The 144,179-nt window shown below is 42.0% G+C and overlaps 1 protein-coding gene across 1 annotated transcript; it reads right to left on the reverse strand.

Moving 5' to 3' along the window:
- Positions 1-121,901: 121,901 nt before the first annotated feature.
- On the reverse strand, positions 121,902-123,206 carry LOC101113241 (nucleophosmin). Its single transcript, XM_004010644.6, has one exon. It carries the CDS (start codon positions 123,107-123,109, stop codon positions 122,225-122,227), a length of 885 nt encoding a protein of 294 aa, XP_004010693.3. The 5' UTR covers positions 123,110-123,206; the 3' UTR covers positions 121,902-122,224.
- Positions 123,207-144,179: the final 20,973 nt, after the last annotated feature.

A 144,179-nucleotide genomic window follows, 5' to 3' on the forward strand; every position in this document is an offset into this window, starting at 1 on the left:
CCTGACCAGGGATTGAACCTGTGTCTCTTATGTCTCCAGAATTGGCAGATTCTTTACCACTAGCACCACCTGGGAAGCCCCTTGAGTACCATGAAGGAAGCTTATTTCTCTGTTCTACTTCCCTTCACATCAGAACCTTTCTCCCCTTCGCTCTCCAAATTCTTTACAAAACTCCACCCCTAGACCTGGCATCCTGTACCTCCTGTTCTTTCTCCCTCTCTCTTTTCTCCAGGTTTTGCATAATAAAGCCCCAAAGAACTTGACTATGGACTCAGGACCCCATTCACAGGACAGGGGAGGGTATGAACTGACTGGACCATCCCAAAAACCTCTTTAGTGGAGTGGGAAGAGGAAGGCTAAGGCAAAGCTGAATAATTAATTTCTCATCTTATTTCATAACATTTATTGACCTGATAAGGGGAAATTCAGAGCTGTAGCACTAAAAAGCTGAGGCCAGGACACCTGCTTCATCTTCCCAGGAAGATTGGTCTGGATTGTAGCAAGTGAGTCTAGGTAAAGAACCAGGAGAGCCCTACGTTTGTAAACCAGCCCTTCAAAGTTATATATCAAAAACAGTAAGACATAAAAAGATGTGTTATACATATGGGCTTTCCAGATGGCTGAGATGGTAACGAACCTGCATACACACCATGCATATAAAGACTGTTGACGTACAACCAGTCCATTCTGAAGGGATCAGCTCTGGGATTTCTTTGGAAGGAATGATGCTAAAGCTGAAGCTCCAGTACTTTGGCCACCTCATGCGAAGAGTTGACTCATTGGAAAAGACTCTGATGCTGGGAGGGATTGGGGGCAGGAGGAGAAGGGGACGACAGAGGACGAGATGGCTGCATGGCATCACGGACTTGATGGACGTGAGTCTGAGTCAACTCTGGGAGACAGTGATGGACAGGGAGGCCTGGCGTGCTGCGATTCATGGGGTCGCAAAGAGTTGGACACGACTGAGCGACTGAACTGAACTGAACTGAAGCCTCAGATATAAAGAGAACAGTGTTGAAACACAAAACCAAGCATCTGAGATTTGCAAGTCCCATCTTACGTGGACAGCGTCATTGTGAGCCATGTACCCTCCCACCAGTGGCTCTTAGGTCTTGGGAAGCTGGGTTGAGACCCAGAGTGTGTACTCCCATTCTGTAGTCCCTCCGTTCAGTTAAGTTCTATGTCCTTTATTGAAGACAAATTGAAAGCTGCACCTACTTTAAAATGAGTGCAGATGTATGTGCCCAAAGTCAATTTCATCAGAAACACTGCACATAGTTAAAGAAAGAGATGATCAAGAACAAGACAAACTTTGGCAACACCTGTGCAATCTCAGTTCGCAAAAGAGGACTCAACTTATCTGGCCTTGGTGGCATATTTATGCCCACTGCAGACCAAGAGTCTCATGCAATTAAAAATTGACGCAAGGGAACATTAAAATGTTATAATTAACACTCCCACTTCTGATCCCTTGCTCACAAGACAATATTGTGTTTATAATCTGGTTTCCCACACAGTGAGCTACAGAAAGGAAATAAATTAGCCAGGGGACACAAACATCTAGTTTTCTCCATAGTTCTATAACTTATTGCAACTTAATTCATTGGCATTGTATTTTTAGACCTCAGTCTCTACAAACTTAGTTACTGTGAGTCTGGCCCTGCGAAATTTGTCTACATTTAGTGAGATGAAAAAATGGATTTCACAACCTGAAAGGCTGTACCCTAGACTGTAGTTTTGCTTTTTTTTTTTTTTTTTAAATAGACTGTAGTTTTATATTCTCACTTTGGGAGGACCCTTTACAGTACAGCCTATATGCCATCTTAAATTTTACCATTAGCACAATGGAATATTCCTCAACCATAAAAAAATAGAAAGAAATATTGCCATTTGCAGCAACATGGGTGGACTTAAAGAATATCATACTTAGTGAAGTAAGTCAGACAGAGAGACATACTATGTGATACCACTTTTATGTAAAATTTTTTAAATCATATAAATGAGTCTATATACAAAATAGAAACAGACTCAAAGACGTAGAAAAGAAAACTTATGATTACCAAAAGGAAAGGGAGTGGGGAAGACACAAATTAGGAGCATAGGATTAACAAACTTCTATACATAAAACAGGTAAGCAACAAGAATTTACTGGACAGCACAGGGAAAGAAAGTGAAGTCACTCAGTCGTGTCCTACTCTTTGCGACCCCATGGACTACAGCCTACCAGGTTCCTCCATCCATGGGATATTCCAGGCAAGAATACTGGAGTGGGTTGCCATTTCCTTCTCCAGGAGATCTTCCCAGTTCAAGGATTGCACCCAGGTCTTCTTCATTGTAGGCAGACACTTTACTGTTTGAGCCACCAGGGAAGTCCATAGCACAGGGAACTATGTTCAGTATCTTTTAACACCTATAGTTTTGAGATATTATAGTTTATAAGATTGAGGGTAGGAGGAGAAGGGGACGACAGAGGATGAGATGGTTGGATAGCATCGCCGACTCAATGGACATGGGTTTGGGTGAACTCCAGGAGTTGGTGATGGACAGGGAGCCCTGGCGTGCATGGGGTCAGAAAGAGTCAGACACGACTGAGTGACTGAACTGAACTGAATACCTATAGTGGAAAATAACATGAAATATATATGGGGAAGGAAATGGCAACCCGCTCTAGTCCTCTTGCCTGGAGAATCCCATAGAGGGAGGAGCCTGGTAGGCTGCAGTCCATGGGGTCGCAAAGAGTCAGACACGACTGAGCGACTTCACTTCACTTCACTCCACTCATGTGTGTGTGTGTGTGACTGAATCACTTTGCTGAACACCTGAAACACAATATTGTGAACCTCAATTATACCTCAAAGATTTTTTTAAAAAAGCTTGCCATTAGCAAACTGAATTTTTTAACCATAATAATTTTTTGACTATATAGGTAATGGCCTCTTACTATACAAAATTAGAAGACACAGAAGAGTTACAAAAAGGTACAACCAATCATCTTACCAATTATAAATAACCACTGTTAAGTAATTGAAATGCTTCCCAATTTTAATTCAATGTACATATCTCTACAAATACATGTAAATTTTGAATGACACTTGAAATAGCTTCGCAACTGTTTCATTTCACGAAACATAATATTCTGAGCATTTCTCATATCACTAAATAGGTTTTGAAAACAGCATTAATCAATCCCCTTTGGATATTTAAGTTAATTCCAGTATGTTGTTAAAATAAAGCATGCTCTGATGAACATTTCATCCCTGTATATAATCTTTACTCACATCTCTAAATATTTATTTAGGGCTAATTCCATGAAGGAAAACACTGACTTAAAAGGTATGAACATTTTTGATGCTTTCATTTATCTTACCAGAATATATCCAAAAACTCACTGAACTGATTTTCATAAACATCAGCAATTTTTCTTTTGGTGCCTAGAATGACAATTTTGCTGTTTCACCATTGGGGGAAAAGATTGTCATTTTAAATTTTTGACTAATTTGAAAGCCTAAACTTTACATTTACTTTGTCATAATTTACACTTCTTTTATATTTTGTGTATTTTCTCAAATATTTGTGGCCTTGATAGTTCTAGTTTTGTGACTGCTTTCCACATGTTCCTGCCCTTTGCACACGCCCTTTACATACTGATTCATAAAGTCGTTTTTTAAATAGTAGTCCCATGTTACAAAAGGGGCTTCCCCAATGTCTCCCCAGTCAAAGAATCTGCCTGCAATGCAGGAGAGACAGGAGACTCAGGTTTGATTCCTGGTTTGGGAAGATCCCCTAGAGGAGGAAATGGCAACCTATTCCAATATTCTTGCCTGGAAAATTCCGTGGACAGTGGAGCCTGGCAGGTTACAGTCTTTGGTGTCACAAAGAGTCAATATCACTGAGCACGCATGCACAGATGTTACATATTAAATTTTCTACCCAATTTATCTCATGCAGATAAACTCATTGGATTTATTTTTTGATAGATGGAATTTGTAAACTTCCTCTCTAGAGATTTCAATCAACACCTACCTGTCCACACCAATGCCTTCTGAGTGAGTCAGTAGCTCACAGCTCCTATTGCTTAGCACCCATACTTTATACCAAGTAACCGTTCCTTCCTGGTCACAGCTGTTGATGAGGCATATGCACCTGACCCAAAAATAGCTTCCCATAATGCTTCGGACTATAACACAGTCTGACATCACAGCAGAGACGTGGTTATTAGTGGAGCTAAATTTCTCTCACACACAGACAGCGGCAGAGCAGGATCTGAAAGGTACAGATTCCACAGGAAGAGCTGACAAGCTAAAGGAATATGCAAGCAGAAGGGAGATGGGATCAGAAATGAAAGAAACAAAAGGAGGCCACGTGAGTAGAGACAGAACAAAGGGCAAGCGGGTGTGAGAAGAGAAGTAGCGCTGCCCTGAGAAAAAACTCCCCAAATCCTCCCAGAGAGAGATAGAGAGAAAGACCAGAGTCAGCCCCTTAACCTGCTGGTTCCTGGAAACTTCACATTTCAAAGCTGAGGCCTTGTGTATGCATATGGTAAGCCCCCATGACTTGACTAGGAGACGTCTCTTTTTCGCCTTGCATCCCAGTCATTCTATAACAGTGGTTCCCAACCAGGGGTGACTTTACCCTCTAGAGAACATCAGGAAACATTGTTGCCTGTCCTGACTAAGGGTATTGCTAGCATCTAGTCAGTAGAGGCCAGGGATGCTGCCAAACACCCCACAACACTCCCCCTCCCACAACAAAGAATTATCTAGCCCAAATTGTGAACAATGTTGAAGCTGTGAAACTCTGTTCTAGAACAAGTCAGTATTTTTATGGTTTCTCCCTTTGCATTTGTGCCTAGAAAGTCCTTCTTTACTCTGTGATAGAACAAATACTGTCCTACAACTTTTTTTCTATGATTCCATTTTTATGGTTTCTTTTTCTTGGAAATTTTTAGGAGAAAGAAAGCCATGTGAATGGTGAGGAAATCAAGAAACTGACTAAACTTATACAACAAGGCATGATCATGCCTGTGATTAGCATATCTCCCTAGAGGAGAATGTGGCCAAGATTCTCAGAATTTCTTGATTTAAGCCCACTCTTCTGTGAAGGTGAATTGGATAGTATGAATATATGCACTCCCTCTCAGTGAAGAAGCAAATGCTAATAATTCCCTCAACTGTACTGGAAATACAGAGTCTACATACTTACTACAATGCTGAAGCTGAAGTTCCAATACTTTGGCTACCTAATGCAAAGAGCCGACTCACTAGGAAAGACCCTTATGCTGGGAAAGATTGAGGGCAGGAGAAGGGGGCCACAGAGGATGAGATGGTTGGATGGCACCACCATGGACATAAGTTTGAGCAAACTCCAGGAGATAGTGAAGGACAGGGAAGCCTGGCGTGCTGCAATCCATGGGGTTGTACAGAGTCAGACTCAACTTAGTGACTGAACAACAACCAAACTTACTACAATGTTGATGACATACAGGATACTATATTCACTTGATCAACCAGATGTTCAAAGTTCTTAGGCTAAGGAAGGTTCAAGAACGTGTTCCCCCTAGAACTGAGGTCAGTATGCTGGTCATTGGACTTACAGGACAGAAGTCACTGAATCAAATGAGATTTTAGAGGTGCCATGAGTGGGTGGAATCAGGTGAATACTCTCAAGAGTATGCCCTGAAAAACAGAATGTAGCTTACATAAATCTCGGTGAAAGTTTACACTTTTGAGCTGGTCTTCAAATACATACTCCCTCCTTCCTTCTTTTTACCAACATTATGAGGTCTATAAAGTTTTCTAAGATTCTGCAAGGCAGATGGTTCCTGTCCTCACATCACCATAACAACCCACATTCCATAGTAAGTAACAGGCATGATTAGAAAAGACAGATGGAATGAGCCTGAAAATGCAAAATATGCCCCTCAATTTAGAATACTCTGTCCCCGGAGAGGGGTTCTCATCTGGAAATTTAGTTGTCTTCTTGTGAACTCTTGGGAGTTCATAACAAACAGCACTCTCATGTTAACCTTGCTCCTTGAAAACCCAGATTCCCTTCTCTGCATTTACCCTGAACCAAAGATTAATTCATTGCATCCTTCAGTGACTTGGGAAGTGGAAAAAATAGGCATTTTCTGCCCAGCTACTCCGGATTCTACACCTCCTGCAGTAAAAACTGCAATCCAAGCAGTTCCCTGAAATTTCAAATAGCAGCATTTTGCTGGTCTGCACTTGCTGACAAATTATCATCACGACTCTGTTACGAATTTCTGTCTCCTTTCTCCTGCCCCTTAGAACTCTGCATCCTTGCAGTCAGTCAGTTTTCCATGCATTCTTTATGGGACACCAATACCTTTCAGTCTCAGCACACTCATTTTCCTAGCCCCTATGAGCTAAATCAACATACATAAACCTGGCTATGGGCAAAACATCTACAAGCAGAAACAGGAAGAGAAAGTAATAACTAGGATACAGAATATGACTTCTTCCATAAAAACAGTAAAGATCAGCCCAGTAATTGGAAAATGTGTCTCTAAATGGAAAAGAATTAGAAAAAAAAATGTTTAAACCTCTGTCTGGTCCTATCTATAAAACCAAATATGCTGATTCCAAAAGATACTCTCCATAAAAATATTAGAATAAATAAGTATTCACCAGCAAGCAGTCATAATTCAATGAGATTATTTATTGTCTTAGACTTTTTCTTGTACAACACTAACAAAAACCAAAGGTTGACATGTCTTTTCTATAAAAGGCTAAACAGTGAATATTTTGGCCATTTCAGGTTATAGGATCTCTTTTCCAACTACTCAGCTCTGTCATCATAGCACAAAATAGCCATGGATGATATGGAAATGAATGAGTGTCTGTGTTCTAATAAAACTTTATTTACAAACAAGGGAATCTGAATGTTACAGTTTTAACATCTCATGAAATATGATTATTCTTTGATATTTTTAACTGACTTAAGAATGTAAAATCTATTCTTAGCATAAGGGACATACAAAACAGGCAGCATTTGCCATAGATCACTGAGCCCTAAAGTATACTGTCATCTTTTGCTCACTTAAGTGATTCTCAAAATGCCTCACTGAGAAACACATTTGACTATGTCCAACTCTTCTTGCCCTGTCCACTGAGCAAACTTCTCCTGAGCTAGAATCTAATCAGTTTGCAAGTGGCCCTTCCTTCTGGTGAACTGGCTCCATCAGGAAACCAAAGGATGGATTCAGGGAGCAAGGTTCTCTCTCCTGGTACATTAATAAGTTATTTCCAGATTCTAATTAGTATTATGAGTTTTACCCTTGTTGCCAAGTTTATATAACCATCCAAGCTTTCACATTTGAGGAAGCAAATGGTGTAACACAGAGGTGCTAACAGCAGCTATTAAATCCCCAAAGCAGAATCAGCCAACGTCACTCCTGTAAATTCTAGCACATCATTGTCAACTCAAAGGAAGTCCAAGTTAGAACAAGTTATGAGCTGAATCAACCAATAGCTGATTAGTGATGATTATAAAGACATAAATTATAACCATAAAACTTTAGGATCTTAAGCATCCAAAGTACACCCAGAGTTAAAATATGCCAAGACTATACATATAGAAATAAAGGGAAAATTCCAACAGCCACATTGCCAGAGTAGAGTAGAAAATAAACATTAATAAGCAAGTAGCTAACAATATAAATTATTATTAGCAAAGTCCAGGGGATAGTGAAGGACAGGAAAGCCTAGTGTGCTGCACTCCATAGAGTCGCAAAGAGCCAGACACAACTTAAGGACTGAACAACAATAACACAAATACACAAGGATGGATCCCATAAAATTAATGGAAGCATAGTTATCCACCAAAGAATTGTATAATAAATAAGGACCTAGTTTAATCTGTGCTAAGTGTGTCGTACTACACTTCATATTATGAAATAATATGAAGCCCATGATTCCCCAGACCTCCCCTACAGGATGATAAAAATGGGTTCCATTACTAATTTTCTCTCCTCCTTGTCCTCCTACACTGTTGAGCCAGATGTACATAGGTTTCAGTTTTTAAATGCAATCCTTTTCATGAGGTTTGACTCAATAAAAATAAACTTCCTGTGTGTCCCCCTGCTCTTTAGACATGGAATGCTGAAACCCTGACACAGTAGGCAAAACAAAATAAACAAACTTCTGAAGTTGGTGGCAGAGGAGACATTCAAACCTAGGCTACTGAATCCAATCAGCTGTATAAATTTAGGACAAATTGTTTTACTTCTTTGTGACTTGAAGCAACAGAAAGACCTTGGAGCTTCTCCAGTCCGGCAATTTTCAAGCTTTTCTTTAGCAAAAGAACATTCTTTTGTTTAAAATGTGGTGTAATGCATAACGCTCAATGTAAAACTGGAAGAGCACAGCTTCTCTGTTAAGAGGAGGTCAGGGTACAGGGAGCCCTGTCCATTCGTCCTCTCCAAGGCACCTTCGGTAATCCCAAGGCTTCCCCACAGAACTCTCTTCTTGGGAGCACAGTTAGAAAACCATTCATCTTATGCAATCCTCTCATTTTACAAATGAGCAGTCTACTGAGAACATGAAAAATGGCCCTGTCAGCAGCCAGAAAGTGCTGTTACCAACTGAACAAAAACAACGCGCATAAACAGTGCTCAGATAAGGCCATGCTGCTGCTGTGTTTGGGACAAGACAGGGACATGGCCACTCCATAACCTCAATAATAGCATGACCTCCCCTCTTCTAACACAAGAGAATGCTGTTTCTCTTCTAGTAACTCCTCCTAGCCCACCTTTAATCCACCAGCCTCCTTGATAAAGTTTATGAAGATACCCAGTCACTGAATGCCTCCTGCTCCTTGACATCATCTGATCCAGAACTGGCCCCTGTTCTCCTAATTCCTCCCTGGAATCATCCAACATAAACCTGAATCCTGAAAGAAAGCCCATGGTTCCTCTCCAAGGCATTATCCTTTACTCCAGCAGCTTCAATAAACCTAACATTCTGTTTTTATTCCAAGTGTGTCCCTCCTTCAACACTAAATTATTAGCATTCTAAGCAACATCCTTAAGAAAAATAGGATCTGTTCAGAGAACAGATAGCTGAGCTCCTAGAATGGTAAGTAAACATGTTAGAAACAAATGGAGGACAATTCAGATCTTTAAAAGACCAAATGCTACTAATTTTAGTGTGTTCAGCAGTGGTGGCATAGAGACATGAGCTAACTTTAATATAAAACCCAAGGGTCACTGCTTGACAGCCTCCCAGAGATGGAAAAGAGACCCACCACCAGATCTGTCTGAAAGTGTCTGTGCCACTCACAGAATCTGGCAAAGCAGACAGTGTGGACAGAACCCCTCCATGATCAGCCAGGCACCCAGAAAGGTCTGTCATCATTAAATCCACACTTGCTTTACAGATGCAAAGATATATTGATCATAAGAATATAAAAACAAAGCATACCATGACAAGCATCCTTCTAGGTTGAACAGTCATACAAGGCACTCTCAGTTTGGTCCAGGCTGCCCTGACATGGACATGAAGTCACAGCAGCCTCCATGATGGTCCTGAAATGGAGGGTCTGATTTCCTCTGAGCCTTGCCCATAGTATGGATTCAATAAGCATGTCCTGAATTGTATTTCACTGAGCAGAACCATCCTGATAGTAATCCAATGAGTTGAAATCAGTCCTGGATTCTGTGGGCAGTGTCCTTGGCTTAAGAGGGCGAGTAATTTTGTCTAGTCCTTCTTTGCCAACAAGTATTGCTGGTCCATGAACATTAGGATATATTTCACATCTTTCCTCCCTTCATGCATGAGTCACAACAAGGGTGGGAAATGTGGGAGAGAGGCTAGATGTGTGAGTAGACTGGGGAAAGCATTGGAAATGAAGAAGGGCTTCTAATCTCACTACAGACCCAAGACCTCATGATGAGTTTGTAACCCCACCTCTCGGATCCTCAACTAGTCTCCTTGCTGTTCATTCAGAGGCTGGCAGGCATGACCCCAGTAAGGTCTGTGCTAGTCTTAACAGTCTAAGTCCAGGCCTCTGAATACTGAGGGGGTTTTGTTAACTTTTTATTTTGTATTGGAGCATAGTTGATTAACCATGTGGTGACAGTTTCATGTATACAGCAAAGTGATTCAGTTGTGTGTGTATATATATACCCATACCCATTCTTTTCCAAATTCTTTTCCCATTTAGGTTGTTACATGACATTAGGCAGAGTTCCCTGCGCTATTCAGAAGGTCCTTGTTGGTTATCCATTTTAAATACAGCAGTGTGTACACGTCTATCCCAAACTCCCTAACTGTCCCATCCCCATCCTTCCCCTGGTATCCGTTAGTTCATTCTCTAGGTCTATGAGTCTGTTTTTGTTTTGTAAGCTCATTTGCATCATTGCTTTGTAGGTTCTATTTATAAGTGATATCATAGGATATTTGAGTGCATTTCTTAAGATTAAATTCTCTAAACAAAGCTGCCTACTTGAGTCCTGTTTGGACAACAAAACAGGATCCAAGTAAAACCAATTTTCAGCCCCTCTGTTACTGCCTTTCCTCTCAGGGATGCCATCTGGTGAGAAGCTCTGCTCTCCTCCAAGGCCAGCACCAGTGCCACCTCCTGTCTGAGTTTCCAATGACTGCCTCCTCCCCAAACACAGCTCACAGCAGAGTCAACTGCTCTCTTAGGTTTCCAGAGTACCTTATGCATTCACTGGACTAGACTTGTTTGTTTTTTTATGTCATCTCCACGGCCAGGTTGTTTATCTTGCGAAGAAAGTGTCATATTCACCTTTGATCTCCAGATGATTGAACAGGACTTTTGTCAACATTCTATGTGGTTGATTGAATTGCCTTCCAAATATGTGCTTTGACATAACACTGAAGCTCCGCTGAAGCTCCCTCAAGGAAATCATGTGATTACATATAAAGATACTCATACGCTGCTACCTCCACCCTCAGACTTGGTGCTTTTAGTTCATGGCAGAGAAGATGACCATGGGTTCCCCCAGTTAGTCATCCCATCCCATTGAGAAGAACCTAGCAACAACCTCCAAACTCCCCAAAATGCAGGTCTGACTTCCAAAACCACTCAAAGACTTCAGTATGAAGTATTCAGAAGGATTTTCACCCAGCAGGATTCTCCCCTAGACACACTCAAAGAGAAAAACACTTCTGATTGAAACTCACAAAGTCTATCTCCTCCAATTTCACTTTGGTCAAAGGAGGGTCTATTTCCCCGAAAAGGCAGCTGACCTTGAAATGCAGTGGTGAGACAAAGAAAACCTTAGCCACCTGTTCCTGATAACTACCCTCCTTCCATTTTACTCTGTATAATGTCTCTTTGTGAAACTGTTCAAATAGTACTAAAGGAATGTATCCCCAACCCTTCACTAGACAATAGCCACGTGGAACCAGCCTTACTCCCATGTGATTCTATCCTGCAACTCCACAGGCTATGTTCATTCACAAATCAGAGCTGGTTTTCCAAGCAGAAGCACAAGTAAGTCACTCTATTAGTTTGCCTCGGCATCTATTAGAAACTCAATGAATGTTCTCTCTATGATATCTTCTTGAAACTTCTATTAGAGTACTTAAAATTTAGTAGCAAAAAAAAATTTATAGTAGAGTTTAACGAGTTATCCATTTACATCACCCACCAGAAAGAGAACTCTAGAAGGTTAGAGAATCAGTTTACACAATAAACATATGTATTTGCATCCTGAGTGGTTGGCCCAGTTCCCAGCATACCACAGGGGCTCAGCAAGTAAGTGGCTGCATCTGTGGACCTGTCTTCAGGCAACCTGAGGACAGTTGAAGAGACACAGGGCTCCATCCTCCACTGGAAAAGCTCACTGAGGTACAGGAACAGGATCCTAGGGGCCAGGGTCCTATGTTTGTTCGTCTTTAGAGCCCTGGTACTTCACACAAACCAGGCATTCAAAAAATAGTTGTTGAAATGAAAACTTATTTGCTTGAATGCAAGCCATTAAGTATCAAGTAAGAATCTACATCTGACACTCATGAAGCTGCTGTAACAGCACCCATAATCACCAAGTCTCATGGTCCTAAGAATGACATGGTTATCAGCTCCAGGAAATATTTGGGTCCCACATCCTTCTCATCTGGGCACCCTCCCTTGCTGCTCCTTTCTCTTTGGCATCTGTGACAGCCTCCCCTCCAGTTTTCCACTTACCTCTCTGGCTACTTCTGCAAGAATCAACCTCTCTCTTCATCTGATCTTCAAATGCTTGATACCCAGCATGAGGCTCTCTACTCTTCTGACGTTTTACCCTCTTCTTGGGAGGATTCCTATAAATTCAAATACATGTAATTGATTACTTTTTTATTTATTAATAATTCTCAAGTCTACATTTCTAGGCCAGACCATTCTTCTGAGCTTTGATATTCAACTACTTCCAACTACATCTATAGCCATTCATTGCACAGGTAACTTAAACATGTAAAAACCTTGCTCATCTTCTCCTCCTATCTTCTTTCCTTGCTCTCACCCCAAGCCTGTTCTTTCTCCTCTATGTTATATGTTGTCTTGGTGAACTGTCCACCATTCCCTAGACCATACACCAGAAACCTTGGGATCATTCCGAACTCCTCCCTCATTATCTTCTTCCATAAAATTAGCTACCAACAAAGTGAGTCTCAGTTCTTCTCTTCCTTTCCACCCTTCCTGACAGTCACTTTAGTTTGTTTCTTCCTTGAAATTGTTCCCAGACTGTTCTCTCTGCTTTCATTCTCCTCCACCTTCAAAGGATCTGCTGTTTGTGCCGGAAGCTAGTGCTTCCTAAAATACAAATCTAATTACATCACTCTCCTCTGAAAACAGTTTTTTCAGCTATCACCCACCCCACTGTCACTGCCCCTGAGATGAAGTAAGAACTCCCAAGTATGGCAGAGGTGGCCCCTGCCTCATCTCCGGAAGACCCCCCAGCTACATGCTCCCTGCACACCGCCTGCTGTTCCCTCTCCTGAGGTCAGTGCATCAGGAGAGCCCTTCAGCTTCTCTTTGCCTCGCTGACCTCACATGCTCTCCAAGCGCTTCAAAATATTACCTCCAGAAGGCTTTCTCTGGCCTGATTCTCCTCCAGCTGAATTACAGGCCCATCTTCTGTCCCCCATTCTACACAAAGGCACAGACCTCCACTCTGTGTGAGGTTATTCGGAGATTCTCAAGTTTAGCAAGGTGAATGCTAAAATTCACCTGAGCAGTGAGTACCCAGAATTCAACACTGACTTTGATTTAACAGCTGGAGAAATCTATAAGATTTTCCTGTGCACTGGGCTTCATGCTTCTCAAACTTTAATGTTAGTACCAATCACCTGGAGGTCTCTTAAAAATGAAGATTCTAACTTAGCAGGTCTGGCTAGGATCTGAGACTCCACATTGTAAATAAGCCCCCAGGTGATATCAATGCTACTGGTCTACAGACCGCACTTGGCGTAGCAAAGAGCTTAATGAACTCTGAATTACCTGGTCCATCTGGAGGCAATAAAGCTGGAAATAGCCACAGCCACCACAAAAAGCTGCTGTATACCACAGGGAGCTCAGCTCAGTGTTCTGTGATGACCTGAAGCGGGGGATGGAGAGGGTGGCTCAAGAGGGAGGAGATATATGTATATGTATAGCTGATTCGCTTGTTTGTACAGCAGAAACTAACACAATATTATAAAGCAATTCTGCTCCAATAAAAAATTTATTATAGTTCTTTGCTTTGTAAACAAAATAAAACATGTTTTTAAAATCAGGGGTGGGGGGGAAGACTCCTTCTGTCAAGGAAGACAGTGGGTGCTAAACCATATGACATAGCCTGGTTCCAGAAGAATCTATGAGTATCTATAAGAACTGCAAAACCATAGGTTGTAGAAGTTACTGCCATCTAAAAGTGTAAAGCCCAGAGAGGAAAAGTGACTTGTCTAGAATAATACAGAAAGTAAAGAGCAGAACTGGGGCCCAAACTCAGGACACTTGATTCCTCAGTCCTGTAACCTGTTCAGTCTATTGAGTGCTTGGGAGAGATGTTGAAGACTCCACCAGGCTAGGAGTAGCTGTCAAGGAGGACACGCTCCACACAAGCAGGACCCAGGTAAGCACTCTGATACAGAAGTGGCTGGAGCAGCCACCCTTCAAAACGGATCCCAGCCCAAAGCTGCTGATAAGGACAATGGCAAAACTGGTCACTTCAGTCCAAGGTTGATGAACATGTGTTGGGTTCCCAAGTGAACTTAACCTTGCCCCAAATGAGGACATGTGCACTGCAGAACTCTGGACTATTCTGATGTCTTTAATCACCTTGATTCTTAACACTGCCACCACCACCACACATTAAAATTCACTGACTACCTAGCTGGATAGCCATTAAATAAAACCTAACCAGAGAACGTCTTGGCTTCCTTTATGTTACATAATACTTTATCTATTAACATCTATATCATTGCCAACCTCCTTCCTATTCAGTGGGATGATAACAGCCTGCTTTCTGACCACCCACTGTAGAAAGTTCTTCAAGTTTCTGCTGGGGCCTGGGTCTGAAGTGTGATATAGTGCTTGATTGCACAAGCCCGTCACACATGTCCATCTAAGATACAAGGGTAATAGGCATAAATACAGTAGTATTTCTTCTTACTAGAGAATCAGGAAGACAACTGCTTAAGTTGTAGGAGGGTGAGGGACTAGAGAGGGTGACCTCACTGGTTCTCGAGCCAGCAGAATTGTTTGCCAAAGAGAACACTGAAGGATAAGTCTTTATTAACTAAAGGCCAGAGCGTGGGCTTTTATCTGCAGCAACAGGGATGGGCCTAAAGCTTAACACATCAAGTCAGAAAGACAAATTTCATATGCTATCACTCTGTTCAGTTAGTCAACACTACTAAATGGAATGTGGAATCTAAATGGAATCTAATGAATCTATCTATGAAACAGACTCACAGACACAGACTGTGGTTGCCAAGTGTGGGGGAGTGCAGCGTCGGGAGGGATGGACTGGGAGTTTCGGGTTATAGATATGAACTATTACATACAGGATGGATATGCAACAAGGTCCTACTGTATGGCACAGGGAACTATTTTCAATATCCTGTAATAAAGCATAATGGAAAAGAATACTTAAAAGAATGTATATATGTATATAACTGTGTCACTTTGCTATATAGCAGAAATTAATACAACATTGTAAATCAACTATACATCAATAAAAAATAAAGAAAGAAAAGAAAAAAGAGCACAGGCTTTGGGCTCAGAAAGATTTGAGTCTGACACTTTGAGCAAGTAATTTAACCTTACTAAGCTGATATTTCTTCAATTATAAAATAGAGAAAAATAAGTAACTTCCTATGAGGATTGCTATACGGAATAAGTAAGATGATTGTATAAAGTACTTAACACAGTGTCTAGGACACTGTAGATGTTTAATAATAAAAGTTCGACAGCAACATGGGGAGTCTTCAATGCCAGCTGTGGCTGCATCCCTAATTCTAGAAACAAGGATTGTGGCCACCATCTGTTTTTCAGATTTTTTTTTTCACTAGAGAATGCACAAACTGAAAAATACTTTATTTCTCTTTTTTTATTTTTTAAAAATAAGATTTATTATTTTACTCTAATTGTCTCAAACATATTTTGTTTTTTCTCCATTATTGTGTATGAAGTAAATAAGTGATAGATCTACTGAATAAGTGAGGGATGGCAAATTTCTTTCATGTCAAATCAATACCAATTGATTGGGGATGGCTGCATTGGCCATTGTATTAAGAAGGATGTTGATATTAAATTCAAGCTGAGTAAAAAAAAAGAGCTATGATTGATCAGCCGTATCTTCAAAGAGCATTTGTTACCTTCCGTTTTAATCCATAGATGGAAGAATGGTGAATAACAATACGAGGTAAGATCACAGTGGAACCAGAGGGGAGGGACAATGGTAGATTGTAGGCAGGGAGACTGATGAACACTCTTACACTGACCCTGAGACATCTTTTGATACACTCACTGTGTGTCTGTGCCAATTTTCCCTCCCATCCATTCTCCAACCTTCTCCACCCAGCTCTCTGCCTGGAGGCTAACCTGTATGCAGCATATAAGCAGGGCTAGGTGCCCTCTGGCTCCAGCTGGTTTGGCCAGTGGAGAGCCCTAGTAGGCGATATGAGTGAGGAAAAGTGAGAGAAAGGTCATTATTTCTGGATCTCTCTCTCTCTGCAGAATCATTTGTTTCACTATGGCCCTCAGTTAGAAATCACTGATCTCTCATTGCCCATGACTCTCTCTTTTAGGTTCCAAAAATCATCCCATCGTCCTAAACCTTTGGTATAGAAGCTGATAACAGCTCCCATGTCACAAGCTCTGGGCCAATACTGCCCTATCCTTGCTGGCTCTTCTCACCCATAATTTTAGAAATAGTCTTTTTTAAATGAACCTCGTCAAGCTCTATTATTTTAAAAGGATAACTCATTCCCCTTTGGTACCCTTGGGTTGCCTCTATGTTGGAAGTGAAGTGAGCATCCACAGATATGCATGTGATGGAACATGCTAGTCAGCGCAGCTAGGGAGAATAGGGTGGGCTGGCAGCTGGAGAGGAGATGGACTGAGACAGCAATGCAGATACCTGCCATGCCCACTTCTCATCTACCTTCAAAAGCCCACTCACAGTGTGGACTTTTCTCTGCACAGTAGTGTCGAGTAATTGACAGACGGAGGTTCAAACACTAACACTTGCTTATTTGACCTGGTGAGGCAAGATGGCCTGGACAATTTTGTTTCCCTTATTGGAAGATTAAAACTCAAAAATGTGTCATCTGGATACCAATGAAATGAAGAGGCACAGACATGCAAATGATGGCTGAGTCAGGTTATCAGCAGAGAATCTGACTGAGGACAATGCCCTGCTATCCTAATCGCCTGCCTTTCCCACCAAGCCCACCCTTCCTGCGGCCAAACTGTACAGTTCTTCTTAGGTCTCTACACTGGAAGAAATAAATGCATCCCTCAGTTCAGCTCAGTTCAGTCGCTCAGTCGTGTCCGACTCTTTGTGACCCCATGAATCACAGCACGCTAGGCCTCCCTGTCCATCACCAACTCCCGGAGTTCACTCAGATTCACATCCATCAGGTCCGTGATGCCATCCAGCCATCTCATCCTCTGTCGTCTCCTTCTCCTCCTGCCCCCAATCCCTCCCAGCATCAAAGTGTTTTCCAATGAGTCAATTCTCCTCATGAGGTGGCCAAAGTACTGGAGTTTCAGCTTTAGCATCATTCCTTCCAAAGAAATCCCAGGGCTGATCTCCTTCAGAATGGACTGGTTGGATCTCCTTGCAGTCCAAGGGACTCTCAAGAGTCTTCTCCAACACCACAGTTCAAAAGCATCAATTCTTTGGCGCTCAGCCTTCTTCACAGTCCAACTCTCACATCCATACATGCATCCCTGGTCCTATTCAAAAAAGAAAATACTAATACATCCTTGTTCAGCACTGACTGCTTCAGTGATATAAGAATCCACACTTCATGATAAGCAATACAGACAGAATCAGGAGAGAAGCCTGCAAATGTGACCTCTCTGTCTTCAAGGTACTTGACCTTGAGTTTCTCAACCAGTGATCTTGTGAATCTATCATACCTATGAAAACCCCCATCTTGACTAAGGTGGTCCCACTTCTTGGTAGAAGAGAGACCCCCTCAGAACCATTAAGCCCCTCCTGGTGTCCAGCATCCAGAGATAAGGCCTCCACAGTGAATGCAGGCAAGGTAAAAAAAACTACAGCCCTGACCCATCCCTATAGAAAAGAGAATGATAAAGCATACCCAATAAAGAGATAAAGAGAAGCTAAGGCAGAATACCTCTGAGAAAGCAGATTGTGAAAGAGCAATCAAAACCCTATTTAGATGAAAAAGGGGAGAGAAATTAGGGCTAAGGGGGGCTGCAGGCCTCTGAACCTTAAGCTGGGAGGTCCATAAAGCTCACCCCAATTCTATTTAAGGAAGATCCTTTTCAAGCTTCTCCAGCTCTTCAATTCACTATCTTCAATAGCCTTTTCATCTCTCAAGGTCCAGATAAAATATCTTCTTTTCTCTGGAGACCTCCCTGACCCCAACCCTTCCCACTTCCAATAAAAATTAACTGTTCCTTTCTCTGCGTTTCATTTTTTTAATATTTTATTATTCTTATTGTTATTTTATTTAAGATCATGGCCCATGGGATCTTATTTCCCCAATCAGAGATTGAACCCAGCCCCTAGAGTGAAGACATAGTCTTAACCACTGAACCACCAGGGAAGTCCCTACACACTTCACACATGCTAATCCTCCCTTCAGCACTCTCTATTCCATCAGTTATGAACACGTTTGCCTCCCCAAAGGATTTGTGAACTCATTAATGTCAAGGCTCTGATTCAATGATTTCTAAATAAAACTAGTCCCTAGATCATACCAAGTTAGTCCTCTAGTCCTCACTGAGTTTGACAATAACAGATTTCTGCTATCCATTAGAAACTGGACACACCCATTTCCCCAACTCTCACCTTTGTCCAGGGATGTCACTGGTAAGAAAGTAAGAAAAACTCCAACGGATATAGAGCCCTTTCACCTTGTCCTAGACTAGGTTCCCTACAAAAGTGGAGCCTGAGACAAGGACGCCTGGGAACAGAAGTGTGGGTGTAGAGGCTGGGAAGAGTGAAACACAGAAGGAGGAAAAGTGAAACAAGGTGTGTTGCTAAGCTGGTCCTCTAGTCCTCCCTTGGGCAACTGGGGTCCTCTCCTCCTGGGGGCACTCAGAAGAGCCATGTAGGAACTGCTTCAGAAGTATCCCCACAGGGATAAAAGATGAGAGAATGTATCCACATGCTCCCATTATCCACTGGTCACGGGTTATCTATAGGCTTCCCTGGTGGCTCAGATGGTAAAGAATGTGCCTGCAATGCAGGAGACCCCGGTTCAATCCCTGAGTCAGGAAGATTGCCTGGAGAAGGAAATGGCAACCCACTCCAGTATTCTTGCTTGAAGAATTCCATGGACCAAAGAGCCTGGTGAGCTGGAGTGAATGGGGTCTCAAAGAGTTAGACATATCTATGGGGTCCTACCCTCACACTTTTGAGTATGTGGCTGAATCAGAATGACTAAGCAGATTTCTGCAGGTGTCCCAGGTGATGGGAGCAGAGATACCCCAGGACAGAGAGCAACTGGTAACTGATGCAACTGAGGTGAGGTGTGACCAGGTTACACCTGAGCACAGCTGGTTGTCACAGCAACAAACAGAATAGAAAAGTGAGCCAAGAGGATATGAGGCTAGGGGCACATACCCTTATAATAATTTCCATAGGCCCTTTGTGATTTCTACTCACTTAGAGAATAAAATTCACTAATCCTAGCATTAGTCATTGATATATTGCTAGCAAAAAGAAAGTTTTGGGTAGTATAAGTGGAATTTTCCCAAGCTTCACCAGGTTGTGAGTACAGAGTCATGACAAATACCCAAATTTTAATGTCTCTAACCCTCTGTGTGCGTGCTCAGTCGTGTCCAACTCTTTGCTACCCCACAGACAGTGGCCCACCAGGCTTCTCTGTCCATGGGACTTTTCAGGCAAAATACTAGAGTGGGTTGCCATTTCCACCTCCAGGGGATCTTCCTGACCCAGGAATCGAACCTGTGTCTCCTGTGTCTCCTGTACTGCAGGCAGGTTCTTTACTGCTGAGCCACCTGAGAAGCTCTCTAGCTTCTAACCAATCTTCTAGCTCCTAACCTAGCTTCCAGCTCCAATTATCAAGTCTCTGCAGGCTTCTCCCAACTCTATCTCTGAGCCTCCTGAGGGCACCTCACACGCACTTAGAAAACAACCTGTCAGCTGCAGCCCCCACGTGACACCAGCCTATTTTTCCTCTCTTTCTCCAGACCCCCTGTGTAGTTCCTTCCACAAGCAGCACCCCACCACCTCTGCTTCCCATGCCCACCATGAGACCTCATGAGGGCGTAACCTTGCTTCTAAGTCACCACCCCCTCCTGATGACACATTTCTTCCCATTTTCCTTGTTTCCATTCTCCAGAGCCATGTTGTAGCTCATACAGACATGGGAGGGAGTCTGGGGGAGAATGGATACGTGTATATATATGGCTGAGTGCCTTGGCTATCCACTGGAAACTATCACAGCATTGTTAATCAATGATGTGCTGTGCTAAGTCACTTCAGTCACGTCCAACTCTGTGTGACCCAGTGGACTGCAGCCCACCAGGCTCCTCTCTGTTCATGGGATTCTCTAGGCAGGAATACTGGAGTGGGTTGCCGTGCCCTCCTCCAGGGGATCTTCCCAGCCCAGGGATCAAACCTGCCTCTCTTACGTCTCTTGCATTGGCAGGCGAGGTCTTTACCACTAGCTCCCCTCTGGGAAGCTCTAATCAGCCATACCCCAATACAAAATAGAAAGTTTACAAAAAAAGGAATGTGAAGATGCTTCTTTGGCCCCAGGTCACAGAGCTGGGAGAGTAAAAGCTGTGCTGTCTCAGACCTAGCGCTCAAGCACTGAGGACCGTTCCCTCTGCCTCAGCTCCAGTCCAACATGTGATCCTTCTTTCTCCCTCGTCCTCCGTCTTCCCACCTTCACTACCACCACCAACACAGTTCACACAAAATGGCCTCCTTCCTCTTGCAGCCAAAAAGATACACCCTCATGCAAAATAAACTCAAAAAGGCCAGCAGCTTGTAGCCCATCCCTGCAGTGCACAGGACACACAAAGGCAGGCCTGAACTCCAGTGGTGCCCACAGCCTTGGCACAGGCCATATCTGACCTATCACGGCAGCAACTAGAAGTCTTCTATTAATATATGCCAGTCATTACGCACATTGAGGCTTAGTGTCGCAAGGATGCAAAGAATGTGGCACCAAAAATTCCCAAGGGTTTCATGTTTCATTTTGTTTTGTTTCCTATCGCTATGAAATGAAATCTCAGCAAATATACTAAATAGCTCTTTATCCTCACTTTCTCTCACATCACTTCAAAGAGACATAGCTTTTGGGTTGACAAAGGTACCTAACCTCCAAGTGATCTGCCTTCCAAGATCCATGTGGTATGAGTAACTTTCCTGCACAAAAGGTTTCACCAGATATATTCGTAAATGACAAAATTCCCTAAAAGTGAGTTTAACAGACATGAAACATCAGTCTTTAATTCTGCTGATAGAAAAAAAAAAATGTATTCACAACATGCTAGTTTGGTCCAACTATTTGAAGAACAATGGCTAATGAAAGCTAAGAGCAAAAGAAAATGGCAATAAAATAAGAAGGCATATTGACAGCCGAGATCTAGTGTGACATTTGTGGGTGGTTCTGTGGCTCCAGGATTAGATTGTTCTCACTTCAAAAGAGCCATTCATGAACTCTGTCAATCAGCAACTCAGTCATACATACATAAAACTCCTTCCCCCATGCCCTGCTCAAAAAAAAAAAAAAAAAAATCCTTAAAGATGATTTTAAGGCACGGGGAACTATATTCAACACCCTGCGATAAACCATATGGAAAAGAATATTAAAGAGAATGTATACATATATAAAAGTGAGTCACTTTGCTGTACAGCAGAAATTAACACAACACTGTAAGTCAACTATACTTCAATTTAAATTATTTTTAATTTTTGTAAAAATGATGCTAAGGAAAGTACGTATAGACCATATGCCTGCTATTAGTGAAAGGCAGCATTTATCTCCTTGACTAAATTTTAAACTGAGTTGAATTTTTATTCAACCTTTGCCATGTCTCACTTTTACAAAAGGAATTCAATTTGTTATTCTCCTCGGACTTCAAATAAAAAAGTAACATCAAAGTCGAACAGAAAATGAAAGCTCTGGTTTAGACATTATTTTCCTTTCTTCTCCCAGGTAAATATTTGCACTTGCTGGAGAAGCTTATGCTGATGCGTCTGTAAATTGAATATATATTTTTATGAGAAGGTAAGTAGCCAAGAACAAAGGGACACAAACCAAAGTTCCCCTGTGCTCCCTTCCAAGTGACCTCCAGCTGACTGCGCACATGACATGTTTAAAAGGAGGACGATTTGGTCTCCATGGAAGCTCAGTTTGCAGGCTCTGCTTTGGCAGATGGACAGCTGTGCTAAATGATGTCGAAATTACATGTGATATATTTTAGATTATGACTATTGTCCAGAAAGGACTGAAGAGCCCCATTCAGTAAGAGGGGGCTCAGTTTTGTTATCTTCTTTAAGGTGCATTCCAGAGTAAAAAGGCACAGGCTCTTCTTATTATAAATTTGATTTTTTGTTTGTTGAGGGAGGTGGGAAGTGCCAAAGTGGTTTCACTAATTAGAAACCATAGGCCCAGAATAACCACTGCAGCTTTTTCCTAGAATGAAACACACCATGCTCAATACATTTCTGGACACAATTCTACCTCAGTTTAAAGCTAGAAATACGGAGCTCCTTGACAGCCCAGTGATTAGAACTCTGCACTTCCACTTCAGGGGGTCTGAGTGTGATCCTTGGTTAGGGAACTAAGATCCCACAAGCCAAGTGGCACAACCAAAAAATAATGATAATAAAATAAATAAAGCTAAAAATAAATGAAATACTCTTTTAATGTCATAATAGTAAATTAAAGTAAAATTAGCCCAAACTGGCATTTGGAGTTTATTTGCAGGACTAGTGGGCAGCTGACCACCTCCAAATATTTATTTATTGATAAGTGTAATTATCTGTTTTATTGTATTTTTATAAGTGGGATCTGTGTGAGGAAGTCCAGGAAAGAGACACAGGTGTCAACCCCCAAGGAAATGAAACAGATAAGCAGTATGAGTATGAGCACAATTGAAATGGGCCCCAAGGACTCCCAGAAAAGATCTTGGCTGGAGGAAAGCTCCAAGGAGGAGCTAAGTGGCTGTATAAGTAGGCAGAAGTGTAATAATGGGAAAATGGAGATGTTTTAAAACTACCGTGGTGGTGGTAGTTTAGACGCTGAGTAGTGTCTGACTCTTTGCAACCTCATGGGCTGTAGTCTGCCAGGCTCCTCTGTCCATGGGATTCTCCAGGCAAGAATAGTGGAGTGGACTGCCATTTCCTTCTCCAGGGGAATCTTCCGAACCCAGGATTCAAACCCAGGTCTCCTGGATAATAGGCAGATTCTTTACCAACTGAGCCACCAGGAAAGCCCCAAAACTACTGTATTTGTCCCCAAATACTAGAAATAAGACACAGATGATCCTAAGCATCTGGGTTTAAGTGGCATTCCCCTTATCGTAGGACACCATAACATAGGTCACACCCTATCTTTTTCCTTTCAGAACAAAGTTGGTGTGTTGCTTAATAATTAACATCCATGCTCAAACAACTTGACTCTCTTAAAAAAACAAAAGCAGTTTATGAAGCCATTGGACAGAGAACTTGGAAGGGAATCAGAACAGAAATAAAGTAAGAAAGATCTGTTATACCTCACCAAACATGAAAGTGCAGTCCATGTGCATCTCCACCAGCATACTATCACCTCCACCTCAAGAGGAAGCACTGGCCACACAAAGATAAACGTCCCTCAACTACGCAGGGAACTAAGAGCTATTTCCCCGAGCCTAGCATCAGTTATGATTTACGTCAGGACCACGACACAGTTTAGACAAGTATGTGTTCTGAGTTCTAAACTGTGGTTTGAAGTTCACTGAGAGCCAAAGGAGACCACCTGTGATGCAGTCACAACTACGTGTTGTCTGGGGTCTGGCTTCTAACGTGTGACCCAGGACCAGCAGCCTCAGTATCACCTGGGAGCTTAGAATCTTAGCCACAACCAAGACCTACTACACTGGCCTTTCTACAAGATCCCAAGTGATTTATATGCACCTTATAATTCACAGCCAGCTCAGATGATGAGCCCTCCCTCTTAAAATGTGTTGGGAAAGGCATAAAGGCGAACTTAAAAAGAATTCTGAAAATAGTGAGAAGTGGTATCTCATCCTTTCTTTCTTGCCTTTCCCATTAAGAAAGAAGCTTCTCAAAGAGCAAAAGAGCATATTTTGTGTAAGAAAGAAAAACAAATAAGAAAGGGTATTTGGTATTTACAAAAAGAAACATAGGACAGATGAAGCCAAAAATAACAAATTTGGTTATTTACAAGGTGTAAGGGGAGAGAAAGGGGTAGAGAGAAGGGATAAAAAAGGGAGTGACATCTCTCTAAGCATACCCTCTGGTATGTTTCTGACTTATGGAAGCATGTTAACAATTTATTGACCAGAGACATATTAATAGGTCTTTTGTTACTAGAATGTTATTGACCAGCATTTCAATATTCACTGAACAATTCACGGAACAAATCGCTGGCCACAGTCATTAGTTTCTGCCAGTCAATAATGTGTTAATATACTGCATAGTCAGGAAACAAAATGAAACCAACAATTAAGGGAAGAGGAAAGAAAAGCCTAAAACAAATGAACTGACTGTATTTCAAGTGAATTCTATAGCTGTAGTGAAGAAGACCGAGCGACTTCACTTTCACTTTTCACTTTCATGCATTGGAGAAGGAAATGGCAACCCACTCCAGTATTCTTGCCTGGAGAATCCCAGGGATGGGGGAGCCCAGTGGGCTGCCGTCTATGGGGTCACACAGAGTCGGACACGACTGAAGTGACTTAGCAGTAGCAGCAGCAGTGAAGAAGATAAAAACAAAATGAAGAATTAATCCAAGTAACTTGTGAGCACAGTGTTGGACTGGACCCCTTGGGTAAGGCTGAGCGATGACTAGAGCAGCAAATGAATCCGAAACTCTTCCAATACATTTGTTTCTTATACAGGTATTGGCGCAGCAATTCTCTAACTACTTTAAATGAATTACAGGATTGAACAAATGAGGGAATGTATTAATGTTGTTGGAAGCCAAGGACCAGTGCCTGCCTGAGACACACAAAGCAATGGTCACAGGGAAAGAGCTGTTCCCCTGAGCCTAACATCAGTTATGATTTGCACGGGAATCCAAGACACAAGGAGAGACAGGCAAAGGAACCCACAGAAGAGAAGGCAATGTGAAGGCTGAAGCAGAGATTGGAGCAATGCAGCCACAGATCAAGAAATGCCTGCAGTAACCAACAAGGAACTACTTTATAGAACATGAACTCTGCTCAGTGTTATGTGGCAGCCTGGATGGGAGGGGGGTTTGGGGGAGAATGCATACATGTATATGTATGGCTGAGTCCCTTCGCTGTTCACCTGAAACTATCAAAACACTGTTATTAACTATATGCCAATACAAAATTAAACGTTTTAAAAGAGAGAAAAAAAAAGAAATGCCTGCAGCCACCACGAGCTGGAAGAGACAAACAACAGGTTCTCTCCTAGAAAGAACCTCCAGAGGGGGTCTGGTTCTACCAACACCTTCATTTCATACTTACAGCCTCCAGAACTAAGAAGGAATAAGTTTCTGTTGCTTGAAAACCACCAAATTTGTAGTACCTTGTTACAGCATCACTAGAAAAGCTGCCAAGGACGCGTATAATTATCTATACTTTCAGGTAAGCAAACAGAGGCATAAAGAAGTTGAGCATAACTTGAGCATAACTTGCTCAAGTTCCAGAACATAAGTTATGGAAAAGCATGTTAACCCAACAAGTACAAGTCTAAAGACAGTCCTTTACAACCTATTTCAGACTCTTTCTTTTCCAGCAGTCATGTACAGATGTAAGAGTTGGACTATAAAGAAGGCTGAGTCCCAAAGAATTGATGCTTTCAAACTACAGTCCTAGAGGAGACCCTTGAGAGTCTCTTGGACAGTAAGGAGATCAAACCAGTCAATTCTAAAGGAAATCAACCCTAAATATTCACTGGAAAGACTGTTGCTGAAGCTGAAGTTCCAATACTTTGGCCACCTGATGCAAAGAGCCAACTCATTAGAAAAGACCCTGATGCTGGGAAAGATTGAGGGCAGGAGGAAAAAGGGGCAACAGAGGATGAAATGGTTGGATAGCATCACCGACTCAATAGACATGAATTTGATCAAATTTTGGGAGTTAGTGAAGGACAGAGAAGCCTGGAATGCTGCAGTCCATGGGGTCACAAAGAGTCAGACATGACTTAGCAACTGAACAACAAGAGACCCTTCCTGTCAAGTAGTCATTAGAGATGATAACTACACAGAACAGACATCTTTCCATATCAGAATGGTTATGCAGAAAACCAAGTTATGACCTATACGTTGGGATACTAAAGCATCAGAACACAGAGCCTCACTTCAGTAAAAGCTCACAGAAATACTGAATAAAGAACCAAAAGAAATGAACACCTAGCAGAGCTGAAAAGAAAGGAAAATCTCCAAGAGCCAGACATGAAGGAGGAGCATAAAGCCAAATTGATAAGCTTATGAGCAAGGATTGGGGCTTAACATCCACAAAGGAGCAAGCAGCTTAGTCTCGGAATGTACCATGCAGAGAGTAGGAATGGAAACCCGCCCCCACCCAGCCCTGCATAAAGCCAGGACTCCTGAAAGGCTGTCTCAGTGCAGTGGGGCTGGACACGAGCTCCACTCACCAGCTCAGGGAGAACTGCCACCAGAAACAGCAGGTCCAGGCCTGCTGCCCACATATATGTGGAATCTAAATTCACACAACTCACATGCTGTGGGAATCTTCACACAAGAAATTCATGTAAAAACTAGGGCCCAAACAAGTGAAACCCTTGGGGGTTCAAGCCCAGCAAAAGCAAACACAAAACTGTTTGAAAACAAGCCTTCTAAACCACCAAACATAAAAACATTCTAAGATACACAAACACACAAGCAAATGTATTCTGGATGAAATGAGCTCACAATAAAAAATTACAAAATACAATCATTGCAAAAAGGAAACTTTTCTTTGTCAATAATAGAATAACCTGAAAGAGACTTTGAGATAATTATATTTCAAATGATACAAAGACTTAAAACCTTAAAGAAAGAACCCTAATGAACTGTGTAGAAAGAACTGACAGATCTGAAAATAACCAAACAGAATTTCTGGATATGAAAATGTAAAATTCAGCAAATAAAAGAGATTAAAGATGGCTGAGGAGAACATGCTGCTGCTGCTGCTGCTGCTGCTGCTAAGTCACTGCAGTCGTGTCCGACTCTGTGCAACCCCATAGACGGCAGCCCACCAGGCTCCCCCATCCCTGGGATTCTCCAGGCAAGAACACTGGAGTGGGTTGCCATTTCCTTCTCCAATGCATGCAAGTGAAAAGTGAAAGTGAAGTCGCTCAGTCATGTCCAACTCTTTGCGATCCCATGGACTGCAGCCTAGCAGGCTCCTCCGTCCATGGGATTTTCCAGGCAAGAGTACATAGATGTAAAGAAATCATCTCAAATGTAGCAATGAGAGATAAAGAGATGGAAATGATAAGAAAGAGGATAGGAGAGGTAAGGAGATTAAAAATACATCTCACTGGAATTCCAGAAGGGGAGAAATTAGAGAATGAGGTAGAAGCAATAATCAAAATATGACTGACAGTTAAAATCATTAAATTTAAGCTCATGTTCTACAATGACATAAGTCCCACATAAGATATGTATCTTTGAGGATTAATACTGCTTCACCCAAAGATCATTTTTGCTCAAAAAAAAAAAAAGTATTTGTTTGGGACCACAATAGATATTTGATTTTGTTTTCCAAGGTGCGCAAAATTGGGGCTGAATCTTTTATAGGTTTGCAACCCATTTTGAAGATACAATGAAATTTGTAACCTCTGTTCTCGAATGCTTAATGTGTCAGTGATTTATTACTGAAAAGAAAAAAATTTTGAATGCTATATATATATATACACAATGACTGACAAATTGTGAAAACTGGTGAACATTGTGGGTACTGGTCATGATCTAGGCAGAAAACAGATGGTATTCTCAAACTAGGTACCAGAGAAAAGATTAATAAAGGGACTTTTTATTTACAAAGATGAGAGCTGGGTTCAGGGAAGTTAATAGGGGACACAGAAACTTTTTTTTTTTTCCTTTTTTAGTTGCTAAGTCATGTCTGACTCTTTTGCAACCGCAAAGACTATAGTCTCCCAGTCCCTGGTAGTTCAGTGGTAAAGAATCTGCCTGCCGATGTAGGAGACATGGGTTCAATCCCTAGGTTAGGAAGATCCCCTGGAGGAGGAAAAGGCAACGCATTCCAGTATTTTTGCCTGGAAAAATCCCATGGGCAGAGGAGCCTGAGTAGCTTATAATCCATGGGGTCACCAAGAGTTGAATACAACTGAGCTGAGCAACTCAGCATGCACACACAGAGAATCATAGAGGGCCTAGTAAGAGTAAGGAGTCTGAAGGGGTTGAGGAAGGGAGAGATTACCAGAACTCAGAGTAAGAGCTGTATCGTGTTATCATGGTGGGCCCAGAATTGCTTCTGTGCAATTAGCACCGAGGGTGCCCACGAATAAACACCTTGACCTCACTCACCTCAGCCCTTGGCGCTTCTGCTGTGGCCCCTCCTTGATAGAACTCTACTGGAAGCTGAAGGACAAGGATGGATTGTATCCTTCCCACCCATTAGCCTCCCCATTTTAGAACTGTCAGGTCAAGGAGTAGTAACAGCTCCCCACCACAGCCTGGGGGACATTATCAGTTTTCCTGGCCCTGCCCCACCTTTGAAAATAGTCCCTAGGCAGGGTGCTACTGTTTCCTACCAGAACTTTGATAGCCTAATCGGGGTGGGGGAGGGGGGGTGGTATTTATCTAAGCAGAGAAAAAAACACACAAGGGGTCTAAAAGTAAATATACCAAAATGCTAGGTGATTTGAGTTTTTCTTTTTCCTAAGTATATTTTCTAACCCTTCTACAATGAACATGGAATATGTGTGTGCGGGTGTGCACATTACTTCCTCAGTCATGTCCAACTCTTTGCGACCCCATGGACCGTAGCCTACCAGGCTGTTCTATCTGTGGAATTCTCCAGGCAAGAATACCGGACTGGGTAACCATCCTCTTCTCCAGTGGGTCTTCCTGACCCAGGTATTGAACCTGGGTCTCCCACATTGCAGGTGCACTCCTTACCATCTGAGCCACCAGGGACCATGATGGAAAAGATCCATCTTTTAATAATGCTAACTGTACACAGAAAATCTGGATTCTTAATCAATTCATTCCCCACTAGACTGACATCATCCCTAACCCAGACTTCCTGCCTGATACCAGAGTTAGAAACACAAGCCAATGGTGAAACTGGAAAAAAGAAGAGTAAAAAAGAAAAATAGGGAGAATTCAAAACAGAAATTGAGCAATGGTTTGCAAATAGTGAATTTATTATAGACAGGTTTATATGTAGCCTTGCTGAAACTCAGTAAAATGTAATCTCTCAAATAGAGCATGGCCAGGTTGTGAAGCTGGCATCCAGGCCTGTGAAAGGCAACAAGAAATCTTATGACACCTAAACTGTGTATTAAAATAAGTTGCATCTTAGGTTTCATATATGTCAGAATAAATTTTGTCTTTTTAGATGAATGAAACTGCATCTCTATCCAGAATGCTCTAAGAAATAGGGAGCTAAGGCTTTACCTTGGCTGAAATTGAATTTTGAAGCTATCTGTATAAACGCTCTCTAGATTTGTTTATTAATCTACCCACATAGCTAATCACTGCTTGCAATTCAAGCATCCGTACTGCGAGGCTTGGGGGTAAATCTGGCTTTTGATAGATTTCAGGCAGGTCCTCATTTCAGTTCTTTTTTATTATTATTTTATTTTTAATTGAAAGATAATTGTTTTACAATGTTGTGTTCGTTTCTGCCATACGACATGAATCAGCCACAGCTGGACATATGTCCCCTTCCTCTTGAAACTCCCTCCCACCTCCCACCCCATCCCACCCCTCTAGGTTGTCTCAGAGTATCAGGTTTGAGCTCCCTGAGCCACACAGCAAATTCCCACTGGCTGTCTATTTTATATACGGTAACGTATATGTCTCAATGTTACTCTCAGTTTGTCCCACGCTCTTCTCCCCCATCCCTCCATCCCCGGGTCCACAAGTGTGTTCTCTGTATCTGAGTCTCCACTGCTGCCCTGAAAATAGGTTCATCAATACCGTTTTTCTAGATTTCATATATATATGTGTTAATATTGGGTACTCATTTCAGTTCATGCTTCCCGGAATGTGACACAGCCTTTGGCCAGCAGCAGCACTGCAAACTGGCGTGGATTCAGGGGGAAAGAGCGCCACCTACTGCAAATGTTACTCAACAGTTCACTGTGCCCTTCCCCCAAAGGCCTTGGTCGTTTCAGATCGAGGAGCTTCTGAGAATTAACAAGATTTCAGCTGGGGGTTTAAGGGAAGGGAACCTACAGCCACAGACCAATGCTTAACTATATTAAAAATCCCAAGTCTTTGGCGAGAACATTCGTTACCAACATTGTAATGCTATTAGGCAGGGATAATGATTGATGGAAGTCATTTTACTAGGCAGTCAGATACAGTGTCAATTTCTTGGAGTTTATATGAGAAATGACATCATCAGCCCAGTTCTCTGCTGAGGTGAGCAGAAGGATATAAAACCAGTAAATACAGCTATAAGCTTTTTGGCTCTTAACAGTAATCACTGGAGAAGGAAGTGGTAACCCACTCCAGTATTCTTGCCTGGAGAATTTCATGGACAGAGGAGCCTGGTGGGCTACAGTCCCTGAAGTCCCATTTCTGCATATATATCCAGAGAAACTGAAATCACCACCTCAAAGAGATATCTGCACCTCGTATTCACTGCATTGTTACTCAAAATAGCCAAATTTGGGAAAAACTAAGGGTCCCTCAGCAGATGAATGGGTTTTTTTTTTTAACTTGTGCTTAATGCATGTCTTTTTTTTTTTTTAATTTAATTGGAGGCTAATTACTTTACAGTATTTTGGTGGTTTTTGCCATACATTCACATGAATCAGCCATGGGTATACATGTGTCCCCCATCCTGAACCCCCCTCCCACCTCCCTCCCCATCCCTTCCCTCAGGGGGTCAAGCCAGTGCACCAGCCCTGAGCACCCTGTCTCATGCATTGAACCTGGACTGGTGATCTATTTCACATATGATAATATACATGTTTCAATGCTCTTTTCCCAAATCATCCCACCTTCACCTTCTCTCACAGAGTTCAAAAGTCTGTTCTTTACAGCTGTGTCTCTTTTTCTGTCTCACATATAGAGTCATCATTACCATCTTTCTAAATTCCATATATATGTGTTAGTATACTGTATTGGTGTTTTTCTTTCTGACTTACTTAGCTCTGTATAATAGACTCCAGTTTCATCCACCTCTTTAGAACTGATTCAAATGCATTCTCTTTAATAGCTGAATAATATTCCATTGTGTATATGTACCACAGCTTTCCTATCGATTCATCTGCCAATGCACATCTAGGTTGCTTCCATGACCTGGCTATTATAAACAGTGCTGTGATGAACATTGGGGTACACATGTCTCTTTCAATTCTGGTTTCCTCAGTGAGATGAACGGATTTTAAAATGTACATATACACAATGGAAAGTTCAGTTCAGTTCAGTTCAGTCGCTCAGTCATGTCCGACTCTTTGCGACCCCATGAATTGCAGCACGCCAGGCCTCCCTGTCCATCACCACCTCCTGGAGTTCACTCAGACTCACATCCATCAAGTCAGTGATGCCATCCAGCCATCTCATCCTCTGTCGTCCCCTTCTCCTCCTGCCCCCAATCCCTCCCAGCATCAGAATCTTTTCCAATGAGTCAACTCTTCACATGAGGTGGCCAAAGTACTGGAGTTTCAGCTTTAGCATCATTCCTTCCAAAGAAATCCCAGGGCTGATTTCCTTCAGAATGGACTGGTTGGATCTCCTTGCAGTCCAAGGGACTCTCAAGAGCCTTCTCCAACACCACAGTTGAAAAGCATATTATTTATCCTCACAAAAGAAGGAAATCCTGCCGTTTGTGACAGCATGGATGAACCTGAAGGACAATACGCTAAGTGAAACGTCAGATGGAAAAAGACAAATATTCTTTGCCATTACTTATATGTGGACATGTTGACCCAGGGATCGAACCTGCATCTCTTGCGTCTCCTGCATTGGCAGGCAAATTCTTTACCACTAGCACCTCCTGGGAAGCCTATATGTGGACACTTTTTTTTGTTTTTCACAAAGTCAAACTCACAGAAAGTGGGAATAGAATGTGGTTGCCAGGAGCTGAGGAAGCGAAGGAAATGGAGAGAAGTTGGTCGAAGGCTACAAAGCTTCAATTACAAAATTCTGAGGCTGCTGTCACAGCATGGTGATTACAGGTAATAATACTTATTGTATATTGAAATTTGCTAAGACAGTAGATCGTGGGACTCTTTTCACAATATTTGCATATGTCAAATCATCATGCTGTACACTTTATTATTATTTTATTTGTCAATTATAGCCCAATAAAGCTAGGGGAAAAAAAAACAGAGTCCTCCAGTCTTTCTTCCTACTTGATGAATTCCTAAAAAAGCTAGAGGAGTTTCATCTTCAATGGCTGTGCCCTTCAGTCTATGATATTTCCCTGGCTGAGTTACTTCTCTCATCAGGTCCTCTTCACTATAGAGCTGAAAACTCAGGGTTGGGGTTGGGGGGAATATCTCAGTGCCTCCACAAAGCAAGTTAATGTATGTCATAAGTAATTATAAGAATGCCAGATGCCCACATTTCACTGCTTTCTAGTTCATTCTTCCTACCCAGTGGAGTCACCTCACCACTCACTTTTACCCATTCATTTTCTGGGTTTTCCAGCTGTCTGTGTTGAATTCTACCATCCGGCTGTCTTAAAGCAATGACCCAGTAGCTGGGTTTTTTTGGATTTTGAACAGAGTGAGGTACTCTATTATTTCAGCAACGTTTTAGTCCTATGAATTGGCAGTATGCTTGCAATTCTTTTCAGCTCGTCTTTGAGAGTCTTACCTAAGGATTAGACTTTGAAGAGTCTGTCAGACATACTGAGTGAGTCCCCAGGTTGGCTCAGTGTCCCTCACCACCTCTCCAGTCCACGTCTGGACCATTAGCGAGAGAATCACACACACACTCACACACACACACACACACACACACACACACACACACACACACACACACACACACACAGTGTGGTAGAACAACGAGGCATAAAGTCGAGAGTCTCCACTTCCTGTGGTGCTTTGCAGGCCTTCAGTGAGTCCCATTCCCATTCCTTACTTCAACAATTTCTAAGCTTTCTCTCCCTTTTTAAGTCCCCTGTCTCACCATCACCCTGCCTCCTGGGCAGAGACAGAAATAAGGACACTAGGAAAAAACCTCTTTCATTCTCTACCTGATCTCCACCTTTTTGCCTCCACTCTTTTTTTTTTTAATCTTTTGAATTACTTTCTCTTTGTTAATTTTTTAATTGAAGTATAGTTGATTTACAATGCTGTGTTAGTTTCATGTACAGCAAAGTGATTTAGATACATATACCTTTCACAGATTCTTTTCCATTACAGAAGATATTGAAGATAGTTCCCTGCGCTATAAAGTAGGATAAATTAGGAGTTTGGGGATAACAGAGACACACTACAATACATAAAATAGATAAATAACAAGATTCATCTCCACTCTTAACCACACCTCTGTTTCCATCATGGGTTTTTCCTCTTGTCCAGGATTAATCTTTCCATCCATCCCAACCTTTCCCATTTCCTCAAGGAACTTACCCTGTCAAGGAGGGAGGGAGGGAGGGAAAGAAGGAGGAAATGAAAAGAAAAGAAATGAAATGTAAAGGGAAGGGAAGAGAAGGGGAAATTCTCTGGAGACAACATCCCTCTGATTCTCATCAGTCTCTTTCCTCACCCCACAGACACCTCCCAGAGGAGCGTCCTCTATACTTGTCTCTCCACTTTCTCACCAACTATCCTTTCATCAGTTCAACACAATCTGGATTCAGCTGTCACCACTTCACTGAAGCCCAACTGAAGCATCTTTGTGCCACTGTATGCGTGGTATATCACACATGCCTGGCACAGGTGAAAGTTCAGTATTAAACTTCTCCGGCCAATGTCTCTGCTAACTGGGAAACTAGGTGGGAGTTTTCCAGTTCTTCCTTTCCAGTTCATGACTTTTCTCCATCAGCTATGGCTCCTTCTCTGGCATCTGCCCCACTGACTCCCTGGTCCTTTCTCTCTCCTGGAGTTTCTCCTACCTCTGAAAACTCCTTATGTCTCCTTTTGAGGCTACTGTTCCTGATGCCTTAAATTATGACTTGATACCTCATCTCTTGGCTGTATACTCTTGCTAGATCACTCTAGCAACTCCCATGAAAGCAACTACCATCTATATGATCATAAAGATAATAAGGTGCAGTGATGACTAACACGTCTATCCTTGCACCTCAGAGCTTTACCATTTTCATTCAAATACACAAAGAATTCCTGCTATATGCCAGTTCTGTAGCCCTCCCTACTATGTATCTCCACTGGTATCTCCACAGGCGTCTAAACTCAGCATGTCCAAAACTGAAATTCTCTCTCTAAACACACACACACACACACACACACACATTATTCCCCCTTCTCTAGTTCCCATTTTAGTAAATGACACCACCCAACCACCAAGTCAGCCAAGTGAGAAACTTGCTTTCCACCCAATCCCACATCCAAACAGTCACCACGTCCTGTGGATTCTACCTACTAAATTGTCTAGAATCACTCCCTTCCTCTCCAGCCCATGGACCTTGCCTCAGTTCACACTTCATTCTTTCTCATCTGAGTTGCTGCAACAGTCTCTTAACTGGCCTCGAATTTTAGTCTCAGTCCCTGTCAAGCCATTCTCCACACTGGCCTTTCTACAACATAACCTAATAACAGCATTTCTCTGTCTAAAACAATTCAGTGGATCTCACTGCCTCAGGATAAAATCTAAGCCCATCAAAGTGCCAATGATCTGACGCCCACCTACCCTAAGGTGTCGCATCTCAATATCACTCTCCCACGTCCGTCCAGGCCTCTGGTTTCCCACCCTCTCTCATTCCCCGGTGACTCTGCGCACTGGTGCATCTGCTCAGACTCTCTTCCTCTTCCCTCACCCTCTTCCCTGTCTGTCCAAGTTTGCTCACATTTCCAGACTCAGATCAACTGTCATCTCCTCTGGGATATTTTCTCTGCCCTTCGCCTCACATCCTCAGTCTGAATTAACTGCTGCTTTCTCGGGAATCCCAAAGCACTCTGTACTTCCTTCTACCTTATAACATCACATTTTTGCAATTAATTATTTACAGGTTCATATCTTCTACATTTTAAGCTCCACTGTAAGCTCCCCAAAGTCAAGGATCATTGATACTCACTATCAACAGCACTTATCACAGTACCTGAAACAGTGTCTACTGAGTTGGTAGTGTCTACTGCCAGTAAGTATCTACTGAATAGATGTTTATAGAGTGAAAGGAGGTAGGTCAGACGGTAAAGAGGCCTGCAATGCAAGAGGCCCAGGTTCAACCCCTAAGTGGGGAAGATCCTCTGGAGAAGGGAATGTCTTTCACTCCAGTGTTCTCGCCTGGAGAATGCCATGGACAGATGAGCCTGGTGGGCTAGAGTCCATGGGGTGGCAAAGAGTCAGACACGACTGAGCAACTAACACTTCTCACTTTCACCAGCAGTGGCATCACTGAAGTCATATTAACAATATTAATTCAAGGCCAATGAATGAATCTAGTCCTGCCTTTTAATGCTAGATCTCAGACTCTATAAATATATATAAACACAGATACACACACACACACACATACACACAGTGAAATGTGTGCAGGAAAGTGCTGACAGATGACTCATTCAGCCTGCAGGAGCTCTCTGTTTCACGTGACCTCACCAGAACCTCCATCAATCACTGCTGCCACTTTCTGGCAGCTCCACTGATGCCCCAAGTCTTCATGATGGTGGTCTATAGCAAAGGAGGAGAAGAGACCAGAGAAAGCTGATATCCTCTGTTAAAGGTGCCCCAAGATAATATAGCTTGTGCCACCATTTTATTACACATCTGTGGGTCAACCACCTTTTTACCACTAATTTGCACACCCCTGCTCCACTTGGGGCCCCAGGTAGGAGCGGTAGAGGTTGAGGTCTCAGAGAAATGAGTTATGGACACTGAGCTGGCTCAGTCACTTTTCCTTCCCAACCATTATAGCTCCTTACAGAGGAACCTCATCTCTCCCTCTGCCCTGCCTCAGTGGTTTACCGGAGATGGTTGATTCTCACCTACCCAACAGGGACAACTGTCCTCATCACAGCACACAACAGATACCCAGCTGGCACTGGGCACAAACGGTCAAAAGGCAACATGCCACCATGGAGGCAACAGGGCATTGAGGTGAGAAGGGGGAGCACTGGAGCTGGGCACCTGGATTCACATCCTGGCTTTGCCACTTTCCAGCCCGTGCGACACTGAGCAAGACACTTCACCTCTCTGCACCTCAGTTTCTCCATTTGTAAACTGGTGATCATATAGTACTTCATAGGATCATTATAATGAACAAATTAATTCATGTTAAACACCACTGCCTGGCACATAGCAAGTACTCTATAAAACTTACCAGCTATCATTTCAGTCTAGTGGGAGATAGGCAATAAAATAAACAGGCAAATAAGCCAAATAATTACTGCCTGTAATACGCACTAAGAAGGAAATAAGTAGGAAAGCACAACAGAGAACAACAGGAGCCATGAGAGGACCAGAGAAGAGGCTCCAAAGAGGTAACTTAAGCTGAGACCTGAAGGCTGAGAAGGAGCCAGCCACACAAATAACCAGAAGAAAATTCCTGGCACAGGACAGAAGAAACAGCAGTGCAGAATCCCTAAGATGGAGAGGGAGTTGGTGAAATGTGCATGCGTCTCATTTGTGAGCTGTGTGTGACCCGACTCTGTGTGACCCGTTGGACTGCAGCCTACCAGGCACCTCCATCCATGAGATTTTCCAGGAAAGAACACTGGAGTGGTTTTCATTTCCTCCTCCAGGGGATCTTCCTGACCCAAGGATCAAACCCATGTCTCCTGTGTCTCCGTCATTGCAGATGGATTCTCTACCACTGAGCCACTGGGGACGCCCTGGAATTTGGTGAATCCTGACACTAAAAAAGGGCCAGCGAGCTGAGCAGAGTGAGCCAGGCAGCAGAACAGTGTGGGAAGAGAGAGGGAAGGTCCTGCTGGGTAGTGTCTGATGGGCTGGAGTAAAAAATTCCCATTTTATCCTCTGTCACATGGAAAGCCATTGGAGGATTCAAACCAGGGAATGACATTATCTTATCTACGTCTTTGAAGATAACCGTGACTAAGGAGCTTAAAGGTAAGCAAGAATAGATACAGGAAGATATTTAGGAGGCTACTGTGCTTTTCTAGGATAGGAATGGTGGTGGCAGTGGAGACAGAATAAATAAATGATATAGAGTGTTATTAGCAAAGAAAATGCAGCGGTCTCTACAACAGGGCAGAACCAACTGAGGCATTAAAGGCTGAAAGAAGGTGAAGTGCCCACTATAACCTGAAAGAAAGCAAGGCCTCTATTTGTAAACATAGTTTTCCATGGAAGACAAACCATCACTGTTGTCCACAACACAAAGCAATGATTTACTGCAAGGCTCCACGAGGAATAGCTCTGGGGTTGGTGGAAATGACTTTATCCCAGGATAGATGCCTAGACATCTCCTTTTCTTCCTGATTCATGTCCCTGCAAACAGTTTCTTATGTTATCAAAATTACTTGAATAACTCTTCTAAATAATAAAAAAGCAAACAAAATAAGTATCAACTGTTAAAAAACAGACAAGGAATTAACAGACAAGTCTGTAGTCATTTATGAAGCAGTAGGTTCATATTTGATAAGTTATGTGTGTTTTGTAGTAGTTTGTAGGCCTCTCCATTATAAAAAGAAACAGCATATTTATGTATATTTTCTATAAGTTTAAATGTAATTTTATTTTAAATGATTAAATTTATTTAAAAATTTATTTTCCTTTGCAAATATTGAGGACCATGTATATGGCTGCTTTGGGGTTTTATTTTTAAATAATGGATTTTTTTTTCTGGCTGTGCTGCTTGGCCTGTGGGATCTCTGGGCCCCAATCAGGGACAGAACCCAGGCATGGCAGTGAGAGCACCAAGTCCTAATCAATGGACCACCAGGGAATTCCCTACATGGCTGTTCTTTATGCCACACTCTTAGAATGTAAGCCCAAAGAGGGAAATGAAATTTCCTTCATGAGAACTTTTAGAAACCCACTCTGGCAAAAATGGGGCCTACCTCTGGTCTCTACGTTTTCCTGGCTCAGAGCCACGTAGCAGAAATTTTTAAGCCATTATTTAGTATCTTCTTTTCTCTGTTCCCAAATAATTGAGGCTTTCTCTCACAATCTCTTTTGTCACTTAACAAGTAGGGCCCATCTAAGAAAAGTATTACCAAAACATTGCAAGTAAAAGAAAAATCATCAAATCAAACCAACATTTATCAAATAACTAATACTTGAACTCCCTTCTCTATATATTCCCAACCCCATTATTTCATTCCATCATTTTCTAAAAAATAAAGTTCATGTAAAATTGGCCCACATAAGAGAGTAAAGTGAAAGTGAAGTCGCTCAGTCGTGTCCGACTCTTTGCAACCCTGTGGACTGTAGCCCACCATGCTCCTCTGTCCATGGGATTTTCCAGGCAACAGTACTGGAGTGGGTTGCCATTTCCTTCTCCAGAGGATCTTCCTGACCCAGGGATCAAACCCAGGTCTCCCGCATTGTAAGTAAGATGCTTTACCATCTGAGCCACCAGGGAAGTCCATAAGAGAGTAAATGGGTGGGAGGGGTTGAGGGGGAGTTGGATCCATGGGTGGGGCTATAGTCCATGGGGTGGCAAAGAGTTGGAAATGATTGAGCTGACTAAGCACACGGCACATATGTCAGCTCAATCATTTCCAACTCTTTGCCACCCCATGGACTATAGCCCCACCCATGGCTCCACCTCCCCCCCCCCCCAATCCCTCCACCCCCGCCCTGGTCTCTTGCATTTCCTGCATTGGTAGGCAAATTCTTTACCACTGCACCACCTGGGAAGCCTTGAAAAGAGGTATAGTCAAAGAGAAATAAAGGGAAATAAAAGAAAACCATCCAAACAAGGCCACTGGCTCTCTGTCTACTTCTCTCAGGGTAGTTCTGAAGATAAAAACTCAAGGGAATAAACATTTGTTGAGTGTATAAACTTGGGGAACAGTAAGTTAATGTGAAAGCTAATGACATTGCTATGAAGGTCACATTTCCCACAATCCAGAGACTAGGCCAATTCAGCAAACAAAGGAATGACACAATGAAGAGAATAAGCAGAGCCAGCAGTGGGAGAAAGGACTGAACTTGTGGGAAGTCAAGTCAATTTTCATTTGCTCAGTCAGCACACAGATGAAGACTAGCAGGTGGGAAGCCAGCCAAGGGACTCAAGGTTAAAAGGTATACTTTGAGTTAAATATTATGCAAACAATAATTCACAGGTACTTGGCTGTTTTAAAATGCCTGAACTGGAAGGTTCTCAAATCATTGCTGAACTAAGGGGAGCCATGAGGCAAGCAGCAAAGAGACTGTATGTCTCCAAAATGGTCATCCGTCACATCTATGTGTACAGGAAGATCTGCTTCTTTGCTGGCTGAGTTGATGCTGAAGGATCCTTTTCACCCATTTAGTCCATATCCAAGATGGCAGCCTAAGACACTGATTCCTGCAGCCAGACTGGGACCTGGCCAAAAGTGCATGGAAATCATCAAAGATCAATGAAAGCAGATGCAAAATGGCTATTTTTAAATGGGGCACATCATATTCGAAAGTCAATAAAAAAGCCTGGTTAGAGAGGAGAGTAGCAGGGTAGAGGCACAAGTTGTTGTTCAGTCACCAAGGCATGTCCGACTCTTGGTGACCCCTTGGACTGCAACATGCCAGGCCCCCCCGTTTCTCACCATCTCCCGGAGCTTGCTCAAGTTCATGTCCATTTAATCAGTGATGATGCCATCCAATCATCTCATCCCTGTTGTCCTCTTTTCCTCCTGCCTTCAATCTTTCCCAGCATCAAGGTCTTTTCCAATGAGTTGGCTCTTCTCATCAGGTGGCCAAAGTATGGGAGCTTCAGCTTCAGCATCAGACCTTCCAAAGAGTATTCAGAGTTGATTTCTTTTAGGATTGACTGATCTGATCTCCTTGCTGTCCAAGGGACTCTCAAGAATCTTCTCCAGCACCAGAATTTGAAAGAGGCATATCACACTGTTAGAAATCCCAACAGAACCCTTCTCACAGAAAGTTTAAAGAAAGACCCAACTGGTCCCCCTTCCTTTTCCTTCTGTGTCCCTGAAATCTATCCTCAACATGGAATCCAAATAACTCTTAAATACAAGGTAGGTAATGTCCGCTATCTCATTTAAACCTACAAACAACTTCAGATCTCATTCAGAGTAATGGATAAATACTCCAGGGCCCCATGTGATACTACATGATGAGAACTAGAACTGAAGACTTCCTGGGACATTTCCCCTTTTTCGGTTCCCTGTTTTCAGTATTTCCTTGCATGTTGGGGTAAATCCCCCCATGGTAGGATACTTGGTAGGAGGCAGGGCCTACAGCAGTGGAGGAGGGTCTGTTTCCTGTCCCCACTCTCTAACCATCAATCACATGACCCAGGCTAGGCCAGTCCAGTCTGTGTTTTTGTATCATGCCCTCAATATTTAAGACAGAAACTGTTTGCAATAATAAGCTTTCCTCGTGGCTCAGATGGTTAAGAATCTGCTTGTAATGCAGGAGATCTGGGTTTGATCCCTGGGTTGGGAAGATCCCCTGGGGAAGAGGGCATGGCAACCCACACCAGTATTCTTGCCTGGAGAATCCCCATGGACAGAGGAGCCTGGCAGGCTATAGTCCATGGGTTCACCAAGAGTCAGATATGACTGAGCGACTAAGCACACATTTGCAATAATGGAATCAAGCATGCAGCAGCTGTCACATTGCATATGGGGCAGCGGGACTACGGACAGCAAGTTACGCATCTTCAGTGGTACCCACAGGAGCATCCCAACCAGACCACTCTTGTGTATGACCTTGGCAGCATTCTTGCTTGCTAAGCTTTCTTTGGATTTCTTGCTTGCTAAGCCCATTTTCTGACCCAAGTTCTATACCTTCTCTTTTGATTCTGAGGGTTACTATGGCCTTCCAACAAATTCCTTTTCTGCTTAGATTAGCCAGAGTCATTTTCTGTTGTTTACAAACAAGAGTCATGACCAGTAAGATGAGTTTTGTTGCATGTTGATAAATCTCAGAATAAGGAAAGGAAGGCCTGGAGTGTAGTAGGCTGCAGGGAGCCAAACTGCCCTTTACAATAAAGTGGACAGAACTGAGTTTCTTGGGACATCAAAAGGGGGTGGCCTGGCACGTAATCTTGAAGGAAAGAGAGAAGTCTGATTAGTAGGGCTGAGGACCCAATGGAAGAAAAGGATCAGGAAAGAAAATCCTGATGAGTGGGACTTCCCTGGTGGTCCAGTAGTTAAGAATCCACCTTCCAATGCAGGGGACATGGGTTTGATCCCTGGTCAGGGAACTAAGATCTCATATGCCACAGGACAGCTAAACCCATGCACTACAACTAGAGAGCCTGAGCACAGCAACAAAGACACAGTGCAGCCAAAAAAAATAAAAAATAAAATAAGCAGAGGAAAGGCAAGGGAAACTGAAATGATAAAGAACTACTTTATCAAAAAAGCTTAATCTAAACAGCCTCACTGTTTAGACGCCCACCTCCTTCTTTGAATCTGATCTACACATAGCACCTTTTCTTCCTGGAACTGTTCTTGTGAGATTTGCCGTTTCAAAGCCTCAGATGAGATGTCATTTGCTGCAGCTGAACTTTTTTATTTTTTTAAGCTAAAACCTAAATAAATCCAACAACTTTAAAAAAAAAAACTGGAATATGATGCATGTCTTATGCTTCTATAGGACCATCGATGACTTTTGTGGTTTGTTTGAGTAATTAATGTATTATATTGCTTGCTGGCTGATATTCAGAGATCAATGAACTGAACATGAAACTTTGGGACAATCAACAGAGAACGCTCTACTGATGATGAGGTGAGTAGTCACAGAAATTCCATAAATCTCACATGGAGGTCTGTATTATTCGAGTCTTCCCTCCTGAATTCCTCTCCATCCCCATCTATGTCTCCCTCTCTTTTTTCCTAAACTCTTCTCCATGTCCCTCTCTCCCTCAGCCTGTGCATGTCTGTCTGCATGTGTTTCTGCTTTGCCAGTTCCTCATCTCACATTCGAAAAGGGTTTACTGCGCTTCACGAATATGCATGCAATACAGTAAGATAACACAGATTCAAAGTAGTATAGGGGGAAAAGGAAAGGAAAAACACAAAGCAGGGGCAGAAATGAGACTAGTAAGAAAATGCAGACTATGAAACTCTACCCACAAGCTACAGGTGCCATAAATTTTCTCTATGCTCTCTGGCAGTCATTCTAAAGATGGAAATACAATTCAGTGGCCGTAAGATAAAATTATACCAATTGCTCAAGCTTCCTAAATCTGCATAGTCACATAATTTAGGAGAATGATGCATCACAATGACACAATTTGTCAGAAAATTCCTCCGCCTCACAAATGGCCCTGCCACACTTAATAAGCAGAAATCACTGGCAGGGAGTTCACTCACCTTGCCTGGTTGGAAGAGCTGGTTTCCCAGGGTGCTTGACGGGAGTATTACTTCACACAGCAGGTAATAAATTTGTGGAATTCATTACCCCCAGGAGAAGGTGCAGGCAGGAAATAGAAATGGATTCAAGAAGGGTTGGTCACATTTATAAACAGTGAAGCCATAAATGGCTCTTACTTTGTTTGCATCTAATAATATTTCATATCGTGACCAACCCCACCCCCATACCAGCTAAAGTACACCTTACAGCTCCTTACCCCTCTCTCCAGTGAGATTTCTGATGATATATATAACATAATATATGCTTATGTCTAGAAATATTATATTTGTTATTCTTTGTTAGTAGAAGTATATTTCAAATTTCAGTGACTTTGTTTAATATGGATAAGATGCTTTAACCATCTTTACATTTTCAGTGTATTTTATAGCTCTATGCAGCACATAACTAAATTAATAATTTCAATGCTGCAGTTCCAACTTATATCCTGATTTAGACCAAATTCATTAGGCTTTGACAGCCCAACTGAAGTAAACCTGGCCCCGGGAGTATTTTGGAAACTTTGTTATTGCTCAAGGCCCAAAAGGGAGTGAGGAAGGTAACTGGGATGGATTGAGTTTGAGCACACTTTGCCTGGGCCATGGGAAGATAGGGTCCTGTTGTTTTCTGGAGCAGCTGGCACCTCTCTATCCTATGATCCTGCCTGCCTGAAAGAGGGGAGATGCCTGGTCAGTGTTTGCAGGGAACCAGCATGCCTGCTGCTGGCCCCCCTCCAGGGGTCACCCATCAGTGTGACCAACAAATGTGGCCCTTCTAGGAAGCAGGCCCTTATCAGACAGAGCTGGGCGTTGGGTATTGGCTCAAAACCTCTGAGCATAACAATGAGACAGGACTCTGCTGAGTTTCAGGTCACCTACTTCTCTTCAATATGGGGAAAATTCTGGAGAATTTACCAAGTCTCTGAATGGCTCGGGAAAAGTAGAAAGAAGCCACTAGACTCTCTTTCATGGGGAAAAAAAGAACTTCTGGACACCCTGAAAAGGAATTGATATCATGGTGTCTAGTTTATAACAGGAAGCACTGAGGCTCATGTGAGTGGTGTTTTTGGGCCCTTTGAATTCCAGGAGTTATTTTTTAGAATGATTTTAGAGGTGGGAATGAGGGCAGTAAAAGTAGTTTTGTAGCCATCAATATCTGCTCTTTGACATGTTGGGATTTTTGATAACTGTTATTAGCAACCCAGTAGAAGCAGGTCTCGTGACCTAGATACAAGCCAAAAAAAAAGAGCCAGGATGCCCTCCTGGTATATCTTTCCCACAGTCCCACTGAGGTTTGCTCTAAACAGCACCTTGATCAAACTGCTTACATTCTCTGTATCTTCTTCCTCACTCATAAATTCAGGCAGTTACACTAGGTCAATGGTTAGTGTATTATCAACACAATGAACATGAGTTTGAGCAAACTCCCAGAGACGGCAAAGGACAGAGAAGCCTGGCGTGCTGCAGTCCATGGGATCACATCAAGTTGGACACAACTTAGCAACTGAACAAAAACAACACTAGGTTATGTTGAAGGTCACTTTCAGTTCCAACTCCTATCGCTCCTTCCTGGGCTCATGGTTCTGTTGGAATAAACAGCAGTGCTAAGTCCCCTGCTAACGGTGCTCCTGCCAGCTACCAGCTAAACTCACATGATGCTCCAAAGTACTGACTTTCCTCCTGGTGTTCCTCTCACCAGAATATTCCTGATGAACTGTAGCACACTCATATTTGTACTAAGCAAGAACTGTTTGAAGGTTTTCAGAGACTCACTAGCAGAGAATTGGGAAAGCAAACACAAGCTACCTTCTCTTTAAAATGAAGATGAAAAGGACACTTATCTCAATGTATTGTAAAGATCAAATGAAATATTTAGCCACCACTGTGTCCTGTGTACACAGTATTATGAATACTATGGTGTGTGTACTGGGAGGTGGCCAACATTGTCCCTGCACAGAAGAAACTAAGGTTCAGAGAAATGAAGAAAATTCTCCAAGTTGACATAATCAGAAAGCAGTAGGATTGGTTTCCAAGCACACAAATATTTGACCCCAGAATTCACGCTGTTAACCAGTATAATGAGTTGTTTGGCTTTGCAGTGGTCAATGTGTGTGGGCTCTGGGGTCAGACAGGAAGAGATTTAAAAGCTGACTTTACCACTCATCCAGGGTGACTCCAGACAGCCTAACTGATTTTGCTGAGTTTCCTCATCTGTGACGATTAAGTGAGATTATATATACAAAGCACCCTACACTTGGTAGGCCTCCAGCAGGTGGCTTTTGTCTTGAGTTTGCTATGTCCGGAAAGCAGGCCCTAAGAAGAGGCTTTGGAGGCAGCAGTTTATTAGGGAGGTGATCCTCAGAAGTACAAATGAGGAAGTAGGGAATGCGTGATGGGGAAGGAACAAGAGTCAGTGAAGGGTATGGTATTGGCCAGCTAGCCACGTGAGAAACTGAGGCTCAACCATCTAGACCACCTGAGAAAATGTGTGGAAGCCAGCTCAGAGCCATCCCACTAAGGCAGCAGTTCTCAAATGTGAGCCCGCAGTAGCGTCTCTTGGAGGGCTTGTCAACACCAATGATCGGGCTCCATTCCCAGTTTCCCACTGGGAAGGTCTAGGGTGGGGCCCAAGAGTCTGCATCCCTAACAAGTTCCCAGGTGGCACTGAGGTTGCTAGTCCAAAGGCCACATTCTGAGGACCACTGCACTGAAAGACGGGAGGCTGGGACATGGAGACACTGACTTGTTCCCTAGTGACTGAGATGCTCCACTGTTCGACTATATAACTTCCACAGACATATTTCCAGGTTGATCTACAGCGGTGAAGCAAATCTGAGCAGCACCTACGCAAGTTTTCAGGTAGAACAAAAAAGAAACAGGAGCTCAGCGGCAGGAAGTAACTGTTTGTCACAGGAGCTGATGAACCCAGGTTTATCAATAGTATCTTCTCTACTCTCTCTTCCCCATTGTTGCTGCTTTTGTGACCATTATTAGCCTCCAGTGTGAAGGGCTACAGTCTCAAGGTCATGGGTGGAGAAATCTCCAAGGTGGAAAACACCCTCAGCCTGAGGCTGATAGCAGCCATGAAGGACTCTTGCGGGTCAGCAATTTCTTCAGTGAATCAAAAGAATGAGGAGGAGAGGAATGGAGCCAAGATCAGAGCAGCCAACAGTGACTCTGCAGTGATCAGCAGACCCACTGTGACCCAGTACAAACTTCTGACCCCACCAAGGCACTTCCAAGCCTGCAAAGATGACGAATTTTACATGTAAACCATGTCGGGTGCAGAGCTCTCTCACATATTCCTTGTGCCCTGTGGAGAAAATGGCTAACTCTGGTGATAAAAATGGGACTGCTCCATTATTCTGTTCCGCATATACATTTAATTGTCAGCATTGCAATAGCTTTAACTGCAAATAAGCACAATCTCATTGCCCATCAATTGTTTGATGGGAGGAAAACAGGCAATTTGGAAATGGTTTTGAGATGAGAAACATCATTATTATCTTTTTGTATGAGGTCTTGTTTTCATTCTTCCCATCTCTCATCCTCTCCTCAGTGATTATATTTTTCTACAAATTCAGTATCGAAATACTACAGCCAATACAAGATTTTCAAGCAGTTCTCTGAGTCTGGGGGTGGGGGGGTTCATTTGCTAATTCCAGACATCTATAGCATTTTTCTATATAATTTTTTTTTCTTTTCTCAAAATACTTTAATACCTCTTCATCCCTTCATCTTCCTAACAGTGCCTGGGGCTTAGAGAGTTGGCAAAAACATATTTGCAAATGAGGAAACTGAGGCACAGAACTGCAAATTGAGCTGCCCAGGAACTAACAAGCAGTAATACAGCCTACTCCCAATAATCTGCAGAGTATCGTGTTCAATTTCCCTCATGTGACTAGAAAATCTCTGGACATATTAATCAGTAAATGTAGAGAATTCCCCCTAGTTCCTTTTCTCTTTATTCAAGCTAATAGCGTAGCTCTCTGTTCAGCACCTCAGGGAAGGTATGTGGTTCAAAACATAAAATTAGCCTTGGACGATTCTAAGAGTTTCTAGGAGAAGTAGGAAGAAAAGTGGAAGAGCAGAGATGGGGTGCCGGAAAAGAGCAGCAGAGACTGGAGAGGACGGAGAAACATGGAAGGGGACCAGAAAGGACTCTCTGAGATTCAGGAAGGCAGGGCTGTGTCCAAACCATCAGGCATCCAGACCCCCCACTTCCTGGCATTGAAACCAAAAAGGAGGTCAGCGCCTAAGAGGAAGTTCACTACGCTAGGTTCACATCCTGGACTCTGCAAAGATTTTCAGGGCCCTGGCATATCCAGGAAATAAGAGTATCCCAACACCCAAAAGGATCATGAGGACAGACACATTAGATGTCTCAGCTGAGAGATGATGACCAGTCACTGAGATTCTCCCTAGTTGTCACCATGTCCCACACTTGGCACCGAGTAATACCTGGATCATGGACCCAGTCCATGAGGCAGAGGCTGGGAGTGGGGTTGGGTGTAAAAGGGGGAATCCTCAGAATGGCTGAGCATTACTTTTCTATCAGAGGAAAAGTGACTCTGAATTATAGAATATAAAGTGATATTTCACACAGCTAAGTCTGGGACTAAGTGTTAAACCTGCTATATTTGTTTTATGCTGGGCTGCACCCTACAGGCCAATAAACCCTGCACTTTCCCAGCTTGAAGACCAAGGAAAGAGCCTGAAGTCAGTAACAGAGACATTAATAGTTTAATGGATGGAGCACAACACCCCACCGGGTACAGACAACAGCAGGCAGGACATGGTGGCAGTCTTCACTCCCAGGGAGAGAGGGAGACCACTCGTTATAGAGGAGCTGATGTCAGATGGGCTGGTCAGTTACCAGGGAAATTGGTAGAAGGGCACACCTCCCGCACGCCTTTGATAAGAACAATCACAAGCTGGGGCCTGAAGCAAGTATCCACAAAGGCCATTCATGCAAGTAGGGTGTAGATGAAATAGGCACTGGTCAGGCCTGGGGTGTACACAGAGCAAGAGAACAGCTATCTTGAGTGCCATGACCATACATTTTAGTACAAGCAACATTCTTAAACCAGAGAGAGTCTTAGGTAAAAGAAGTGAAAATTTCTCTAGACACTTCCATCTTAAAATGTTAGTGTCCCTCCAGGCCTTTCCTCTGCCTCCTGGGGCTCCAGGGCTGCATCTTCCTGGATGCTTGCTCAAGACACACTCTCCACTACCACCATCAACACACCACCCCAGCATACCAACTAAATCATCTAATAACTTCATCAGTCTTCTCTTCACCCAACCCCTAAGAGGTATAACATCCAAAGCACAACTTCCCTCAGCAACAACACTGAGAAATTCTCAAATAAGGATATAGAAGTAGGGATCTAGATAGCATGCATGCTTAGTTGCTCAGGCATGTCTGACTCTCTGCGGCCCCATGGATTATAGCCTGCCAGGCTCCTCTGTCCATGGAATTTTCCAGGCATGAGTAATGGAGTGGGTTGCCATTTCTTACTCCAGGGCATCTTCCCAACCCCGGGATTGAACTTGTGCCTTTCATGTCTCCTGCATTGGAAGGCAGATTCTTTACCACTAGCGCCACCTGGGAAGCTCCAGGGATCTAGATGCATATACCTAAATAGAATGATAGAAATAGAGGTGAGCCATGAGCTTCTTGGGCTTCCCAGATGGCACTAGTGGTAAAGAACCCACCTGTCAATGCAGGAGACAGAAGAGATGCAAGTTCAGTTTCTGGGTCTGGACAATGCCCTGGAGGAGGGCATGGCCACCCACTCAGGGATTCTTGCCCGGAGAATCTCATAAAGGAGTCTGGCAGGCTACAGTCCATAAAGTTGCAAAGAGTCAGACACAATTGAGCAACTGACACTTTCACTTTCATGAGCTTCTTATGATTACCAAAATGGACATGGGTTTGAATACTGTCACCCCAGCACAGAAAGAGCACTTTCAAAATCAGGGCATGGACATTAGGGTGCTGCAGACACATGATCCATGCAGGATAAAATGTTCAGAACCACTGCATTATCTTAACTCACAAAAGGCTTTGGAACTCAGGAGAGCAAGGAAGATTCCACGTCTACCATTTGCACTGTGTGAGTTGGGACAAGGTCCACAAGTCCCTATTATCTCACAGGATGATACTAATATTAGCAACAGCAGCATCTCATCATTACCATCTCTACACTACTACTTACACTATCTGCTATTTACACTATTACTTACACTCACTATGACTTACACTAATACTTACTGAGATGGAACATACATTATTGTGCCTTTCAGCAGCACACAAACTGTAGCATTCTTTTTATCTTGAGTTTCACACGAGGGAACTCAGGCCCCGAGAGGTTTAATGGCTCACACAAGAGGATAGTCAGTTCCAGACACACAGAATAAACCCTGTGTGTGAAATGAGAGCTCTGAACCCCTCTGCTGTACTGTTCAAAGAGGTTAGGAGAATTCCAGAAGACAATCTAGGACTGTGTTACATACAGTACACAAAGCCGTATTTAGGGGATATAATCATACGAAAACCAGGTTCCTTTCCAATTCAGGATGTATTGGTCAGAGTTTTTGTTTGCAAAGTGACAATACAGCTCTGGTAAATCTAAGTGGAAGGGAGTTTACCCAAAGGATGTCAAGTGACTCAGAACCATGGAAGACCTGGCCAAAAAGACTTGGGTGGACAACAAGGGCAGGAAGACATAGTGAAGACCCTGCCACAAAAGCAATCCACTCAGGACCCACCAGCAGCACTGCTGACTCCAGGCACTGACCACAGCTCCACAGAGTTCTGCCACCCCAGGCTCTCCTTGCCAGGCTGCCTGACTCTAATGCAGTCACAGCTCCTATCCTCCTTGCTGACTACAAGGGGCATGTTTTTCTCATGTATAATAACGTCCTTAGTGCAAGGGTATAGCTGAAACGCATGATGCTTCCTGAGGCCTTGGCTTCAAACTAGTATACTTCAACTTCCACCTCTATCCCATTGGCCAAAGAAAGTCATATTGACCAATCCCAACATCAGCAGAGTAGGGAAATGCACTCTTCTCACTTACTGGGAGAGGCGGCAACGTAACATGACAAAGGGTGTAGATGTATATAACTCTAATGAGGGAGGGTGTAACATAGTGAATTCTATCACGTAAGCCAAAAAGAAGGGATGTATGTCCATTCGCCCAAAAGTAGAAACGGCGCTCAACTTCTACCCAGCCAAGACCAAACAAGCTTACTACTCATTTCAAGTGGGAGGCCTCCTGGAAACAAGGGGATGAGACTGAGGAACCTTTAGAAATAAGGAATCCTCTCATTTCACACGTGAGTTACAGTCCCAGCACAAAGTCCACCTTAGAGTCAAGATTCTATTGTAAAGTTTTTTGAAGATGTGCACTTACTTGGTATATTTCAGCCTGTGATACAATCAATTGTGTTATTTCCCTGGGTGACTATTTTTTTCATTTTTTATTAGAAATGACAGCTCTTTTATTAAAAAACAGGAAATAATATATTGAAGAAAAATACAAGCAACAGCAATCAGGTGCTAAAGGATATGAAAGTCCTATCCTGTGATAACAGAAGACCTAACTACATCTTTAGAGGATCTGCAGTGTGAGTGGTTTATTAAACCTGACACCAGACCTGCAATTACCACCAATTATTTGGTCACTGTGTCAGTTTCGTTTAAAGTGAAAAAGTTAGTGATGGCAACAGCTTATTTTTAATAACTGATTTCAGAGAAAAACATTCTGTGTCCAGTTGCTACATCCTGACCTCCTGAACTCCAAAGAAAAGATTTGTACCTGTGGGATCATTGGTGTGAACCCCAACCCAGGAGAGCAGTCACTAGATGCTATTATATTACAGGCTAAAAGTAATTCATATATTCACTCAACTGCTCATCCATCCTACAAACACACAGGTGCACCCTTCTGAGGATAGCCCCTGCAGAAACTTTCTTCTAAACCCTCCACATTTGGCTAAAATGCTGAGCCTGAAAACTCCAACCCACTTATGAAGAAGACTTCATCTTCTGAACAGGAAAAGATTTCATAGTTTCTTTCATAGTGGTGGTGATTATGCAGGAGGAAATATATCCAAACAGGTCTATAAATCAACCACTTCTTTACTCATTTGATGAAAAGTTGAGTGGCTTTGTTTGGTTGCTTTTGTTTAAATTTGTGGTCCATAGAATGAATGAATGACTCTCAAGTCTCAGGAACACTGGCAGGACAGCATCTCACCCTCATGGGTTAATGCATGCCACTGGGGGAATAACTCCAAATATGAAGTTGCCCAACTTAAATGAAGTCACTTTCTAAAAACCCACATTTCTATTTCAAGGCCCCATCTCTCACAAATTACATCAAATTTATATAATTTAGGTACAAAGTATTTTATACCTTAATATACTTCTACTTTGAGCCACTGTGTTTAATATTGTATTCAAACGTCCCCCCACTCCCCAAGTTTCTTGCTTGACTTGACTTATTTTATTCTCTGACTCCCTTCATTTACTATTATGATTTGGGACAACAAAACCCCAGAAAGCATAAATTTAAAATGTTTTAACCATCTGACATCCTGGAGTGTGAGGTTAAGTGGGCCTTAGGAAGCATTACTACCAACAAAACTAGTGGAGGTGATGGAATTCCAGCTGAGAAATTTAAAATCTTAAAAGATGACGCTGTTAAAGTGTTGCACTCAATATGTCAGCAAATTTGCAAAACTCATCAGTGGCCACAGGACTAGAAAAGGTCAGTTTTCATCCTCAGCAGAGGATGAGATGGTTGGATAGCATCAAAGACTCAATGGACATGAAACGGGCAAACTCTGGATGAGAGTGAGGGACAGGGAAGCCTGGCATGCTGAGTCCATGGGTTCACAAAGGGTCAGACACAACTTAGTCACTGAAAAACAATAACCATCTAATCAAAGAAGATGTCCAAATTCAGCTTTGGCGTACAGTGACTACTGGTAAGAGACGAGACCGAGGCCATCTTTTTGACATGTTGTCAATTTCGATGGAGTAGGAAAGACGGAAGTGGGGGAAGAAGGAGGACACTGGGGAGAATTCTGTATATTCTTATTTAAACAGACAAGCAAACAAAGACTGAGAGGACCTTAAACCTTGTGGTAAGGCTTCTTGCTTGAGGCGACACCTGTCACCCTCTGACTCCAGCGCTGAGTCTCTCTCTCTCTTTAGCACAAGCACAGCCTGCTTCAAAAGACAGAGCCCAAAATAGAAAACCAGCCGTGGTGATGAAATGTGACAACCTGCTAGAGAAAAGACATGTTTGATGTGTTTTCCAACTGGATGTTTCTAAAATTTATGGCAGTTTCAGACCAGATTTCCAAAGAAATCCTTTCTCCTACTCATTTCAAACCTCTAAATCCATATACCCTTATCATTGCCACAGAGACATCAAAGGAAAAGGTTCTTCTCAACAAGTTTCACAAATTACATTTCACTCTTCAGAAGCTGTGTCTCTCCTCTGCACTCTCAGGTCCCTCAGATGACTCACACCCACCTTCCCCAGCAGCACCACCCATTATTGTAGGTAAATGACTTCCTTCCTTGAGGCCTCAGTTTTCTCCTGTGTGCAATGAAGAGGTTCAGTGGAATAATCTTTAAGCCCCTTCAGTATATAACATTCAGGGACCCAGATCTCACAGCAAGCCTGAAGGTGTTCTGAAGGACATATCATATCCACAAGAGTGAGGAGAAGAACTTTCCAGAAACATGAAGAGAAAAAAGCAAAGATGTGTTTTAAACAAGGATTGAGCTTCTGGTGGGGCTTCCTTGATGTCTCAGCAGGTAAATCTGCCTGCAATGCGGGAGACACAGGAGATGTGGGTTCAATCCCTGAGTCAGGAAGATGCCCTGGGGAAGGAAATAACAACCCACTCCAGCATTCTTGCCTGGAGAATCCCATGGACAAAGGAGCCTGGTAGGCTACAGTCCAAAGGGTCGAAACGAGTTGGACACAACTGAGCAACCGACTAAGCACTCACGCAGGAGCTTCTAGTAATAACCAGTAAACATCCTGGCCCACATGGGATAAACTCTCTACATAATGCACAGAGAATAAACCCTCCACCGGTAGCTACTCTGAAATCTGGACATATACAAGAAGCAACTATACAGGGGCACAAGAGGGTGAAGAGAAGTCGACTCCAGTGAGCAGTCTGTGCTTGTGGGAGGGAGTTATACAGAGTAAGCACGCCAGTTTCCCACTTCTCTTCAAGCCTGAAGAGGCTCAGCAGCATACACAAAGCACCAAGCGCGATAGAAAAATCATGACTTCTTTGGCCTAGGGAATCAAGAGTCCAGGTTAACTACAGTCACTGGAGAAAGGGGAAATTTCAGAAGGGAAAGAGTCAGAAAGGAAATACCCAGATTCTGCCTGCCCACAGGTCTGACTGACTCCTGACTACACATGCCTGAAGCAGACTCAAAGCCCCTCACCCAAAGGTGGAAGATCTGAACCAAACTGACTTTGGAACTTAAAAGAAAAAAAAAAAGAGTTTGGAGTTCATATCCAACCAAGTCATGAAAACATGACTCACAGCGGAAATTAACAGAATCCATTCTCTACAACATGACATTCATAGCATGTGTGATACAATCCAAAACTGCTCAAAATATAACAAAATCAGAAAAACGAGGAGCCTTAACAAGCAGTCAGAGTGAGGAAGAGGCAGGCGAGGAAAGCTCTAATATTCACCACTTGTCTTTCTTCCTATTAGGTCTGGCTCTATGAGACCATCTCACAGCATTTAAAATTTTCATTCCCTCCACACTTTTCAATGCCAAGAACCATTTTCTTTTTCTAAACTTTGTATTCAAGGAGGTGATAATAAGGAATAATAAGGTGATAATAAGGATAATAAGGTGATAATAAGGATTTTTTTTTTTAACCACTGCATGCCTTGAGCTGCCAGAAGACAAACCCCCTAATACAAAAGGATTTTCACTGCCTTTTGCCCCAACTAGCAAGTCTGGATTCCTCCATTTTCCTTAAGGATCTATTGCTTACAATCTGCTCACCATACCAATATTGTGCCATCAAGAAACTTGATTGCAAATCGTAGTACTCTAGTTGATTAAATAGAAACTCACAGGAAAGAACAAAACAGTTCAGAAAAGTAAGAGAGGCAACTTCTGCTTCGAGCCAAGAGTAACAGGAAATCCACTTTAAATATAAAGACACAGATAGTTTAAAACAAGCGCATGGGAAAATATGCCTTGCTAACACTAAGCATAAAAAGCTAGAGTGATCATATGAGGACACAGCAAGGAGGTGGCTATCTATAAGCAAAGAAGATGGATCTCAGAAGAACCTAAGGACACCTTGATCTTGGACATCTGGAACTAGGAGACAATATATTTCTGCTTTTGGCCCCCTCTACCCCCTAAAAAATAAAAAAAGAAGAACTTTAAAATGGTGACATCAGAGCATTAAACCAAGCTCAGAATCCTCTATAGTTACACAAGTCTCACACCTACAAAGCACTTTTACAGTGTCAGCATGCCCATGAATACACAGGTCCATGAAGGGTACTTGTAAATCAAAAAAGCCGCTCTATACAAAGAAAGTCCTATACCTACAATTTTGGAGGTTTTTTTAATTATAGTATTATTTGTATTACTCTATAGCAATTCTGACAGTACTTCTCTTTGTGTGTTCAAGAATGTTTGAAAAGGCCAGCTCATACCATTTTTGTAATCTTATTACAGCATAGTTGAAGTAAACTGAGTTGTACATATTTTAAGTATAAGACATGGAAATTTTCAGCATATACATGTACCCCTCATCACAATAAAGACAATGATTATTTCTGTCATATTCCCTCAAAAAAAAAGCTAGAGTGACTACCTCAATAGAAGACAAAGCAGTATTCAGAGCAAAGAACAGTTCAAGAGATAAAGAGGGATATTTCATAATGATAAAGGGATCACTTCATAAACAAGTGAGAGAGAGCCTGAAGAGTCAGGCTTAGAATATAGGCAGGAACCAGGAGAGACTTGGCAGCAGAGAGCAAGGACATGTCAGCCAAGGTGACAGCTGGGGCCTCCTTCACGGGACACTCACCAGTGCCACTGTCTCTTCTCCCATGGTAGCCACGGCCGCTGCCCTTGCAATGCTGCCATCCATCCCACTGTGTACAATCTCCTAAGTGTCACTCATGTATTCTGATCCATAGTCCTTCTTAGAGTCAAGTCCAGGACAAGAATATCTAATGGCAAAACCTGCTTCATGTACCCAAGTGTTTATTGTCAGGAAGTAATGAAGAAACACCTGGTCCCTTCATTTCTAAAGGGAGAAAGAAAGAAAGTGAAGTCGCTCAGTCATGTCCGACTCTTCGCGACCCCATGGACTGTAGCCTACCAGGCTCCTCCGGCTATGGGATTTTCCAGGCAAGAGTACTGGAGTGGGGTGCCATTTCCTTCTCCAGGGGATCTTCCCGACCCAGGGATCAAACCTGGGTCTCCCGCATTGTAGGCAGACGCTTTACCTTCTGAGCCACCAGAGAAGCCACCAAAAGGGAGAAGCAGGGCCTTACTTATCACCAAAATTCATACTTTTAGGGATCTCCACAACAGGAATGAGATTCACATGCTGGGCTTTTAGAAACAAATAGCAAATGGCTACTTACAACAGATATTTCACATTGGAAGGCAATTTGGATATATATAAATTATCTTACATTATTTTCCTCTAATTTTTGACAAAGTAATTCTAATTGTAGAAATTATCCTTTTTAAAAAATCAGAAATTAGCACCGAGATCTAGGTATAAGAATGTTCAACTGAAATGCTATTTATAATCATATAATCTCAGGAAATGATTAAACTGTGGTATATATCAGTCAGGCTCCCAAAAGGAAAAGTTGACACACTCAAAAAATAGGATACTCAAGTGACTCTTACAAAGGTTGTATGCCGGGAAACTACAACAGATATGTAGTAACCCTGGCCAAAACCCCTTCACCTAAAAAGGTGAGAGAGGGAGCAATTACTGGATCTCGGAAGGAGAGAACTCTATAGACTTAGCCTCTGGTGGGAGGACACAGCCAGCCTCAGAGGACTGGCCAGGGACCATGAGAGGAATAAACTACCTGCCTATCATCTCCTCTCGCCCTCCTTTCTCTCCCATCTCCTGCCAGGGCTTCCCATGGACCACCGGGAAGCCAGGGGACCCCTTATAAGGTTCATGAGATTAGCCTCCACAAGCAGAAAATAAGGCAGAGAAGGGTAGATAGTGGATGTGGGAAAGCAAATGGAAGACAGTGTACACCATATGATGAGCTCTCATGCAGGTGTGCATTTAAAATTATTCTAGAAGAATATATAGTGGTAAGGGGAAAGATTCCCAATATAGTGACAACTGGAAAACAGGATCTAGACCATCCAGAAATTATGATAACAAATTGAAAAAAAAAAAAAAGCAGTGTTAATATGTGACCTTGTTTTATTTACTTTTTAAATTTTTTCCAAAATAGTTATAAGTATCATGTGTCATTTTTGTAATCATGAAAAAAAAAAACAAACAAAGTTTACTAAAAAGATATCTCAACTAATAAACATACAATGTTAAGAAGCAAGACCCTTACGTGGCGAGAGGGCAGTGGTGGGAGTCAATAGCATGATTTCATGTATGCACCATATTTGAATCAACAAGCAGTTACTGACCCTCTGTCATGTGACAGGCACCATTCTGGGTCCTGGGGACATATTGGTAGAGACCTTAGTCTTCAAGGAGCTTACTCTCATTAGGGTAGAGAAACTTTGGGTTGGAGTGTGGGACTGTGAAGGGAAGGACAGTGGCTGGAGCATGGCTGTCCACAATGTCATTGGAGGCAAGTTCTCAGTGTTTATGGTGTTCAGAAACCTCACAGAGACTTCCACAGACTCAGATAAGAGCTGGGAGCAGCGGGCTTGAGCCTGTGCTGAGACTCTGCCTTGTGTTACAAAACCCATAAGGATTGGAAATGTTCTCAGCACTACCAGCAGTGTTATAACTGGCCACAGTATGATAAACAGAAAGACCATCTTCTAACAGAGACTCTTACACATGAGTACATGCTATCTTGGAGGTTGTGGGTAGCAGACAGAATTAAATTTACTTACCTCTCATATAACAGGTGTTTGATACATTTGATATCTATAAAAACAGCAAATAAACAAGCTAAGGCTTTATATTTTTTTAATGAATAGTAAAGATGAATGTTGTCCTAGGATTGAGATATCCTATAAATGTGACTAGTTACCTGAAGCCATTTTTAACACCATGAATTAGATATTTTTACAAAAATTATAGGTTACAGAAATTTTATGGCAAAAGCATCAGAAAGAAATTAAGCAATGAGTCACAGCGTCGTGCAGAGACAATCAACCAGAACCAATTTTCAGGCTTTTGTCGGGGCTATATTTATGGTATGTAATAGCTGGGTCAGTCCTCTTTGAATAAAGGCCACACACTAAGTCCTAATTACCATTCCCAAATGCCTGTTAGCAGGACCTGATCAGCTTGACAATCAAGTGACACTGTGATTATATTGAAGAGCTGGCGCAGAGAAGGTCTGAGGCAATGAGGACGGGTTTGGACTTTAATGAAAGGACAGGGATGTCGCTGTCAGCCCTCCTGGGGGCTGCACATCACTTTCAGTCTTTAAGTCAAGAAACCAGTGACATCAGGGATGTGCCTTCAACTGAAAGGATGTTTAAATAAGCCTATAATCATACAGAACACAAAACTTCACAGGTGCCTTCTCTACATGGTGTGAGATTTGTTTCCAATCTGGATTTTATACCACTAACAAAATATTCTGCAAACAATAAGGACTTTTTGAAAACTATGTGAGCTGATAAATATCTCTTAGTAGGCTCTAGGGTTTTTAAAAGAAGATATACTTTTAAAATCTTGAGTAATTTTTTTTTAATATATAGCCTAAATGTGTTATAGCTCTGGAGCCAAAACAACTGAGTTGAAAGTCCATTTGAGAGGAGTGGAGTGACCTTGGGGAAATTATAGCCTCTCTGTGTCTCAGATTCCTCATCTAATAAATGAGAAGAGTAATATAACTTCCTCACAGTACTGTTATGTGGACTGAAAAAGTAAATACATTTAAAGTACATGGAACACAGTAGTCACTTTTTGAAAATTAGCTATGACTATTATTTTTCCAAAGTCATACTCCAGAGAAATCACAAACCATCAGTTTTTCAAAATCTAGTTTTAGTCTTTATAAAATTAATATTAAAAAACATTATCTTTTGTATGCTTTAGAATATTTTAAAAGACATCAATTTTCAAACAGTTGAGATTGGCTTTCATTATCTCAAAGAACACAGTAAATGATAATATTATAGATCCATATCTAATCTGATTTGAGAACAGTGAGGGACAATTCTTATAAATAAGGTTTTGTAGGACTTAAATGTTAAGCTACTTCTGCATGCATGCATGCTAAGTCACTTCAGTTGTGTCCAATTCTTTGCAACCCCATGGACTATAGCCCACCAGGCTCCTCTGTCCATGGGGTTTTCCAGGCAAGAATACTGGAGTGGGCTGCCATACCCTCCTCCAAGGGATCTTTCCAGTTCAGGGATTGAACCTGGGTCTCCTGCACTGCATGAGGGCTTCCCTTGTGGCTCAGCTAGTAAAGAATCTGCCTACAATGCAAGAGACCTGGGCTTGATCCCTGGGTTGGGAAGATCCCCTGGAGAAGGGAAAGACTACCCACTCCAGTATTCTGGCCTGGAGAATTCCATGGACTGTATAGTCCATGGTGTCACAAAGAGTCAGACACGACTGAGCAACTTTCACTTCACTCCTGCTTTGCAGGCAGATTCTTTACTGCTGAGCCACCTGGAAAGCCCCAAGCTACACCTACTCATTGGAAATAGGGATAATAATCTGTGATAGAGTTTGAGACCTCTAAAACTCATCTGCCCTCAAAATATCTCATACATTTATTCAATAACATTTATATAAAACTGAACATACTATGGCCATGCCCCTGAAGGAATCAAGAACCAGGGGAGACCAATATACAAAACTAATTGTAATATTAGTATGATATGTTTCTTAATAAAAAGAAAGACAATATACATATCATCTCTTGTCATCTCAGTGCAGTATATCAGGCATTTGAAACTTACAGAAAACAAGAATAACTACAAGGACTATGAGACTGGGTAGTTATTGTCAAAATAAACTAGATGCTAAGAGAAATTTGGGGGCTTCCCTAATAGCTCAGTTAGTAAAGAATCCACCTGCAACACAGGAGACCCAATTCAGTTCCTAGGTTGGGAAGATCTGCTGGAGAAGGGATAGGCTACCCACTCCGGTATTATTCTTGGGTTCAGCTGGCAAAGAACCTGCCTGCAATGCAGGAGACCTGGGTTTGATCCCTGGATTGGGAAGATCCTCTGGAGAAGGGAAAGGCTACCCACTCCAGTATTCTGGACTGGAGAATCCTCATAGACAGAAGAGCCCGGCAGGCTACAATCCATGGGGTCACAAGGAATCAGACACGATTGAGAGACTAAGAACAATAGCAATGGGGATGATGAGGCCCCAAAACAACAGAGGACACATAGTAGAGATTAACAGCTTACAGTCAGAGGATTGCAGTCATGGAAGTTAATGGCAAGGTTAGTATAAAAGCCAAAGGGCCTGAACTGTACAGAGTTATACAGGTGGTTAACAGGACACTAAATACCTAACGGCCAAAACAGCAGAGTAGGACTTCCCCAGTGGTTCCCAAAATAGTGGAGTAGGACTTCTGCCAGCCAATGCCGGAGATATGAGACAGAGGTTCAATCCCTGGCTTGGAAAGATTCCCTGGAGAAGATAATGGCAACCTACTCCAGTTTCTTGCCTGGAGGACCCCATGGACTGAGGAGCCTGGTGGGCTACAGTCCATAGTGTCTCAAAAAGTCAGACACATCTGAAGCAACTTGGCACACATGTATTCCAGTTTATACTAGCAGAAGAAATCATGGATGGTAGAATGAGGACAGCCATCTCAAAAGCAGGCATGATCCTCTGTGGAGTTTTTAAACCTAAACCAGTTTTCAGAGTCAGAACCCATTGATTAAACAGGTTGCCTAGTCCCCAGGAGGACAGCTATAAACCTCAGTCATGTCCAACTTTGCAACCTGATGGACTGTAGCCTGCCTGGCTTCTTTGTCCATGGGATTCTCCAGGCAAGAATACTGGAGTGGGAATCATTGTGCTGTATGCCTGAAACTAACACAACATTGTAAATCAACTATACTCCAATAAAATTAAAATATATTTTAAAAAAATAGAATACTGGAGTGGGCTGTCATTTCCTACTCCAGGGAACCTTTCCAACCCAGGGATTGAAGCCGTGCTTCCTATGCCTCCTACGTTCTTCGCAGGCAGGTTCTTTACCACTGTGCCTGCCACCTAGGAATGCCTCCCCAGAAGAAAGGACCTTGAAAAACCACAGCAGGCATACATTATAATTTCTCTGATGCTCCCCTTCAAAGGGACATGTGATCACTTACTGGAATAAACATACATTAGGGAAAGGAGAACAGCCAGGACTATGTGATGTAGGGTTTCAGGACAAGACCTGATACCTGAAGTGTTGTCATGAGCCCCTGTGAGAGTAGGGGTATATGGAAGACAGGACATAGCCAAGGTCTGACTTACAGCGGGTCCACTGGGGCTACATAATAACCTGGTAGACATTTCACCCTGCGGTAAATTTAAAGTTAGCAATTGGCATACCCCAATCAGAAGCAGGGCGGGGGGACAGGGTTGAGCAGGGAAGGTAGAGATCAGTGTTATTTTTAAAGAGATAAAAGATCAAGGGGCAGTTGCCCCAAAACATCTCCATTTAATTCACTGCTCCAATCCCTACAGAAACTAGATGGGTCCTGGAACATTAGTGTAAACCAGAGGTCAGAAAACTTTCTGTAAAGGGCCAGATAGTAAATATTTTAGGTTTTGTGGACTGTGTAGCTTCTGTCATAACAATTCAGCTCTCCCACTGTGATGTGAAAATAGCCACAAAAAATATGTAAGTGAATGGGCATGCCTCTGTGTTCCAATAAAACTTTATTTACAAAAATAGGCAGCAGGTTGAAATTGGCGCACAGGGTACAATGTGCTAAACCATGGTGTAGACTCTCATAAACTCTACAAACAGCAGCCCATCTGGAGCCACTATGTCAGATATGGCATCTGTGAGAACAAATTAACAAAGAATCAGGTACATGGCAGGTGGCTATTGACTTCGTAAATGAATCAGAAAATAGAATCAGAAACAATTTGCATTTGAGTGAGATGGACATATTTATTTACACTTATCCCCCATGACTATGTCAACTCTCTGCACTTTGTTATACTATAATCTAAAAAGATCTGGACCATCTAGACATCCAGTATTATACTGATTCATCACACTGGTAATAAGCAATAGATTCATAAAGGGGAGTCACTCACTTAATAAAAATTTTAGGGTCCAGAGGCCAAGAGCATGCTAGATATTCCCTCCAACAATTTATATAAAATTAAAGTATTACCTTTTGTACTTTCTACCACACACAAAAAAATGGAAGGACAATACATGTTGAGCCTTTTTTGGATTCTGGAGGTGATATATTCTACACCTGCAATGTCCATTACAGTAGCCATTAGCCACACAAGTCTACTTCAGCACCAGTTCAGCTCAGTTCAGTCGCTCAGTCGTGTCCGACTCTTTGCGACCCCATGGATCGCAGCACGCCAGGCCTCCCTGTCCATCACCAACTCCCGGAGTTCACTCAGACTCACATCCATCGAGTCCGTGATGCCATCCAGCCATCTCATCCTTGGTCGTCCCCTTCTCCTCCTGCCCCCAGTTCCTCCCAGCATCAGTCTTTTCCAGTGAGTCAACTCTTCGCATGAGGTGGCCCAAGTACTGGAGCTTCAGCTTTAGCATCATCCCTACTTCAGCATAAACTAAACTAAAATTTTAGTTCCTTGGCTGCATTAGCCACATGTCAAGCACTCAACCATCACATGCAGCTAGAGGCTGCCATATAGACAACACAGGGATAGAATATTTCCACTGGTGTAGGAAGTCCTATTAGACACCATTATACACTTAGTAATAAGGAATACTGTCCCAACACACATACCTGGTGACCAAAGAGCTGCCAGCAGATCCATAATAACGGGGGGATCAATGGGGAACAAAGATTCTTGCTGGAGTTTGTGACACACTCCATTGAGAGAACCACAATGTAGAGCAATGTGGTGCCATCTGTACTGGAGGTCAGCGGTAAGGTTAGAGTTGGGATATGAACCCGGTGTTACCCACCTGTTACCATGGCCTGATATTCTAGATTAAGGCCATGCTATTTGCCCTGTTTAAAAAAACACCTTCTGGCATGCTACAGGGTCCTAGAAAAGCCAGAACGATGCTTGGTCCTGCCCATGCTCATTCCCAGAGATACACCCATGTTACAATGGATAGCTCAGCCCACTTGGCCCTGTGTTTTGTTAGGTCTAATAGGACCCAACACATAATGGGCAGATGCAGACAAATGGTCATGAGGTGATTCACAGTAAGACATTTTCTTCTGTACCAGGATTAGGAGTGGATCCATAAGCACAAAATCCATTGGTCATATCCTGTTCCACAACACCCAGAGCTGTAGGTCTGATAGAGCATTAGCTAATGGGTCTGGGAACCAGGGAGTTGAAGAGGAAAAGCCCCCTCCCAATTAACATCACTCCCAATGACACAATTAGCAAATACGCATTAATATTTTCCGTCCCCACGACTTTAAGCTCTATAGGGATAGAGATCTTGTCCCGAGAGTAGGAACTTCAAGCCTGGAGACTAGCAAAAGCCCCACTGAACTGTAAGCTGTTGCCTGGTCGCTTTGGGTTCCTTGTGTCCAAAGATCATCTGGCAGAAAGAAGAATGACCATTTTAGTAAAGGAATCAATCCTGATCATGATACTAATGTACGACTGTTGCTGCACAATGAGGGCAAGGACGAATATGAGCAGCCTCAGGTAATTCATTTCAGAGCCTTTTGGTCCTCCATTGCCCAGTTATGATGACAGATGAACAGATACGACAACCTCTGCTTGAGAAGCTCACGGTTACCAAGCTCTCAGAACCCTCGGGGTCTGGTTCAAGCCACTACTTAAGCCACCGAGCCTTGCAGATCTTGTCACTGAAGGCGAGAGGAATCTAGAATGGACAGGAAAGGTGGAAGACAGTGAATATTAATTGCAGCCCAAGACCAATAGCAGCAGGACTACAGGATGTCTCATAACCTCCCTCTTCTAAGTCTTCTATCAAAAAAGGGTCTCACTAATATCCTAGACAAGCTGCTCCCCAAATATATATGGAGCTCAGGAGATGATGGACTGTGAGGACCAGAGATGCACCAAGCAGAGCCTTTCCTGGGGAAGGATTTGCTGCCCACCTTCAGGGACAAAGGGGATCTTTCAGGGTATGCCTCAGTTACAGAGAGCTGCCTTGCCCAATGTCATGTCCTTTCCTCAGGGGCAGCCCACATCCAGGGACTGAGACAGGGTTATAAAGTCTCAGCCATATCAGCACAACACAGGACAGCCCTAATGGTCAATACTCACTGGCTGAGGCTTTGTCGAGCAGGCACCAAAGCTCAACTTCTTCCCCTGCCAATCCTGCTTCTTCCCCTTTCCTTTGCCAGGTGTTGATGATCCCCAATAAATATGTAACATCCCAAACTGCACCTTAGAGTCCACTTCTAAAGAATCCAACCTGCAACCGTGTGTGTATGTATGTGTGTGGGGGTGGGGGAGCAATGTTACAGCCCCAAACGAATGTAGTGATGTAGGGGAAATCCCTTTATCTTTTCTCTCCAAGAGGATCTAGAGAAATTGTTCTAGAGCTAGCACGGGCATCATTCCAAAAAGTACTTTCTTCAGTGGTCATGACTGTCTCTGGCTGCGGGAGCATGGTCAAAGTCAAGTGTGGCACATCACCACAGCCCTTTTGGGAAAGGTCAAGTACAACACTGGGGCAGCAGCATGAGGCAGCAAGAATGGCAGCCAAAGCAATGGGGCTGTTTTAGTTGACTACACTGATTTTCCAGTCCTTTCTCCATGGCAGGATTATGACAAAGCTAGAGTTATGTAAATGTCCTTGGATTTTTTTTTTTTTGGGTGGGGGGGGAGGCAAATATTTGACTTACAATGTTGTGTTAGTTTCTGGAGTACAGCAAAGGGATTCAGCTATACATATAAATGCATATTCTTTCCATTTGGGGTTACTATAGGATACTGAATATAGTTCTCTGTGATATACAGTCAGACCTTGTCATTTATGTATCTTATATACAATAGTTTATATCTGCTAATCCCAAACCCCTAATTTATCCCTCCCTCACCCCCTTTCCACTTGGTAAGCATAGGTCTGTTTTCTGTGAGTCTGTTTCATTTGTGTCGTATTTTGGATTCCACATATAAGTGATACCATACGGTATTTGTCTTTCTCTCTTTTATTGACTTCACTTGGTATGATAATCTAAGTGAAGTAGCTTATCCATGTTGCTGCAAATGGCATTATTTCACTCTTTTTTATGGTTAAGTAAAATATCCTTGGGTTTTTAAAACTTGAGCTAAAACTGTGAGATGACAATGGTTAGGGGGAGGGAAAGGGAGGGAGACATGAGAGATATTTTTGCATATTGGAGCTACAGGTTTATCTGTCTTGAATATTAGAAGTAGTGTGAACTCATTCTGTACCTCCAAACTGGTGAAATTAAGCATACTGACAACAACTACTAAATGAAAAAATCAGATGATATAGAATAGTATGCTTCATATGGGAGCTTCCCTGATATCTCAGATGGTAAAGAATCTGCCTGCAATGCAGGACACCCAGGTTTGACCCCTGGGTCAGGAAGATCCCCTGGAGAAAGGAGTGGCTATCAACTCCAGTATTGCCTGGAGAAAGTCAAGGACAGAGAAGCCTGGTGGGCTATAATCTGTGAGATCACAAAGGGCCAGACACAACTGAGTGATTAACACTTTCACTTTTTCTCTTTCATGCTTCATATGAACCCACTATTATGAAACACACATCAATATTTTTAAAGGAAAAAAGATCATAAGGCCAAGAACTTGTTAGCAATGGTAATTTCAAGGTGATGGGTTTTTAAGACATTACTTTTCTTATCTATATTGTCTGAACTTTTGTGATGACTTTGTATTTTGGTAACAAGGGAAAAGTTATTGCTTTAAATTTACTGAGGTGGAGAATCTGTTTTCCTTCACAGCTTTACTTTTTTTAAGGAGTGATGTGTATTTTTATCCCAAGAACTACAAATATTTCCCCTTCTTTCATTTTAGATAATTAGAACAGGGCTGCCAGGTTGGAGGCCATTTCAGATGTCAATCTACAAAGCAGTCGAGAAAGGCAGGAAATAAGCCATGGAACATTTTAAATTGCCTTTATAACCTTGATTATAAAACCAAGACATCTCCTTTGTGATTTCTGCTGCTGAGAGGAGGGTGTTATGGCCAAGGGCTCAGATCCTCACAGAATCCTCCATCCTCTCCATGAGCATTATTAAAGAGAAGGTATTACACAGAGGAATTGTTGGGGCCGGGGGGGGGAAGAACCAAAAGCGTGATATCATTCATATGCTCTGTGAGCTCATCTTGTCCAAAGAGTCCTTCTTTCTGCAAGATCACCAACAGCTGTTCTGCATGTGAGCATCTCTGGAATGGGGCAATTGCCCCATCCCGCACTCCCTCTTATTTTGGTACCTCAAGCACAAAGAATCCAAACTAAATTTACCAACTTTTTAACCCAAAACAGTGCATTTTATGTGTTCTATTATTGTCCCTGCCTTGACCCCTGCTCCCACTAGCTTATAAGCAGGTCACTGACTGTCTCATTTCTCTACATCACCAGTGAGTAGAACAGTGAGTAGGGGCCTCCCAGGTGGTGTTAGAGGTAAAGAACCACCTGCCAATGCAGGAGACATAAGACATGTGGGTTCAATCCCTGGGTCGGGAAGATCCCCTGGAGAGGGGCATGGCAACCCACACCAGCATTCCTGCTAGGATAATCCATGAACAGAGAAGTCTGGTGGGCTATAGTCCATGGGGCTGCAGAGTCAGACACGACTGAAGCAACTTAACAGTAGCAGCAGCGGCAGCAGCAGAACATTGCAGATAATACAGTAGTTGCTCAATCCATGCATTGGAATTACTAATGCATAACAGGTACCTCAATGATTTTCTTTAAAAATCCTAGTTCCTTGGTAAGCTTTTGTCTTTGATCAACTTATCTGTTCAATTTCTGCTGCCCTCCTTTCAATGGTGCTCCTACGCTATCTTGGAAGCAGCTGGTTTCTGCCAATCCTCTTTTGCTTATTATCTCATTGCCCATATCCAGGGTCACCTATTTCGAGGAGCCCGTTAAGTGTCAACATTCTACATGCAGTCATCTTCCTCAGTTAATGCTCCTAAATAAGATTTGACAGAAAAAGGCATTTTTGAAATTTAAGGATGAAGGCATAGCTCAATACAATACATAGCTCAGTAATCTGAACTAAGTGTAGGAAAAATCAGTCTGATAGTGAAAAGTACAAATTATGAATTATTTTTTTTAAAAAATAGAGAGTGAGTAGTCTCGTGTTTAGGGCTTCCCTGATAGCTCAGTTTGTAAAGAATCTGCCTGCAATGCAGAAGATGCCAGTTTGATTCCTGAGTTGGGAAGATCCTCTGGAGAAGAGAAAGGATACCTACTCCAGTACTCTTGGGCTTCCTTTGTGGCTCAACTGGTAAAGAATACATCTGCAATGCAGGAGATCTGGGTTAGATCCCTGGATTGGGAAGATCCCCTGGAGAAGGGAAAGCCTACCCACTCCAGTATTCTGGCCTGGAGAATTCCATGGACTGTATAGTCCAAGGGTTCACAAAGAGTCAGACACTACTGAGAGACTTTCACACTTCCACTTTTTTTCAAATAGAGAATGAGTATTGTCATTTTTAGGAAGTTTATAGACCAAAATAAAAATGTACCTTTAAAAAAGCTGATGATATATTATGGTTGGGAAGAGAGGGGGACCGGTAAAAGCAACAGGAGGCAGAAAGGGGCAACAGCACAGAGGCCAGGACACAAGACAGGGGGAAAATAGCAAATGTTAAATATACGACCTCTCTATAGAGGCTGCTGAACTAGCCAGAGAGATGAGCAGCAGCTTAGGAAATATGGGAGAGGGAGTGTCACCCATGTTTTGACTTGAACTGAAGTCATGACCAAACAGATGTAGCATATAAGGCGAAGCAGGCATCACTCACTACAGCAGTGAGGAAAGAGTCCCATCAGTCAGTGGTAAGCATCCACTGGACACCTCATGAAGTTGCAGGGCTGCGCCCGGCCCTTGAAGGACCACACACCTGTCCAAGTGTCACGCTCCTCATATGCATGCTCTGTGTGCTCAGCCGTGTCTGACTCTTTGCAACGTCAAGGACTGTAGCCCGCCAGGCTCCTCTGCCCATGGGATTTTTCAGGCAAGAATACCAGAGTGGGTTGCCATATCCTCTTCCAAAGGACCTTCTTAACCCAGGGATCGAATCCACATCTCCTGTGTCTCCTTCATTGCAGGGAGATTCTTTACCACTAAAATACTGAGGAAGCCTGAGGCCCAAACTCCATGAGGACAAACACCATCTCTCACTAAACCCTGAAAGAACTAAGCAAACTCTGATGACAGCGCATGATGCCAAGATACAGATTATGGAAACCAGGAGTCTGTGGGGCAGCAGACACTCTTCTGGAGGACATGGACCTCGAGAGTAGTTGACTGGGTAGGATTTGGTCAGATAGGGAGGAGGAGGGAAGCAAGTGCAGGGGAGCAAAATCCAGGAGTGTGCAGGTAAGAAGACCAACCAGCTGAGGTGGTGGGAGATTATTATACAGCCCCTATGTGCTGGGCACGGCTTACAGCACAGGGCTCACAGTGGTGAACAAAGCCTAGCCCCTGAGGGACTCACCAGGCACCACATCGACTATCATTTAGTACACACAGAGATCTTCTTGAAAAACTGGTAGTGAGATGAAAAGCACCCATAATACAAAGGGGACCGGTCCAAATCTGCCCCATCCCTAAAAAAAAAAAAACCCTAAGTTTTATCCAGCTGATACTGGTCAGGGAGAGCAGAGCAGTTACATAAACTGGTGAGAACAACCAGCTCTGCCATTGTATTTCTGTACAACTCTGAGTCATCTGGAATGATCAGAGAAGCAAAGTTAAAGAAAAGAGGAGATAAAGGTGGAAAAGAGTCTCCAAAATAATGATGTCCTGTTAAAGAGACCTCCAAATCACAATAAATACATTAACAATTCTTTTTTTTTTGAGAAATGTTGACTTATGCCTTAAATTACACCTCTATTTACTTGAGAAATAATTAATATGTCAAACATCTACAAACCAATCTCATTTCAAAGAATATTTCAAATTGAATATTTTCTCATTTGCATGGAAAAGCTCTTCATGGAATAAACTAAGTAGAGAATTATAATGTCTTTAAATACTTTTATTCCTATCTGTTCCTTCTCTTCTTACTAAAATAGTTAAAGAAAGGGTTATCTCAATTTTTAGCAGCAAATATTATTTTAGAGAGCTGCTACCAAGTGTAAACATTTTCATTCATTTTCCTTTAAATTGCACTACTTTATTGAATAAATTATTCAGTGTCAGGGACTAAACAAGAGACCACATTACTCTGAAAGAAGTTGAAATATTGTATTAGAGACTGGCAAGCTGTCATGTCAAATTGGGCATGACTCACCACCCCTACTCCCACCCCTAGCTCCTACCATGTTTCTTAAGCTTCTGTGACTGAACCACAAGCCTGGAAAACTCAATTTGGTACCTGTGGGAAGATAGATCTTAATTGAAAAGTTCATTTCTAATGAAATGCGAGGTGGTAAAATGTTGGGCTTGCAGGGTAGATCATTTGAGTCTTTATTAATAACACCAATTCATATTAATTCAGTGAAGCACATAATTGGCATCAAGCTTTTCAAGTTCACCACACATCCCTGTGCTTGGAATCTCTAATATTTAAAACTTTTTTTGTTTGGTAATAGATGTTTTAATAATTTGCATTTTAACAAGAGGTTACTTGTAGCTGGCTTATACTAATTATCAGTGTGTTGAGTTTTACTAAGCCAGTGGTATCCACCAGCCAGTGACAAATCTTTCTAAGTCTTAACTTGAATTCTCTGTAATTATTCTGCAGTCAGCTAAGACTTCAGCAAAGAGATGAATGAGGCCCCTTGAGATTACTGCACCTTGAATGATCAGAGGTGCTTGGCAGGGTCAATTACTGTTTCAGTTTGTTCCATAGCTGCTACATGTAAAGCCCTTTACTAGGAGCTTAGAGAAAGCCTTGATAGCATTTGTTTCATTGCTTTTATCTCTGCAACTGCAGCCATTCTGTGACGCAAGACCCAGAGGGCTCAAACGGACCTGCATTTGGAGGCTCAAATGGATCTCCATGGGAAGTGAGGGCATTGTAGAAGGGCTGAGTTTTTGAAGAAACAAAAGAAAGCCTTTTCTTACTCACAGGATGGAAGAGAGGTGAAATTGCTGCTTAGTGAAAAAGACTTGGGACTGAAAGTCCAGAGACATGAGTTTTCTAATATTCCTTGGCTAAGATAACCAACCAAGGTAAGTTTCTTCTGGAAAGAAAGAAATACAACATGGAATAGCAAAGGAAACGGCCAAAGGTAAAAGTAAGAGAAAGAAGTCCTATCACAAAAGCAAAAGCAAACAAGTACAAAATGCCCATTAGTGCAAAATCCAACAAACCAGTGCTTTCATATGAGCTACACAAATGTGCACAATGTTTCCGGTTTAATTTATTGATAATATTAAAACCTTCTGGATGTTATTTAGCTTATAAATATAACTAAAATAGCCACCTGCTCTCAATCTCACAAGCTCATTTGTAAACAAATGACGTGAATTAATATTACTCATTCAAATAGGGCTCAATAATCCTACAAGATCTGGGAAGTAAACTTAGGAACACAGAGGTTTCCCAGCCTGGCTGTGCATTAGAGTTACAGCACAAAACTTTTTTTTAAAGTACAGCTGTCTGAGTCCCCATCCAAACTTCAGAGGGTAGACCTCCTGAATCTCTTTGTTTAACCAGCTTCCTAGGTTATTTTTACTCATTCACCCTGGCACCAGAAAAGTTACAAATTCTGAAACCAATGCAGCTGCTTTCACAGCTTTCCCAGTTCTAAAGAAAGAAAAGCATTACCTTCTTTAATCATCTAAGCAGAGGAAAGGAAAAACTTCCTTAGTCAATCCAGAATCCAGAGTAGCCTTACCTCAATTCACTTTATCCCAATCCTTTGTTCTTTTTTTCTAAAAAAATAATCCAACTTTTAATTTTTTTCTTTTTTTAACTTTTTTAATTTAAACATTTTATTTTCTATTGGGGTACAGCTGATTAACAATATTGTAATAATTTCAGGTGAACAGTGAAAGAACACAGCCATACATACACATGTATCCATTTTCCCCCAAACTCCCCTCCCATCCAGGCTGCCACACAACATTAAGCAGAGTTCCATGTGCTATACAGTGGGTCCTTGTTGGTTATCCACTTTAAATATAGCAGTGTGTACACGTCCATGTAACTATCCATTCCCCTATCTTCCCCCCCCACCCCCACCCTGCCCTCCACCCTGGCAACCATAAATTCATTTTCTAAGTCTGTGAGTCTCTTTGTTAACAAGCTTTGTAAGTAAGCTCATTTGTATCATTTCTTTTTAGATTCCACATACAAGGGATATCTTATGATACTTCCCCTTCCTGTCTGACTTACTTCACTCAGTAGGACAATCTCTGAGTCCACCCATCTTGCTGCAACTGGCATTATTTCATTATTTTTAATGGCTAATATTCCAAAAAGCAATTTGGCTGCCTGAAGATGCCTTACACATAGCTGTGAAAAGAAGAAAAGTGAAAAACAAAGGAGAAAAGGAAAGATATACCCATCTGAATGCAGAGTTCCAAAGAATAGCAAGGAGAGATAAGAAAGCCTTCCTCAGTGATCAGTGCAAAGAAATAGAAGATAACAATAGAATGGGAAAGACTAGAGACCTCTTCAAGAAAATAGAGATACCAAGGGAACATTTCATGCGAAGATGGGCTCGATAAAGGACAAAAATGGTATGGACCTAACAGAAGCAGAAAATATTAAGTAGAGGTGGCAAGAATACACAGAAGAACTATACAAAAAGACCTTCATGACCCAGATAATCATGATGGTGTGATTACTCACCTAGAGCCAGACATCCTGGAATGTGAAGCCAGGTAGGCCTTAGGAAGCATCACTATGAACAAAGCTAGTGGAGGTGATGGAATTCCAGTTGAGCTATTTCAAATCCTGAAAGATGATGCTGTGAAAGCTCTGAACTCAATATGCCAGGAAATTTGGAAAACTCAGCAGTGGCCACAGGACTGGAAGAGGTCAGTTTTCATTCCAATCCCAAAGAAAAGCAATGCCAAAGAATGCCCAAACTATTGCACAATTATACTTATCTCACACGCTAGCAAAATAATGCTCAAAATCCTCCAAGCCATGCTTCAACAGTACGTGAACCATGAACTTCCAGATGTTTAAGCCGGATTTAGAAAAAGCAGAGGAACCAGAGATCAAATTGCCAATATCCACTGGATCATTGAAAAAACAAAGAGTTTGGTTTGGATGGAGTTTGTCTGGATAGAGAGTTCCAGAAAAACATATATTTCTGCTTTACTGACTATGCCAAAGCCTTTGACTGTGTGGACCACAACAAACTGTGGAAAATTCTGAAAGAGATGGGAATACCAGACCACCTGACCTGCCTCTTGAGAAACCTGTATGCAGGTCAGGAAGCAACAGTTAGAACTGGACATGGAACAACAGACTGGTTCCAAATAGGAAAAGGAGTACATCAAGGTTGTATATTGTCACCCTGCTTATTTAACTTATATGCAGAGTACATCATGAGAAATGCTGAGCTGGATGAATCACAAGCTGGAATGAAGATTGCCAGGAGAAATATCAATAACCTCAGATATGCAGATGACACCACCCTTGTGGCAGAAAGTGAAGAGGAACTAAAGAGCCTCTTGATGAAAGTGAAAGAGGAGATTGCAAAAGTTGACCTAAAGCTCAACATTCAGAAAACTAAGATCATGGAATCCGGTCCCATCACTTCATGGCAAATAGATGGGGAAACAGTGGAAGACTATCTTTGGGGCTCCAAAATCACTGCAGATGGTGACTGCAGCCATGAAATTGAAAGACGCTTACTCCTTGGAAGGAAAGTTATGACCAACCTAGACAGCATATTAAAAGCAGAGACATTACTTCACCAACAAAGGTCTGTCTAGTCAAGGCTATGGTTTTTCCAGTAGTCATGTATGGATGTGAGTTGGACTATAAAGCAAGCTGAGCACCGAAGTATTGATGCTTTTGAACTGTGGTGTTGGAGAAAACTCTTGAGAGTCCCCTGGACTGCAAGGAGATCCAACCAGTCCATCCTAAAGAAAACCAGTCCTGAATACTCATTGGAAGGACTGATGCTGAAGCTGAAACTCCAATACTTTGGCTACCTGATGTGAAGAGCTGACTCATTGGAAAAGACCCTGATGCTGGGAAAGATTGAAGGCAGGAGGAGAAGGGAATGACAGAGGATGAGATGGTTGGATGCCATCACCGACTCAGTGGATGTCATCACCGACTCAATGGATATAAGTTTGAGTAAACTCTGGGAGTTGGTGATGGACGGGGAGGCCTGGCGTGCTGCAGTCCATGGGGTTGCAAAGAGTTGGACACGACTGAGCCACTGAACTGAACTGAACTGAATATTCTGTTTTATACGTGTACCACAGCTTCTTTACCCATTCATCTGTCTGTCTGATGGACATTTAGGCTGCTTTCATGTCTTGGCTATCGAATACAGTGCTGCAATGAAAACTGGGGTGCCCAGTCTTTCATTCTTTATAGTTGCTTTTCTTTGATATAGTCAAGGATAGGAAGGACAGAGAGGAAATGTCAGATTCTCAACCTTACTGGATATTTCTGGGAGTGTGAGGCGGGCTCAGCAGGCAGCATTATAGAAACGCATTGAGATTGCATCTAAAAACACCTGGAAATATGTTGTTTTTAATGCCTGCCAAAATGACTTTACTATAAATGAGGGAACAGACAAGGAGCTCACCACAATAACCATACCTCCACCCAGTGACAATGATGGGATTAGAACCCTGATGCCTAAACCCCAGTGAGCCCCTTCCACAAGAACTGCCCTGTCTCTTTCATAGGCTGCTGGCTGGAGGCAATGGGAGTAAGGCGCACATGATCTCAGCTCTCCTGCCAGGACACTATTTATGTAAGAAGTGGATAACTAGGCAAAGAGTACATTCTCACTATGTGCTTAAGATACGTTGTTTCAAAACTGTTCACTTACTTATTCAACAGCAAGAAAGCTAAAAGTTCACATTGAGTACTTCCATTTCCCCCTAAAAATTTGTTTGTGGCTAAGGAATACATACTGCAATATATAGTCATCATCTCCAGCCTCTGAATTCCCCTATAGATGGGGGAGACCAGACTCAACCGTCCGGGCTGCTGGGGGCCATGAGGCAGGATTCTTTAGCTTCCATAGCAGGACCAATATGGAAGGTGTAAGCTGAAAAAATTCCTTGCCCCAGGAAAAACAGGTGAGGACAGACAAGTTCACATCCTAGGTCTGTGCAGTCAAGGTGGTGATAGCCAAGATGGGGAGGAGCCTCAGCGCAACAGGGCAGGTGGATGCAGGGGCATCAAATTGCTGTGCTTATATTCCCATGTGCTTTTATTTCTATGCCTCTGGGTCCCCATATCACTGTTCCCCCACAGATTCAATATCCTGCCAGATGAACTATCGAAAACTGGTTTGTGTTCCTACACCTCACTACCTGGAGCTAATGAAAGGCCTGGCCCCTTCCAGTCTCCTCCTTAGAAGATAGAAACCTGCTCCCCATAAATCCCCACACAGTGGGGTGTCCAAAAGTACAACTGGTAATTGCCTACCATACATAGTATCTTTGCCCACATTACCAAGGCTCAAAATCTTCAACTCATCTTGGAAAATGAGAAGACAGGTCTTCTGTAGCTCAGTCCTATAGCTCTTTTGTCCACAATGTCACTCTCCTGAGACTCTTCTTCTATTCATAAGCCCTTGTGTAAATTCTATTTCAATCACCAGTAGATTACATCACCCCCTCCCCTGTCAGTCAAACCTCTGGCCTGCTAGTGCCAGAAGAATATGTCAAGACACAGAACTCTAATCATGTACCTTCTCTCTCAATAACAATTCCCAAAAAAAATTACATGTCTGCTCTTTTTTTTTCCACATAACGTCTTTCATATTGTGGCATACCCAAGTACCTTTCCAGCCTTGACTTTCCCACCACTCCCCAGGAACTACCAATTCCTACTCTGCAACTTTTCTCCCACCAGACCTTCTACTGAGAAGCCTCTCCCCATCATTTCAGGTTAAAACCCTGTCCGTTCCATAAATATCACCATAAATATCGCTCCCTTCACTGAGCCTTTCCAATGACCCCTCCCAATTGCAGCCATGAAATTGAAAGATGCTTACTCCTTGGAAGGAAAGTTATGACCAACCTAGACAGCATATTAAAAAGCAGGGACTTTACTTTGCCAACAAAGGTCTGTCTAGTCAAAGCTATGGTTTTTCCAGTAGTCATGTATGGATGTGAGAGTTCAACTATAAAGAAAGCTGAGCACCAAAGAACTGATGCTGTTTTACTGTGATGTTGGAGAAGACTCTTGAGAGTCCCTTGGACTGCAAAGGGATCCAACCAGACAATCCTAAAGGAAATCAGACCTGAATATTCATTGGAAGGACTGATGCTGAAGCTGAAACTCCTATAATTTGGCCACCTGATGCGAAGAGCTGACTCATTGGAAAAGACCCAGATGCTGGGAAAGATTGAAGGTGGGAGAAGGGGACGACAAAGGATGAGGTGGTTGGATGGCATCACCAACTTGATGGACATGAGTTTGGGTAAACTCTGGGAGTTGGTGATGGACAGGGAGGCCTGGTGTGCTGCAGTCCATGGGGTCACAGAGAGTCAGAAATGACTGGGCAACTGAACTGAACTGAAAAAACATTTGGAGAGAATTGGATCAAGTGGAACTGAATCTTACCTAATCTCATCTAGCTGCATGGAATCTGGAGGGAGGAAACTGGCAATGGGGTCTTTCACTTCTTACATGTAGCTGACACCTCTAATGAGGGGTGCCCAAAATGAAGAAAGGGGATGTGATTGTCACAGGAAATATTTATTTTTTTTAATTTTTTTAGAGTATAGTTTTATTACAATGGCATTTTCTGTTGTACAGCTAAGTGAATCAGCTATACGTGTACATATATCCCCTCTTTTTTGGATTCTCTTCCCGTTTAGGTCACGATAGAGCACAGAGTAGAGTCCCCTGTGCTATACAGTAGGTTCTCATTAGCGATGTATTTAATACATAGTGGTGTATATATGTCAACCCCAGTCTCCCAGTTCATCCCACCTCCTTTCCTCTCTTGCTGACCATATGTTTGTTCTCTACATCTATGTCTCCACTTCTGCCCTGCAAATAAGTCCATCAGTACCATTTTCCTAGATTCCACATATATACATGAATATACAGTATTTGTCTTTCTCTTTCTGGCTTACTTCACTCTGTATGACAGACTCTAGGTTTATCCACGTCTTTGCAAAAGGCACAATTTCTTTCCTAGAAACTGACTTAAGCAGTTGAAGCATTGCCTCTGGGCCACAACTAACAAGGGAGGAGGCATGAACATGTCATTAAAAGAACCAGATGGGGACAAGTAGTATTTGACTAAAGGAAGGTTCACTTTAAGGCTTTTCTGCCTTTTCTCTTTTGCTTAAAACAGTTTTAAATAGAGGACTGTAGTCTGATCTTGCAATTCCATAATAATTCAGAAAAGAGCTCATCTTTGGAGGAAGCTGAATAAACTACTATTCATTTGGTAAAAAGTTAAGCTCACTAAGAAAAAATTTCACAAAAATATATCTTCTACTACTGATCATTGTTCCTGTTTTGCACACACTGAATAGCTGACTTTGAGCAAATCATGTCACCTCTCTGGACTGCAGAACTAGAGGTCACCCAGTCCACTGCCATATTACAGATGACAAAATCAACCATCTGTGACCCCCCTTGTAATCCTAACATTGTACCATGAGACATCCATTCCTTTGGTTTTGGAGGCATTTTATTCTAAGGAAAACACTGTAAAACACAAATGCCCCTGGAAAGGGTTGCATTAGAATCATTTTTTTGTTTGTATTTGAAAAGCTTTCTGATATCCAATTGAGAAGGAGTAATGAGTGGAATGTAAAAATAGGATAGATGTATGGTAGATTCCCAGACACAAGAGAGAGATTTGAAAGCCCAAGGAATGAAGAAAGGACACTGACCAAAAAAAAAAAAAAAAAAAGTAAGTGACTATGAATTGCTAGTCGCTGACTTTGCTTCTGTAATTTCACTTACAGCTGGGACAACTAGGCAACTTTTCAGAAACAGTATGACTTTTTGCGAGGAAAGTAGTTCCAAGGACTATCTGTTAACCTTTTTTAAAAATCCAAATAAAAATACTCTTTCATTACATAGCAAAATCCTTTTTAAAAAATTAATACCCTCTCGACTGAAGTTTATAGACAGATCAATGGAATCGAATAGAAAGCCCAGAAATAGATATACAGATATATGGACATTGATTTATAGCAAAGGTAGCACTGAAGAACAAAGGGAAAAGGACAATATTGGTACTAACAGGTGCTGGGACAATGGAATGTCCATATAGAGAACAACAGGATGTGATTTCTACCTCATTCTATGCAAAACTCAAATCTAGGTCTTTGTAAATCCAAATGTGAAAGACAAAACAAACAGCAACAGAAAATTAAAGAAACTAATAGGAGATTGCTGTTATCCAAGTCAGAAAAAGTTTTCTTAAATACAACACACACCCAAATATCAAATAGTAAAAGGGAAGGAGCATGGGAATGATATATTTGACTATCTTTGAAATAAGAACTTATGTTCATGAAAAGACATTACAAAAGAGTATTTTAAAAAAAACTACAGTGTAGGAACATACATTTACAACACATTTTTCAACAAAGAGCTTAATCTAGAATACAAAAGGAACTCCCACAAATCAATTTTAAAGTCAGACAACCAGAAGAAAAATGGGCAAGATATTTGAACCAGTACATCTGAAGAGAGAATATACAGATGGCTCAGATAAACATATGAAATTCTGTTCAAATTCGATGTCATTGTTATTGGAGAAATATAAAGTAAAACCATAATGCCAGAGTAGCTAATTTTTTAAAGGCCAAGTTTTAAAGAGAATGTAAAAAGAAATTTTTATGTACTACAGGTTAGGATGCCAATTAGAACACCCATCTCAGAAGAGTTTGGCACTACCTGCTAAAGATGAACATACATACATTTCTGTATATATGTGTGTATATATATAAACATATATATATATATACATATATATATATATATATATATATATATATATATATACACACTCCTAGGTATATATCTAGGAGAAGGCAATGGCACCCCACTCCAGTACTCTTGCCTGGAAAATCCCATGGACAAAGGAGCCTGGTAGGCTACAGTCCATGAGGATGCTAAGAGTCGGACACGACTAAGCCACTTCACTTTCACTTTTCACTTTCATGCATTGGAGAAGGAAATGGCAACCCACTCCAGTGTTCTTGCCTGCAGAATCCCAGGGATGGGGGAGGCTGGTGGGCTGCCATCTATGGAGTCACAGAGTCGGACACGACTGAAGCAACTTAGCAGCAGCAGCAGCAGGTATATATCCAACAGAAATGTGCACACATAAACCAAGAGAGCACATACACTTATGATAATAGCAACATTATCCTTGAGAGTCTAAATGGCAATGACTCAATTTATCCAAAAACAGTAAAATGAAGTATATATTTATACAATGAAATAATATGCAACAAAGGTAGAAACTGACAGGAATACATTAACAGAGGAGATTTTAACGCCCCACTGACATCAAAGGACAGATCATCCAGACTGAAAATCAATAAGCTAAAAGAGTGGGCTTCCCTTGCGACTCAGACGGTAAAGAACCTGCCTGCAACGCAGGAGACCTGGGTTTGATCGCTGGGTGTGACAATCCCCTGGAGGAGGGCTTAGCAACCCACTCCAATATTCTTGCCTGGAGAATCCCATGGACAGAGGCATTTGGAGGGCTACAGTCCACGTGGTCACAAAGAGCTGGACATGACTGAGTGACTAAGCGCAGCACAACAGAGGTCCTAAATGACACAACAGACCATTTGGACTTAGTTTATATTTTCAGGACACTACATCCAAAAATAAAAACAATGCAGTCTTTCAAAGCATGCATGGAACATTCTCTAGGATAGATCACATATCAGGTTACAAAACAAGCCTTAACAATTTAATAATTTAGAAATTATTTCAAGCATCTTTGCTGACCACAATGATATGAAACTAGAAATCAATCACAGAAAGAAAAATAGAAAAAGAACAAACACATGGAGACTAAACAGCATGCTGCTAAAAAGCCAATAGGTCAAGAGTGAAATCAAATAAAACAGAAAATACCTAGAGACAAATGAAAATGAAAATATAACCTAAAAAAATCCATGGGATTCAGGGAAAAAAAAAAAAACAGCTATGAACAGTTCTGTTCATACCAATACAGATCTTCCTTAAGGAAAAAGAAAATTTCAAGCAATCTTTCTCATCTAAAAGAATTTGGAAAAGGAGAAAAAACAAAATCCAGTAAAAGGAAGGAAATAATATGGATCAAAGAGGAAATAAATAAAATAGAGACTGGAAAATAGAAACGATAAACAAAATCAAGATCTTTTTTTTTTTTAAGATAAACTACATTAACAAACCTGTAGCTCATCAGGAGGAAAGAGAGGACTCAAACAAAATAAGAAATGAAAGAGAAAAAACAACCAATACTACAGAAAAAAAAAAAAAGCATGCTTTTGAACTGTGGTGTTGGAGAATACTCTTGAGAGTCCCTTGGACTGCAACGAGATCCAACCAGTCCATTCTAAAGGAGATCAGTCCTGGGTGTTCTTTGGAAGGAATGATGCTAAAGCTGAAACTCCAATACTTTGGCCACCTCATGCGAAGAGTTGACTCACTGGAAAAGACTCTGATGCTTGGAGGGATTGGGGGCAGGAGGAGAAGGGGACAACAGAGGATGAGATGGCTGGATGGCATCACCGACTTGATGGACGTGAGTTTGAGTGAACTCCGGGAGTTGGTGATGGACAGGGAGGCCTGGAGTGCTGCAGTTCATGGGGTCGCAAAGAGTCAGACACAACTGAGCGACTGAACTGAACTGAACTGATAAGTTACATGACAACAAATTGGACAATCTAGAAAAAATGTACAAGTTTCTAGAAACAAAGTCTACCAAAATTGAGTCAAGAATAAACAGACAGTTTGAACCGACTGATCAATGGGAGTGAAATAGACTCTGTTATAAAAAAATTTCCTCTCAAACAGAAGTCCAGGGCTGGACAGTTTCAATGAGGAATTCCACTAAACATACCAAAAAGAACATATACCTTTCCTTCTCAAACTATTGCAAAACACTGAAGAGCAGGGAAAACTCCCAAATTCATTTCATGAAGTCACCATCACCATGATACCAAAGTCAGAAAAAGATACTATAAAAAAAGAATATTACAACCAATATATTTGATGAATATAGATGTAGATATCTTCAACAAAATGTTAGCAAGTCAAATCCAACAATATGTAAAAAGGATCATACACCATGCTCAAGTTGTATTCATTTCAGGGTCGTAAAGATGGTTCAACATCCTCCAATCAATGTGACACCCCCACATTATCAACAGGAAGGACAAAACCTACATGATCATTTCAATAGAGATAGAAAAAGAATCTGACAAAATTTAACATTCATTCATGATAGAAACTCTCATAAAAGTGAGTACAGAGGGAATATATCTCAAAATAATAACAGTATTTACAAAAAACTCACCCCCAACATAATACTCAACAGTGTAAAGGTAAAAACATTTCTGCTAATTTCTAGAACAAGACAAGAATGCCCACTCTCACTTCTATGCAATACAACATTGAAAGTCCTAGTTACAACAATCATACAGGAAAAAGAATTAAAAACTACCCAAACTGGAAAGGAAGAGATAAAACTGTCACTAATGCAGATGACGTGATACTCTATATAGAGAATACTAAAACTATTAGAACTAATAACAAATTCAGCAAGGTAGCAGAATACAAAACTAACATACAAAAAAATCTGTTGCACTTATTTACACTAACAATGAATTATCAGGAAGAGAAAGTTTAAAAAGTCCTTTTAAAATCAAATAACAAAATACCTAATAACAAATTTTTTAAAAATGAAAGGCCTATAAGTTGAAAACTATAACACACTGATAATAGAAACTGAAGATGATTTAAAGAAATGGGAAGATATCCCATGCTCTTGGCTTTGAATTAATATTGTTAAAATGGTCCTACTACCCAAAGCAATCTACAGATTTAATGCTATCCCTCTCAAATTATCTATGACATTCTTCACAGAGTTAGAACAAATAATCCTAAAATTTATATGGAACCACAAAAGCCCTCAAATTGCCAAAACCATCCTGAATAAAAAGAACAAAGCTGGAAGCATTACCCTTCCAGAATTCAGACTATACTACAAAGCTAGTCATCAAAAGAGCATGGTTTTGGCACAAAAACAGATATGTAAAATCAATGGAAAAGAAAACAGAGCCTAGAAATAAACCCAAACTTACAGTCAATTAACCTGTGACAAAGGAGGCAAGACTATGGAGTAGAGTATGGAATCAACAAACTACTATAGATAAGCAACAAGGATTTACTGTATAGCACAGGGAACTATATTCAACATCTTGTAATAACCTATAATGGAATATAATATGAAAAAGAAATATATCTATGTATAACTGAATCACTTTCTTATACACCTGAAACTAACACAATATTGTAAATCAACTACACTTGAAAAAGCAAGAAATAAAACACAATAATGAAAATGAGTGAAATATCTCTGGTAAACAATATGACTGAATCTCATATGAACAGAATACTGATTGAAAAAGGAGACAAAAGAATGCATTCATACTATGAATCATTCATATAAAATTCAAAAACAGGCAAATCTAAACTATGGCGTGAGACATCTGGATGGGGAGTAGGCAAGGTTAATGAGAGGAAGGCTCCTGAGGGCTGGTACTGGTCTGCTTATTTTTTTTTAATTAAAGTGTAGTTGATTTACAGTATGATTTTATTTTCAGGTGTACAACATAGTGATTCAACATTTTGATAGTTATACTCCATTTAAAATTATTACAAATAATGGCTATATTCCTTGTACTGTACAATATATCCTCATTGCTTATTCATTTTATACATAGTAGTTGTTATCTCTTAATCCCCCACCCCTATCTGTTTTTTGAGCTGAGTGGTGGTGATTATATGAATGTTTATGATCATTTGCTAAGCTGTCCACTTGGATTTTATTTACTTTTCTATATGTTTGTCATGACGGTACTCAGTCACTTTGTCATGTCAGACTCTTTGCAATCAAACGGACGATAGCCCATCAGGTTCCTCTGTCCATGGGATTTTCCAGGCAAGCACTGGAGCACCACAATACCCAGCAAGTTGTATTAAGAGTGAGTTTCATTGCCAGGTTTTAAACCCAAACCCCTCCATCCTCTTTTAAAGCAGGAATTTCTATAAGCTCATCAAGTAGCAAAGATCAAAAACAAACAAACAAACAAAAAAGACATAGATACATGCTAACTGTAATATTAATAGGGAATATAACAACAATCACCATTTATTAAGTGATCTGAGTATTATCTCATTTAAACCTCAGCATCCTGCAGTAGATTGGCTGCATTAATGGTTCCAACTCTCCTTCTTTGCTTGTATCCACATTCTTTGCACATAACTATGTCCTCTGTCCAGTTCATTTCAGTTCAGTCACTTAGTAGTGTCGAACTCTTTGTGAACCCATGGACTGCAGCACACCAGGCTTCCCTGTCCATCACCAACTCCCAGAGTTTACTCAAACTCATGTCCATCGAGTCGGTGATGCCATCAACCACCTCATCCTCTGTTATCCCCTTCTCCCGCCTTCAATCTTTCCCAGCATCTCGGTCTTTTCCAATGAGTCAGCTCTTAGCATCAGGTGGCCAAAGTATAGGAGTTTCAACTTCAGCATCAGTCCTTCCAATGAATATTCAGGACTGATTTCCTTTAGGATTGTCTGGTTGGACCTTCTTGCAGTCCAAGGGACTCTCAAGAGTCTTCTCCAACATCACAGTTGAAAAACATCAATTCTTCGGTGCTCATCTTTCTCTGATTTAGGACTAAAGCACGTTCTTGGCATCTATGGAGTTGCACAGAGTCAGACACGACTGAAGCAACTTAGCAGCAGCAGCAGCATGTTGCTTTGGCTAATAGAATACTAGCAATCACAAAGCAATCAGAGGCTTGAAAAGAGCTTCTGTGTTTCTCCTTACTGATTCTGCCCCCTGCCATCACCATGAGACTATGCTCAAGCTACCCTGCTAGAGGATGAAAGACACATGGAACATAGCCAGTCACCCAGGTCATCCTGGATGAGGCCATTTAGTCAATAGCCAGTCAATACCAAGACAAGTGATCAAGTTCAGTCAAGATCAGCAGAGCTGCCTCACCAACATCCACACAATTCCAAACACACAAGCAATAAATGCTCAATGCCCCTGGAGTTCTGTCACTGAGGTTTTATGATTATGAGGTTCTAAGCTGCATTTTTATGCAAATTATTGTAGTGAAAGCTAACTGATACAAATAGCACTATTATTATTCCTATTTTACATGGGAGGAAACTGAGGCTCAGAAAAATCACATAGCTGGTAAGTAGTGGAGCCAGGATTTGAATCTAGATTTTCTTAAACCACAAGAATTGCTTTTAATTACCATACTATATATATATTGCCTGTACAAATGCACTCTCAACTATAATTTTAAACAGAGCACGCATGCATGCGGGTCTTTCTCCCCAGCTGCTCACTGACTAAACCTTTAAAATTGGGAATCAGTGTTTCTAACTCAAATATCTGAGCTATATACAGCATTTTTAAAAAGCTGACTGATCAGAGTCCTTGTAGTTTAAACCAATGATTTTGTGCATGGGGACTCTGGTATATATTTTCCTCTCTTGCACTCTCTCTTACGTAGTCCACAAGCATCTAATTTCTCACAGATGCCTTCAGTGCTGATAGGCATCCCAATATTAATTTGTGTGCTTCAAAGAACTATCCAAAAAATGCTGATGATACCAATAGAAGATGTAAAGTCTGACCTTCACTTACACAATGATTGGCATTGACTATAATTCCTTACAAGATTTAACACAATGTGTGCAGCCAGGGTACATAATCAGTTGTTCTGCATCAAAAATCACCTTGCAGTTGTGGTCAAGAAACAAATTCTCATATTAAATGGTCAGGAGAATCAGTATTATATATACTTGACAGTAATGCATGTTAAGGATGTGCTGGGATGACAAGTGGATAAATAATATATCCACCCGAAGTTTTGCTTTCCAACCAGAAACCCTCAAGATACAGGGATCAAAGAGTCCACAGGTGGTTCAGGACTAGGTGCTGTGAGCTCAGATCCTCTTACCTGGAGGGAAGGATAGTATGCGCACAAGCAGTGAGAGGGGAATCTGGAGCTGTGGCCTCTAGTCCCAACCCCACCTCAGAGTGACGTGTGGGACAAACATCTTCCTGTGCTTCTAGATCACTCTCCACTCTTGCTCAGCCTTCTGGGTACCAGGAGATTGACAAGGATGGACGTCCTTGCCTCTGGCTCCCAGCTTGGTTTGTTGCCTAGGAAGCATCCATGCTCAGTCACTGAGCTGTGTCCGACTCTTTCCAATCCCATGGACTGTAGCCCCCCAGGCTCCTCTGTCCATGGGCTTCTCCAGGCAAGAATACTGGAGTAGGTTGCCATTTCCTCCTCCAGGGGATCTTCCCAATCCAGGTATCAAACCTCCATCTCCTGCATTGGTAGGCCAATTCTTTACCACTAACCCATCCGAGAAGCACCGGCAACAAATCAGCAAGATAGAGGAGATGGAAGCAGAGGCATTTGTCCTCTTGGATTTTGCCCTGTGGTGTCACAAATGGGCTGCTGTGTCATAGCCCCTTTCAGATGGCCCCCTCTGCACATCCTTCCCCATCTCTGGGTTCTGTTAATCGCTTCATGCCTTCAGACTTACAAACAGTGTCAGCCCCCAGTATTTACAGCTCTAGGATTCCACACTGTGCTGTGCTCAGTCACTTCAGTCATGTCCAACTCTTTGAGACCTATGGGCTGCAGCAGGCCAGGCTCCTCTATCCACACTCAGTAGTTGTGACACACAGGCTTAGATGCCTTGAAGCAGGCAAGAATACTGGAGTGGGTTGCCAAGTCCACACTACCTCTTAATATTTTTCCCTATACTACATGCAAACCTCTTTAAACAGTCTCTTCATTAAACCTTCCTTGAAGTAACCAGCTTTGAGGGTCTAGGAATGATCCCCTCTGTGACCCTAGAGAAGACCTCTCATCATGAGTCCTCTTCTTGATCAAGGCAAAAATGCCTCCCCTTTTATGAGGGGTGGGCAGATTGTTTTGTAAGATCCTAATACCAACATGTCTGAAAGGTGTAAGTGGTACAAGATGTAAAGATACTATTATGTCAGTTTGATATCTTAAAGCCTTATTTGGTTTGCAGAACAGAAAGGAATTATATGCTGGAAAGAAGAGGCAGGAGGAAGTATCTGACTGTACATAGGAATTCCATATGAAAAGAAACAGGGAAGGATGAGAAGCAACAGAAATCAGACTTTTCTTTGAACTACTGGCTTCTCTAGGATTGGTTCTGATAGTGAACCGGATGTCCTACCCACCTTCTTGTTTTCTGATCCTTTTCATCACCATCTCCTACTTGGAATCCACTCACGGAAGTCTTTGCTTTGTTTTTTGTTCGTTTTAAATAGCTTGAGTGTTTTTTAACAAATTATTTATTAATTTTTGCCTGTGCTGGTCTTTGTTATTGTGTGTGGGCTTTCTCTAGTGGCCGAGAGCAGGGGCTATTCTCTACTTGCGGCATGCAGGCTTCTCATTGCAGTGGCTTCTATTGTTGCAGAGTCCAGGCTCTAGAGCACATGGGCTTCAGTAGGTGCAGCACTCAGCTCAGTAGTTGTGGTACATGTGCTCAGTAGTTGTGGCACACAGGCTTAGATGCCTTGAAGCAGGTGGGATCTTCTTGGACCAGGGATTGTGCTGGTGTTCCCTGCATTGCAAGGCAGATTCTTAACCACTGGACCATCAAGGAAGCCCTTTGCTTTGTTGACAACAGGGTATGTTAAACTTGCTGACATAATAAAAGGAATATACTCGATGCTTAAGAAACTGGCTAAAAAGTAAAAACTTCATTCAGATCAACATTGTTCATCATATGCCCCATACTTCCTCCTGGTGCTCTCACCAGACAAGGGGTCTGGATGCTAAAATTATGCCCCACTAGCTTTTCACATTAACAGGTAAGTTGTTAATTCTTAATAAAAGTTATTTATTCATTCAGCCTTATTTCTTAGACACCCACTATGTGAGAGTGGAAAAGCTGGCTTAAAACTCAACATTCAAAAAACTAAAATCATGGCATCCGGTCACATCAGTTCAGTTCAGTCACTTAGTAGCGTCGAACTCTTTGTGAACCCATGGACTGCAGCACACCAGGCTTCCCTGTCCATCACCAACTCCTGGAGTTTACTCAAACTCATGTCTATCAAGTGGGTGATGCCATCCAACCATCTCATCCTCTGTCATCCCCTTCTCTTTCCACCTTCAATCTTTCCCAGCATTGGGGTCTTTTCCAATGAGTCAGTTCTTCGCATCAGGTGGCCAAAGTATAGGAGTTTCAGCTTCAGCATCAGTTCTTCCAATGAACACCCAGGACTGATCTCCTTTAGGATGGACTAAAGAGACTCTCAAGAGTCTTCTCCAACACCACAGTAAAAAAGCATCAGTTCTTTGGCATTCAGCTTTCTTTATAGTCCAACTCTCACATCCATACATGACTACTGGAAAAACCATAGCCTTGACTAGACGGACCTTTGTTGGCAAAGTAATGTCTCTGCTTTCTAATGTGTTGTCTAGGTTGGTCATAATTTTCCTTCCAAGGAATAAGCATCTTTTAATTTCATGGCTGCAGTCACCATCTGCAGTGATTTTGGAGCCCAGAAAAATAAAGTCAGCCACTGTTTCCACTGTTTCCCCACCTATTTGCCATGAAGTGATGGGACTGGATGCCATGATCTTCGTTTTCTGAATGTTGGGCTTTAAGCCAACTTTTGCACTCTCTTCTTTCACTTTCATCAGGAGGCTGTTTAGTCCTTCTTCATTTTCTGCCATAAGTGTGCTGTCATCTGCATATCTGAGGTTATTGATATTTCTCCCAGCAATCTTGATGACAAACTTAGAGAACATATTAAAAAGCAGAGACAATACTTTGCCAACAAAGGTTCATATAGTCAAAGCTACGGTTTTTCCAGTAGTCATGTATGGATGTGAGAGTTGGACCATAAAGAAGTTTGAGCACTGAACAACTGATGCTTTCAAACTGTTAGGGTCAGGTTAGGTTAGGAGAAGACTCTTTAGAGTCCGTTGGACAGCAAGAAGATCAAACTAGTCAGTCCTAAAAATCAACCCTGAATATTCATTGGAAGGACTGATGCTGAAGCTGAAGCTCCAATACTTTGGCCACCTGATGCGAAGAGTGGACTCATTAGAAAAGATTCTGATGCTGGGAAAGATTGAAGGCAGAAAGAGAAGGAGACAACAGAGGATGAGATGGTTGGATGACATCACTGACTAAATGGACATGAGTTTGACAAACTCCAGGAGATGGAAAAGGACAGGGAAGCCTGCTGTGATGCAGCCCATGGGGTCTCAAAGAGTTGAACATGACTGAGCATCTGAACAACAACAATGTGCCAGGAATTCTCGTAAGCAGTGCTAAAGAAAAAGGACAAGGTGTTTTTTATTTTTTTAGACTCTAAAGATATGCTTGTGCCATAGCCCATGGGATATTATAACCTTATAGAAAATCTTAACAGGGATAATAAAAGCACTAATATTGATTTACAGTATTCCTTACATATGTACGTAAATGTAAGACCATTGAGTATTCAAAATTTCAAATCACTAAATCCAGCCCCGAACCTCATGCTCCCACTATTCCCCACACATAGAAATCACAATGAGAAAATAGACTGTGTGACCTTGAACAAATATCACAACCTCTCTGCTCCTTAATAAATGTCAGAACCAACGTTAGAATCCAGGCCTAAGGCTTCACCTGGAGAGTTAATTTCTCCTGATGTTTCCAGTGCGGTTATTACCTTGTAGTGGCTGGGGGATTATCTGAGAATAGCATTTCCCCTTCAAGAGGCCTCACACCTGAAGTTTTCTCTACCAGGCCATCTCTCACTCTTCCTTCGAAGTTCACCAGGGAGGTGTTTCCCCTGGCGTGTGCACCTGCAGTAACCCATCCTCCTCTGGCATTGCCCATCCCCCCACTAGACTATAAAGTCTGTGAGACCAGAACCTGCCTCTCTCCTGCATGGAGCAGATGGCAGATATGCTGAAAAGATTTGTGAATAAATGAAACTGTTATTTAATTTATAAAGGAAATCAGCGAGAAAACTGAGATGTGTTCATAGAATTCTGCACAGTGGAAAACTCTCAAGAATGCAACAACTCTACACCTTAATTTTTCAAAGTAATAATAATAAATTATGGGGACACACAGTTCTGAGGACATTAGTCCACTATGGCCCCCTTTGCCTGACAAAGGAATAAAGGTATTTTTTTCTGTGTCATCTAATAACAATAATAAATTATGGTTTTGAATAAGAGAAAATAGAAGGCTACCCCTCTTTGGTCTTACTACATAAGGAACTGGGTTCTCATCCCTCTTTTTTCCCATTCCCATATAGTGCCCCTTTTCTTGCGCCAATGGTAATGAAGACAAAACAATCCCTTTCCTTTGCTTCATCCTGAACAGTTCAGAAAAAGTGTCTCCCAGCATAGGAAAAAGCATCTCCCAGCTTAGGAAAAAGCAATTTCCCCCTACAGTCTAAATGGGAGGAGAATAGAGGATTCAAAGAGAGGAAGGCTCCCCGTCCAAGCCCCAGGACTGCAACTGTCCTCAGGGTGGAGGAAAGACTATAGAGAAACACAGATGGCATGCTGGCACTTGGATGAATTAATGTGATTGCATCTCTGTAATGTTTCGAGTGAGATAGTCATATAATTCATGCAAATTCAGAAATAATTGAGGCTCATGTTTCTAGGATAAAGTCATGGCATTTTGCTTTTACCTGAACTACCCCCCCACACACACACAAAAAGGGTCATTTTTATTATTCCATATTTAATTATTCATAGCCACACACTCACAGATTTTAGAACCACAAAAGGTCAGCCCTCTCTGATTTGGCAATTGTTTTCCTCTGAAGTCAGGGAGCGGCCCATGAATATGCACGAGCACACAATCCTGACACTCCCCTCACTGTTCATTAACAGAGTGTTCACTGTATATTTCAAAGTCAAACAAATAATACCTGTCATGAACATGAATTTTTAATATCTCCTGTATTTCATTTTAAATGAAATGTCAAAATGATGGAAAATATTTCCATGGAAGTCTGGAAAGGGCAGCGTCTCACCAACGCTGCCTTGTGAAAATCAGCACTCGTGCACAAACACCATTAAAGAGGTGCCCCTGACACTGGAATCAGATCACTTTTGGTATTTTACTGCCTTTATCTTTCCTGAGAAATGTCAACGTGAAATTCGTTTGCCCAGACCACGTGTTTCTCGGGGCTGAGAGGAACCACCGTCCTCTTTTCATCTGAAAATGGACGTTGTTTGCTTACAGCCTGTTTCAATCCCTTGCTCTTGGACTCAAACTGCATTTTATTTGCTCGTGATGCTCCTCTTTGCATATGAGTGCCCTTTGCCCCTCTTCATTCTTTAAATGCTACTTCCCTTTTTTTTCTGAACTTTTTTTTTTTAATTTTAAAATCTTTAATTCTTACATGCATTCCCAAACATGACCCCCGCTCCCACCTCCCTCCCCACAACATCTCTCTGGGTCATCCCCATGTACCAGCCCCAAGCATGCTGCACCCTACGTCAGACATGGTCTGGCGATTCAATTCTTACATGATAGTATACATGTTAGAATTCCCATTCTCCCAAATCATCCCACCCTCTCCCTCTCCTACTTCCCATTTTTAATGGCAGGGAGATCAATCAACTCTGATTTCCCTTTTCCTGCCAGCCCTCAATGAGAATTTCTTCATTTCAAGCTCCCATCTACTCTCCCAGACTATTTCTTTCCCTAGAAATTGTTCCCTGGAAACTGGGACTGGTCAAGTTCAGAACATAGCTGAGATGGGGTAAGCGGGTAACAGATGTGATGTGATGGTAAGAGATGACCAGTAAGGTCTACACTAGAGTCTCAGTCTCAGCACTAGTGATAACTGCGTGCGTGCTAAATCACTTCAGTCATGTCTGACTCTATGAGACCCTATGGACTGTAACCTGCCAGGCTCTTCTATCCATGGGATTCTTGAGACAAGAATACTGAAGGGGGTTGTCATTCCCTCCTCCAGGGGATCTTCCCAACCCAGGGATCAAACACGCATCTCTATGTCTCCTGCATTATCAGGCGAGTTCTTTACCATTAGCGCCACCATTTGGGACCAGACAATTCTTTGCTATGGGGCTGTCCTGTGCATTACAGGATGCTTAGCAGCATCTCTGGCCTCTTCCTACAGTGTACCAGTAGCACACCACCCCCCTTTCAATGGTGACAGCCAAAATTGTCTCTGGATATACCAAGTATGCCTGGAAGTCAGGTTGCAGTGAGAGGGTAACCTCTCCACATCCCCGGTAAACCACTGATCTACAAGTAGAGCTGGAAATGACTGCTTTCCTGGAAGTGTTTTCTCCTCTTGGCACTAAAGAAGGCAGGAGCCCCAGGAGCGCCAGCAAACTGCACGAGAACTGAACTGTGCAGCTCTCTGATACCTGGAGAGGCAGACGTTTTCTCTTCTCCACCACTTGGCCAGGTAGATGTGGCCTGAGGCCAAAGCTATGACCATCTATGTCTACCAAAGCCACTCTTTGGGCCAAAAGCAGTTTTCTAGTCTCCAGCCTAATAACATTTACCCCATCACATAAGAGACTATTATTTTTAGTGTATTTGTATGTCCCTACCCTTCCACTGCCCTGTTCCTCTAAAGAAGCCTCCAACTTGTTTATCATCAGGCTCTTCTGCCTGAGTCACGAGGGAAAAGTGGGGTTGGGTGGGGCGAGAGCAAGGAAATTATAGATGACAGTTTACATCCTCTTCACGATTTTCAAGACATCCTAGCAAAGGACCTACACCTCTTAGTTCTCTGGACTGTGTTTATTCACCCTGATGCTGCTCTGAGACCGAACCACACAGGTTATGGGCTATTACACTTTTATTTGGATGGAATTTAATTTATGCAAAGAATCCTAGAAAAATGTTATCTCAGAAAGAGTAGAAAAAGAGACACTGTAATCCTCATTTTACTGATGAGAAAACTGAGTCCCAAGTCAAGGAACAAACTGCAAGTGAACTTCAGCACATGTTTCCCATTTCCAAGTTTGCTCTCTACATTTGAATACCACCTTTAAGGCAAATATCCCTCCGGCACATGGCTGAGCTTGTAATAGCTTTTTGTCTTTTTTCAATGGTCTATGTATGTTAAATGGTTCATATATGTTGGTTGGTTTAAATGGTTTATGTACATGTTAAATAGATATGCCTAATGTGTTGGGAAAGTCCTCATTTTCATCAGCAGGGAGGACTCAGCCTCAGTTAACCCATTAACAAAATCGCCCATGAGGGACAACATGTTGGGAAGGGGAAGCCTGCTGCCATTCCAAGGGGCAGTTTACAGAGCCCAGACTCTCAAGGGGAGGGGAAAGGCTGGAGCATGTGGCAGTGCCAGGACCACCAGGACCTCCAGGACCTGGGCCAAACCTGGGCCTCCAAACAGCAGCTCTTCTTCATAGGAGTATGCATGGGGGGTGTGACCCCAGCTTCACCACTAGATTCATGGCTGCAATCACCATCTGCAGTGATTTTGGAGCCCAGAAAAATAAACTCAGCCACTGTTTCCACTGTTTCCCCATCTATTTGCCATGAAGTGATTGGACCGGATGCCATGATCTTAGTTTTCTGAATGTTGAGCTTGAAGCCAACTTTTTCACTCTCCTCTTACACTTTCATCAAGAGGCTCTTTAGTTCTTCTTCACTTTCTGCCATAAGGGTGGTGTCATCTGCATATCTGAGGTGATTGATATTTCTTCCAGCAATCTTGATTCCAGCTTGTGCTTCTTCCAGTCCAGCATTTCTCATGATGTACTCTGCATATAAGTTAAATAAGCAGGGTGACAATATACAGCCTTGATGTACTCCTTTTCCTATTTGGAACCAGTCTGTTGTTCCATGTCCAGTTCTAACTGTTGCTTCCTGACCTGCATACAGATTTCTCAAGAGGCAGGTCAGGTGGTCTGTATTCCCATCTCTTTCAGAATTTTCCACAGTTTCTTGCGATCCACACAGTCAAAGGCTTTGGCATATTCAATAAAGCAGAAATAGATGTTTTTCTGGAACTCTCTTGCTTTTTCGATGATCCAGCGGATGTTGGCAATTTGATCTCTGGTTCTTCTTTATTTTCTAAAACCAGCTTGAACGTCTGGAATTTCACAGTTCACATACTGCTGAAGCCTGGCTTGGAGAACTGTCTCACAGGGAGGGGCTCAAATTAAATATCAGATGTAAAAGCATTTGTAAAGAGTCAGGTATTTCATAAGACTTGATGATACTGCTGAGTGGATGAGGGACTGACTTTCAGAGGAAAGGAGGGTCATGCTAGGCAGACCTCTATGGTGGATTGAATAGTGTCTCCCAACATCCAATGTCTACTCAAGACCTCAGAATATGACCTTGTTTGGAAATAGGCTCTTTCGAGATGTAGTGAAGGTAAGGATAGAGATGAGATCATACTGGATTCCAGAGCCCTAAATCCAATAGGAGTGCCCTAATAAGACACAGGACACACAAAAGCAAAGGTGATGCAAAGATGGAGGCAAGGATTCAATGGTGTGTCCGCAAGCCAAAGAATGCCAAGGACTACAGGTCAGCACCAGACACGAGGAGAGAAGCCTGGGATAGATCTCCCTCAGAGCCCCCAGAAGAAACTGACCCTGCCAACACCTTGATTTTCAACTTCTGGCCTCCTCAACTATGAGAGAATAGCTTCTGATGTTTTAAGCCACCTAGTTTGTGGTCATTTGTATGGAAGCCCTTAGAAACTAGCACAGTCACTGCATATCTAAGGGACTAGAACTTTTAAGGTTCACTCCAATTTGGGAGGAGTAGAGCATCTTGAGCCAAACTGCCCCTAGCCTCACAGTGTGGAGTGGGGGTAGCCACTAACAAGCCCTAACCTTCCTGCAAGGGATCAGGCACCACTGAAGAAGGCTTACTCTTTCAGCCATGGGAGGCTCACAATTAAACAGCCACAGCAGTAATCTAAACATGCTAAAGGTTTAATAGGAGCCCAGACTTATCAGAAGGTTCTCCCTTTCTACCTTCCAACTTCTAGATCACAAGCATGCTGGAGTCCTTCTCTAAGTGCATCAGACCAAGTGGTCCAGGGGAAATTCCACAACCCCCATAATAGAGTTAGACCGCCAGCAGAATCCCAGAGGTCCTTTGTACCCTGCTACCCACTCCCCTGTGGACAGACACTTTTAAGAATGCTTAGGTATGTGCACACTGTCCCTCACCTAACTCCTACCACAGCAAAAGGCTATGTGTACCTATGAGATTTTTTCTGGGCCCCAACAACATAACTTCACACAGAAAGGATGGAATAGGATTTTTTTTCTACATGGAAGTCAGTGTGCAAGGTAGAAAGAGGTAAACATTTATTTAACAACTAGTCTCTGCCAAAAACTTTGCACATGAGCCAGCAAAGGACCTAGAACATAGCTGGAGCTCTGGAGTAACAGAACCACTGTAAAGGACAAATACTAGTGAACCAGAACTGGAAGGGAAGGTTGGCTTGTGGAGGGGTAGGAGCAGGAGCTGTGGAAATGTGTGTAGAGGAGAGAAACAGAGGACCCGCAGACAGGCAGGAGAAAGAAGCAGATGGTACATGAATATGATGAAAAAAAAAAAATAGAGATCTAGAGAGTCCTAGGTCTACAAAGCTACAGGAAGACTGGTCCAAGGCCACTTACTAAGAATGATTAAATTAAACACTTCTTTGTTCATCAACAAGGAAGATTTAAATCTTCTACTCTTTTGAAAACAAGTCTATTTCGATTTAATGATTTAAGGAACAGTTCCATCAGGATGCATTTGGCCGCCACCCATCAGCACAGCCCTCAGGGACAACCCCACTGAGCTGGGCAGTGAGATACATGGGATGACTGGCTACCTGGCTTCGGAGGATGTGGGAGACAGAATCATGTCCATAGGGGTTCCCAGCCATTTCCTGGGAACTTCCTTGGTATTAATAAATGCCCCTATCCAATACTATATGTTGGCAGTATTTTTGACCATCACATAAACTATGTTTGTTGGGTCACTGCTGCTCCCATTTTTCTATTAATCACTGATATATCTTGGAACTGTACATGGCTTCTGATTAACACGGGATAATCACTGTTCTCACACTTGAGCAATAGAATCCCCAAAGCAAAGAGAGACATGTGTTCTTGCTCCCCATATAGCCATTACAGAGGAAAAAGCATGATTTCTGTGTGACTTTTAGAGATTCAGAAAATTGTTCAGAGCATCCCAGCACTATCCCACTGACTCCAGGGGCCACGGACCCCAGACTGAGAAGCACTGATTAACTATGATTTTTATCTAGAAGCTGGTTGACCCCCTGGTAAATCTGCAGAGTGGGTTCCTATAATCCCCCATTTCTAAGACGTTTTCCCTTCCTGTCATCTCCTCTTCAATCTTTTAATGTCTCCCTACCATATCAGAACTTTGATCATTTTAGTCTTTCCCCCTTTTGATAACATTATTGCATAGGTCAGATAATACTAGATAAAACATGAGAGACAGTCAAATTCTTAAAACCTAGATGCAATTGTTTTCTATATTATAATCCTTTTTTTCAGTTGTGATAATTAAAGACAATGTTTCAGGCTTCAGGTACAAGGAATGTCACATTTGTTTTGCTCAAGGTTGTTCCAAGTTCAACATTACCTTTTAGGAGCACCCCATTCTCCCTTGAATGGTTCAAGGCCACCAAGAACTTACAGAGTCTGAAAAGTAAGCCCCTTCAGTCTCCTCTCTGGGAAACAGGAAGGCATTATTATGTTAATTTTAGAAATAAACTGAGCTCTGGGAAGGAGGTGCCCTGGGGTCTGTTTCAGCTGCCTCCCCTGCCCCTGCCTTTCTCGGCCTCACGTGGTGCTGTCAGGCCTTCTCCAGTCACTGCTGGTCCACATGGCTTTGCTTAAGCAGCTCTCGCTCCACTCCCTCCATGATGAGTGGTAACCTGGGCTTGAAATGCCACCTCCCTTAGCTACCAGACAGTTAAGGGCCTCAAGAGGTCCTTCTCTGAGATCCTGTTGCCTTAGAGGCATGATGTCAGCGTAAGTACAGCATCCACCCATCCATCCATCCTCATAGAACTTGCAACTGCTCCTCTTCTCCCAGGAGTGCCATTTTACCCCCTGAAACCAAAGGGTCCTGCCATTACTTAAAACACCAAGGCCTGTTTACCTCTGTGAGGGTCAGTGGGTAGAGAGAGGAAGAGGAGGTCAGTGGGCAAGAAGGGAATTTCTTCCACCTCTACCTGAGGTGCTCACAGATGAGACAACTTCATGCTATAACAGCGAAAAGCAAAATCAAAGTTAAGTTTTCAGCAAGTCACACACACATGCTAGGTATGGATATCCTACTGCCCCAGCTTTGTAAAACTTCAAGTGAAACATTTAATATATTTTAAATTATAAATATTTGTTCACTGAAGGCATTTAGAACGTACAGAAAGTGTAAGTGGACTTATTAACTCTTGGGTTTCCCCAGTGGCTCAGCAGGTAAAGAATCTGCCTGCAATGCAGGAGACAGAGCAAACACAGATTTGATCCCTGGGTTGGGAAGATCCTCTGGAGAAGGAAATGGCAACCCACTCCAGTATTATGGCCTGGAGAAATTCCACGGACAGAGCAGCCAGGCAGGCTACAGTCCGTGGGGTCACAAAGAATCCGACATGATTAAGCACATGAACTCACCATGTAACTCTTATGATTCAATAAGATAAGGAAGCATGGGCTAGTATAAAGAAGATTGAAATGAGATCTTCCATGGAAGCCAAGATAAGGAGACTGCCATTGGACAGCAAAAGGACTATGATTTGTGTACAGGTTTCTAGACCCTCATCCATAATTCTAACACCCAAAACCAGAATCTTTTCTGTAATTCACTTGGCATCAAAACCTGACCCCTCTCCACCAAAAAAAAAAAAAAAAAAAAAAAAAACCTGACCTGGATGAACTGATATGTAGCTAGCTTTAGTCTTCATTTATCCTACTCAGTACAAATATTCATATTTTACCATACACATATTGGTATATTTGATCATTAGGTCGTGTCCCAGACTATATGCGGAGAAGGCAATGGCAGCCCACTCCAGTACTCTTGCCTGGAAAATCCCATGGACGGAGGAGCCTGGTGGGCTGCAGTCCATGGGGTAGCTGAGAGTGGGACACGACTGAGCAACTTCGCTTTCACTTTTCACTTTCATGCTTTGGAGAAGGAAATGGCAACCCACTCCAGTGTTCTTGCCTGGAGAATCCCAAAGACAGGGGAGCCTGGTGGGCTGCAGTCTATGGGATCACACAGAGTCGGACACAAGTGAAGCGACAGCAGCAGCAGCAGCAGACTATATGGGAAGTGTTCCATAATGTATATGTTACATTTCCAAAATACAAACAATTCGGATATCTATGTGCACCAAGTACGGGTGAAAGGGATTATGAGCCTATAATATCCCTGTCTTTGGAGAGCAACCTCTGCCAGGAGGAAGTAGGACTAAGAACACTCATTTCTTCAAGATCTGAAGCAGGATATTTTATTTTAACATGGGGTCATTTCACAAAGCCTAAAATTTAAAACATTAAAATACAAACATTTACTTCTTGTTTTACTCAGCCATTAAAAAGAATACATTTGAATCAGTTCTAATGAGATGGAGGAGACTGGAGCCGATTATACAGAGTGAAGTAAGCCAGAAAGAAAAACACCAATACAGTATACTAGCACATATATATGGAATTTAGAAAGATGGTAATGATAACCCTGTATGCGAGACAGCAAAAGAGACACAGATGTGTAGAGCGGACTTTTGGACTCAGGGAGAGGGAGAGGGTGGGATGATTTGGGAGAATGGCATTGAAACATGTATACTATCATGTAAGAAACGAATCGCCAGTCTATGTCCGATGCAGGATACAGGATGCTTGGGGCTGGTGCATGGGGATGACCCAGAGACATGTTATGGGGAGGGAGGTGGGAGGGGGGTTCATATTTGGGAACGCATGTACACCCATGGTGGATTCGTGTCAATGTATGGCAAAACCAACACAGTATTGCTAAGTAAAATAAAGTAAAAATAAAAATCTAATTTAAAAAAAAACTTACAACTAATAAACCTAGATTCTATATCCAAAACAAATAATAATAATAAAATAAAATACAAACATTTTTATTCTTTAAGATTTGTGCACTACAGACATTATCTCTAAACTCCTCTAACCTCTGGGGCAGTGGGGGTGGTCTTGAGATAAAGTGAGATTCAGGGACACAGGGATGATAAGGGCTTGAAAGTCACAGACAGAGTGAGGCTTAAAGACATAACTTGATTTTTTTAAAGTTCAATAGTTATGATCACAAATTAGATATGAATATCATTACAGCAACCAAATGGCTAAATCAAAATGTCATGAACCCCACGAGAGAAAGAAAGAAATCTTTATAGCTACTAAAGGAGACATTGCAGCTGCTCCCAGGAGGTCTAAGGCCCCCGAGAGAGAAACAGCACCCAAAAATCTGGCCAATAAAACACCTAAGCCCATAGATCAGAACCAAAGCCACAGGCCTGGTTCATTAACACAGCACAGCATCATTCCTCACTGATTTATTTTCTTTGGTTTAATATGAAGAGCTTGCCACCATTAAAACTTGGAACTTTTCACATAATATCTCAGTATCTGTATTCTCCTAAAAACATCTAAAGACCTGGGAGCATTGGGCCCACGATCATGCATGGCAGTGATCATCTAAGGCTGGGAATAAGCCACCGGACCATTTAGACAGACATGCCCCATCCATTTCACCGCAGTCCCCATGCTGTCTGGGAGGTCCACATGATCCTGCCAGCATTTGGGAGTGAGACACGTGCTTTGGCCACCCAGGATCTCTGGTGTATGGATTCTGAGATTGTACCAGGACACATTAGGGCTACACATGACTGTGGACACCTTGGGGAAAAGGTATTTTTCTGCAGAGGGTACTGATACCCTCATTCCAAAACATATATGTGAGCAGTAATGACTAGTAAAATCATTCAGAGAAATCCCAAAGGGAAGTGCCGAGCAGAACTAAGAAGTCAGTGAGGATTTCTGCAGAAGTAAAATAACAAGAATTGGAGAATAGTGGATGCAGGTACTCTTCATGACAAGAACCTTAAGGAACAACTAATATAATTGAGAGTCCTTTGGACAGCAGACCAGTCAATCCTAAGGGAAATTAACCCTGAATACTCACTAGAAGGACTGATGCTGAAGCTCTAATACTGACCACCTGATGCGAACAGCCGACTCATTAGAAAAGACCCTGATGCTGGGAAAGATTGAAGGCAAAAGGAGAAGAGGGTGGCAGAGGATGAGATGGTTGGATGGCACCACCAACTCCATGGACATGAACTTCGGCGAACTCTAGGAGACGGTAAGGGACAGGGAGACCTGGCGTGCTGCAGTCCATGGGGTCCCAAAGGATCGGACATGACTTAGCAACTGAACAACAACAATATAGTTATTTTCACTAATGAGCAATATGCTGCCTTTCTCCCAGTCAGAGACAAATATCCCGAGTAGTTATAGAATACCTGCTAAGTACAGGCATTTTACACATGTTGCCTCTTTTACTCTTTACAACATCCCTGGGAGACAGGTATTATTATATCGATTTTAGAAATCTAGAAACTGAGCTGTACAGATTTCAAGTAACTTACTCAAGGACACTAGCTTAGTGTCCAAGATTCAAATTTAGGTCTTTATGACTCCCAAATTAATTCATTTTTCATTATACCACTAGGCCAAAAGCAAATGTTTATCTTTGCTCACCAAGAAAGTAATTACTCAAATAATTGAGACAATACATCTCCTCTCTCCTTTTAATAAAAATTACTCTCAGGATCTGAAATAAGCTAAGCTATACCTCAATGTGAGTTTAAGTCATTTTGGAGCGTTAAATAGAGACCTGAAAGATTTTTCACCCACACAAGAGATAAATATTCTAGGGAAAAGGGGTGCTTCCTCATGTCACTGAAGTCACAACAACCTCTTTTAACCACATGGAAGTGTTGGAGGAGGCCATCCAGAGGACGTGGCCACTGGTTAACCCAGGAGCTGGACCCAGGCAACTGGAGTCTTCTCTACCCTTCCCCTCTCTTCATAATAAATGTCCCACTAAAACCATATTATTGTATGATAATAGTTATAGATATTCCTATTCCAGAAGGAAGAAAATGGAACAGACATAGAAAGGAATTCACTATCCTGATAATTTTCAGAATTTGGCCAAGCAGAATCCCCTTCCCTGTTGGCTCAGACAGTAAATGCGGGAGACCTGGGTTTTATCCCTGGGCTGGGAAGAGCTCCTGGAGGAGGGCATGGCAACCCACTCCAGTATTCTTGCCTAGAGAACCCCAAGGACAAAGGAGCCTAGAAGGCTGCAGTCCACAGGGTCATAAAGAGTCAGACACGACTGAGCAACTAAGCACAGTACCCTCCATACCCAGAGTGAGAGCTGTCGTCAAGGACTCAGCCTTGAGAGAAAAACGTGCTATTGAGACCATCTGGACAGTACATGTGACTGAACCAGTAAAGGACTCAACATAACTTTTAAGATTTGGTGGGTGTGTGCAGAGTTCTACTCATCTTTCAGCATCTCAAGACAAGCCCCATATATGAGCTCCCATGCTTACTAAACATGCAACCTACCAATCTGGAGTGATCTGCCTCATTCCTCAGGGTCTTGTCATCCTCCCTAAAGGGAGACTAGTTTGCAAACCAAGAGTCAGGCCTCACCAAACTTGCAAACATGAGCTGGGAGGCATGCTCAGGGGCCATGTGTTAAACCCTGATGGGTCCAGTCACAACCCCCTGAGCAGGAGACAGTTTAAGAAAGAGTATTAATTTTTTTAGGCAGTGCAAAATTCTCTGGCATCCAGGTACCTACCGCATAATCTCAGAAAACTCAATTATTAATATGAGTATATGAACATCATTTTGTTGTGATTAGATTTCACTCTAAATTCTGTTAAAGCCACAAGGGACCAAAGCAGCAGTCTCATGAAATAAACGAGTCAGTCTCAGTTTTATTTTTCATGTTTGCAAGCCAGGATTATCGGCAAATCTTATCAGTCAGGCGGCAAATTACCAAGAACTGCATTAAAAATGTGTATAGTCATTTTCATTTTTGAAAGATTCAAGACTATAAATAATTAAATGCATTAGACATCTGTTATTTATGAGCTGGAATGACAGTTTTAATTTAGTTCTTCATTTAGCTGAGCCTGACGTACTGTGACTCTAAAGGAACACACAAGAAATATCTAAAAATGACAACTTTCAAAGCCTGCAGTGACCATAGGTGCAAATCAGAACCTGGTTATTTTCACTTCCCTTCGAGGCTTGTCAAGACACAGTCTTCATTCGTGACCTTTTACTGTCTGTCCTCAGGAATTCTGATTGGCTGACGGAGCAGCCCACATCTGTCAGTTTCACAATGTAAATCAGACTGCTTAGTAGGAGCTGTGAACACACTCCCAATTAATTATGCGTGCAGAACCAAGTCACTAGATCAGATCTACCAACCACTTCAGGGAAATGCCAAAGAACGGAAAACACTTGCCCTCGCCTTTTCCCACACTGGGGAAAGGGTGTCCCAAAGATGTGCAAAACCTTGTGGATTATGAAAGGAAAGAGGCAAGAAACAGATGCAAGAATCGTGATTTGGAAGCCAAGGGATGTTAATGATTAAGAGGCACCGTAGTTACTAATGAAAGTCAGGAAAGGAAGAAACCATTTTTGGAAATACAGGCTCCCTCATCACAAAGCCCCATAAACCCACACACATCAGCCTGGTGCCCCATGGCAAGATACTTTTGGATTGCTGGTTCAGAGAAGTGCAGGTATCTGCAGCTTGGAGCATTCCAGCATGACCAAGAATCCTGAAGAGACCCCAGGTTCACGTGCTGAGGACTCACTATACCTTGGTCTCTGTCTGAGCTGCTGAAGGTGAGACAGGTCATATTGCCTGTGTCAACCAGGGAAGAGGTAAGCTGTTTGATTGAGCGCACCAAGCACTGGCCCCAGGCTACAGTTGGAAATTACTAGAGTGTTTTAACATTTGTTGATTCCAATCCGTAGAATGATTGACTGATTCACTGTTTGTCAGTTTTAAACAATTTGCCTAGGGAATTTTTGCCTCTGTGTTTGCGTTTCATGCGTAGAATGCTTGAGGCGCTAGGACTCCTGAGGAAAGAGGACCAGCACAGAATTTGGTGAATTCTTAGCCCCTAGCATTGCTTAACAAGCTAACACGGACTTATGTTTCGGGATCATTTACAAGCACAATCTCTTTGGAAAAAGGAGGGCCATTATGTTGTTTTTTCCAATACATAAAATATAAATCAGGGATCCAACCAATGCATTCCAGCAGAAATGGTGCACATAAGATAACCAGATCCCCTGGTTTCCCATGCCTCTGTCTTTCCAAACCCCCAGATGGCGCCACTCTCCTGACCTCCCTCAGGCCCTGGAGCATATCCTGGGTCAAAGAAAGAGAAGGGACACTGGAGCTCACCACTCACATGAGTCTGGGAGTGTTCCTGCCCTCGACCATGGATCCCATACCTCATGCTGGGACTCCTTGCCTTCTTTCTTAGGACAAAACCCGCCTTATCTAGCAGTGTTCGTGCCTCAGAGTTTGCCTTCACCTCCTCTAGTTCCTCTGGTAGCTGAAGACAGCTTTGCTTTACCTTGTATACTTGTTCCCCCAGAAACTAGTGTCCTAATCTTTAAACCGACTGCCATTAACGAGGTCAGCCTATGAGACAACCCAACTAGATGCCTACCATGACCTTCCAGTGGCTCCCAAGGCCATCAGCCAGGACATCAACCAATTGCCTTTGCTGTAACCCACCAGGGTCTGGTTTTGGCCCCTTTCCTTCTCCAGGGCTGGCCCATTCTCATAATGGCATCTCAGTTCTGATAACTAGGCATGTAGCTTTTCCCTCCGCTCCATCCAACAAGCCTGATTGACAGCTTTTCAGGGATTTCTGACTTCCCCAGCTGCTAATCCTGCTCCTCACCCAGCTCTGTATTCCCCCGCTTCAATTAATCTAGGCAGGAGCTGATTTGGCTTGTAATGTGAGGTTAATTACAGAAGTGATAACATTTCTAAATAAAAATGAGCTCCTCCATTTTAAAAGCCTAAACTAAAATAAATCCGGAAGGAAATCATTTTTGGTTACAAACCACAATCCCAATTCCCGACTCTCATGAGCAATTCCATCAGCAGGACATGTTCTTCCCTGCAGGGAGGCTTCAGGATACATAAACCCATGAGCGGTCCCACAGGCCCCTGAGAAGCGTCCTGTGCTTGGTTTAATGCTCTGCTGCTCCTATGTCAAAAAATTTATATATATATATATATATATATATATATTTTCCCCCCTTTTGGCTGCATTGTGAGCCTTGTGGGATTTTAGTTTCACTATCAGGGACTGAACCCAGGCCCACAGCAGTGAGACCACAAAGTCCTAACCACCAGACCACCAGGAATTCCCTCTATCTAGAAATTCTTAATTTTATCTTCGAACTTGTCTTCTGCCCATGAAACCCAGCAGGACAATGAACGCAACATGGACATGAGCAGGGGAAATGTGCTCAACACACGTTCCCTGTGGTTCCCACTACCATGGAAAGTGGTTAACACACAGCATCCCCGATGTCCCATGAACTTAGGATTTCAGTGAACCCACAATGCACCAACAAGACTCAAAGTGACTGTAGGTACAGGTGACATCTACATTGAGTATGCATGGGAACACAAAGCCTGAACAGGCCACACCTTGCGTTCAAATCAGTACTTGCTTCAAACATAGAAAGAAGGCAATGGTGTTTGAAGAAAGACAGACACCCAAGGAACCCTATGGCATCCTCTCTTCCTGGTGTTACTTTCACCCCTGTCAACTGGTTCCACCCACTTCCAATGAAAATGATGTAAAAGAAAGGAAAAAGAGAAGCAGCCTTAGTTCCCTTCCTTCCAGACCTTCCTCACTTCTCAGCAAGGCAGAGGTAGAGGGAGCTGGTAGAATGTGCACGTATCAAGAAGTGAGATAAAGACACCTGAGTTGCTTTTGTGTGGTGTTTCCACTGTTCTAGTCAGGACAAAATACAACGCACGTATTCTGCAAGAAATACAAATTGTGGAATTCTGGTGATTCTACATATGAGCTGAATGCTCTCATATTTGCATTTAAAACTGGCATTGCACAACATAAACTTGAACTTGTCAAATTTATACTGATAATCAAAATTTCAATTTGTTTTTGTTTAGAAAGACATTATATAGCACATAAAAACCACCATGACCAGTTGTGAGAGAGACTAGGGAAAAAGGAAAATGCTTTCTATTTTAGCACCATTAACATCACTTTTTCCTGCTTTTTGAATAAAGAATCCCACATTTTCATTCTCCACTAGACTTCACAAATTACACGGCTGGGAGCAGGCGAGTTGGGCAAGCAGAGTCACCTCCATTCATAGCCCAGACTGGTGGGAGGATGGTCCAGGTGGACGGCTTTCCAAGTCTACGTGTTCCTGTGTTTGCATTTTCCTTCCAAGATCCCAGTGCTGCCACTCCTCTGCCCTGGAGCTGGGTTCCAGCTCTGAACTGATGGACTGACCTTGAGTCCTACAAGGCTGGCTCAGGTGTGGCAGTTTTGGCCACTACATCTTAAACCTCAGGACACTGCTGCCGGGCCCAAGCCCCACACCACCTCTCCATCCCTCCTCACTGCCAAATTCCCATTCACCCACTTAATACTGCTCTTCCACATCCTCCAGGTTGCCAACCTCACCCTGTAGCTCTGCTTCCCCCAACAGCTCTGATTCCTCCCTGGGAGGATCCTCCCTCCTCTGTCTAGCCAATACAGCCAGTTCTTGGCCACATGAAGCCCCTTATTGGTTTGACTCCTCTCGTGGGTTTCCTGCCACCAGGATCTGCCATTTGGTATTGCCTGGCTCTCTATCAGACTGCTGGCATCTACAGATGATCAGGGTGCAGAGAACAGGGGTGGGGATGCTAGCTGGGGCCAGTCACTATGGCAGAGGGAATGGAGCCGGGACCAGGAAAAGCAGCCTTATGGCTCCTCAGATCTTACTTGGTTGTCTTCAAGACAGCTTGCATCAGAGGTTCTTCACCTTGGTTCATCAGAACCCTCCTGAGGAGTTTTTAATAAAAACCAATATTGGGTTCCCATCCCCAGAATTCTGGTTGAAAGGACATGGAGTCAATTCCAACAGATCTTTTTTCAAAATTTCCTCAAAGGACTCCAACATGCAAAAATGCAGAGACCCAGCTGTAACACAAAAAGCTGAGCTGGGCCTCAGGAGCAGAGTTAAGGATGGAAGACAAAACCAACAGGGTTACCTCAAGATCATCGCCCAGCTCCACCTGGGAAGCCCATTTTATATATAATAGTGTATATATGTTATCCCCCCAAATTTTTGTTGTTTATAAGCCACTTAGTCTGTGGTATTCTGTTAGAGCAGCCTGAACAGATTAAGAGAAGTGGAGGCGGGAAGTGTATACAGACAACCTGGTTAGTGTCAGGAAGACACCACCTGGCTACTGGACTTTGCACCATCTCTGAAAATTTCTCCCAGGTGATGGGTACTTTGATAAATGAATATGTTAGTAAGGCACCAACCTAACCTTACCAACAACATTCTCAGGTATTTCTGTTACCTATTTCTTTATCCACATTTTTATTCACAGAGATATATCTCTATCAAAGCATAATACTCTTAAGTAGGCAACTGCCTGATTCTGTCCTTTGATTTAAAACATCCTGGTGAAGAACTTTAAGGAGACCAAATGTGAAATCAAAACATCTTCTATCTGGGCACAAGGCTCTCATTTTTCCTTTTCCTCTTCTTCCCTTCCCTGCTTTTCTCTGACTCAAGCTTTCTTTCCTTCCTCTTTCATCTTTTCTGAGTGACTCACACTAAAAGGGCGTCTAGTCCAATTCCTCAGCTTCCATTATTAAGCAATCTGCTGAAGGGGCCGTGTCAGCCACCTCCTGAGGCAATCCTATCGCTCAGCCTTCTCAAGCATCCAGAGAAGCTTCAGACTAAACAACACAAAAATTTCCCTGAAGCACCTATTGTGTGAGCTCCTCTTTCTTCCATGAGGTTAACTGGTTTCCAGCCTAATTATAATATCCTATTTGGTGTCTAGAGAACGTCTTCCCATTTCCTTACATACCTTTTTCAACCTGTAAAAAGCTGTACTTATTTAATGCATACAACTCAGTGTGTCTGGGGTTAAGTATACACACGTGAAATCACAACCCTGAAAGTCAGAAGCATACCCATCACCTCCCAAAGCTGCCTTTAACCTTAGCAGAAAGTCAGCCCTCTGCTTGGAACACAGTGGGTCCCCAAGAACAAATTTAAGTGTGTTCAGGAAAGATAAAAGACCGCTCAAGTCGATGGAAACAGTGACTGAAAAGGACAATTCAGGTTGTCACACAGTGACATAAAAGCAAAGTCTAGTAATTACATAAATAGAGAAATTCACTTAAGTGCATATTGGTAGACAGTCTTTGGGGAGGGGATAAAGCCTTCCATAGTTAATGGCCTGTGAATAAATACTTGATCCGTTTCCTTAGAAACTGGCCATACTTTCTACTCCCACTGGTATCAGGAACTCTGCTTTGTTTTGGCTGCTGCTGCTGCTAAGTCGCTTCAGTCATGTCCGACTCTGTGTGACCCCATAGATGGATCTTCGCAATTCCGTCTTCAGAAGAGTAAGTTACCAAAAGACACCTAACCATCACTTTTTTCAAGTAACTAAAGGAAGTGGGAACACTAGTGTTCAGGATAACACAACAGCTGATGCTCTTCCACATGCTCACAGGGCACCCCTTCCCAGAATAGAATAATTACTCAACCATGTGAGAAGGGCTCTTTTTCATCCAGCTTTGGCCAAGAGACATTACCTAAGGGCAGGGACACACAAAATACTCTTCCACAACTTGATGGGAGTTTCCTAGCAGTTCTTCAGCATAGCTACCTTCTACCACCTTGTCGGGTCTAAAGTACACACATCTGTCCTCCAAGGCTGACTCATTGGGCTCCACCTGGTCCACAGTGCCCAGCAGATCAGCGAAGACAACAGCTTTCTCCCACCATGTCACAGCCTCTTGTCTGCCAAAGCCCACATGGCTATCCCCTCCAGGGGCTCCATCAGCTCAGCTGGCCCATCATATGGCCGTATCCCTCCATTTCCGGGGAGGTGAAGCCCCTGGCGCACGCCTGCAGGGACCTAAAGGCCCAGCCCACATTTCCCTCTCCTTCCATCCCTCTCTTACGACTAAACCATGTGTCTTTGAAAAGCAGACAGCTTTCCTCAGCATCCTCACCCGTCGCTTCCATATGGCCATCACATGGATGGCTGAGAGTCTTGGCTCTCTCCCAGCCCTGACCCAGCAATCACTACCTGTAGCTGGCCTGAACCCAGCTCCCTCCAGAAGCTGGCTGCAGGTAGAGTCAGGCATCATCATCATGAAAACTGTCGCAAGGAGCAGGCCCAGGGGCAGGCTTGCACATTGGCAGGAAGTCTATAGGGTCAGGAAGGACCTTTTCCTCCCAAGAGCAACACATCCGCAGTCACCCCAGACTGTCCTTGGGGTAAGAACCAAAGTGATTCATTGGCTTTTATGCTTGCAGTTCAGTTCAGTTCATTCGCTCAGTCGTGTCCGACTCTTTGCGACACCATGAATCGCAGCACGCCAGGCCCCCTGTCTATCATCAACTCCCGGAGTCCACCCAAACCCAGGTCCATTGAGTCGGTGATGCCATCCAACCATCTCATCTTCTGTCGTTCCCTTCTCCTCCTGCCCTCAATCTTTCCCAGCATCAGGGTCTTTTCAAATGAGTCAGCTCTGCACATCAGGTGGCCAAAGTATTGGAGTTTCAGCTTCAACATCAGTCCTTCCAATGAACACCCAGGACTGATCTCCTTTAGGATGGACTGGTTGCATCTCCTTGCAGTCCAAGGGATTCTCAAGAGTCTTCTCCAACACCACAGTTCAAAAGCATCAGTTCTTCAGTGCTCAGCTTTTTTTATAGTCCAACTCTCACACCCATACATGACCATTGGAAAAACCATAGCCTTGACTAGATGGACCTTTGTTGACAAAGTAATGTCTGCTGCAAATGCAAAGTGTTGTTATCAGAAAAGGCCACTGAGAAGATATTTGTTTTTTGTGTGTGCCTTTTTCCTAATTCACACACACACACACACACACACACACACACACACACACACACACACGCATATTCCAGACCCATGAGCTCTGTGTCTCTTTGCGATTTTTCCTCCTCAGCTTCCTCTATTTCTTTTCCTTCTCATGTCTCACCTTCCTTTAGAAATAGTCACTGACTTGGAACTTCCTTGGTGGTCCAGTGGTTAAGATTCTGCGCTTCCACTACAGGGATCATGTATTCAATTCCTGGTCAGGGAACTAAGATCCTGCATGCACCATGGAGAGGCAAAAAAAAATAAATAAATAATTAAATAAATAGAAATAATCACTGATTGTAATCAAACTGAAGTATATACATCTTCATTAACTAATTGGTGAGACATCTGAAGATAATTAATTGTGGTCGCTGAGGAAAATAAAAACATTTAACTCTATCAAAATACATTCTTTTAACAGACTGGATTTTTTAAGCAATGTTAGGTTCACAGCAAAACTGAGTGAAAGGTACAGAGATTTCCATATACCCCTTGCCCCTGCCCCTGCTCCCTAGTTCGAGTAGAAAGAACAGTTATCTTGACAATATTGAGTCCTCTTATCCATGAACATGAAATATTCCTCCATTTACTTCATTCTTCTTTGATATCTTTCATCAGAGTTTTATAGTTTTCCTCATATAGATCTTACAGACTGTTTGCTAGATTTGTACATAAGTATTTCATTTTTGGTCTTCCCTCATAGCTCAGTTGGTAAAGAATCTGCCTGCAATGCAGGAGATCCCAGGTTGATTCCTGGGTCGGGAAGATCTGCCGGAGAAGGGATAGGCTACCTACTCCGGTATTCTTGGGTTTCCCTTGCGGCTTAGCTGGTAAAGGATCCTCCTGCAATGCAGGAGAGCTGGGTTCAATCCCTGGGTTGGGAAGATCCCCTGGAGAAGGGAAAGGCTACCCACTCCAGTATTGTGGCCTGGAGAATTCCTTTGTGGGTTTTTTGTTTTGACTAGGTTTGTGTTTTTATTTCTTACCTTTGTTATCTTTTATTGGAATATAGTTGAATTACAATATTACATTAGTTTTAGGTATACAGCAGAGTGAGTCAGTATTTTTACAGATTATACTCCATTAAAAGTTATTACAAATAATGGCTTATAATTCCCCATGTTATACAATATATCCTCATTGCAAAGGATACAAAATATTGTTATCTATTTTATACATAGTAGTTTGTGTCTCTTAGTCCTGTACCCCTAACTTGCCCTTCTTTCCCTCTCCCCACTGGTAACCCCTTGCTTGCTTTCTGTATCTGAGTCTCTGTTTTGCTATATACATTTGTATTATTTTTTAGATTCTACATATAAGGGATATCATTCTTTTATGCCAAACTCACAGCTAACATCAAATGAAAAGCTGAAAGCCTTTCCTCTAAATTCAAGAACAAGACAAGGATATCCATTCTCACCATTTCTTTTCAACATAACATTGGAAATCTTAGCCATAGAAATCAAACAAGGAAAAGAAATAAAAGGCATCCAAATTGGAAAGGATGAGGTAAAACTATCACTATTTGCAAAGGAAATGATACTTAATATATAGAAAATCCTTAAAGCCCACCAAAAACTATTAGAATTAATAAATAAATTCAGCAAAGTTGTGGTGTGCAATATTAATATATAGAAAACTGTTACTTATTTATACACTAATAATGAACTATCAGGGGCTTCCTTGGTGGTTCAGATGGTAAAGAATCTGCCTGCAGTGCAGGAGACCTGGGTTTGATCCCTGGGTCGGGAAGATCCCCTGGAGAAAGAAATGGCCGTCCACTCCATTATTCTTGTCTGGAGAATTCCAGGGACAGAGGAGCCTGGAGGACTAAAGTCCATGGGGTCTCAAAGAGTCGGACATGACTGAGCAACTAACACTTTCACTTTCAATGAACTATGAGAAAGAGAAGGTATAAAAGAAATCCTGTTTAAGATCACATCAAAAAGAATAAAATGCCCAGGAGTTAATCTAACCAAGAAGGAGACAGACCTATACCTGAAAGATATAAGATGAAGGAAACTGAAGATACAAAGATATAGAAAGAAACCCAGTGCTCTTGGATTGGAAGACTTAATATTGTTAATATGGTCATATTACCCAAAGCAGTCTATAGGTTTTAATGCAATCCCTTCCAAAATACCCACGACATTTTTCACAGAACTAGAGCAAATAATCCTAAAATCATACAAAACTACAAAAGACCCTAAATTGCCAAAGAAATCTTGAGAGGAAAGAACAAGACCAGAGGTATCACCCACCCAGACTTCACACTATACAACAAAGCTGCTGCTGCTGCTGCTAAGTCGCTTCAGTCGTGTCCGACTCTGTGCGACCCCATAGACCAGGTTCCCCGGTCCCTGGGATTCTCCAGGCAACAAAGCTACAATAATCAAAACAGCAGCATGGTACAGGCACAGATGCTGACACATAGATCAACAGAACAGAATAGAGAGCCCATAAATAAACCCACACACCTATCAGTCAATCTATGACGAAAGAGACAGGAATACACAGTGCAGATTAGACAGTCTCTTTAATAAGGGTGCCGGGAAGATTGGACAGCTACATGTGAAAGAACGAGGTTTTAACATGTCTTCACACCATATACAAATATAAAGACTAATGGACTGAAGACCCAAATGTAAAACCTGAAACCATAAAACTCCTAGAAGAGAATACTCTTTGACATAAATAGTAGCAATATATTTTGGGGCCTGTCTCCTAAGGCAAAAGAAATAAAAGCAAAAACAAACAAGTGGAATCTAATTAAACTTAAAAGCTTTTAGCATAGTAAAGGAAACCATCAACAAAATTAAAAGACAACCTACTGAATAGAAGAAACTATTTGCAAATACGACCAATAATTGGTTAATATTGAAAATATATAAGCAGCTCATCCGACACAATATCAAAAACAAACAAATCAATCAAAAAAATGGGCAGAAGACCTGCATAGACATTTTTCCAACGGTATTGAGTTTTTAATTTCAATTTCCACTTGTAATTGCTAGTATATAGGAAAGCAATGGACTTTTGTATGTTAATCTTTTTATTTCCTACAACCGTACTAGAATCATTTGTTAATTCCATGTGTTTTTGATCAATTATTTCAGAATTTTTTCAATTCTTTCTATATGGACAATCACATCATCTATGAAGAAAGACAGGTTCATTTCCTTTGTCTCAATCAGTATATATTTTATTTTCTTTGTCTCACTGCGTTAAGCTAGGACTTCCAGTACAATGTTGAAAAAGGAGTGGTGAGTGGGGACACGCTGCCTTGTTCCTGGTTTAGAGGGAAAGCTTTGAGTTTTTAATGATTATGTATGAATTGTTTTGTAGATATTCTCTATCAAGTTGAAAAAATTATCCTCTATTCATTGTTTACTGAGAGTTTTTACCATAAATAGATCACTTTTTATGTCACATTTTATTCAAGTGCTTTTCTGTACCTATTAATATTATCATGGGATTTTTTTTTCTTTAGCCTGTTGATTTGATGGATCATATGAATTGATTTTTGAATGTTGAATCAGATCTTCATACCTGAAATAAACCCCACTTGGTTGTGGTATATAATTCTTTTTTATACATTGTTTAATTTATTAACAATTTGTTGAGGACTTTTGCAACTACATTCATGAGAGATACTGGTTAGCAGTTTTCTTTTTTTTTTTTTTAGCTTTTGTCTTCATTTATTCAATATCTTTGAAATAATCATTTACAAATTTAACCTATCCTTAAAAATAGGCACTACATTATTTCATTTATATATAAAGCAAATCCTTTACATATTTATACTTAGCTAAGTACACAGAAAAAAGCATGAAAGGATATACATTATTAAACATAAACACTGGTAACCTCTGGGAGGGTAAAATGAAGGGAAATCATAACTCTTTACTCCATATATTTCTGTATATTTTAAATTTCCACAACAAACATGTATTTATGGATTACTCACATAAATTAATTTTTAAAGGCCCAAAAGGGCTTAGTTAAACCATACTTTCTATCCAGTCTGCATATTAATTAAAGCTTCTATTGTTTCAAGGTGCTCTAAAAGTTTGTTCAATCACTTCTGATTGTTCTAAACTCTTTTCCTTACTTGTAGTATGAGTTAGTCCCAGTTCAGCACATTAGGCAGAAGTACAATTGAAAGTTGTTTCACACTACAGGTATCTCATTGTTCAAGAATTCTATTTAAGCTTTTAGAACTCCAGCTACACACTATCCAAAACTCAGGGGAAAAAAAAAAAAACAATCAAACAGATTTAGATAATATCCTCTATATTCAAAACCTAGGAATGAACATAATTGGTACCAAGGGATACTTTGTATTAGTCAGCAGTTTTCTTTCATCTGGTTTCAGTACCAGAATAATGCTGGCCTCAGAATAACTTGGGAAGTATTAATATTTCTCTACTTTTATCTTTTTAAAAAGATTGTAGAAAATTGGTATAATTTCTTCCTTCAGTGCTTGGTAGAATTCACCAGTGAAACCATCTGGGCCAAATACTTCCTGTTTGGGAAGGTTATTAATAATTTATTCAACTTATATAAAAGATACAGGCCTATTCAGATTATTTTTTCTTGTGTGCTTTTGGCAGATTGTCTTTGAAAGACACAATCTGCGAGTTTTTGCCATTTTGTCTAGGCCATCAAGAGCGTAGGCATTAAGTTTCTCATAATATTTAATATTCCTTTATTACCCTCTTAAGTTTCATGGGATGTAGTGATGCCCCTCTTTATTTCTGATATTGATAATTTCTGACCTCTCTTTCTTCATGATTAGCTTAATTAGATGTTCATTGATTTTATTGATGTTATCAAAGAAACAGTTATTTCTTACTTTATTGATTTTCTCTTTCAGTTGATTTCCTCTTTTCAATTTCAATGATTTCTGCTCTAATTCTTTATTATCTCTTTTCTTCTTCTTACTTTGGGTTTAATTTATTATTCTTTTTCTAGTCTCCTAAGATATTAACTTAGATGATTGGTTTTAGATCTTTCTTATTTTCTAATGTATGCATTCAATGCTATGTATTTCCTTCTAAATACTGCTTTCATAGCATCCCACAAATTTGATACGTTGTATTTTTATTTAATTCAAAAAAATGTTAATTACTCTTGAGATTTCTTCTTTATGTATTACTTAGAAGAGCATTTGCTGTCTAAGCTTCAAGTATTTAAGGATTTTCCAACTATCTTCTTGCTATTGATTTTTAGTCTAATGCCATTGTGTCTGAAAGCAGGCATAAGCAGACACTGTATGATTTCTACTCTTCTAAATTTGTTAAGGTGTGTTTTATGGTCCAGAACGTGGTCTACTTTGTTGAATGTTCCAGCATGAGAGAAATGTGTATTCTGTTGTTTTTGGGTGACGTGTCCTCAGATGTCAAGTATTTTTTGTTGATTGATGGTACTGTTGCAGTCAGCTATATCCTTGCTGACTTCTGCCTCCTGGATCTGTCCATTTCTGATAGATGACTGTTGAAGTCTCCAGCTTTAACAATGGATTCATCCATTTCTCTTTGCAATTCTATCAGGTTCTGCATCACATATTTTAACTCTCTGTTGTTAGTTCAGTTCATATACTTTAAGGATGGTTATGTCTTCTTGGAGAATTGACCCCTTTATCATTATGTAATGTCCCTCTTTACCCATGGTAACTTTCTTCACTCTTTGAGTCTGGTCTGTCATGGATCTACTCTTTTTTAAAAAATGTATCATGGCCTGAGAAGCAAGACCCACTCTTGTCATTGTCACTTGAGTAGTGACATGCTGAGTCCTCTAACCATGAACAGGGACCAGGACTTGCACTGGCACATGTGCAGGTGCACACACACACACACACCCGTGCACACACACACCTGGCATAACATAAAGAGTCAGCTTCAGTTTGTAAACCACAGCATGCTTTACATGATAAATACACATAGACAAATCTGAGTATGTTAACCAATGCAGTCTATCCTTATCTGAGTGACTAGAGCAAGATTTTGTGTTCCTTCAACCCTTCTCCATCTTACTTTATGAAACAAGGCTGTCCCTCATGACACAGTCCTTTCAGTTAGTTCAGTTCAGTTCAGTCGCTCAGTTGTGTCCGACTCTTTGCGACCCCATGAATTGCAGCACACCAGGCCTCCCTGTCCATCACCAACTCCCAGAGTTCACTCAAATTCACATCCATCAAGTCAGTGATACCATCCAGCCATCTCATCCTCTGTCGTCCCCTTCTCCTCCTGCCCCCAACCCCTCCCAGCATCAAAGTATTTTCCAATGAGTCAACTCTTCGCATGAGGTGGCCAAAGTACCGGAGTTTTGGCTTTAGCATCAGTCCTTCCAAAGAACACCCAGGACTGATCTCCTTTAGAATGGACTGCTTGGATCTCCTTGCAGTCCAAGGGACTCTCAAGAGTCTTCTCCAACACCACAGTACAAAAGCATCAGTTCTTCAGCGCTCAGCTTTCTTTATAGTCCAACTCTCACATCCATACATGACTACTGGAAAAACCATAGCCTTGACTAGACGGACCTTTGTTGGCAAAGTAATGTCTCTGCTTTTGAATATGCTATCTAGGTTGGTCATAACTTTCCTTCCAAGGAGTAAGTGTCTTTTAATTTCATGGCTGCAATCACCATCTGCAGTGATTTAGCTTCTGCTAAGGGCACAGGTGGAATGGTTGATGTGCTTTGTCTAGGCACCAAGAATTCGGGATGCTGGACTCTTCCTTGGAGACACTACATGAGTGAACAAATATGGACTTTGTTGTACCATGTTGTACAATTTTACACAAGCCTCTGTTTTCTTATCTATAAAATAAGAGAGGACAGGAAATTAAGGAATACAAAAACAAGCTTCACAGTTTGTTATGAGGATTAAACGCAATGCAGTATTATAAAGTGTAATACCTAATACTTGGTAAATGCTTATAAAATGTCAGGAAAGTGTCGGAAATTGATCACTAATTACAAAAAGAAAATAGTAATTTAATGGAAAACCCTGAGAGATGCCACCTTAACCAAGTGATCAACATTAGTATCACTGATAAGACAATCTGACACCAAGTGCCTCCTGATGTGAGGCACTCTTATTAAATTCCTGCCCAAAATGCATAGGAATCTAATTATGAAGAAACACCAAATAAATCGAAACAAGGACATTCTACAAAATAACTGGCCTGTTCTCTTCAAAAATGTCAGTGCTTTAAAGGACAAAGACTGAGGGGCTGTCCAAGATTAAAGGGTTAAAGAGACATGACCACTAAATCCAAGGTGCGATCTTGTGTTAAATCCTAGACCAGAGAAAACAATAGCTATAAAAGACATTATTGAACAGTTATGAAAAGTCGAATATGAGATGCAGTATATTGGATTGTATATTACTGCAGGGTTAAATTTTCTGAATGTGGTTGCTGTGCTGCGGTTGTATAAAAGAATATCCTTGTTCTTAGGAAATCCATGCTGTATTACTTAGAGGTAAAGGAGCATCATTTGCAGTTCACTATCTAGTGGATCAAAAAAAAATCATCATTTTATACAGATGGGTAGACAGAAAGAGAGAGAAAGCCAATATGGTGAAATGCTAACAACTGGCGAATCTGGGTGAAGCACAGACACAGTTCTCTGTGCAATTTTCTGTTTTGTGTATTGCAGCTTCTCTTTATGCCTGAAATTATTTCAAAACAAAAAGGTATTAAATTGCAGGGAAGATAACTTTTCAGTGCTAAACAGAAAAAGAAGTCAAGGTGCACTGCCACACTACTGAAGAGGAGGGGGAAGCCTGAGGAAGAGCTCTCCAACCTCAGTGTAACCCTATTCACAGCATCTGAGCACTCCCACCCGCAGCAACACTGAGATTTTTGCTGGCGAAGGACTTTTCTGAGGAGCAGTGGCCCTTCAGGCATGCGTACACATACACACATACAAACATCCACTAAGATACTCACACTCACAAATATACACACATAAACACAAACACACAGAGATAAACTGAATATAACTGGCAGTTGAAACGTAAGATCTCTCTCCTTCTTAAATTCCAGTTTATATGTTGCATCTCTAATGTGCAGCCTTATAATATCCTAACTGGTCTATCTTCATCTTTACCTTTTCCAATCTATTTTTTATACTATCTTCAGGGTACCAGTAAAACATAAACATGATCGCATCATTCACTTGTTTAAAAAAACCTTCAATGTTCCCCAAATGCTGAACAAATCCCTTTTCCTCACTGTCATCAAGCTATCTTCAGCTCAAACATAAAGCAGCTGTATGCAAGAGTTCTCCGGAAAGACTGGAGGTAATTAGAGGGGCATTAAATTGCATCACAGCTAACCAAGTAAAATTAAAATCCGTCATCAATTATTTTTCTTGAAGCAGAGTAATTCAGTTCTTTCCCCCATTACCAGAACTAACTTGGAGCTTCCTAATTCAGTGTTTCTGTCCCTTATGCAGTAATTGTCTCCCAGTTGTGCATATGAATGACCTGGGGAGCTGGAACCACACCCCAAACCAGATTTGGAATCAGAATGTTGATGGATGCGGCCCCTTCCACATCTTCACACCCAACTAGCTCCTATAAATGTAAGGAAAACAACATAAAAATACATCTTCCTCCAGAGCAGGCACCCAAGGGTCATGGTGATTTTGTTTATTCCCCCTTTGGCCTACTAGCACCTGGAGAACCAGAGTTCTGTGATATCTGTCTTTGTTAGAAATCATGTTAGACTTTAGGAGACTTACAGCAAGACCTTAACAGGTAATATTAAGAGTTACTCTTTTTTAGAACAAAGCAGGAGGCATAACCCTTCTAGAGTTCAGATAATACTACAAAGCTACAGTAATCAAAACAGCATGATACTGACACAAAAAACAAACATATGGATCAATGGAGCAGAATAAAGAGCCAAGAAACACACCCACATACCTATGGTTAATTAAACTTCAACAAAGGAGGCAAGAATATACAATGGGGAAAAGACAGTCTCTTCACCAAGCAGTACTGGGAAAGTCGGACAGCTGTATGTAAATTGATGAAATTAGAACACACCCTCACACCACACAAAAAAAATAAATTCAAAGGGGCTTACAGATCTAAATATAAGACAAGACATCATAAAACTCCTAGAATAGAACATAGGTAAAATATTCTCATTCTGAAAACAATATTTTCTTAGGTCAGTCTACCAAGGGCAATAGAAATGAAAACAAAAATAAACAAATGGGACCTAATCAAACATATAAATTTTTGCACAGCAAAGGATATCATAAACAAAATGAAAAGACAAGCTACAGACTGGCAGAAAATGTTTGCAGATGATGCAACAAATAAGTGCTCAATTTCCAAAATTTACAAACAACTTATACAACTCAAAAATGACAAAAAAAAAACCTCAATAAAAAAAATGGGCAGAAGACATAAATAGACATTTCTTCAAAGAAGACATACACATGAGCAACTAACACATGAAAAGATGCTCAGCATTGCTAATTATTAGAGAAATCCAAATTAAAACTACAATAAGGTACCACCTCACACCAGTCAGAATGGCCATCATTTAGAAGTTTACAAATAACAAATGCTGGAGAGGGTGTGGAGAAAAGGGAACCCTCTTACACTTGGTGGGAATGTAAATTGGTGCAGTTGCTATGGAAAACAGTACAGAGGTTCCTCAAAAAAACAAAAATAGAGTTGTCATTTGATCCAGTAATCCCACTCCGAGCATATACCCAGACAAAACTAGAATTTGAAATGGTGCGTGCACTCCTATGTTCATAGCAGCACTATTTACAACAGCCAAGACATGGAAACAACCTAAATGTCCATCGACAGATGAGTAGATAAAGATGTAAATGTATATATTTTTGTATACAATGGAATATCACTCAGTTATCAAAAAGAATGAAATAATGCCATTTGTTGCAACAAGGATATACCTAAAGATTACCATAATTAGGTAAACCAGAAAAGGACAGACAAATACCATGATATCATTATACATGGAACCTAAAATATGACACAAATCAACATATTTATGAAACAAAAACATACCTACACATATATAGAGAGAAGAGACTTGTGATTGCCAAGAGGAAGGCAGGTTGAAGGAAGGAAGGATTGGGAGCTTTGGATTAGAGGCAAACTATTATATGTAGGGTGGATAAACAACAAATTGCTACTGTATAGCACAGGGAACTATATTCAATATTCTTTGACAAACCATAATGGAAAAGAATAAGAATAACCAAGTCACTGTTGTACAGGAGAAATTAACACAAAACTGTAAATCAACTATACTTCAATAAAATTTTTTTCAAAGAATTTTAAAGACTCTGTTTCAAGTACTACACATAGGCTAGGCATTTTATGTTTTTTACCTTACTACACAAATTATAACAATCCTTCAAGTTGTAAGTGATATGTGCCATATTACAAGCTATTAAGTGGTGATGCCAAAAGTTGAACTCAGATCCACCTAACTCCCAAATCTTTGCTACTTCTATGACCCTCTCCCATGATGTCTTATGTTCGTTTAGCAGACAGACTCAAAACAGGCAAAACCTTTGATGCATCTTTTGCTATGTAGTTCCTAACTCTTTCAAGCAATGAACAAGTTCTGGTTGCCATTTACATATTTCCTTAGAACTAACACCAGAAACAATCCCTGTACTTGGACACTACTCTATGTAACCCCAGCCACCAAGCCTGAGCATCCCAGTGCATCATCCCTGTCTAAACTTACATTTCATATGACTGAATCAAAGGCAGAGTCTGGGACTGATTTCTTCTGAATGTCTAAATGAATAGATTCCAAATAACAGGAGATGGCAAGTGTCCTAAAATGCCCAGTATCATATGGAAATTCATGAGATTTCACACAGAACTTATATGAGCTCCACATCTTACCTGTGAGCTGCAAAATAAGTAGCCCAAGTGATGGTGAAAGTAACCTGATAACATTGGAAGCTGTGGTTAAAAAAAAAATTTCTTATTCTCGATGTGCTTCAGATGCTTATCTGTAAACATTTTATCACCTCAGAACTCAGGCAACACAAGGCCATGACTGATGCTCTGAAGGTTGCCGACTATCAGAATCTCATGAACACTAATGTAAAACAGTAAAGCTGTCTAAAGATTAATTCACACCTGTAGCAAGGAATATCCTTGCACTAGGCAATAGCTTATGGTTCTAAAAACACTAACATGGGAAGGAAAAATGGAACATTCCACTCCATTAAAGCCTCCCAACAACTGTCACCCTGCTTATTTAACTTATGCAGAGTACATTGTGAAAAATGCTGGGCTGGAAGAAGCACAAGCTGGAATCAAGATTGCTGGGAGAAATATCAATAACCTCAGATATGCAGATGACACCACCCTTATGGCAGAAAGTGAAGAGGAACTAAAGAGCCTCTTGATGAAAGTGAAAGAGGAGAGTGCAAAAGTTGGCTTAAAGCTCAACATTCAGAAAACTAAGATCATGGCATCGGTCCCATCACTTCATGGCAAATAGATGGGGAAACAGTGGAAATAGTGGCTGACTTTATTGTTCTGGGCTCCAAAATCACTGCAGATGGTGATTGCAGCCATGAAATTAAAAGACGCTTACTCCTTGGAAGGAAAGTTAAGACCAACATAGACAGCATATTAAAAAACAGAGACATTACGTTGTCAGCAAAGGTCTGTCTAGTTAAGGCTATGGTTTTTTCCAGTGGTCATGTATGGATGTGAGAGTTGGACTATAAAGAAAGCTGAGCGCCAAATAATTGATGCTTTTGAATTGTGGTGTTGGAGAAGACTCTTGAGAGTCCCTTGGACTGCAAGGAGATCCAACCAGTCCATCCTAAAGATCAGTCCTGGGTGTTTATTGGAAGGACTGATGTTGAAGCTGAAACTCTAATACTCTGGCCACCTGATGTGAAGAGCTGACTCATTTGAAAAGACCCTGATGCTGGGGAAAGATTGAAGGCGGGAGGAGAAGGAGACTACAGAGGATAAGATGGCTGTATGGCATCACTGACTCAATGGACCTGGGTTTGGGTGGACTCCGGGAGTTGGTGATGGACAGGGAGGCCTGGCGTGCTGTGGCTCATGAGGTCACAAAGAGTCAGACATGACTGAGTGACTGAACTGAACAACTGTTCTTCAGTGAAGGTGAGCAAGTGTGTCTGCCTTAATGTTCTATTGCTGTGTGACACATTACCCCAACATTTAGTGGTTCAAAAAAATAAAAACACACTTTCATTATATCATAGTTTCTGTGAGTCAGGAATCCAGAAGAGGCTGAGCTGGGGCTCCTCGCTCAGGGTCTCCCAGGCTGCAGTGATCTTGAGGCTCACCTGGAGGAGGACCACTTCCAGGCTCACTCACATGGGTGCTGTCAGGATTCGGTTCCTTGAAGGTTGTCAGACTGAGGGCCTTAGTTCCTTACTGACTGTTGACTGGAAGCTTCCCCTCGTTATGTGCCTCTGCACTGGGCAGCTCACAGCATGGCAGCTGGTTTCCCTGAGAGTGAGCAACCTAGAGAGCAAGAGATGGGGAGCAAGATGGAAGCCAGAGTCTTTTCATAACCTAATCTCAGAAATGACAGATTTCTGTCTCTCTTGCTCAGCTATCATCATCTTATGAGTTAGAAGCAAGTCACTAAATCCAGCCCACACTGAAAGGGAAGAGATTACTGAAGGGTTTCAATGCCAGGAACTGGGTCTCATGGGAGCCAACGTAGAAACTGCCTCACCCAATGTCACTGGACTTGGTACAACAGAAACATTCAGGGCAGGCCTTAGGATGATCCCTCCCACTTTTACTCCATAGACAGTAGCTCCCACTCAGTCCTGGATGATGCATAGGTATTCTTGTGGACCTATTCCTGAGGAGATAGGCTTTTGTTTCTGCTGGGTTAATTCCACTTTGTAATATTCCCCAATATTCTCTGCTTTATCCTACTAGAGTAATTCTACAGGAAATATACATGCATTGGGAGCAAACAGACACACGCACAAAAATGAGTTTTTTCTCAGTTTTTTGTAGACTGAGGAACATCCCTAAAGAACAAAGCTCACAAAAGTAATGAAAAAGAAAAGACCTTTTAAATATCAGACAAGAGATCTGAGTTCAAGCGTCACCTTCAACAGGAACTAATTGTATGATCTTTGATCCATTACTTAACTTTCTCTTACCTACCAAAAAAAAGGGGGGAGGAGGGAATGGTAATTATAATCTAACTCCCTCCAAGGCCCGCATCCAGCTCCTTTCCAAGTAGAACTCTCACAATCCCTCCCTTAGGAGCCCAAGGCCAAAAGATGTCATTTGCCCTATTTTCACACACTCCCAGGTCACCCTGGAACCCTGGTCAGCCACCTCTGTCAGTGCATTTAAATTCCCATAGTAGCCAAAGGATTTTTTCACTTACATGGATGTAGTTTTAATTATTTTTACGATGGAGCTGAAACACTGAGTGATTCAACACTTCATAGGACCAAGCAGTAACAGAGGCCAGGCAACTGTAACCCCAAGAATTGTGCTATGAAGTGTCAAGCTGCTTGTAAAATGACTACATAATTGCAAATGTGAATACAGTGCAATCTCATTATCAATGAATATTCTGAAATGGAAGTTGTTTTCTAAAGAAGCTCCTTCTATTTTCAAATTAATACATCATATACAATCAGCACCATACCGTTTGGCTCATGTGTGACTTTGAATAAGGTACTTAACTTTCTGAGGCTCAGTTTGCTCACGGTAAAATGTGGAAAAGAAAGAACTCTCTGGCAATTTGTTGTGAACACTGAATCACATCTGCTATCTAAAGCACTCATCATGCTACACAATTAAGACACTAAATCTATAATTATATTTTATATTTTTATTATAGTTATTCATTCTCTTGACTGGCTCAGAAAAAAACGTCATGTAGTGTGTTTAGGTGATGATATTAAAATTTGAGGGCATAATGAACAGGCTTTGAATAATCTCTCTTCTCAAATGATCATCTAACTGTCCTTCTTTCAAGAATCAAAGAATTAATCTAGAAACACTTGAGGTTAGTTCCCAGGAGCTCCTAGGGCTAAGGAGCCTGAGACTTCATTAAGTACAGGAGTTCTTCAGAACCTGAATTGCCCTCCATTAGTATCAGTTACCTTCATAACCTTTGTATTTCCAATTCTTTAAGTTATTTCTTCATTCTTTTTGTTATCAAACTCTTAGGTGCATACTTTATGTTTTCTCAGGCAGGTTGACAATTTCACTTAGCACTTAAATTTTTTTCTCTTCATTAAGTACCTTGGAAAAGTATCTCCAGGTCTTTCGTACTGTTTTTCTTTTATGGCAAAGAATCTTCTGATAATGAATAAATGAAAGGTGCTTATAACAGTGACTGGCACAAAGTTTTCCATGAATGTTAGTGTTGCTGGACAAACAATAGGTAGCTAATATTGAGAACTAACTCTATGCCAGGAACTGCTAGGCAATGACTCGTTGTTGTTGTTATTGGGGCCAGATTATCCAGGAACAATGCATCTACCAGGACATTTCTAAGCCATTTAATTGGTATTCAAATTGATTGTCTAGATTCTTTCTCTCTCACAAAAACAGATGCTGGCTGGTGCACAGGATGCTAAGATGGTCCTGTGGAGGGTGTACTTTGAAAAAGTTCTTGCAACCTCATCATTCCCAGCAGTCTCACACATAAAATCCTTGATAGCTGACAATTTAACACATCCAACCAGAAACAAATCATTATCCTTAAGCATCACTGTCAGGCTATCTACTAAGCAGATTCGTAAGGACTTCTGTTGTAATTACCTACAGAAGAGTTGCCAGCAGATACTGCCCAGGAAAAAAATTCTAAACATACAAGGATTTTATATGATCTTCTATAGTTCATCTATGATCCGTGCCAGGAATCACAGGTACTTCAGCAGCAACATTAGCAATCCAACTATATGTAATAACCTCTTTGGTACCCTGAATTTCCAACCATCCTCTCTGTGATTACTCTTTTTTTTTTTTTTCTTAAATACTGAGTTTATTTCACATGTATATTCGTCTCCCCACCATTCCCATCTGTCTGACCACCACTACTACTATTCCTATCATAACATTCCATACATACTTAAAACCAAGCAAAGGGTGGAGTTCCATCTTTAAAAACTAAACAGGCATTTTGGACAACACATTCTTGGCAATGGAACGTGGACAACATTTATCAGACACGGTAGGGAAAGTTCTCACTCTGCATTGTAAAAAGGACAGCCAGATATCAACTGTTACAGAAATGAAATAAGACGGAAAATTTTTAACAAACTGTTTAAACTATTTTCTTAAAGAGACTTCCTCCACTGCCAGAGATCTTGAATAGCCTCCTGGTCAGTCATCCGGAAACAATTCTTCACATAATTGATAAGCTTGGCTTCCACTTTGGGAAGGGAACCACCTTTTTCTATACTTGCTTGCATTTTTGCTTTAATGTCTTCTACAGAGCTAGGTCCTTTTGGTGTTTTAGGTGTTTTTTCCTGTTTCTTGAAGGATTCTTGACCTTTTGATCTTGGTGTTGACGGTTTTGAGTCTTTTCCATTTTGGTTTGATTTTTGTGCATTTTTGGCTGGAGTATCTCGTACAGATTTCTTTACTGGAGCTTTTTCTTCAACTTCCTCATCAAAATCGTCATCATCATCATCTTCTTCATCATCATCGTCGTCGTCGTCATCATCATCTTCATCTTCATCAGCAGCAAGCTTTACTTTTTTCTGGGGAACCTTGCTACCACTTCCAGGGGCAGAACGCTTTCCAGATATACTTAGGAGTTTCACCTCCTCCTCCTCCTCTTCTTCTGACTCTGCATCTTCCTCCACAGCTACTAAGTGCTGTCCACTGATATGCACAGGCCCTGAACCACACTTCAACCGTAAGACCACAGGTGGTGTAATTTCAAAGCCCCCAAGAGAAACCGTTGGCTGTACAGACATCTTCAAAGTCGCCAGTGTTACTTTAATTGGACTGCCTTCATAATTCATCGCCTCTGCTTCAACAATGTGTAACTCATCCTTTGCTCCAGCCCCTAAACTGACCGTTCTTAAAGATAACTGGTGCTCATTTTCATCATTATCCACCTTGAAGTGATAATCTCTGTCAGCCTTTAGTTCACAACCGAAAAGATAGTTCTGGGGCCTCAAGGGGCTCATGTCCATGTCCATTGAATCCTCCATGGGTTGGCGGCACGCACTTATGTGGGAGAGAAGCCGGACGGAATTAAACGACTACTATTCGAACCAGCAGCCGTGCAGGACGGAATCACACCAGGGCTGTGATTACTCTTAAGTCCTAAAATTTCACTGCTCATCTTTGGTTGCAACTGTATTTCTGATTCATCAAAACTTGGAAGTGAATATTAAGTGGCCCCACCTCCCTGCCTGTATGGGTAGCACTCCCCACAATTAAAAAAAAAAAAAAGAAATAAAATCCCTGCCCTTGTATTACCAGTGTATGTAGAATCCTTCATATCCATGCTGAAACTTTCAGTTCAGTTGCTCAGTCTTGTCTGACTCTTTGCGACCCCATGGACTTCAGCACATCAGGCTTCCTTGTCCATCACCAACTCCTGGAGCCTACTCAAATGCATCTCTGTCACGTCGGTGATGCCACCCAACCATCTCATCCTCTGTAGTCCCCTTCTCCTCCTGCCCTCAATCTTTCCCAGCATCAGGATCTTTCTTTTCAAATGAGTTGGTTCTTCATATCAGGTGGCCAAAGTATTGGAGTTTCAGCTTCAGCATCAGTCCTTCCAATGAATATTCAGGACTGATTTCCTTTAGGATGGACTGGTTGGATCTCCTTGCAGTCCAAAGGACTCACAAGAATCATCTCCAACAACACAAATCAAAAGCATCAATTCTTCAGTGCTCAGCTTTCTTTATAGTCCAGTCCTGGTGTGCTGTGGTTCATGGGGTTGCAAAGGGTCGGCACAACTGAGTGACTGAACTGATACTATTTTCCATAGTGGCTGCACGAATTTTCCAACACTGTACAAGTATTCCGTTTTTTCCACATCCTTGCCAACACTTGTTATTATTTATCTTTTGACAATAGCCATTCTAGGTGTCAGGTAATATCTCACTGTGGTTTTGATTCGCACTTCCCTGGTGATTAGTAACGTTGAGCACTTCTTCATGCACCTGGTGGCCATCTGTATGTCTAAACAAAGCTACTTTTGATTCCTCCTTCCATCCACCCCCATCTCCCTCCCTCCCACCACCATCTGTAGAACTAACTCCCCTCCATGATCTTTGCCCCAGACGACTGCACAGTTTGGACTTGGCCACTGCTTATGCACCTCCCCGAAGCCAGCTGGTTGAGCTACAGAGCAAGTGCCAAGGTCATTAGCACAGAAGAAGGTGTCAGAGAGTGCAAGCTTCCAAGCAAAAAGTAAAGAGCCTCTCATATCCTTTTCATCTCTCCATACCCTTTCTCATCTCTCCATATGTGCCACTGCACCAGGGGACCCTCCAGTGTGGAGACCTACACCCACCTTGGCAATTGGTGATAGATGTTGTTTTTGCGGTTGCTGGCCTTTTGTTTGCCAGGGAGACATTCTCAGTTTACTGTATAGCTTTTTAGCTTTTTTCTTTGTCACTATTCTTGAGAATTCTGTTTGATTTGTGCTAATTTAAATTGTTCTTCCCTTTACTCTTACTTTATTTTATATTATCTCTCCCTCTCAGTTTAAGCTTCTTTCTTTCAATTTCTTTTCAGAATATTTTTCTCTTAATCCTCTTTGTTAAAGTATTAGCACTTAAAGGAGCATTCTTAATTCCTTAATCTTGTACTTAAACTTCAAACCCATCTACTTCTATATTTTTAACTTTTTTTCCATAGGTTTTAGTCTGCTATCCTCTTAATCTTTTGTCTCTTTAACTTTGATGTGTTTAACATTTTAGCCTTTTTATTTGTGTTACTGTATCTTTCACCTTAAATCTGATTTATTATCTTGCTACTACTTTTCAATTCTTAATTTTAATTTTCTTATTTTATTCATAGCCTGCTATTTTTATTTTTAACTCTAATCTGCTTTTCTCTTTATTTTTTTTAATTCCTCTCACTTTCTTTCCAATGACTCCATTCTGTTTCCTTTATCTTAAAGCCTCATTTATCCCTCATGATTACTTTAAGTCTTAACTTTTTATCTGTATTGGGCTTTTATCTTATATCGAAATATTTAGTCTACTCTTTTCCTTTCAACTTTCTCTTGGCATGTCTCAATGCTTTCATTTTAATGTTCTCTTAGCCTTCCACCCTGCTTTTATTACTTTATGCTAAGTTTTCTCTCTTTCTTCTACTTTTCATCTATTTCATGACTTGGTTTAAAATCACCAGCAGCAACGGAAGAAAGTCCCACCTCCCTCAGGCAGAGATTGGAAAGCTTCTCCCCCAGGGAGTTCTCTCTGCAGCTGCCCCTATGATGTCCCCCATCCGTGAATCCCCCAGTCCCTTTAAAGAGACTTCAGAGCCCCTCATGTAACTTTCTCCAAGGCTAACACTCTCCAGCAGGTTGGGGTGGGGCAGTGGCCATAATGCATTTACTAAAAATCATAACATCGCATGTTATACCATGTGTGTGGCTTTTAAAATCCATGTCTGCATTTGAGGCTGACCCAAGCCTCAGCCTACATGAAGCATTTTAAAAGAAACAGACCTATGGACTCAAAACCACGGGACCTCTGAAGATGAGGCTTTTTCTGAGGGTCTGTGAGAGGGGCACTTTCCTGAGCTCAGCATTAGGAATTAGAGTAGTGACACGGTTCCCCCTTCTCTCTCCGTTTTCCCTCAAGTTGTGTTGGCTAGTAGCCATCTTAATGCCAAACGTGTGGCCAGCCCCAGACAAGTTCTCATCACTTCACCCTATGTTTCTCTCAGCTGCAATTCCCTAGCCTATCTATTTCATTCTGTTTTGTGGTGTTCTATGTATTTTTAAGCATAATAAATCCTTTCAGAAACAAGGCCAGTTTGAGTTACTACCTGACCGACCTCAGGCAAGATAATTCACTGTTCTCTCCGTACTTCCTCTTCCTCATCAGTGAAATGGAGCTGACAGAATCTACCCCCTGGGTGACTGTCACCAGGTGTTCAACAAATTGTCACTAAAATCAAGAGAGGGGCCCTGAGAAAGAACTGGAGCCATCTGACAAGTGGAATAAAGAGCTATGTGAATGAGCTGCAAAAGGCTCTTCTTTGCAAAGCTGGCAGTAATGATATTTTCTGTCCCACCGGCTCTTCTGTGGTGTGAACTGGCTACTCCCCCATCACGAGGTGGAGTCTGTGTCCCCACCATCCTGAATCTGATCTGGCTGTGCGATTGCTCAGACCAATAAACTTCAGCAGAGGCTACTGGGCCCTTCTAGGCATAATCCTTAATCTTCCTGACAGCTTCTGCTTCTCATCCTTAGGGGGCCAATCAACAGTAAAAAGTACTATTACAGAGGAGAAATATCATGTGACATCCCTTGTAGGCAGACTCTAAAAAGAAATTATACAAATGAACTTATTTACAAAACAAAAACAGACTCAGAGACTTAGAGAATGAATTTATTATTGCTAGGCCAGAGCGGGGCAGAATAGGGGGAACAGATAGTTAAGGAGTTTGGGATGTACATGTACACACTGCTATATTTAAAATGGAAAAACAACAACGACCTACTGTACAGCACATGGAACTCTGCTCAGTGCTATATGACAGCCTGGAGAAGAGGAGAGTTTAGGGGAGAATTGATACATGCATATGTATGGCTGAGTCCCTTTGCTGTCCACCTGGAACTATCACAACACCATTAATCAGGCATGTGCGTGAGTGCTAAGTCATGTCTGACTCTGTGCGACCCCATGGACTGTAGCCCGCCAGACTCCTCTGTCCATGGGGATATTCCAAGCAAGAATATTGGAGTGGGTTGCCATGCCCTTCTCCAGGGGATCTTCCCAAGCCAGGGACGGAATTCACATCTCTTCTGCATCCTGCATTGGCAGGCAGGTTCTTTACCACTAGTGCCACGTGGGAACCCTGTTAATCAGGTATGGTGGTTTAGTCACTAAGTCGTGCCTGACTCTTGCAACCCCACGACCGTATGAACTGTAGCCTGCCAGGCTCCTCTATCCATGGGATTCTCCAGGCAAGAATACTGGAGTGGGTTGCCATTTCCTTCTCCAGGGGATCTTCCCAACCCAGAGATTGAAACACAGACTCTTTACCAACTGAGCTACAAGGGAAGCCCTAATCAGGTATACTGCAATACAAAACAAAAACTTGTTTTGTTTTTTTTTAATGCTGCTGCCTTGAGTCCAACATACTATGAGAATCCCAAGACATGTGGAGAGCCTTGGAAGATGAAGCCGTGTGGAGAAAGAGAGACCACAGAACCCCCGGGACACAGATATCTGAGTGAAGAAGCCATCTTGGAAATGGGTTCATCCAGAGCCAGTTACCCAGCTGACACTCAGCTGAGTCCGCCCCCAAATTCCTGACCCACAGAATTGTGAGCAATATAAAACGGTTGTTTTAAGCCACTAAGTTTTGGGGTGATTTGTTATATGGCACTAGATAACTGAAATGGAAATGATAGTTCATTGAAAAATATATAAGCTCATTGTACCCTCAAACCAACTCTTAACAAATGAGTAGAATCAAACAAACATATCGTTGTGGCCGTATCCCAAAAGTCAAGCTCCCTGTGGACAAAGACCACATCTGACACTGCTTTAAGCCCCCTGGACAATTTCTAAATTCTTGTAGGGCATTTTGCTATAAAGACTGTATGTCCTGTTACTCAAGATATTTATTCATTCAATCAACAGATGTGTCCTGAGTACTTCCTGTGTGACCAACTCTGCTCCAAATGCCGGAGATATAGTGACGAACAGGTCAGATGAAGTCCCTGGCCTGGTGCAGATACCTCTCTGTGCTGCTTACTCTTTGTCTCACCCACCAGGCCCATTCTCCTCCCCTCTCTGTATCCAGCAGTTAACCTCTGTGGTCTGCATCACCTGAGCTCTTCACCCTCTGGCTCCCTCAATAAACTGCAGTTGTTGTTGTTCAGTTGCTAAGTCATGTCTGACTCTTTGCGACCCCATGGACTGCAGCATGCCAGACTTCCCTGACCTTCACTGTCTCCCAGAGTTTGCTCAAAGTCATGTCCACTGAGTCAGTGATGCCACCCAACCATCTCATTCTCTGTCACCCTCTTCTCCTCTTGCCCTCTGTCTTTCCCAGCATCAGGGTCTTTTCCAATGAGTTGGCTCTTCACATCAGGTGGTCAAAGTACTAGAGCTTCAACCAGTCCTTCCAATGAATATTCATGATTGATTTCCTGTAGAATTGACTGGTTTGATCTCCCTGCTGTCCAAGGGACTATCAAGAGTCTTCTCTAGCACCACAATTCGAAAGCATCAATTCTTCAGCATTCATTTATGGTTCAGCTCTCACATCCATATATGACTACTGGAAAAACCATAGCTTTGATTACATGGACTTTTAAAAGCAAAGTGATGCCTCTGAGGCTCTCTAGGCTTGTCATAGCTTTTCTTCCAAGGAGTAAGCATCTTTTAATTTTATGGCTGCAGTCACCATCCACACTGATTTTGGAGCCCAAGAGAATAAAATTTGCCACTGTTTTCATTTTTTCCCTATCTGTTTGCCATGAAGTGATGGGACTGGATGCCATGATCTTAGTTTTTTGAATGCTGAGTTTTAAGTTGCAAAGAGTTTACTAAAGGGGCTGTTCAGTAAACAGGGTTCAATCACTGCTGCTGCTGCTGCTGCTAAATCGCTTCAGTCGTGTCCGACTCTGTGCAACCCCATAGATGGCAGCCCACCAGGTTCCCCCGTCCCTAGGATTCTCCAGGCAAGAACACTGGAGCGGGTTGCCATTTCCTTCTCCAATGTATGAAAGTGAAAACTGAAAGTGAAGATGCTCAGTCGTATACAACTCTTAGCGACCCCATGGACTGGGCCCACCAGGCTCTTCCGCCCATGGGATTTTCCAGGCAAGAGTGCTAGAAGATGCCAAAAGGTCAAGTGGCAGCGGTAAAGACGGGTCAGGCTGCTTACTCCCCAGCCTCTTCCCTGCCTCATCTGCCTCAGCTGTGTCCCTCAGCCTAAGGCCACAGTTCCTACAGAGGGAGCCCCTCTTCCAGGTCCCCAGCTCTCCTCAGGATCCTGTAATCCTGTCCCTTCCACTGGCCCAGTCAGGCCAAGAGATGAGAACAGCTCCTCCTTTTTGTTAGCTCCTGGATGCCTCACTGTCCCTTTTTGGTTCCCCTGACCTGACCTGCCCTTTGTCAACAGCCCCTTCAGTAAATTTTCTGCCGTTTCACCACCTTGGGGACACCAACTGTTACCAACCAGAGCATTGACTAACATATTTTCATGGAACACATTTCTAGCTTTAATTCTGAAAACTGTGGTCAACCTGGTCATTGCGGGCTTCCAGAAGTACTGACCACTCAGTTACCAACTTTACCACAGCTCTAAACCAATATTGAGTCCCAATTGCTATTGACTACACATAAAGATGATTTTTTAAAAAGAGGTTTAATTTCATGTGCTAACACTCGTTAGTTAGAAGAGGCTGCCTAGAGCACTATATTGAGAATTGCAGAGCTCTATCTGGGCTCTGTAGGAATGAGTTCTGTGATCAATTAGTACTGTCTGCAGTGAACACAGGACAGGAAGTGGCACCATATGGAGCACACATATATACCGTTTCAGGTCATGGCTTTAGTATCACTGCTGCATCACTATATGCCATCGGGGTCTTCCATAAATCACTTTTATAAACAAAAATTAATACATGAAAACCCACAGTAAGTAAATCCTGTACTTTGTATAACTCTATTTCCATGAGTCAGAGATACTTGTTTCTAGTCACTTCAAGAATTAAGGAACTGAGCTAAACTGAAGGTTATGACCTTGAACCCATCTATACAGAGCTCTGGCTGCATCAAACTAAATCTCAAACTGAAAGAGCTTCAGATACTCATAAAGCTGTATTTAGCAATGGAATGCTTCATTTAAATTAAATTTCACACAGAACCCTAGACAGATAAAAGCAGAGTTGCTCTAAATAAAGAGAGAAAAGCTAAAGGCTCCCTTGCCCTTGACCTTCACCTCAAAAAATTTTAACAGATCTATGAGACCAGGAGGGCACAGCTCGAACACCAAGAGGAAAACTCTTAGGTCCCTTAAGACCCTATGCAACCGCAATAGTAATATTCTTATGTATTAATCAATTCTTTCAATCTCTGTACTCCCAGTTACTCTGAGAGTCAACCCTTGATGCATCCAGACACTGAGGCATCCACTGCCTCAAGGAGGGTTCATCCCATGGACCTATAGAACCAAAGGGTCAGAAGCTTAGCTTTTGTTTTCAAAGGGCAAGGTCTAGGTCTGTCTAATTAACATTAGGCTACCCTATAGCAAAAAGTGAGCCAGAAATGTCAGTGACTTGGCAAAAGAAAACTTCCTTGGCTTGGGCCTTCATCCATCTTTTTGCTGTGTCCTCTGGAACACATGACCTTGAAGGTAAGTGTAGCAGAGGAAGGAAGAGAAAGGAGAGCTCACATTCAGTTTTAAATTCCTCAACCTGTATGTTATTCTGCTCAGGTTGCCATAACAAAATACCACAGACTGGGTGGCTCAAACAACAGAAATGGATTGCTCCCAGTTTCTGGAGGCTAGGAATCCAAACCAAGGTGTCAGCAGGTTTGGTTTCTCCTGAGGCCTCTCTCTTAGGCTTGCGGATAGTCACCTCCTATCCTCCTATGTCCTCACGCAGCCTTTCCTCTGCATACACATCCCTGGTCTCTTCTTCTCTCATAAGGACACATAAGGGGTTAGGGCCCCATACTTTTGACCTAACCTTAATCACCTCTTTAAAGGCCCTCTCTCCAAATATAGTCACACTGGGGGCTGGGCTTCAACACATGAATTTGGGAAGATTGGAGGTGGGGGAGGGGTCACAATCCATCCATAATTGCCTGGAATCAAAAAATGCCACTTCCATTCACATTTTATTGACCAGAATAAGTCACATGGCCCACCTAATTTCAAGAAAGACCAGAAAGCTTTATATTCACATATGCCCACAAAGACAAGGAGAACCAGAGGTAGATGAGCACTAGCAATCTCTGCCTACAAAGGCAACACAAAAAGATTTAGAAAAGTATGTGGTGGGGTCACAGTCTTCCCCACCCCTTGGGTGAATGAGGGCAAAGGAGGAGGAAAGGGTGATGAAAGAGAAGTAATGGGGGGATTCAACAAAGGGCCCTCCCTTCTGTGTGGACAGAAGCCCAGGTGGCCTCCACAGGTATGCCCCCACTCCTGCTGTGCTCAAGCAACAACCCCAGGACCAGGAAGACAAACGGGAGCTGAGTCTGTGTCCACAGATGGCCCAGATGCTATCCCAAGTGAGTAATCACTCTACACCCCAGAGTTGAGAAGCCATGCTAGTCATCATGCCCTCTGCATCTGGAGAGGGTCTTTCTATCAACAGTAGTGAGCACACTGCCCACCAACCATCCAGGACTGCTGCCCATGTGCCCCAGACTCAGTATCTGACTGCTCCATCACCTGACTGCTCCAGGGGACAACCCCCCCAACACACACACATATACAACTTGCAGTTCTAAAAGATTCAGACACCGAGGGCAGAGATGGTAATGGGTTGGTGGCAGACGGGACAGAACCTTCATCCACCATTCTCCTCACCTATGGGACTAAATGAAACAGCTCAAGATTTCCCCAACGGCCAGGGCAAAAGTGACTGAACTTAATACAGTAAGCGGCATCCAACTAATGTGCTTCAGATGGAGGAAAGCCATAGTGCCATCTACTGGTCACAAGTGAAAAGGGACGTCATCTGAAAACAATCAGCAGGGGAAAATAAAAATAATCAAATTCTACTCTAATAACTTCATTATAGAAATGTGATAGGACGTGTCATCTCATTCCCTTCAACGCAGGAAACTATAAGAGACACGGAAGTTAGATATGCCTTGAGTAAATGTATTTAGGGAATTATTACTATAACATACTAGCAGGTCATCCAGCGCACAGTTCTAAGGTGCTTTTCAATTCTCTCAATTCTACATGCTCAGATTTTGTAAAAATAAGACGGGTTCCTTCTATGAAACCTGAAACCCCCACATTTAATTAGGGAATTTGTGATCCCGCGGCTTGGCTGACAAATGATACACTCAGCACCCTGCTATTAGGTGTTGTGCAGTGCGGGATCACAGTCACCATAATGCCGGGAGACTGGCTCTCCTGAAACATCAGGACGGTGTTTAGCACACACACACACAAAAAAAAGAGCTCCAAAGATTCGGATTGGGGTGGGGGCAACAAAGGCCTCGGTCAAGTTGGTCCCACTTTAAAAGGCAATATCGGATTTAGAAATTGAGCTTTGTCAGCTAAAACACACCAAGCAACCTTGCTGCTTAAAAGCTGATGAGTTATGGTCAACCCAACTCCCTCACCCTGACGGGCTCAGGATGTGACTCTAATGTAGTGTCTGCTTCCAAGTACAAAACCCAGAAAAGACTGCCCAGGCAGAGGCTGGGAAGAAACACCTCAGGGTCATTTTCACAGCCTGTGGGCATAATTCCAAAGCTCAGCCCAGGATGTGATCCAGCCTACGGTGAAAGCTACATTTGAGCACAGAACGGCTGACCTTCCGTTTAGGGTCAGAAATTGGCTAATCTGTTTCTCAGACCTGCTCCACAGAAACCGAGCAGATAGATCAAGTTTAACTAAAAGGATGCCAGACGCCATGCCTTCTCCAAACGGAAATCTTGGAAAGACGCTGACCACCATGCACCGAGTACACAGCGCCACCTACAGCATTACTGGTGCAACTCATCACAGCCCTCTTCACAGGTGGCCTTGAAATGAAGAGCAGAAAAAGCAGCAATCTGTACAGGGCAGAAAGAATCTAACCCAAACGTCAAACTGGGCAATATTATGTTTATTCCTGGATGGGAAAAATAGACATATTCTATAACAGGGAGAAGGCTGGGCTGACTGGTTATAGGCTTGTCCATTTTCTTTCTGGCTGGCTTCAGGCTAACAGCGTTGAATTCTGACATGATTTTTTTTTCTAATATCTGTTGCAAGAGTTCACCAAGGAGGAAAATCAATCAAAAATAACCGTCAAGAGCAGCTGACATTGAAATCTGATGTGAAACAGTCAGTCAATCATATCTACCATCTCTAAAATTTAGAAAATAAAACCCAACAGAAGTCCTCAAATTTATAGAAGCTGGACTTGGATGTGATCAGGGCTGAGAGTTCTAAAAAGGGTTTGCTACCATCACCTTCCCACTAATTCCTGAAATGATGAGGACAGAGTGTACAGTGTCTCGAATGACAGGTAATAAGCCTGGGTTTTTCCCTGCTTCTTCAAAGTTGCCAGCTTGATCAAAAGATATGACAGGTGCCAAGCTAAAATTTTAGATTAATCCGGTGAAAGTATAGGATGAATTTGAGGGGAAAGAAATTGGAGATTAAAGGAGCAGTTACTTTAAAATAAACAATGATAGTGATGGGTTACAATTATTGAAGAAAATGAGACTATATAAGGCTTTAAAGATATAAATAAGTACAAGTATAAGATGAGCCTGGAACATCCTGTATCAGAAAGGAATCAATGCAATCCCTATCAAGATTGCAATGGCATTTTTCTTATAGAAGGAGAAAAAAACACTCCTAAATTTATATTTTAAATTTATATATATTTATATTTTAAATACTCCTAAATTTATATTTACATATAAATTTATATTTAAATGGTTATTTAAATAGCCAGAGAAATCCTGAGAATGAAGAATGAACCAGGAGGAATCATACTTTCTGATTTCAAATTACGGTATAAAGCTATTGTCATTAAAATTGGCATAAAACTGTTTATGGTACGGGCATAAAAACAGACAAATAGACCGATAGAACAGAATCAAAAGCCCAGAAATAAATCCAAGCCAAATAAACCCAATAACCCAATATGGTTATCTAATATTTGACAAGGGAGCCAAGAAAATGAAAAAAAAAATAGTCTCTTCAATAAATGGTTAATAACTGGGATAATTAGATGTTCATATGTAAAAGAATAAAACTAGACCCATATCTTACAAAACTCACAAACATTAAGTCAAGCATATTAAAGACGTGAATATAAGACCTGAAACCCTGAAACTCCTAGAATAAAATACAGAAATGAAGCTCCTTGACATGGGCCTTGACAATGATTTTTTTGGATATGACATCCAAAGCACAAGCAAGAAAATTGAAAATAAAATGGGACTCCATCAAATTAAGGCTCTGTACAGCTTTTGAAAACCATCAACAAAGTGAAAAACAACCTAAGCAATGGAAAAAAATTTTTCAAACCATATATCTGATAAGAGATTCATATTCAAAATATATTAAAAACTCATATAACTCTACAGCATGAAAGAACAAATAGCCCAATAAAAAAATTGGCAAAGGGCCCAAATAGAAATTTATCCAAAGAAGATACACAAAGGGCCTAAAGAGATGCTTAACATCGCTAGTCACGGTTGTTGTTAAGTCTCTAACTTGTGTCTGATCACTAGTCATTAGTGAAATGAAAATTAAAACCACAATGAGATAACACTCCATACCTGTTGGAATAACCATCATCAAAAAGGCAAGACAGGGACTTCCCTGGTGGTCCAGTGGTTAGCTCCATGCTTCTGCTGCAGGGCGTGCGGATTCAGTCCGTGACCAGTGAACTAAGATCCCACATGCTCAACTGCTCAGCCAAAAAAAAAGGGGGGTGGTGGGGAAAGGTAAGATATAACAAATGCTGACCTGGATGTGAAGAAAAAGGAATCCTAGTACACTGCTGGTAGGAATGTAAGCTAATGTAGCCACTATGGAAAACAGTATAGAGTTTCCTCAAAAAAGTAAAAGCAGAACTACCAGAAGACCCAGCAGTCCAGGTATGGGGATATATCCAAAGAAAGTAAAACAGTTGTTCAAAAAGATATCTGCAGATGGCAATGACGACCCTGTATGCAAGACAGGAAAAAGACACAGATGTGTATAACGGACTTTTGGATGATTTTGGGGAGAATGGGAATTCTCACAGCAGCATTATTTACAGTTAGCCAAGACATGGACACTTGTCCATCAATGCTTATATATTTCAATGAAATATTATTCAGCCATTAAAAAAAAAAGGAAATCCTACCATTTGCAACAATATGCATAGACCTTGAAAGCACTATACTAAGTCAGAGAGAGGAAGAAAAATATTACATAATTTCACCTATATGCAGAATCTTCAAAAAAAAAAAAAAAAGGACACCCATACACACAGAAGAGAGATCAGACTTGTGGCTGTGAGAGGCAGAGGGTGAAGGGCGAGGGACTGGGGGAAGATGGTCAAAAGGCGAAAACTACCAGATACAGGCATGCCTCGCTTTATTCCCCTTCACTTTACAGCGCCTCACAGATATTTTTTTACAAATCGAAGTTTTGCGTCAACCCTGCAGTCAAACAAGTCTGTCATCATTTCTACAACAGCATTTGCTCATGTTATGTCTCAGTGTCACACTTTGAGGATTCTCACAGTATTTCAGACTTTTTCATTATTATTTGTTATAGTGATCTGTGATGTGACTATCCTGTTTTCAGGCACCATGATTCTAACCCACATAAGACAACAAACTTAACTGATAAATGTGCATGCTGATTGTGGGTAAAATACTATCAAATATCACTGATATTGCATGCTAAAGAGAAATTGTTTCTGAAGGGAAGAGTCAATCAATGCAACAAACTTTACTGTCATATTTTAAGAAACTGCCACAGACAACCCAACCTCCAGCAACAACCACCCTGACCAGTCAGCAGCCATCAGCATCCAGGCAGGACATTCCACTAGCAAAAAAATTACAGCTCACTGAAGGCTCAGATGATGGTTAACATTTTTCAGCAATGAAGTATTTTTTAACTAAGATATATACATTGTGTTTTTAGGTGCAACACTATTGCACACTTATCAGACTACAGTATAGTGTAAATAAAGCTTTTATATGAATAGGAAAACCAAAAACTTCATATGACTTGCCTCAGTTTATCATGGCGGTCTGGAACTCCGTCTGCAACATCTCTGAGGTTTTCCTGTATAAGAGAAAGAGGTACTAGGGAAGAACAGCATTGATGTCTATAGCTGACATTGCAGGGTGACACTGGGTTGGCCAAAAAGTTAGTTCAGGTTTTCCTGTAACGTCTTATGGAAAAACTCAAATGAACTTTTTGGTCAATCCAATATATAGGAAAGTTGTTAAGAGTTCTCATCACAAGGAGAAAAAGAATTTTTCCTTTTTTTTTTTCTTTCTCTTGTTACATCTCTATGAGAAGATGAATGTTAGATGAAGCAGTTGTGGTAACTGTTTCACAGTATAAAAATCACATCGTCATGCTACATACCTTAAATGAATGCAGTGATGTGTCAATTATTTCTCAATAAAACTGGGTGGGGGGAAGAAACAGATTTGACCTTTAAAAAGAGTAAGACAGTGCTCAAAATTTAATGAAGACATGTCAAAAGAACTCAGAAATCAGCTTGAAGGGAGTTCTGTGACCCAAACTTGGAAAATGTGAACTTTAAAGTAATAATAGGGTTTACAGTCCATTGAATAAAATGAAAATCCATGAAACCTCAGAGATGAAAGAAGAAAGAAAAATGGAAAGCTCCTCCTTACAGTACAACGCCAATTACTAAATGCAGCTGGAATGGTGGAAATAGAAAATCACCATTTGTCAACCATCATGGAGGGTATCAGGCTTCCCTGGTGGCACAGTGGTAAAGAAACCAGCTGCCAAGGCAGGAGATGCAGGTTCAATCCCAGGGTTGGGAAGATCCCCTGGAGGAGGGCATGGCAACCCACTCCACTGTTCTTGCCTGGAGAATCCCATAGACAGAGAAGCCTGGTGGGTTACAGTCCATGGGGTCACAAAGAGAGAGATATAAACACACGCATGGTGGCTATTTAGGAAAGTGCCGTTTGGGGGAGAAAGATCCACTGTACTATTTAGAGGTCTTGGGCATCATATTCACTGCTTACTTTTAAGTAGTTCAGAAAAAAAGAAGAAAAATCATGACTCTATACAATAACAAGGTTTTTTTTTTCAGTTACAATGAGATATGTGTAAAGCACCTGGTATAAGGTAGATCCTTATACAACAAGTTAGTTGTCTCGCCTCAAGAAATTAGGAGGAAATACTAAGGCTGTTCTACACACTGTATGAAATAAAAGGCTGATATCACATGAACTCTCTTTAACATACAAGAGAAAGGCCCCCAGGAAGATGGCAGTGATAATAACTGGCATTTAGCAACATGCAGCATAATGATAGCTCTTCTTGGATTACAAAGCACTTTTGAGTTCATTATCTTATTTTCTCCTCAGAGTACCCTGGAGAGATGGGCAATTATCCTTATTGTTGCTATTTTTTATATCATTATTACAGTTTTTAGTATGAAGAAATGGCAGTTCAGAGGCCTCAGAGTGGGGCTAAATAAATAATATTTTCAATGATGGCTTCCCTTTTCAAGGAGAGAAGCAAGATTATACTCATAACTTGTACACACACATACATAGCTGCAAGCCTAATATTCCCTAGACTCTGCACCTCTCAGGATCCAAAGGAAAAGGCTATAATTGTGTACTCAGTAGGGAGCTGGTCCAGCCCGACCTTATGTTCCTGAGAACAGGGCCAGTGACCCTCCCTACCCAGCTGTATGTCTCTCTGGTCTCCCGCATGTCCTCCCTCCACAGGCACCCTTATCCAACACAGCACACTTGCTTTAGTTCTGGAGCTGAGGTTGGAAGAATGCATCAACAGAGACTAGAAGGGACACAAACAGAGGAATCAAGAAAACTAAGTCACAGACTATACGATATCACTTATACGTGGGACTCATAGAAACAGAGAGTAGAATGGCAGTTAACAGGCACTGATGGGTGGAGAAAAGATGACACTGTCAAAGGGTAAAAACTTCCATTTAGAAGATGAATAAGTTCTGGAGATCTAATGTATGGCATAAAGGCTACAGTCAATAACACACTATTACATAATTGAAAGTTGCTAACAGAGTAGACCTTAAATGTTCTCACCACAAAAAAAAAAAGAAGTGGTAATTATGTGATGCAATAGGTTAGCTAACGATCTGATGGTGATCATTTTGCAATTTATGACTGTGTTAAACCAACACTTTGTACCACATTATATGTCAATTATATCTCAATAAAGCAGGAAATAGATATCAATGTTACAAAAAGACAAAAAAAGGCTGTGGAAATGTTCCAGATTAATGAAAGCTAAAGAGACATGACAACTACATGTATACCTGACACTAGGCTAGATTCTATATGAGAAGGCAGGAAGTGCTAGAAAAGATAGCTGATAAAATTGGAATATGGACATGGATTAGGTAAAATACTGTATCACTATAAATTTGTAAGGTTAATCATATTGTGGTTACATAAGAGATTATTCCTATTGTAGTACACCAAGTATTGTATAGTTCAGTATTTAGTACATTGTGTTAATAGTATTTAGGGTAAAAAGCCATGATGCATGTAATTTACCTTTAAATTACTCAGAAAAAATATATATCAATGAATATATACTATGTATAAATATATGTATACATATATATGTGTGTATATGTATATAAAAATGTATGTACAAAGATTCCATATATTCAGAGAGCAAAGAAGAAAGATAAAGACCATGAATGATACAGCAAACAGGAGTAAAATGTTCCAGCAGGTGAATTGGAGTAAAGGGTATACAGGCGCTATTTGCATTATTTTATGCTTGCAACCTTTTGTAAGTTTGAAATCATTTTCCAAAAAAATTGGAAGAAAGAAAAGGAGAGATATGGTAGTCCTGGCCCTCAGGGCAAGGTTTAAGAAGGTCTAATGATCAAGATTCTTCCCAGGTGGTGCGGTGGTAAGGAATCCGCCAGCCAATGCAGGAGACGCAGGAGACACGGGTTCAATCCCTGGGTCAGGAAGATCCCCTGGAGGAGCGCTATGGCAACCCACTCCAGTATTCTTGCCTGGAAAATTCTATAGACAGAGGAGACTGGCAGGCTACAGTCCATGGGGCCACAAAGAGTCCAGAACCACTGAAGACTGCGCTCACAGCACACAAAGGAGCAAGAATTCAGGCATATCTTTGGCCCTCATCAGACTCTTTACCCTAAACGTCTAACCTAACTTTTACACCTAAAAGATTAGTGCCCTAAACTTTTAACAATAACATTAACTTACATTAAATGACTAGCACTTCAATAGCATTCTTGTGCTTACCAGACACCATTTTATGAGCTTAATGTATATTAACTCAGGTAATAATGGTTCACATACTATTATCCCATTTGATGTCATAAGCCCAACTTTATAAATAAGAAAAGAGTATAAACAAGTTAGCCCGCAGCGCTCCGTGAAGGGAGGTCACCTTGGGTAAGTGGTGAAGTCAGTACTCACACTTGCCTCTTTCTGATTATGTTCCTTTTTCCAACCCACATGCTTCCCAAACCTGCGAGAGCACCCAACTTACTCAAGAAGCCCAGATTCCTTAGTCCTCCCTCAGATTCACGGGTCAGAACCACCAGAACGGGGATCCGAAGGCCTGTTTCCGGTTTTGCTTGGTTGTCTGCCACCCTCTTCTGTTCCCATTAGGCTCCCCCATTGCCTCTGCTCCTAGCCATCCAGTGTCCCCCCAGACACACCCTCCCATCTGGCCTCTAGCCTCCTTCTATGGAAACACAGGCATCCAGAGTGCCTGGGTGCCCTGGAGGGTGCTAACCCAAGGACATCTATGGCCAACTGATTCCAGCCAGGGAGGGAAAAGGGCCCTTAGGCCAGTCCAACCTTTATTTCACCCCCAGATGATGGCATATGGTAGGCCCAGAGGATTCTGTGCTGATAGGCCACTTATCATACTCTCTTAATGGTAAAATGAACTGTTTAGCTGGAAACAGCTGAATGAGCTGAAAAGTTGTTTTGTAGGACCCCTTGTCAGTAAACAGGCACTCTTTGAACCCTCGGATGATGCTATCAGAAGCACAGGAAAGGCCAATGAATATCTGGTGGGATCAATTCCAAAAGGATAAATCACTGTTCCATACAGGGTGATAAAGGCCTGGGGGCATCAACTTGGCAACAAGTGTCTGGATGGACTTCTTAAAAGTGGTACCATATCAAGGGCTCATCTTTTGTCTCTGCCATTAACATATTGGGGTATTCAGAAGTGACAAGAACTGGACCAGCTCTGGTAGGAGGGATCCCATGCAGAGCCTCCATCTCTACACTCTAGCTCCTCCATCCATGTGAGCACTGGGGCGACCGGAGCAGAGGCTGACAGACATCTACCAGACGAGTCAACTGGGAGTATCCTCTGCTGAGTACTGATGGTCAATACAAAGATGTGCCTGCCCCCAATATTCAGTCACAGGCTTCTTCCCCAGACTCCTGCTCCACACACCTAACCAGAATATTCACCACTGCCCAAAAGTCCACAGAAACCACCTCAGGCCACCTCTCCTTCCAAGCAAAACAGACAAACAAGGGTACCACACACAGTTCTGCCCACTGGGAGTGTCCGCCTCACCACAGCCCCAAGGCAACTCTTGAATGGGGCAGTAGTGTGACAGCAGTCTATTTCAGTCCCTGCCAATAGACCCAGGAAGCCATGATGAGAGGTGGGCGAGACAGAGGTGCAGCAGAGGGGATGACACGGGGATGGGCGCCACCCGTTCATATAGCACAGATTTCCAGGCTTCAGCCCAAAGCGATCTAAACAGAATCCCCAGGCAAAGTCTTTTTTTAAAAATAAGGGAAAAAAGCCACACACAGCTGACTGCAATGTACCACCAGGCTTGGGAACCACAGATACACAGTTACTTAGCATCAAGACTCAACGAAGTACAGAGTAAGGCTTCATCGCATAAAGTAGATAGGTCTTTGCCCTCCAGAAGCCTAAAGTCTGGTTGGAGAAATCAGTGGATATAAACTTCCTTAGTGAAGGGGTACAAACGATTGCTTTAAATGGATTGATAATTAGACTAGAGTGGTTACTTGCAATCAGAAATGGCCTGGTGAAATGAGGCAATCAGAAATGGCCAGTACCAATATTGCCCCCTGTAAAGAATAAGTAATTTAGACGTGTAGACCTCTCAATCAGACCAAGAGTTGGGAGTAAGGAGAAATTGGGAGAGGGAAATTAAAAAAAGGGAAGACTGGTGCCTTTAGGTTATCTTACACAGAGGAAGGAGCTGCTCCCGACTTTAATCCCAAGTGTTATCAATTATAACACTTGCTATATTATTGGTATATGTCTTGGATAATCCAGGACAAGCCTGAGAGGAAGCTCCAGGTAAGTGTGAGGCTAGCACGCATGGGCAGGTGGTGTGGATTGCCAGCCGTAACTCACCAAGGCCTTTTGTGGCTTTACAGTTTCACCCCATATGTTATTGATGACCAACATCCCAGACTGTACAAGACTCCTAAATTCAAAAATTCTGCCTGTCACACCAGATGTAGCCGAATTCCCAGTTTCAGAAATGTGTTCATCCTACCTACAGCCCCATATTCCCAATGCTGTTCATTTCCTCAAATAAATAAACACATACATACATGAATACATACACACATATATATGGTGTTTATGTGGGTTTTACATTTGTCAAAATACACTGTGGGGGATTTTGGGGGGTGGCCGTTTCTTGTTTTTTAACTGGAGATAATTGCTTTACAGTGTTGTGTTGGTTTCTGCCCTGTGTGCGGGTATGCTTACTGTGTCCAATTCTTCGACCCCATGAATTGTAGCCCACCATGGACAGATATTAGCAAGAATACTGGAGTAGGTTACCATTTCCTTCTCCAAGCTATCTTCCCAGACCAGGGATCGAACCCCTGTCTTCTGTGACTTTGGCATTAGCAGGAGGATTCTTTACCGCTGAGCCACCTGGGAAGCCCTGGGTTTCTACCTTACTATAATGCAACTATACATATCCTCCGTCCATGGGATTTTCCAGGCAAGATTACTGGAGTGGGGTGCCATTGCCTTCTCCAATATACACACATACATACATACATACATATATATATATCCCCTCCCTCTCGAGCCCCCCCCCCACTCCCTCCCCTACCCCAACCGTCTAAGTCGTCACAGAGCACCAGGCTGAGCCCCCTGTATTGTACAGCCACTTCCCTCTAGCTATCTATTTCACACTTGGGAGTGTATATATGTCAGCCCTGCTTTCTCAGTTCGTGGGTTTTCCCCAAGGAAAAGGAAGACGCCTGGGACAAAGAAGAAAAAAGAGGTGCCCTGTTGTGGCTCTGCCCTGACCTTGTTGCTTCCTAGTCACGTGCGCCCGGGCAAGTTAACTTCTCTAATTTAAGCTTCAGTCCTTCATAAAACACAAGTAAAATGCCCTCCCTTATGGGCAATCACGAAGATTAAGAAATTGGACGCAAAGCCCCTAGCCAGGTGTCTGCCTCAACATACTCAAATTACACCCAATTAATAGCATTTTGGTTATGATTGTAGTTATGATTGTGGCTGAGCCGACTCACCTCGCAAGAACAGTTAAGGAAAAGGAGTGCGGCACCGTCCCAGCCGTCCCGCGGCCCCTGTGCAGTGCGGGGCGGTGGGGAAAGTGGTTGGACAGAGGAGCAGACACTCCCAGGGACGCGGAGTTTTGGCTCCTCGACCCAGCGCTCACCTGGCCGCCAGCTAATCAGAAGCAGGTGGTGAACGCACGCTGCTTGCCATTACTTCAACCCTCGCGTTTCTAGGCCGCGTGCAGGCGCTCCAGGCGCTCCAGGTCACCGGCGGGCGGCGCCCACAGCCCGGCTCTAGGACCTCCCCAGGTGCTCTCTCCCCTTCCCGCTCCCTTTCCAGGGGCCAGCGCTTCACTGGCTCTATCTTAGCGCCCACGGAGAGGTACTGGGAAGCTGAAAGGACTCTAGTTGGCAGGTCCTGGCAGGAATCCCTCGTGTCAAAGGGCATTCTGGAGGAGATGCATTTCCCCTTTCTAGTTCGGAGGATGCTTCGCGAGTGCACAGAAGCACCCTTCCTGAGAGCGCAGGCTCCATTAGGGTCTAGGCTCCTCCGAGGGGCAAATGCATCTTACTCACCTGAAGACCCAGCAGTCGGCCAGAGAATGAGTGAACAAGTAGATGAATGTTGACAATGGAGAAGATAGGATGTGTCCACCTTCTTTTTCTTGTAGTAAAAGAGGTTTTTAACCCCAGAATCTCTCTCATTGGAGAATCAACACCTCTACCCCCATTATCAGCCCAAGTGGTTCCTACAGGGCTGACCTAATCCTCTCCCCCAAGAGTGGACACGGTGATTGGTTCAATAAAAATCACAAAGTCAGCTTGGATCCTCAAATCCAAGATTTTTGCCATTTTAACAGTTAGAGGGTGTGTGGGCTCTACAGACCAAGGAAGCCTGACCCTGCCCCACTTCGTCAGCCTATGAGGTGGTGTACCTGAGGAAGAAACCAACACAAAGAAACGCAGAGCAGGAACAGGCGAGGAAGAAATTGAGCCTCTGGATCGAGCCATGCCTGATCTCCTTCCCAGACTTCTAAGTACATAAGCCAATAAATTGCTGTTTTGCTACTTGGAAAAATAAGAGAACTTGGACTAATGCATTGCTCTTTTTTCTTTTACTCCTGAAAAGAAATACGACAGCACTGAACTAAGAGCAGCTTTTCAGAGTAACCCTAAGACACTGTGAGAACAGACTGAGATTCAAATTCCAGTTCTGTCTCGCATTTGCTTTGTGGTCTTGAAAATCTTTCTGTATTTTCTATAAACTATGAACACAGAGTTCCTAGCCACAAATAACAGCCCTTTCCTAGATTTATAAATTGGATTCTAGGAGAGTTTCATTTTAACCGCAACCATTCCAGTTACTATGCTGTTTGTACAGTTATTGATGTTTAAGTACCTGCAGAATTGTATTTGCACATAAACCATAAGAAGGCATTCCTCATTTAGGAGACAACCAATCAGTAGTCAGATACACGGTGGCTTCGTAGGATGTGAGAATACATTTACAAGAGGACTCACCAACTTGGAGGAAGTAAGCAATGAAACCAGTTTTGCTGGAGTGAAAAGGCCTCCATTTGCTGAGATAAGGAAGAAATAGGGTGGAGAGAGTTTTTTGCCACAGGCTTG

Source organism: Ovis aries, chromosome 7 (genome assembly GCF_016772045.2).
Source record: "Ovis aries strain OAR_USU_Benz2616 breed Rambouillet chromosome 7, ARS-UI_Ramb_v3.0, whole genome shotgun sequence".
Classification (NCBI taxonomy): Eukaryota; Metazoa; Chordata; class Mammalia; order Artiodactyla; family Bovidae; genus Ovis; species Ovis aries.

Excerpts from the sequence above, each read along its gene's own strand:
- LOC101113241 (XM_004010644.6), bottom strand. The coding sequence starts at position 123,109 with ATGGAGGATTCAATGGACATGGACATGAGCCCCTTGAGGCCCCAGAAC.